Source organism: Alosa sapidissima, chromosome 1, assembly GCF_018492685.1.
Source record: "Alosa sapidissima isolate fAloSap1 chromosome 1, fAloSap1.pri, whole genome shotgun sequence".
Lineage (NCBI taxonomy): Eukaryota > Metazoa > Chordata > Actinopteri > Clupeiformes > Clupeidae > Alosa > Alosa sapidissima.
Genome location: NC_055957.1, coordinates 33,342,314 through 33,486,492, shown reverse-complemented (window position 1 = coordinate 33,486,492; position 144,179 = coordinate 33,342,314). Strand labels below are relative to the sequence as shown.

At 40.9% G+C, this 144,179-nt stretch overlaps 4 protein-coding genes and 3 long non-coding RNA genes across 16 annotated transcripts; 4 read left to right on the top strand and 3 right to left on the bottom strand.

The window, feature by feature from the left end:
* Positions 1-35,632: 35,632 nt before the first annotated feature.
* LOC121711455 lies at positions 35,633-45,374 on the bottom strand. Its single transcript, XR_006032335.1, has 2 exons — positions 45,269-45,374; positions 35,633-35,866 (listed from the first exon to the last, which is right to left on the bottom strand). It is a non-coding gene; the product is annotated as an uncharacterized LOC121711455 (long non-coding RNA).
* LOC121711350 lies at positions 42,330-106,437 on the top strand. 6 transcript variants are annotated; one of them, XM_042094901.1, is made up of 6 exons: positions 42,330-42,449; positions 42,885-43,002; positions 43,093-43,274; positions 45,244-45,393; positions 91,329-91,384; positions 92,224-92,922. In XM_042094901.1, the coding sequence occupies exons 1-6, from the start codon at positions 42,413-42,415 to the stop codon at positions 92,359-92,361; spliced, it is 681 nt and encodes a 226-aa protein (XP_041950835.1). In that variant the 5' UTR covers positions 42,330-42,412; the 3' UTR covers positions 92,362-92,922. The 6 variants fall into 6 exon arrangements, with proteins under 6 accessions (XP_041950835.1, XP_041950806.1, XP_041950845.1 ...); XM_042094872.1 differs by lacking the exons at positions 42,330-42,449; positions 42,885-43,002; positions 43,093-43,274; positions 45,244-45,393 and adding exons at positions 88,762-88,827; positions 89,184-89,594; positions 91,065-91,214; positions 106,427-106,437 and having other exon boundaries at positions 92,224-92,392; XM_042094911.1 differs by lacking the exons at positions 42,330-42,449; positions 42,885-43,002; positions 43,093-43,274; positions 45,244-45,393 and adding exons at positions 88,762-88,827; positions 89,184-89,285; positions 91,083-91,214.
* On the top strand, positions 49,310-51,068 carry LOC121711440. 3 transcript variants are annotated; one of them, XR_006032332.1, is made up of 4 exons: positions 49,310-49,428; positions 49,523-49,629; positions 49,717-50,152; positions 50,258-51,068. It is a non-coding gene; the product is annotated as an uncharacterized LOC121711440 (long non-coding RNA). The 3 variants fall into 3 exon arrangements; XR_006032331.1 differs by having other exon boundaries at positions 49,310-49,629; positions 49,717-49,779; positions 49,860-50,152; XR_006032330.1 differs by having other exon boundaries at positions 49,310-49,629.
* On the top strand, positions 58,385-74,871 carry LOC121711404. 2 transcript variants are annotated; one of them, XR_006032309.1, is made up of 7 exons: positions 58,385-58,745; positions 68,447-68,564; positions 71,553-71,622; positions 73,045-73,181; positions 73,284-73,339; positions 73,663-73,773; positions 74,115-74,871. It is a non-coding gene; the product is annotated as an uncharacterized LOC121711404 (long non-coding RNA). The 2 variants fall into 2 exon arrangements; XR_006032310.1 differs by having other exon boundaries at positions 68,447-68,668.
* Positions 79,753-83,900, top strand: LOC121711339. The gene is made up of 6 exons (XM_042094854.1): positions 79,753-79,818; positions 80,175-80,585; positions 82,063-82,209; positions 82,312-82,367; positions 82,691-82,801; positions 83,144-83,900. Exons 1-6 carry the CDS (start codon positions 79,782-79,784, stop codon positions 83,171-83,173), a joined length of 792 nt encoding a protein of 263 aa, XP_041950788.1. The 5' UTR covers positions 79,753-79,781; the 3' UTR covers positions 83,174-83,900.
* An 11,966-nt stretch (positions 106,438-118,403) lies between the features above and the next one.
* Positions 118,404-126,052, bottom strand: LOC121694386. The gene is made up of 6 exons (XM_042074869.1): positions 125,769-126,052; positions 125,242-125,643; positions 124,670-124,834; positions 124,333-124,397; positions 123,424-123,528; positions 118,404-118,436 (listed from the first exon to the last, which is right to left on the bottom strand). Exons 1-6 carry the CDS (start codon positions 125,803-125,805, stop codon positions 118,404-118,406), a joined length of 807 nt encoding a protein of 268 aa, XP_041930803.1. The 5' UTR covers positions 125,806-126,052.
* A 1,520-nt stretch (positions 126,053-127,572) lies between these two features.
* On the bottom strand, positions 127,573-133,926 carry LOC121711370. Of its 2 annotated transcripts, none has more exons than XM_042094936.1 (6): positions 133,680-133,926; positions 133,173-133,526; positions 133,031-133,072; positions 132,484-132,654; positions 132,195-132,235; positions 127,573-127,815 (listed from the first exon to the last, which is right to left on the bottom strand). In XM_042094936.1, the coding sequence occupies exons 1-6, from the start codon at positions 133,705-133,707 to the stop codon at positions 127,693-127,695; spliced, it is 759 nt and encodes a 252-aa protein (XP_041950870.1). In that variant the 5' UTR covers positions 133,708-133,926; the 3' UTR covers positions 127,573-127,692. The 2 variants fall into 2 exon arrangements, with proteins under 2 accessions (XP_041950870.1, XP_041950879.1); XM_042094945.1 differs by having other exon boundaries at positions 133,173-133,387; positions 133,680-133,900.
* Positions 133,927-144,179: the final 10,253 nt, after the last annotated feature.

Here is a 144,179-nt window from a genome sequence, read left to right as displayed (position 1 = left end):
GATTTCAACACCAACACACATCATGGAAAAGGAATTAACTGAAAATGAACCAGACAAAAATGGGCAGACAAACAATGGTGTTAACCAGGGTAGTCTAGGGTCACATAAGGCCATCATGATGTCAGGAAAGTTGGAAGGAGAATTTTAAAAATGTATTGTTAATGTATTTCCTATACTAGATATCTCCCAGATTGTCAAGAGCTGGAGAAGAAATCTGACACTAAGGCGAGGATCACATTAGCCAGCGGCAGCAGCAAACGTAACACAACGCTCAGACCATAATACGTTTTATCTCGTTCCTAAGCAACACAAACGGTTTGTCAATTGAATACACTCGCGTTGCACTTTGAAAGTTGAACCAAGTTCAACGCTCAGCTTGTTCAACGCTAGCGTTACGCCAGCGTTCCCACCGTTCCGCTGCCGAACCATAGAGAATAAATATGCAACAATAATGTACACTTAGTCAGGAATAAACATGGGTAATCAAGTTTCAGCATTGACAGACAGTGTAGTTATCAGGAAAGAGTTGTAGACATAAGGTTTGCAAATATGCAGGCAGATTAGTAAACTTTAACTTGTCCTGGTGATAGTAGGCTAAACAAGGGGCAATTAAGTTAAAGGTTAAAAGTTGTATTTTGTACATGTACAAAAGTTGTACATTCAACACAACAGGAAATGGCATCCTCCGCGGCTAGCCTGCTGACTGTGAAAATGCATGTAATGAAGAACAGCAACCATAACATTATTTTGCTGACGCATTTTTAATTGTTCCACAATGGCAAACAAGGTTTAGAGTTGTGCCACAATTGACCTTTAAGAAGCATTTTGTTTCCCATAGTGTCTGGTGGCTGCCACAAGCAAAACATGAATTCCATTTGCATATTTCTGTAGCCTGCTTCAGTTATATATGTGGTTAACAAGTCAACAATCACCAACTTTCTCCAAGGACTTTGTAAAAACGTCACCCATCTGAGCAGAACTAATCACTGTAGCTTTAATTAACTGCCTGTTCAAGCATGGCTTTAGTTGTGGAATGTCAAGGAATGTCTAGGAATGTCTGGGGTTGTGCTCACATGGTGCCTCGGTAACCTTACGGTACTACCTTTATGTGGTGGAGGAAGGAAGGAGTTTTCAGAGAAAACCTCCACACTTATTGGCTGGCATCAAGGGCGTAGCCCATTTGCCCTTGATGATTTACTGTTTGTAGTGAGGTTCTACATCAATTTGTAGGAATTCCATATGATTAAAAAGAAATGTTGAGTCAAATTTATTTATTTGAAGTTTGTATAATGCTAGTAATTTCTCCCTGAACTTTGGGTTGCACTGCGTTCATAGAACATGCGCTATATGAATGGAGGAGATGGATTCAGATCTGTAGGCAGAATGTAAATAAGTAAATTTGATATAAATTCAAATTATTATCCCAGCAGTAAACAGCAATGGATAGCCCCGGTCATGCAGTGACATCTGTGATCTGTGATGAGATGATGAGATGTTGATGAGAATCAAGAAGAATCTGTGTGAATTTGGAAACACGCACTGTGATCGAACACATATGAAATTAATATCTAAATAGTGGTGGGGAAAGTTTTAAGTAATCAGAAAAATATTATGACCCCCCCCCCCCCCCCACACACACACACACACACACTATAATTGCCTCAATCAGAGAGGATGCTGTGAATGTTATACATAAAAAAAATTAATTTCTCTAATTTCATGGATAAATGATATCCCCTTTACCACAACATTCTGCTGAAAAAGACACACATCTTTGATGTCGGGTGGGTGGTCTTATCTTACTGAACAGCACTAAAGGCTGTATGGACAATGTAGGCTTTCCTATACCACCCTGTCTTGTGCCAACAAAGCCACATTGAATGCTAATGAGCGGTGCATGCGGGATGGAGCCTGCAATGCCGTCTTCAGGAGACTCCATAAAGGAAAAGTGGCCTTATGTTCCGTGCCCTGAAGGGATTAAAAGATTTATTTGAGAATTTGCAGTAAAAGAGTGCAACACTGTGTTGTGCAAGTCGATCTAATAAGAATGCAAATACATGTGTTTTCGGGCAAAGAGACCTCATCCTGGACCATATTACGCATGGCCAACTGAGGCAGTTACAAGAGCAATCACAGTGCTAAATGACTCCAGACATAGGGGCATTTATCCCATAGAATGTTCCGAAGCCTCGTCCGGCGCTGGGGCTTCTAGAATGACAACTAACGAGGAAGTATGACAGTTGTTGAAGAGATAAATGTCCCATGTTTAAAATCGCGGCCAACTGCCTCGCCTGGATTTTTTAAGGAGAGAAAACCAGGGAGTCAAACAAGTGCAGAGATTTCAAAGAGCTCCCAGATGTTAGATGGCCCAGTAAGACTGCTAGAAAATAGCGCACTTGCAGGCAGTGCTCCTGATTGTGTAAGAGGCACGGCTCTGAAATACGCAGTGTAAGCAGCACCTCTTTATTTAACCAAGTATAAACAGAGAATGCCTCTGATTTCCATTTTCTTGATTGGGCCACGCTTGAATAAAGTGAACAATAATAACCTTTCAAAAGACAGTCTGCCAAGTGCCTCAGTTCTGTAAAAAACCCTCAGCCAAGGATCTTATATTTCCACCTATCAGTTTGTTGCTACAGTAGGTTGATTGTTTTGTTGGCAGAATTACATGTACACAAAACCCACTGACCCAATTTCGATGAAACTTGGTTGAAACTTGAATCCAAGATCCAAGGAAAACTCCATGAAACTTTGGAGTCGGTTAGAGGCTATTTGACCTAAATTTTTCTACTTTCTTTGCATTCTTTTTTTTTTATTTTTAATGGTCTCATGACCATTTATTTTGACATGATTGATATTTTCAGTTCTTCTGCATCTGCAACATCTTTGAGTGGGAATAGGCAAATGGTGATGTAGGGAATGATTGTGCACACTTAAAACAAATGTGTTGTCCCTATTTGGACACAGAGATGTGTTAAAAATAACAACGCAAGTTCACGAATTCGCTTTAAGAGTGTGTAGAAATCAATTTTTCCTGAACCTACTATTAAGCCTGATCAGGGTTGACTTACTGCACAGGCCGGTAACACACAAAATGTGTTGCAAGGCATAAAATGTCCTCACTTTAGATGAGCTCACAAAATATCATTATCTAACTACTTGTAAATCCTGAGTTAATATTTACTACTTGTAAATCCTGCAGGACATTTACACCACCCGCCTCACCCGCAAAGCACTATTGATTGTCAAGGATACAACCCACCCTGCACACGAACTGTTCAGCCTCCTGCCCTCTGGAAAGCGGTACAGGAGCCTCCGCTCCCGCACCACCAGACTGGCAAGTAGCTTCATCCACCAAGCAATCAGGATGCTGAATACTCTACCCACTCTCCCATCACTGACAGCCCCCCCCACCCACCAGCCAACCAGGAACCTAGGAAACTAGGATCCTGTCTACCAAACCCCCCCCCCCCCCCCCCCAACACCGCCATGTGGAACTGCACTGTGACTGCGCAGCCAAACGTGTTGCTGCTTCACATCAAGCCTGATATACTTGAAATTACTGCATACTGCATATCAATGTAAATATACAGGTCACACAAGCACAAGTTTAAACTTCATGTAACTGTTTAAGACTATATAAATATACAACACAACTACCTCTATTTTTTTTTTTTTTATATATATATATATATGTCCTATATTTCTATTTTGATACATACATGTTCTATATTTCAGTCTTGCACTTTAATTTAATGTTTATTGTCTATGGCTATGTCTATAGTATGTCTATGTCTGTATTTAAAGCATGTCTACTGTATGTCTGCATGGGAAAGTAAGAAACGAAATTTCAATTCTTTGTATGACCAGTGCATGTAAAGAAATTGACAATAAAAGCCGACTTGACTTGACTTGACTTAATCATGAATTATAGTATTAGGAAGTGGTTTATAAAATATGTATCCTCACCCTAAGTAATCATTAGTGCATGTGTATGTAACAACTGTTAAATCATGGAAATATTACTTCATCAAAAACATATTATTGCATAATTTATTAACTCATTGAATGCCAAGCTGTTTTTGGAAGCTTTGTCCTAGAGTGCCAGCAATCTAGACCATTGTTGATGAATACTATTTTGTAATTGAAACACTTGAAGCGAAAACTATCATTAACTTGTTCAGAAAATTGAAATAGTCTGGCGAGGTGGGGCCACAGGTTGGCACATTCCCGGGATGGACCTGCTGCGTCTTCATCCATTGTTTCGTCCATGGTTTTGTCTCTTATCTAAATCTGACCATGGAGTTAACTTTGGCAGAAAGCTGAAGGTGATTGCTGATAGGCTGTCCCAATCAGTGGCGCCTGCACAATCCAATAACGTTTGAGAGGGAAACAACAAATTGAGGGTTTCCGAGATTTTTCTTTTTTCCTTTTCTTTTAGAAGAAGTAGCGGGTACTTACGGTTATGGATAGAAATGTAGTGGAGTAAAGAGTACAATATTTGCCTCTCAAATGTACTTGAGTAAAGTCATGAGTACTCCCCAAAAATGATACTCGAGTAAAGTACAGATCCCTAAAAATTGTACTCAAGTACTGTACTCAAGTAAATGTACTCCGTTACTGTCCACCTCTGGTTATCTGGTCAGTGTGCTACCTTTAGTGAATAACACAGAAGAGCAGGCTTTTCCTGACATCACATCAAAATAGTTTCCAGGTCATTTTGAACCGTTTAAACTAAAAATGTACACATACTTTGGTTAAGGTGATGTTCAGCAATTGTTCAACACCAATTCTAGGTCCTGAATTTGAATCTTAACAGATGGTCTGTTAAGTCTCTGTGGGCAGACTATCCAAGGAAAGTGTTGCCAGATAGTGCTGTGCATGTGGCATCCACTGTTCTGAAGAGTCCAGTCTTGTCTGGGGCTGCGTTGTGACAGTCGGGCTACACTTGATGCACAACTGCAGCCCAACGTTTCGCACAGTGTACGCTGTAACAATTTACCTCCACTATAATCAATAGAAATGGCTACACACCAACATGAAAGAAGCCCTGGCATTCAGAAAAAAAAAAAAAAAATGGACCAGTCCTGTAAAAACCAAGCCGTGTATGTTGCGCTTTAGCTGCCCTCGTGCCCGGTGTAGCTCCGTCTGCGCTGTGCGGTTTGGGGCCTTCTGTGAGGACTGCATGCTGACAGGAGGGCCATGGCTCCCACTGGTGTCTGGTCACTGCTGCCACATCTCCACCTGCTCATAGATATTTCATGCCGCAGTGGCCCTTCCTCCACTGTGACACAGAATATAGAAGAAGAAATAAAAACTTTAAAATCCCATGTGTTCTGGCAGTTATACAGATCTAGGTCGCTCGCTATCCATACTGCTGGGGAGGCGTGCTAGAAGGAGAGGAGGTGTGGGTGGGAGGGAGGAAAGGGGCAGTGTGAAAGATCTGTCAGGATGAATATTTTCTCAATTATATTTATGGTACATTAACATCTTTTGCAGAGAGAAAAAACACGTATGACGTGATAGTGAGAAAGAGGGTGTGAAAAGGAGAGAGAAACGAAGACATTTTGAAAGGCAGCGTTAAATATATAGCATGTCTTTGACCTGCAATCTGCGAAAAACCTTTCACAGTTGTGCCAGCAGTATAGCACATCAAGGCAGTGTGATAGCGAGCTGGGTGAGGGTCTATCTATCTGAACATCTTTCACCATTTCTTCACAGCTTCACTTTACTCCCCAAGGACACAAAAACAATGCCTTCTCTGACACAGCCATATGTATGTTGCCTCAAATGGTCTGACCACAAGCACTACTGTTGTGGCAATTTGACTTATAATACACGCACCAACACAAATCCATCAAAAGCTTTGCAGCTGATTGTAAATTTAGACATATCACTGCCTCAAACCAGCACAAATATTAGCACAATCACTCTCACATAGCCACTGCTAACTAATAGCTCTCAGCCACAGTCAATGGCAATGACATTACTCTGTGACTCACGTGCACAAAGAGAGAGAGAGAGGGGGGGGGGGGGGGGTGCAGCAAGAGGTTAAATACATTTTTGGCATATGTAATAGCAGAGCACGAATGTAGGACTATGAATCAGCCTTTGGCCCTCAGACATGAAACCATGGCACGTCTGATTTATAAAGAAAATCATAAAGGATGCAGTGAAATTGCCAATGCGAGCCATGGATTTACTCATCATGTGTCTTGTGAGGAATTGATCATCCAGTATCTCATTGATCAAAGCAGCCGAGGAATGTCCTTTGAAAAGATTTAGGTTGGGTGCACAGTGACAAATTACTCCCATGAATATGGAAATGTTGCCTGTGAAAACAGAAACACACACACATACACAGACAAACATGGAGACACACATGTACAATATAGACACAAACAAGGACACATACATATATACACAAACATGGACACACACATACACAAACATGGACACACACACACATATATAAATACATAAACATGGACACACACATACACAAACATGGACACACACATATATACACAAACATGGACACACACACACACAAACATGGACACACATTTATTTATACACAAACATGGACACACACATACATACACAAACATGGACACATGCACACATATATACACAAACATGGACACATGCACACATATATACATAAACATGGACACACACATATATACGGTACACAAACATGGGCACATGCACACATATACAGTATACACAAACATGGAAACACACAGACATGGACACATATGTATAGAGACAAACATGGACACACACGCATACACACAAACATGGACACACACATATACACACAAACATGGACACACACATACACACACAAATGTGGACATGCACATACAGTACACACAGGGACGAGCAGGAGGAGGAGTACAGGAGCCTGGTGGAGGACTTTGTGCAGTTGTGCAAACTCAATCACCTTCAACTAAACACAAAGACCAAGGAGATGGTGGTGGATTTCCGAAGGTCTAAGCCCGCTCTGCTACCAGTCTCCATTGATGGGGTCAATGTGGAGGTGGTAAGCACCTACAAGTATCTGGGTCTCCACCTGGACAATAAACTGGACTGGTCAGCCAACACTGATGCACTCTACAAGAAAGGACAGAGCAGGCTGTACTTCCTGAGGAGGCTGCGGTCCTTCAATGTGTGCAGCAAGCTCCTCAGGATGTTCTATCAGTATGTTGTGGCCAGCGCCCTCTTCTATGCAGTGGTATGCTGGGGAGGAAGCACAAAGAAGAAGGATGCTGGGCGACTTGACAGGCTGGTAAGGAAGGCTGGCTCTGTAGTGGGAGCTGAACTGGAGTGCATCACTTCAATATCTGACAAAAGGACCCTAAACAAACTGATCAACATCTTGGACAATGAATGTCATCCGCTCTACAGCACTATCAAAAACCAAAAGAGCTTGATCAGCTGGAGACTTCGCTCACTGCCATGCACAACTGAAAAGCTGAGGAAGTCATTTGTTCCTAGGGCCATTGAACTGTTCAATGCCTCACTAAAGGGAAGAGGAGAGATAGACTTCTCGCTTAGTCTGTCTGCCTCTCCACCCTCTCCATGTCCATGTTTTTTGAGTACTGACTGCCCACTACTGCTTACTACTGTTTTACTACTGTTTTACTATTGTACACAGCCTAATGTTTTCACTATGCTACTGTTTCACTGTTTTACTGCTACACTGTTTTTCATGCTATACTAGCACACATGATCAATGGCTGCGGTCAGGCTTCTGATACAATACTGAATGAATGAATGGCTATAACCCTATAACCTCAACCTGTTCTTACACTGAAATAGTTTTTTATTTTACCTTGTCTACATTACACTTGCTCTCCTATTTGTCTATAGTATTTATGCTGGTCTCTAGACCTTACTCTTGCACTGTTGGACTAATGTTGGACTACTTTTTGCACCTTCACCATGACACTCACTCTCTTGAGCACCTTGCCAGCAAACATAACTAAGGACTATGGTTGGACTACTGTTTGCACTTTCACCATGACACTCACTCCCTTTAGCACCTCACCAGTCCTGGCCCTGTCACTACAAGCGTCTTATGCTTGATCACCCTCAAGCACATTGGACTTTCTTAATTTAACTTATATAGTGTATTTAGTATTTAGTTTTGTTAGTTTTCTTATCTGTCTTATCTTCTACTGTCTTTATTGTACAGTGGAGTTTAGTTATATGTTTATACTTATACTTTATATGTTTACCATTTCTGCTGTAAGTGCATGTTGGGTGTTATGTCTGTATGCTACTGAGACCCTTGAATTTCCCCTTGAGGATACACATACACAAACATGGACAGACATGTATAGAGACAAACATGGACACACACATACAGTATACACACAAACACGGACACACACACAAACATGAACACACACGCATGGACACACACATACTGTATCAAACATGGACATACACGTTTACACACAAACATGAATACACACACACACACACTAACATGAACACACACATATACACAGAAACATGGACACACACGTTTACACACAAACATGAACACATACACACAAACATGGACACACAAAGCACTCCATCTCCATAACTTCAGCCTGACATCCACTGGTGTTGGTAAATGGTGCCTGTCCCGACAGTGTCGGCATTTGCATTGAAGAGCTTTGACAGTGTCCAGATTGACCTGCAGCCCAAGCCCTGGACTCCTAGTCACCCTCAGACACACTCTGTGGGCACGGTCACCTCGCGGTGACATGCTGACATTGATCTGAATAGGACGACAATAGAGAGTCAACTCTGGGTTACTGTCCCTATCTATCAAATCCATTACATGAAAACCACTCTGAGTGTGTTCAGGAGCAAACCCAAACCCAGGGAGATACATGACTAAATTAGTGTGGGAGAGTGGAAGAGATGCCCCCCTGCAAGAAAGATGGAGGGGAGTAGTTCATTACAATGGAAATATCATTTAGGCTTAAAATAGAACATGGACAGATAAAGATGTTATTTTTATTTTTTTTTTGGGGGGGGGGGGGGGGGGGGTATTGAACAGTAAAAAGTATAGCTGTAAGTTATAATAATATAAAATATGTTTATCTTAAAATAAATGATTGGATATTTGAAGATTGCAGTGTTCAAGATGAAATAAAATATGCACTGAAACCCTAAACACTAAAAAGTGAACACCAAAAGCCTTTTTAATGGCAGCAAGACGGGGCATTTTTTACTGTTGTTCTCTTTTTTATTCTCTATCATGAAAGGATAACTTCTGTCTTTTTCTTTTCACAGTTTGAAAGCAAATACCGGACCTATTTCCATTGTGCTGCCATCATCCTGGGCAGTCTTTGCTCAATTTCTACTGTATGTCTTTCATTGATTTCAGCACTACCTGCAAATTACAGTTTCCTTCTGGTCTTCAGTAGAGACCTTGACTTTGTAGTTTCTCTGCCTGATTCCTGCAGAGGTCGGCTAGAACCGCACTGCTGCGTTTAAGTACGTGCTGCCAGGTCTCACCGTGCACAGAATGTAGCTCTGGGCAGCATGCAGGACAAACGGGGATTATAGAGAGAGAGATAGAGAGAGAGAGAGAGAGAGAGAGAGAGAGAGAGGGAGAGAGAGAGATTGAGAGAAAGGCAGTGATCGAACTAAAAATGCATGCGCTGGTCATTTTTCCTTTTTTGGTTCTCTCTTTGCCTTTCTGCTCCTCTCGTCTCCTCTCTATGCACAGTTGGCAGATATTTGCTGAACGAGCTGAACTTCCAGGGCAGCAGCACCGCGGCAGTCTCTGAGGAGCTCGACTGTGAGGTCAATGCTGCTAAGGATCTGCTTACGGAGGGCCGCAGGGCCAGCTCCTGCCGCTGCAGCTATATGCCTGTGCACTGCTCAGAGAAGGGGCGATGACCACTGAAGCCATTAGTGTACCTGCTCTGTAGTGATCCAAGCTAAATCAAAAATACCACTTATTCTAATGTTGAAAAAAAGTGCCACAGAACAAAATAAAAGATAAATCAAAAATACCACTTATTCTAATGTTGAAAAAAAGTGCCACAGAACAAAAAAAAAGATAAATCACCTTCATCTTTACTATTTCCAGTATCACCTGTTTTTGCACATAATTGGCCTGTAAACCTGTTCTTGTTGATTTTCTCCCTCTTAACATCTGAACACGTGACCAATGATAATGTCATTTTCTCACACTTAGGCTAGACAACCAGATCCTTACGTTGAGTGTATGTCTGTCAGTTTTTCCAGTCTATCACATTCATAAATAGCTATGTTCTCTTTGAAAATGAAAAAGAAAATTCCTTTTAAAGGATTGTTGCCTTTCAGCTGACTTCAGTTGATCTTAACCGTAAGTGGCATGGATGACTGAGAGCTTGCACACACACAGCAAGGCCTTGAAAGATAACCGCTGCTGTTCTGCAATCTCGCCTCTGCTCTGAACAAGATGGAAAATGGTTGAGTCCATCCTAAAAAAGAGAACGGAATGTGACAGAGAACAAAGTCTGCATGCTAGTGAGGACATTACTGTAATGCAAGCAGCACGAAGAAGAATGAAACTGACCTATCCATCACTGACCAGGGGGTGACTTCAGCTCAGTCACAGTCAGACAGACTTTTTTACAAAGCGCCCCGCGATGACTATTATTCATAATGTTCCGGCAAGATTTAATTTCGACAAGACCTTCAAGTGCAGCTAATTTAGTATGCGATTAGCATGTCCTCAACATTCATTTTCACTGAATGTGAAAAAGTGACAGAATGAAAGGCAAAATAATCAGTAACTTTACGGATGACTTTGATGATACACAGATGGATGGTTGTTTGCATCAAGGACAGAAATACAGATGTATGGATGAAATAAAGTATTTGTGGATGACTGGCGGGGAATGAGAAACATATGTGTGAAAACAGAGCAACCTGCAGCTGCTGCCAGTGCCTATTAGCTGTACACAAAGACAGCGAGCTTCAGTTTTAATTACCATAATGACAGGGGTGTCAAGCCTCGACTGGAGAACCAGTAATTAAAATCAGTTTTCCAGAATTAGCACGTGGGCAAGCCACATTCCAGCATATTATTCAAGTTCTTTTAAATATATATATATGTTTTTTTTCTCCTCACATATTCTATCTAATAGGTGTTACAATAGAATGGTGTGAAAGGTTAATAACAATTCACACTAATTGGGATTTAATCGAGTGGCTTAATTGCAAACCATGTTCAATAAAAAATAATTTTCTATGTTCAGCAAGATGACAAACCCCCACACTTGGAGGGGTCTGAATTGCATTGTTGTGATGGCTGACGCTGTTTCCTTTTTATGTTTTTTCATGAAGTCTTCAGTGAAATCAAGTTTTCAGAGCAGAAAACCGTCAAGCGGAAAATGCTATAAGATATAGCATTCTCCTCTGAGAAATGAACTGAAATAAAATAGTGAACTATGTTATTCAACACAACCAATACTTCTCATTTTATTCACAAAGTGAATGAGTGTGGTTTAAACCAGGCTTGTAGAAGAGTCAAAGGAACCACTTTAGGGTGGTGGGATGTTTTATACAGTATGTCTGTGTGTGGTGGCTTGGGAGCGAAAAACCTCCCGGGGTTCGTGACGTAGAGGAACATTAGAGCTGACTCAGTCAAGTGGGTCAAAAAGAGGAAGAAAAAGGAATTGCCAAACAGTGTTAATTAAACGCCTTTTTGTCAGCCTCAGAAAGATAATCTGTGTCAATCTTATCTCCTGATCTCACATTCACTGGAGCCATTGACATTGATGGGGGACACCACTTTGGCTGTCTCAGCTCGACGCTGTGATAAAGGCTGGCTCCTCCTTCAGCAGGTGTCTCTGCCACTGTCCACCGCCGTCCACCGTCACCTTTTAAACGTCCTCTGATTAGAAGTGTCAGCTGCATTTATTTAAATGTTGAAGGCAATCACTGGGCATAATATAATAATCCCCCATAATCCTCCTTGCCCCTCGTGGATTTTTCACTTGGCAGGTTTTGATGACTCAGGAGCTCTAAAACATGCTGTCCTATAGGCTCAGACAGTCTTCATTTGGACTTTTTTGCTGTGCAGACTGCATTGCAAGTTTTACTTATCAGTACCTCTATTTAAATATTGATAATACTCTGCTGTATGTCCAGAACCAAGTAAAACAGCGAGTGAGATTCTGTAAAAGTGGAAAGGGAAATGATAGGAAACAACTGAGAGAGCAGTGCCCCAAAAGACGTCCCAGGCTGAAATGACAGCCCTAATCTAAGCATATAGTGTAACATAAATATGCACCATACAAACTCATTCCGTGTCTTTTTTTACGTTGGCTGCATCCACATAATGTGCCCTGTGCTTTCCTTGTGCAGCAAAGGGGGGTTGGGAGGAGGGGTGGGTATGTGTGTGTGTGTGTGTGGGGGGGGGGGGGGGCTTTGTTTGCTACCTCAATTGAAATGCCAGTGAAGTTCAAGAATTGAATTGGAATTTAAGAGTCAGTTTCAATTCAATTCTGGAATTTTGCACAAGCCTGGTGCATTTGTGCTACAGTACATGCACACATACTGAAAAGATCATTGGCTAATTACTGCCCAATGTCACAACTAAAGAGAGTAGTGTGTGATTTACAACACTGTGAGTTAAAGCAAGGGCATGACTGGCTGCTTCAGGAGGTATGCTTTCATCAGGTTTTGGTAACAGTAATAGGTTTACAGTAATCTTCTAGTTTATTTGTTCATGGTATGTGAAGGACAGGTAAACATGTGTCGTGCAGACCAGCCATCCAAAATATGCACTTTCTACTGTAGTTGTGTTTCCTGGCTAGAACGCACAGTAAAAAATAAGAAAAACTGGTAACACTTCATAATAACTACACACAATTAGTCATTTGTTAAGCCTTTGTTACTTATTAGTTAATGGTTTGTTCATCATAAGTAATTTCTTGTTCATACATAATTATCATTCATACATAAATCATCAGTAAAGCATTTGTTCACACAGTTATAAATGGTTTGTTCATAGTAAATAAGCCTATCCAAAAAATATGTTTGTAAGTACTTAATTTATACTTAATAAATAATGAAACAACTGCTTATAAATGAAATAATTTTTCCATTATAAACCAATTGCAAACTATTACAAAATGCTTTGTTCATCATTTGTAAAGCATTGCTCCTATGTTAATTCTCATAAATAAAGTGTTTGTACACACAGTTATAAATGGTTTGTTCATAGTAAATAAGCCTATATCTAAAATATGTTTATAAATTATTGTTAATACTTAATAAAGTATGCAATAATATTTTGTTGATGAAGTTATATTTCCATTATTTAACAGTTGTTACATACACATGCACTAATGATTAGTTAGGGTGAGGATACATATTTTATAAACCACTTCCTAATACTATAATTCATGATTAACTCAAGAGTTACAAGTGGTTAGTTAATGATATTTTGTAAGCTTATCTAAAGTGAGGACTTTATATGCCTTGCAACACATTTTCAAATGAGTTGTAAAGATTACATTCACACTCATTCATTTAGCAGACAAGCAACGTACATTAATTATCATCTGTAAATCATGTTCACAGTTAAAAATGGTTTGTTCATAGTAAACACGCATATCTATATTATATTTTTGAATTGACTGTTGTAATACCACTGGACAGAGGTAGTGTAGTGGATATGGAGCTGGGTTATCATGCAGTAACCCATAAAGTTGTGGGTTCAAGCCCCTGCGTCCACCAATGTGGCCTTGCCCTTTAATTTCATTGACATGTGTAAGCCGCTTTGGGTGAAAGTGTCTGCTAAATGAATAAATGCAAATGTAAACTTTATAACTAATTTGTAAATGTGTTGCAAGGCATAAAACATCCTCACTTTAGATGAGCTCACAAAATATCATTAACTAACCACTTGTAACTCCTGAGTAAATCATGAATTATAGTATTAGGAAGATGTTTATAAAATATGTATCCTCACCCTAACTAATCATTAGTGCATGTGTATGTAACAACTGTTAAAATATTACTTCATCAAAAACATATTATTGCATCATTTATTAAGTATCAACAATAATGTATAAACATATTTTAGATATAGGCTTATTTACTATGAACAAACCATTTATAACTGTGTGAACAAATGCTTTACTGATGATAAATTATGTATGAACAATAAATTACTAATGATGAACAAACCTTTAACTAATAAGTAACAAAGGCTTAATACATGATGAATTGTGTGTAGTTATTATAAAGTGTTACCATGTCCACTATGACATTAGCTGCCTACATGACATGCTTTCCTCACAAGGGAAAGAAGAAGGCATCCTGACACTATTTGGGATTATGACAGTTCAAATTGGAGAAGCGCTTGGTTTGACTAATAATTGAGCGGAACTTCAATTGTAATTGTCATTACAATTAAACAGTGTTTAGCCTAGGTCACGGAGGTTGGCGGTCCATGGACTTTGCATTGGGGGCTTATTTACTATAAACAAAGGCCAAGCAGCTAGCAATGTACTGTTCCATAGCAGCAGTTAGGAAGCATGTTTATTTGAAAGAGACAATGTTTCCTATACCCTTGAACCTGTAAAAAACTCATGATAAAATACTGAATTGTTTTAATCTACTGGATTATTCAAAATATTTGATTCCTAATATAACCTGACTTGGCGGGACCAAATAAAATATGTGTGCTGTGCTGTGCTGTGTGACAGGGAGAGAGACAAAAAAGAGACAGAAATAAAGAGAGAAGAAGTAGAGCCCATGGATAAATAATCTATTGATTTGCAGGGCCACCATGCAGAGCATTTATCAGTACCTGCTATCTGGTTCACAACTTTACAAGACCCCAAACTCTCTTCTTATCTTGATGTCTTGTGAAGACCCTTCTCTCTCTGTAGTCTGCCTCTTGCAGTGGAAAACTACATGTTTCTTTCTGTCACTAGTCTTGGCATTTGAATGTTTACATTTTAAAGTCTGAAAAATTAGTCCATTGGTGTTATTTGATAATAGGCTATTTATTTTTAGGTCATGTTCATGAAAAAGGTAATCCATCCATTATTGCATTTAGACAAAGTATAATGGTTAATATAGCATTCATATAAAGTCAATTTAATTGTAGATTATTATCCCCAGCATCCAGGTACAATCTTTGTTTCTGCCTGTTATCTTTGGTTACTTTTTTCCTGTCAGTCTCTGATTTATACAGGCTGTGATCTACAAAGGCTGTGTGAATTAAGGCATCAATGCATCAGGTAGAAAGCAATGTGTTGCTTTTGGAAATGAGTGAAGTAATTTGGTTATTCTTTGGCAAGGAAATGTCTCATGCCATACGTGAATTTGAACTTGTGCACTCAGTAAAGAGCATTGTTGAATCTTGAAATGCTAGGTATATGGTACTGTAGGTTACGCGTGTAACCGGCAAACTACATGTACAATGTAAATGGATCCTGTCGTCACTTCAGCTCTTATTTATTTTAAGTTAATGATGGGGTGGTGGTAATGTAGTGGCTAAGGAGTCAGGTTAGCATGCATAGCCAGACAAGTCACAGGTTTAATTGCATTTACATTTATTAATTCAGTAGTGAAAGTGTTGTGAATCAGCCTCATTTCTGTAAATGTACATACTGTGTACTTCTTATGGTCATCTGTGATTTTTGTACCCATGTGTACCCTGTGTGTGTCTTTGGTCTGCATGCAAGCACCCTTTGTTTATCCTTGAAGTCAATGAAAGCCTGTGAGGCCTTTTGCCTATCACCAGGCGTGAAATGTTAATGTTTGTAGAACAGTGTCCATGCCTCTGAGGAACTTCCCAGGAAAGGGGGTAGTTTTAATTAAAAGACAATAGAAGCTGGCCAAAAGGCCACATCCCCCACACACCACACCTTTACCTTGCATATTCATACTAGTAGGTCACTCCTTCTTTTGTGTTACTTAAATTTGGTAGACTGTTTCTGTATGGTCAGAGAAGTCAGAGAATACTGAGAATCTGGTGAAATCCATGATGGGGTGAAACAAACATGTACTTCTCTCCCTTGAGGGCCACTGGCCCTCATTGAAAAGAATAAATGCCTGGATCCTGATCTTGCATCGTCCTGATTGAGTCTTAAGAGAAATATGGTAGTAAAAAATATACTATCAGTAGACACTTTCTATACAAAGCGACTTACGTATGTCAATTATATTACAGGGCCAATGTTTTTACAATAATTTACAAAAAAACAGAGAAACAGAGAAAACACACTCTTTAATGTCAGAAATCTGCTTTCACTTTGACTTTAAAGAGGGTTTTTTGCACATAACGATTTCATAAGTTTCCATTTATAAAAGCAACAAAAGGGTAAATATCTAAGGGGGTGATAGTTTTTATAGGCACTGTATGTCAATTATTATGAAACATTGTGAAAACGTTATCACACTCTATGAATGTGTTTAAGAATGCTTTATAGATACTGAGTCTAAATAAAGTGTTGCTGAATTGCCATTAAACATTGTGAAATGTTACATTAATAAATTAAATTATGAAATTCCACCATAAAAGTCCCTCAGCTTCTTTTTTTGCCGAAACCAGAAACACCGACAACATAGTATCACACTGCCCCACATCAAGGATGGGTGCTGAGTTTGATTTACCAATGAGTTTCTCATTATGTCACGATTATGACTGTTCCATGTGAATGCAATTAAGTGGCTGTGCACAGAGGTGTGTGTGGACAATTAGCACACAATGATGAATTTGGAGGTTTAAAATCCTGTTACCCTGTTAAACCCACCTGTTCTGCAACAAAGTAAGGTTCTCAAATTCCATGTTGAATTCAATGCACCCAGATATTCTTTTTAGAACATGCAATTTCCAACGGTACCGGCTAAAGGGGAAATTTACCTCTTTCATATGGATTTCATTTGGGTGGACATAGCATCTGTGGCTAGCTGCTTCGCACATTTTAAAGCCTGATACTTGGCCTTGTGCACATGTTAAAGGCTGATACTTGGGCTTGTGCACATATTAAAGGCTGATACTTGGCCTTGTGCACATGGTGGCTTAATTGGAGGGCTGCCAGAGGTGTCTGCCCACGCTGTTGAAATCAGTACATGCCCAATTAAAGGTGTTGGTAGAGTTTGTCATATCCCCAATAGATGAATGGGGGGAATTAACAAGGCGTGCAGCCAGAAAGCACGTTCTCATTATAACTCTAAATTATGTCTTTTTGTGTAGTTCATCACAGACAGACAGACAGACAGACAGACACACACGCGTGCATGAGTGGACACACAAAGACACAGAGGGAGAGAAAGAAAGAAAAAAAATAGAGAGAAAGAGAGAGAGAGAGAGAGAGAGAGAGAGAGGGGTAAGAATAAGCATCAGAACTTAATCTAAGATGCGACTTGAAGCATATGGTGTCAGCTCTCTGGAAAGATGTCTGTAAGCTTTTCTCTACATCAGTAAATCTCAAGTCAGGCAGTGAAAAAAAAAAATACCCAAAGCAACAACCTTGGAAAATGCTGCATGAAGCTCAACTCAGACAGAGGCAGCAGCCCTGTGTTAAATGCTACACCTTTCAGAGTGCAGATTAACAATGACTGTCCAGTTAAAAGCCCTCCCTGAATTGCCACAAGGGAGATGACAACTCTATGCAGACACCCAAAGCTCCTCAAGAAAGGGAGCAAAATCTGAAAATAAGTCTCCTCTCACTCATCTGTTCCTGTACTTATATTCTTACAAATGTAGCCAAACCAGAACATGAATGGTTTGTTTTGTTCATGGACAGGAAAATTCAGGAAAGCCCAGTAATCATGCTAGAAGAGAGGCTCTTTATTTCCCAGTTCACAAAGCTTGATTGGTATCATACATAGGATGTGCACATTTAAAAGAACATGGAGACAGATTATTTTTGGAATATTGTCACTGGGAGATCGTCAGACATATGCTGAAAGTTGTGGATATAGAAGGATAGTGTTTGAGACCTCTATTGAGCATGTTTCGTTCAGCTTTTAAAATGACAAGGCACAGACAAAATAGACACAATTATTGTTATTTTCACTTCCTCACTCAAATTCTCACCCAAAAATCAGACACAAAAATCTGAGGACAAACATCATGTTAATGAAAGTTCAGTAAGGTTATTTAAGTGTCTGCTAAATGTAATGTAATGTAATATCTGTGCGGCCATTGTGTAGATGTTTCTATAAAAATCAACAACTTCAAGCTAATTTACGATGAGAATTCCAAACTTCTCTAATGTTTACATCATTAGCCAAACATGACCTATTCCGTTATGATGGGAGTTATAGACCAAAAACTTATACTTACTTATGATAATAATATACATGGAGCAAAGTAAATGGTGCAGAAAAACACAATGGTTGGTCTAGAAAACTCTCCCTTGAAGAGAGTTGTTAAGTTCTTGCTTTAGCTTATCCTAAAAAAAGACAGAAATCATTCAGTTGTGAGCTGAAAGGTATGTGCAGCTGTTTGGGTGTGTTTGCACCAGGAGAGCGAATAATTTAAGGAGGCTCTAACATATCAACATCAGTTTTCCAAGACATGTAAGATTAGATAATGCATTCAGCTTGATATTGTTTGTTTTGCCCTTAAGCATCAACAGATCTCACACCATTTTCCTCTTTCAATAAAACATAATGTCTCAAACAATGTGTCTTGTCCTTTTCAGATATTAGATACACATGTGTTATTATAATATGGATTCCTTCATTCCGATACTTATCAAATAACACACACACTCACACTGACATATTGCCTATGGCCAAAGAAAAGCACGCACACACAGATATGTGGACACGCACATAACACAAACAAGTGTGTATTACATATAGGGTAAGACTTAAAGTCAAAGACAGTATCCACAGATATCTACATACAGTAATCCACCCTTTTCCCTCTGTCACCTTTCACATTCAAATCACTTCTGCCAGATTTGGCAGAATCCTGCAACACACATAGGCCTACAACATCCCCAGACACAGGGTGTTTGCATCTTCTAAAGAGCGCTTGTTAGGCCACGTCCCTGTGGCTCACTGCTGAGGGGATGGGGGGATGCCAGGGACAGATCTGAGCAGGAGTGACACCATAATGTGCCCATCTCACCCAGGGGGACTGAGGGGGTCTCGCCACGCATGAGTATCACATGTGATCAGATCAGTACCCTTGCTCCGTGTGGCCCCATCAACTGTGTTAGGGGCCCGAGCACGATCATATCAGACTTAAACGGGCTGCGGTGAGCCTGGGGAAACCCCTTTGCGTGTGTCTGTGTGTGTGTGTGTGTCTCTGTGTGTACAAGCACATGCAAGTGTGTTTGTGTGTGTGTGTGTGTGTTGGGAGAGTGTGGTTAGTGGTATGAGGTTTTGCCTGGGTTCACATCCCCTACAAACCACTTAAAATTTTAATAACCAAGATTCTGCCACTACCACTCTTTTCCCCCAGTACAGATTTCCTTCATCTTAAAGAGTAATTCAGAGAGAGAAAGACACTCATTCATGCATTTTTCATCTCTCTCTTGTCCTCTTTATCAGTAACTGCGCCTTCCCTCCGCATGCACCAAGAAATGAGGCTGAGCGAGACAAAAAAAAGCTTCCTTTGTGTCTACTCTTTCCGCCCCCACAGTCCCACCCCTCCCCATGTCAGTTCACTCGTGCTGCTTAAACAAAGATGTAGTCTGACAGGAAGAGCTTGCTTGGGATGCTATATCACTCTCACAATACAACCTTTTAAAGTCAATTTTTACTGGGCACTAACTGCAATTCCAGAGTCCTACCCACCCCTCTCCTACACACTCTATCTCTCCCTCCATCCCTCCATCCTTCCCTCGCTCACCCTCCCTCTTTGCCCCACATTTCTTAAGCCCCTGACCACTATTCCGCACCATGTACAATGTGAAAAACATCATTTTTGTGCAAGAAGTGTGTAAAGGGGAAAAAAATAAATGACAAAAAAAAAGACACTGTCAAACCAGTGAAGGAGAAAAAAACAAAAGGCGATAGGCGTTTTAGTCATGGGTGAGTGGAGGTTACGCTCTCTGAAGCGCGGCTGAGATGACCACGACTGGCCGCCCCATGCCGCGTTGAGTAGGCCAGGCAACTCAAGCATGGTGGAGATATGGGTCAAGACAAAATCCCTCTTTTTAATGTGTGATGCTAACCCAAATTAGCGGGGGGGGGGCACGTGTTCACTGGAGTCTTGGGGCTCAGGTGAACACACGTCATCTTTTCTAACAAAGACTGCTGGAAAGCCTTGGCACACTTACCCAGAAACCCACACTCAGGCTGCTACTGAGCACGCTCGCTCTCCCTCTCCTCCCAGGTGGGCAGAGCATGGAGGTTGCTCTGGGGTCAGTGGTGGAATCAGAGAGGAATTTACAAAACCGCCGGCTGGGAAGGAACTGCAAAGATTTTATTATCCTGCCTGAACAACTTGTAATTTTTAAACAAGAGCAACGCTGTCCTCAACCGCAAGGACACTTAGGTGTGACAAATTGTTTTTAGATCTTTACCTCAAATGGACAAACATGAATATGAATTGGGGTGTCACGTCACTATGCCATGAGCGTATGCATGCATACATATTCAGGAGTACTCTAGCCTGGATGATTTGTGCCCAGCCTTGGGCCCCAGTCTGAACGCGCACATGATCATGTCTTTCTGCAGTGTGCTCATTTAATATAAGCAGTTTCTTACCTAATCTCATGTGCCATCACATGGCTCTTAGCTTCATCCTCTCCTTAAACTAGTCATATTTCTCTCTCTCTCTCCCTCCCTCTCTCTAGAGTGTTCTTTTTATCATGTAGCTCATCTTCTTTCACACTTATCACTCTATCCCTCCTTTGCTCACTTCACATTCATCCATATCTTTTGTGTTGCATCTTTTCTTTCCTTTCTTCCTCTTTTATCATTACCATCATTACATCTCCCCCATCTCTCTCTCTCTCTCTCTCTCTCTCTCTCCATTTACCACTCTCACCACCCCATGGCCCTGCAGGTTTCTGAAGCTGAGCTGTGGGTTGGACAGGCCTGCTCTTAATTCAATTATCAGAGTGCAAGAAGACGCATCAAGTAGGATTCGTGTCAAACATGGCCTCCAGCAAGGCCTCTATGCCTGCTGCACCAGAGACATGGAACGCACAATATACAAATGGAACGCACACTCTAATTTATGTTGGAGGGGGAATGAGGGTGAAATGTAAAAGGGGGATCAAATGAAAAAAAGGCACTACAGGGGGTAATGCATAGAGTGGAAATTGAGATGAAAATGTTTGGAGGGGATGAGGAAAAGACCCTCATTTTGCCATTTATACTTGCAGCCCCCACCTCCATCCCAGCTATTAACTCCTCCCATGCCTGGAATGTCTTTTCTTCTTAGACTTTAATCTTTAGTTTCCATTACAATAATTTATCTACTCTCTTCATTCAGTTGTTATGAGTTTGTTGAAAATATTTCATTTTGCATTTGATGGAATTTGTGAATATGTGTGTGAAGGGTGAACTCAAACCAGTGTTTCTCCTCTGAGGTCAAAGGTGCCAACGAGAGTCTAAACCATATGCACATGTTTTACCTGTGTGCCTGTGTGATACCAGTGTTCAACGGATGAAACTATTATTGCCCTCTAACTTACAGTAATATAAACATGTTTTGGATAATACAAGGTCAAACGTGATGATATAAAAGCTCCCTTTCTTATGGGAGCTGCATTGATCACGCTCTCATTCTCCACAGAGTCACTATGTGGGAGCCTGTGTGTGTGTGAGAGAGAGTGTGTGTGCATATGCATGTGTGTGGAGAAGTGTGTGTGTGCCTGTTTAAACAATAAACTCATCCCCTGGAGTTAATAAACTGGAAGGGGATCTCTCTGGTGCTAGTGCTGCAGCTAATTTGCATGCCGTTCCACGGCGCAGAGTTAGCCGCTAAGCACGCTTAATGACGAGAGCCAACCGCAGCGTGATCCGATTAGCAAGCAGGCTAATGGGCAAGCGCATCGGGCCCAGATGAGACAAAGCAAGACGGACAGCAGCTGGCACCCCTGACCAGTCCGAAAGTCAAATAGCTTCATCTAGGCTGTCCCAACGTGGGCATCTGACTTGGGGCAGACACAGCCCTCCCTCCCTCCCGCTCACCGCTGAAGGAGCTGAAGGAATGCGGCGGAATCCTCCAGGGAGCTCTGCCTCCTCGCCTCATGAATATTCACATCGCAAATTGAGGTCAAGCTATCCCACAAAAGTCACATTTACAGATGCTGCTGAGCACGTCGCTGCCCACAGAGAGCATGTGCTGTAGTGGTAAGGGGTTGTTTTGGCCCCTGCTTAAATCAATGATGAGTGATAAAGAATTGTCTTGGGATTTGCTTCAGCCTTCGTCTGTGTATGTTGGTCAGAGGTGACATCTTTGATACTGAATGTCAGCTTTTCTGAATATAGCCAAGAGTTTTGTCAAGGGGATAACACAACATAAACTACAATAGCACTCTTATCACTTCCCAATATTTACCGAACAGATGGTAGATTGCTGTGATATGATATTATTAAGCAAGACAATGACATTGTACACATTTTGTTCAAATCTTGAATCTCCCTAGGCTGAACATATTTAATCTTTTCACAATAGCTAAACATATTGAAACAACCTGACTATTTAACTTTGGGGATATGGATGAAATAGCCTATGCTCATACTGGACCAGTTCCCTCTTGTTTTTAATTATGTGGATAAACTAGATTGCATCACTTATTCACAGCTCTAACTGTATCCTACTGTAGACATTTTGAAGTGCTTGTCCAGAGGGAGGCTTTGTTTAGTGGAAACAATAAGGACAACTGACTAGTATGGATGTGGAGGCCATGGGCCTGCCAATGTGCTTGGGACACAGCCTAAGCTGGAAAGAGGCAATTCTTGAAATTAGCTACACAAGGACGACAAGTGTTGGCAAATGATTAATGGCCATCAAGATAAATATATTAATTTGAACTTCCTGCATTTTCAGTGCTGTTGTGCTGATATCTTTTGACAGCTTGTCAGAGGAAATCTGCTGAAGCTTCAGAAAACATATTATGTTATATGTTAGAACACACTGTATACATTGCCATAATGAAATGCTTCCAATATATATAAAATGTATTTAAAGGATGTATTTAAAGAAGAATAGTTTTCAAGACCATTTATTTTAAGTTTTATATGTTAAAAGATGTGGCTGTACAGTACAGAGGATACTGTAACAAATTAAATTTGGTAAAAATATCTATTTTATTGTTATGTGTTGATTCACAGTAAATTAAATGAAAACCTTCATTCATCCTAGATCTACTTAAGTAATCTACACAGAGACTGCAGTGTCATATGCAGAAAGACTGGGTAGTGTTTAACTGCTACGTGTCAGGAGCAAGGAAACACTTCATCGCCACCTACTGGTTGAAATGCGGAGACACAGTCACTTTCTCTCCCTTAGAGCACAACATCTGCATTTGTTCAACCAACAAAATGATCTACATCTGTATCTGTATCTGAATAGGAAACCAGAAGTGGGCATTGTGTATGCCAGAAGTTGTGCTAAATCACATAGGCTATATTGTATTTTGGAATTGGAACATAATATCATTGACAATGCAATTGCTCTTACTTGAACACTCCTAAATTAGCCTGGCAACAATAACTGGTTAGAGTTTACTATGATGCTTCACCAATCTCTTTTGTAAAACTGCACTTCCCAGGTGTTAGATTTTTCATCCGTTTGGACAGGTCAAGGAAAAAGAAAACAGCTTTTCAAATGTTCTTTCTTTCTTTCTGTCTTCCTTTCTTTCTTCTTTTCATTCTTTCTTTCTTTCAAAGAACCTACAGATTTATTTTTGAACTATAACATTCGTTTGGCAAATCAAATAGACCTGGTCTAAATGGCAAATTGAAAGAGCACTGATCTTAATGTTTGGGTACAATTAATAAACATCTTTGTGCAATAAGGCCTACTCAAACTTTAATAATGGTATGACACACTGGTGTCATGGTAGCCTATGACACCAGGCGCGTAACTGAAGCATTCCGTTTGCGACGCGTAAAATCCATTTTAGAAGAATAATCTATTTATTTTTTTTCGAACGTATGCGCCGCTATCATGTCAGCTGTAGCTACTTCCATAGATTATAGTGGAAGCAGCAGACGCAACGCGAACGGAACGCTTCAGTTACGTGCCTGGTGTAGTGTAGCTTGTACCTAAAGTAAAGGAGACTCACATAACATTAAGTGAAAATGCATTCATTCATCAGCCAGTTATTAGGCTACGGCTGGCCAGTGTTGCAGGGACATCTGGTCATTATCTTAGATTCACATCTAACATTCCAAAAGCATGTTAAAAAGGTGGTCAATAATATAAACCTGGCAAATCTCAAGCATATATATACCGGTAAGACTTTATCTTTTTAACAATAGAGGCAGCCAAACTGTTTATACATGCATTGATTTTCTCACACATAACATACTGTTTCACAAGTTGATCACACACCACTATGACCACTCTGAAACCTATTGAGACCTTATTAAAAACAGACATTAACCCTTAGGGACCGTTCATTATTTATAAACGGGATCACCGGAGGGATTTTGAGTGCTTCGATCAAAAGTTACATGACCCTCCCCTGCCTGCTATTTAATTCCCAACGACCCTCCAACAGCATTTTCAAAAATGAAATAACCCTCTCCGGCCAATTGTCGATATCTTTACCGCCCACGCTCTATGAATACACATCAATATACGCTACCAATAGAAAACAACCTCTGCTTTCTGATCTTACACATCACACTTCACCAAGATGGTGGCCAATTCAGTAGATTTACTCACTAACATTGTCGTGGAAACACAATAAGCATGGAAACTAAATGCACACTTCCTGCAACTGCATTAGCCTACTTGAAAAGTTACTCCTCTAGTAAGTATTCACATGAAATAAAACAATAAAGCATTGAGACCATTCAACAAAGCACACTGGGTAATAACAAATTCAACACATGAACTTGTTGCTATGGACTCGTCTCTAGGCTTCCTCAGTCATTGTAAAGCTGCCGAAGCTGAACATTATCCAAAACTCAATTTTTCAGACGAGCGTCAATTTGGGAGCTTGCTACACTCCTTCCTAAATAACGAACGGTCCCTTAGAACCCGATTGACGCAAAGTGCGTCAAAAAACACACCCTTTCTTCTCTGTTACATTGCTCCGGAACTGTTCATCGCAGCGAGATGAAACCTTTATTGCACGACAGAGCAGAAGTGGGGCTTTCCAAAGAGATCAAGTATGAAAATTAAAAAAAATAATGAAATTAAATCAAATTGCATCATATTTACAGTCTATACTTCTCAGCGTTCACTGCGCACCCATCTCTCTTGTTTTAATTACTCGCGAACCCGTGATCGCATCGATATGGCACGCATATCAGATGAAAGAGGGGATACAGGGCTATCCATTGGTACCATGTTTATCGATCATTCTGGCTTATAAAAACAGACGAAGTGACTGCAAAATAATAACCTCATGTACACAGACCAACGCTGCACACCCATTACTCTCGTTTGAATTACTCGCTGACTCGTGATCGGATAGATATGCCACGCATGTCAGATGAAAGAGGAGACATCCTTCATCCTTCTGGGTTATAAAACAGACGGAGTGACAGCAAAATAATAACTTCATATAGCTGAACTTACCCCACGTTTTTGTCTGTTCTTGTGGCAAAGCATGTTTATAATCCAATGCTATCGTGTGTTTCTCTATGGCAAAGCATGTTCATAATCCGGTTTTGAGATCTATGGCAAGTCGATTGAGCATTTATTCTGATATCTTGATATCAGCCATAATTGTCATGTACATGTAAGCCATTTTTGTCAACTAGTTAACTAGTGAGCCATGTTTGTGTGAACTAGTTAACTAGTGAAGGCCAAAATATGCACACTAGTTAACTAGTGGGAGCCAAAAGGCTCACTAGTTAACTAGTGAACACATTTTAGCTTCACTAGTTAACTAGTGAGAGCCAGAAATGTCTACTAGTTAACTAGTAAAGGCCAAAATGCATACCAGTCAGCTAGTTGAAGGCTTTCGGGTCACACTAGTTATCTAGTGACAGCCAAAAATGTGCACATGTTTACTAGTGAAGGAAAAACACCTCACTAGTTAACTAGTTGCAGTAGGTCAATGTCACTAGTTAACTAGTGAACCATAAATGGCTTACTAGCTAGCTAGTTGATGGCAGTAGGCTCACTAGTTAACTAGTTGATGCATCATTTGTCCAAACTAGTTAACTAGTGAGGTCATAAATGTATACTAGTAAACTAGTTCAAGACAAAATTCACACTAGTCAACTAGTGGCGCAGAATTCAAATTAGGAGGCGAAGAATTCTGGAAACTGAGGCTTTCTATTGGCTCCCTATGTCCAAATAGAACATGATAACCAATCACAGTGCAGAATTTCACGAAATCCCACCCACAACATTTGCATGTGGCACACAAGTTAACATGCTGGCTAAAGGTACTCTAGCTAGTAAACTAGTGGCTTCAGTGTGACACTTACATGTAAACTAGTGAAGGCAGAACTGCTCACTAGTTAACTAGTGAAGACACAAATGCCCACTAGTTAACTAGTGAGGTCTAAAAAGTGTCACTAGTTTACTAGTGTGCACCAAAACACCCACTAGTGAACTAGTAATGGCAATTTCCATTCGACTAGTTAACTAGTGAGACCCAAAAGACTTCAACTAGCTGACTGGTATGCATTTTGGCCTTTACTAGTTAACTAGTGGACATTTCTGGCTAGTGAAGCTAATATGTGTTCACTAGTTAACTAGTGGGCATTTATGCTGTCACTAGTTAACTAGTGTGCACAAACATGGCTCACTAGTTAACTAGTTGACAAAAATTGTTTGCATGTTGGCCTGATATCAAGATATCAGAATAAATGCTCAAGCGGCTGGCCAAATTACATAGAAGTTAACAAGTGGGAATTTGACATTCAGTAGCTAGTAAACATTTGTATACCTTACTAGTTGACTAGTAAAATATAGAAGTCTTTAAACTAGTTAACTAGTGCACATTTCAGTGTCCACTAGTTAACTAGTGAACATGCTGAGCATTACTAGTTAACTAGTAAGATATGAAACATGAACTAGTTAACTAGAGAGAATTTGGGCCTTACTAGTTAACTAGTGAGCATTTTGGCTGTCACTAGTTAACTAGTTCACACAGAAATGGCTCACTAGTTAACTAGTAGACAGAAATGGCTTGCATGTACATGACAATTATGCCTGATATCAAGATATCTGAATAAATGCTCAGGCTTGCCATAGAGATCCTAGCAAATTCCTGCATGGCATCCAATTCAAGGCTCACATTGCATCCCAATTTGTTCAACAAAGAAACACCTTTTTTGCCTTTACTTTGTTCATGGCAATGCAGTAAAAAGTTGAGAATCATTATGAGTGGATACACACAACGTTACTACAGGAGGTGAGCGCAACATTTTGACAGCCCTATCTCAAGCTTTTTTAATGTTGACGTTTGTCAGAAACTATATCAAAGGTATCCAGTATCATGACATTGTGCTGCTGCTGTAAGCACCCTTTCCTCTGGGATCGCACAGGACCAGGATATGCATGTAAGTAGATTATTAAAGTCATAAACATACAGGTAGGCCTAGTGGCTGTAGTGAGGGTCCTTTTTTAGTGCACCAAACAAATAGGGATAATGGGATGGGATATTCCGGTCAGGGGTATTCAGGTTGTTGTAGTCTGCTCACTTACAGATGCAATTGAATCATGTATGCCTACTATGACACTCTTCACTTCTGTTGGTATGTTGCTTAACACCTGTATAAACTAGGCCATTGCATTTGAATTTTCCTTTAGGCTAATTGGCTTATATAACCTTTCATATTATAGTTGGTTGGGAGTGCTTAAAAACAAATCAAGAAGGAGAGAATCCCACCGAGCCTTCCTTAAATTGGATACCATCGAGCAAAGCATGGGAAAAGACAAAATTCATCACAGGCAAGTCACCTTTTCCTCACAAAGCAAAATGCATCTGTATCTCAAGCAGAAGCTTTCAGAATTACACTTCACTGTGATCCTTATTGATGTTTACTTTGATTCCAGGACAAAACTCAATCCAATGTGAGGGAAACCGCACTTATTTTTATTATGACCGCCGCTTGCGCGGCGGTCATATAGGTTTAGTCAGATTATTCTTATTTTTTTTCTTTTTCGCATGCCTAAATTTCCATCAATGATTCCCGGGACACTGAAAGACCGAGGTACACGAAACTTGGTGGGCATGTAACCCCACATGGATAGCATGGAACCATCGTTTTTCGTTTTGATCTGTAGCCCCCCCGCTGGACTGGACCCCCGAAAGGAGGGTAGGGCAGACACAGTTTTCTGTGAATATCTCGAGAACCGTAGGGTTTAGGAGGACCTTTTTTTTTTTATGTTGATCTCAAAGGGCCATGTCAACCCATTCCATAACCACTCATTTCATGTATAGCGCCACCTAGTTAAACACAAAAAAGTAAAAATGAGGTGTTGTAATCGCAGGTATCTGTGACCTAACATAGTCAAAACTGCACGAAATTGGAAGTGTAGGATCATTATGACACCCTCTGAATGCACGCCAAGTTTCGTAGCATTCTGTTCGGGGGGGGGCACACAATAAATTAATTTATGTTACTATACACCAACTGGCCTGTAGGTGGCCAGAGACAGTTTTCTGTGAATATCTCGAGAACCGTAGGGCCTAGGACAGGGGTGGGCAAACTTTTTGGCTCAAGGGCCACATTGGGTTTTGAAAATTGGCCGGCGGGCGCACAACGACAACCCCCCCCCCCCCCCCACGACACACGCATAAAAAATAAGTTTTTTATAGTCTATAATTTAGTATGAAAAGTATTTGTTTTAAAATATTAATTGCTTAAAAATACTGCTAATTTTATGCTGTTTAACAAATGTATAAATTGTGCACTGTCGCTTTAAGACAGTCGCTTTAATTCACGTTTATTTCTCAATGATCTTCTGCCTGCTCCGCTATGGCTAGTGCTGTACCTACGGCTGGGCCCTCTCACAGTTTTTAAATGGTCAGTAGTGGGAACTACTGTTGCCTTCATGATTTCCTTTTAAAACTTTCTGAAGGAGATATCAATTATCAACAATCAGCTGGAACCTGCAGCTCTCTCTCCCTCTCGTGAGTGCAGACGCGTTCCCAATTAAATGGATTGCATAATGTTCACGTTAGATCTGCTGCAAATGAGATAACTAAGAGTTAACTTAGTTTAACATGATGTTATCTCTATTTAACATGATGTTTTGACATTGACATTGTAAACGTTATCTAAGGAGAGTGAAAAGCAGTTTGCAGTAAAGCTAACCTAAACCAACGTCGTCTCTATCGCAGGAAAAAAATAGCGAGCAGCCTGATAACTAAATGAAATGCTCGGCGGGCCGGATGAAAGTGCTTGGCGGGCCGGATCTGGCCCGCGGGCTGCAGTTTGCCCACCCCTGGCCTAGGAGGTCCACCTTTTTTTTGTGTGTTGGTCTTAAGGGGGCATGTCAACTTATCCCATTACCACTTATTTCATGTATAGGGCCACCTAGTTAAAAATTAAAAAGCAAAACATTAGGTGTTTTCATCACAATATCTCTGGCTGACATGGTCAAAACTGCACGAAACTGAAAGTGTAGGATCATTATGACACCCTCCGAATGCATGCCAAGTTTCGTGGACTTTCGTTCATGGGGGGCCTTACAATAAAATAATTTATGTGTACATTTAGTGACCGTACACCGCTCTGCGGTACATCTAGTTTTGTCTGTAATCGCTGACTTACATCAACACTACAGGGTCTCATGTTGGTTGTCACTTACAGAGAGCACTTGAAAGAGCATCAGTAGAGACAGACTTCATTAACTCTAATGTATTAAGAAGATTAAAGGAAGTATATCATGCCATTGTATAATTCATCTGTTTTTCGCCAGGTCTATCCATCTATCTATCTATCTATCTATCTATCTTGTATACTATAGCATAGCTCAGCGGTCTATACTATAAATGGGCATGACTAGTGTCTGTCCATGAAGAGCTGTCTGGTTTACTGTATTGCTTTTCATTCACAAATAAATCTGTTTCTGAAGCTAGAGTTCATGTTTTGGGCGGTGGTAGTGTAGTGGTTAAGGAGCTGGGCTAGCGTGCAGTAGCCTGAAAGTTGTCTGTTCAATTCCCGGCTTCCACCGTTGTGCCCTTGAGCAAGGCACTTAACCCCAAGTTGCTCCGGGGACAATGTGATCCCTTGTAATATAGCTGACATATGTAAGTCACTTTGGTCAAGAAGTGTCTGCTAAATGTAATGTTTTGTGTCAGTAATGTTACAAAAAGTTGAACACCAAACAAAGCAGCAGCAGTGCTGGTGATGTTTCCACTGATCACGTCAATAGAATCTATTATGGTTATTATTATGATGATGAGTTGTAGCATTAACGTGATCATTCAAATGTAATGTGCATCAATCATTCATACATCGCTGGAGACATTGAAAACTACCATATTATGCTTTAGTTGTGTGGACAATGTATGTAGAGACAACAACTAAACCCAGTGGAGTGCTGGGGTGGTGGAGAACATCTTATTTTATTTTAAGGTGGCAGATCCCCCCCCACACACACACACTTCTTGTTCGTCCATCACAGGTAATGAAGACCACTTAGTCATCAGGGGGGCTATGGTCACTCTCCTCTGTTGATCTCATAATTGGACACTAATGACCACCAGTCCTAAGTTATCACTGTCTTAAAGAAAATAAAGTTTTCGGAGTGTCTATTCGTACCCCTGGTACGAATAGCCTTGGCCACACAACTGGCTATTCACACCCTGTTACATAACAACAAAAACATGTTGCTGGCGTGCCCAAAAAACATGGCCGACATTTCTTTTTTTGTCATCAGAAAGTGAAGAATTCTGAACGGTTTCAGCACTAATATCTGTTCAAATTAAATTTGAGATGGAAAAGTTGTGTTTTATTTTCATAATCTTTGTTCAGTGAACACATCCAACCGTCAGTTTGTTAGCTAACAGAAATTTTGTGAATATGACGTTCAGGCCTATAAACTATAAGTTTACCTGCAAACCTCCACTCCGTGTGGAAGCAGATAGTGCAGTGGTCACAGGCAAGGGCTGGCGTGCGGGAGACTGGGGTTTGATTCCTGTGTGATGCGTTTTGCCAGAGTGAGTGTGCATGTGTACCAACGTCTCTAGAGAGAAGGCGCACAATTTGAACAAGAAATCGTTTCTCAAACGGAAGTTTTGATTGCAACAATTAGCTAGTTCATGCACCAGGGTGTAAATAGCATGCAGTACTATAAACACCAGGGTACGAATAGCATCCACTTCTAACTGTACATTGATGCAAACAGCATACCTTATTCAGAGTATCTATTACACAGCTGAGCTATTCACACTCTGTTATGTAACAACAAAAAAAACATGTTGCTTGTTTTAAAAAATATATAAATATATATTATTACATTGTGTGATCAATATGCCAGATTAAATGCACAGGGGTGCAAATAGCATACACTGATATTTGTACCAGACGAGGTACTAATAGAACATAGATTTCTAGGCTACTTTTTTACAGAAAGTATTTCCCAATTTAAACCCCAATTTATTTATCCTGGAACATATCCCACTCCCCACATATGTTGATGACACAAACACTTTTGGTAGGGCTTCATATGTATTAGTTCAGCTATTTCTTATTCTTACTGAATAGGTGATTTATTCTTGGTACATCCTCAATAACTATTAGTCAGTCTTGATTTAAAGTTATTGATGTATAGTATTGATCAAAATAGAAATGTTATAGCCTTCTGATGTTGTCTGAACATGTTACTATATTCTGTCACTGTAAGTCACATGTATTCAGACAGTGTATTAGGAGTCTATAAGCTCTCTATCTTGACCCATACTATTGATCATTTCACAAAAACACGCACACACACATACACACACACACACACACACAGTCTGTAGTGTCGGGAGGGGTTTTCTTCTGAGGCCGTTTAGGAATCACAAAACTGTGATAACAGAAGATCAGAGCTTTATTTTCCAGAATTCACTGTTTAAACTTTAGAGTATCTCAAAAGGATTCAAAAGGAACATTTACAGCTCCATCTCAGCAGGGTTTATAACTCATTAAAGATTCATAATTGGCATTCACAGGCTCCAAAATAAGTTCAGAATTAACTGTCCAAAAACTCAAGTTCCAGGTTTACAGTCCACAAACTCAAACCTTCCTTGAGCACAGCTTCCAATGCTTCCTCCGTGTGTCCTTTTTGTCACACAAACACTCCTTCCATTGGTCTCACCTCTGTCTTGATTAGTAATCCCAAACGCCTGCACTCCTCCCGCTGCATTGTGGGAGATTTAGTTTTTGTGAAGGCGGCCATTGTGCGACTTCCATGACCTCCTTCTAAGGGAATGCATCGTCCGTCCATGACGACACAATACACACAAACAAACAGACACACACACACACATACAAACACACACACACACACATACACACTTGACATATGAAGTTGTAACCATGAATTGCTGCATATCTCACTCTCAAATTATTCTATGTATGAGAGTGAGTATATGGGTGTGTATGGACGGTGCCTCTTTTATCTGTTAGAAGTTGTTGAATTGATAATTGCCTTTGTGCCATTCAGACCACCAGTACCAGCACCTCATTTTAACAGCACAGTTAAAACACTTGCTTCCACCTTGTGTCTACTGAGGGTACTTCCAGTAGAGGATAGAGGCCCACTAACAGCCATACAGAAGCCCCCCACTGCCTGACTCTGCTTAGGTCCTAAAGTGGGACGGTCAGGACATTTTAAGCCTATTAAAACAATCAATATTCAGACCTGAATCCAGATCCTGTGCTGGGGTTAAAATGGCTGAGACACTATATACTGTATACATGTATACTGTATACATGCATACATACATACGTGTATACACACTTATTCATTCACTCACATACCCACCCACCCCCTTTTTTACTCCCTCAGCTGATGTTTTTATCCAAAGTGATTTACGAGGACTTACATTTAGGCTACACCATAAAAGGAGGCCTTAGGGTAACAATAAATACTTAATATAATATAATATAATATATCTTTTATCTCTGTTTAACTATATACTGTATACCGCAACTATATTTTGCATTTTATTCAGATGTTTAGTTGAATTAGTTAACTTAACACTGTTAAATATCTTCAATCCATTCAGACCACCAGAAGAGATGTATGGCTTCATTCTCTTTACAAAACAATGCCATAGGGCTCTTGTTGTAGGAGGTTTACCACTTACTCTGAGTTAACTTACCCAGGTTTGTCACTAAACCACGTACTTGGAATACACTGTGCCCTGTTAACCTTGTTACCCCAGTGTATTTAGTCTTCATGTGCCCTCTGTTCCTTGTCGGTTTTTGTTTGTCAGTTCTATGCGGTTTGGTGTACGTTTCTGTTATTCTAAGTAAAGATTTCTATGGGGTATTCCATCAACCTCGCTAATGAAGGCGGCGCTTAACAGAAATAGCCTGGCTTGAACTAGTGTAGACTTTCACTTGGGGCTGAAGCCGTTCCATTAACTCAAGTTAGCGGCATCTTGGCCTCGTTTATGCAAGCGAGGTTTAGTTCAGCTTCATCTCTGCTCGTGCACGAGGTAGAACAGTAGACCAAAACAGTAGATTGACGAAAAGAGGATATATGTCGTAAAATTAAGACAATACTAGACGATTTCTGTTCGATTTGGTAAGCGCCATCTACAGGAATTTCATCAAAAGTCATCAAATTTAACATCGAGAGAAAAAAAATAGATTTGAAATGCCTACAGAAATTGGAGAATAATGAAAGCATACATTTAAAACAACAATGGTAATGGTTTGAAATCAATTGCGAGTTTGATTGGCTTCACTCTTGAACACATAGACTATACAGTCTATGCTCGAACAAAAGGAGTGAATGAATAAATAGTATAAACTCAAAAACAACTTTGGCATATATTCAAAACTATCTATAGCCTACGTTCTTAGATTAAAATAGTTCACTCCAAATTATTGTCTAGGTGTAGGTGGTCATAAAATAAATTAGTATCAGCATAATAGCCTATTGTCTCCCATAAGTCCCAAAGTGTTTGAAATATAATTATCTGAAATGCAATGGCTTTCAATTTGTCATTTTTGCCTAGTATTTAACCTGTGTAGCACACAGTTGATTTGACATTCATGAACAATGGTCGACACATGAAGCAGTTTTAATTATTAGCTGCCTATAGGCCTACAGGCTACAGAATTATCCTTTGGCTTCCATCAGATATAATAGGCCTATAGCCCACTGGCAAAGCATATTAGCCTACTGTCACTGAACAGCCTACCAAATGTAGACATATGCCTTTTTATTTAAGAGTATAACTAAAAATGCCATTATCAAGGTGATAAGCTATGTAGCCTTAATACGTTGTATGGAAAGCGAACCTGTGAACACGCAAGAATGTAATTGCTGGTATGCTGTCTGTCTGCACGATACACCACCACCGAACGTAAATGACACAGAGTAGCAAGATTCCTAGAACCACACGCATGTGAAGTTAAAACATTTTAAGTCGCATATAAATTCTTTGGAGCTAGTGAATGTGTAAAAGTTGTAAGCTACAGGTGATGAAAGCACAGGTTGACGGAACCATCTATCTTTTTGGACTCGTTTTCCGACTGATTGGTTTTTTTTTGCAACACAGCTTAATTTAGCTTGAAAGTTAACCTGCTACGGAGCAGGTTAGTTCTGTGGCATAAATTCCCATAGTTACCAAGCTGGGATTTACGTTAACCTCATTAATGGAACGGATTTCTCACTAAAATTAGCGAGACTTATCAAAATAAGCCAGGTTTGGCCTTTAGCGAGGTTGATGGAGTACCCCCCTAGTCCTTCCAAAGTTTGTCTTGCCTCACTTCTTGATTCGACCCTCTCCCCCAGCTAACCTGTGACAGTAACATACCAAATATGAAACAGATTTTTCAGTCAAACACCTTTGTACATAGTTTAGCAAGAAACACCAATGGCACCAAACCAAAGAGTCAATCACCTTGACATAAAATTATCAAGCTTACTGGGTCTAATTATCTTTGAATAACTGAAATAGTGTACAAAACACCATCACATACCAAATATGATACAGATATGTAAGTTGAACACCTTTGTATATAGTTTGGCAAGAAACACCAATGGCATCAAACCTTGCTAAGATTGCAAAATAAGCCTCCCTTATGACTTTTATTGTTTCATAGTTGACTTCCCCACCACAAGAGCTAAACAGCAGCAGTGGCCTGAGCTGAGAGGTTTGTTGTGAGTTTCCTGTTTGCCACGCTGTCTAATTTTAGCAGCACTCATTTCCTGCCACATGTGCTTGTCTACAGAAACCTGTGTGACACTCCGTCAACCAAACCCTGGTATTACTGCTTACCTTTAGATACAATGCTGAATCACACCTGTTTTATTGTATTTCTTTGTCATGGTTTTGACTGTCATTCTGGATTCAATTAAATAGGTTACTCAAGGTAAATTGTCATTATTTCTGTTGTTTTAACACATTTCCAAATAAATCCGTATTCAGATGAAAATAAAAACTAACACAGTGTTGTGTTGTGGTGTTCACTCTCACTGGGACTGATAAGCCCTGACCTCTGAGTAAGTACAGAGATCAGGATTCTCAGCTCTCTTTTTCTTGGGTCTCTGTCTGCGCTCTTTGGTAGGGATTTCCAGTGCAGCGTAGCACACATCTTTATCTTCATCCTGCAATTGGCAAGTAGAATATTAAAGCTTATTTCCAGAGGAAGAGGAACTCCAAAGGTACTTGTATGCATATTTACATTAAAATCACTATAGTATAATTGCTTGATGATTGTTATTGTGACCGGAGCGCAATGCCCCAAATCAGTTTTATGCCCAGTCACACAAAATAACAGAGGTACCCTACAGTTCTTAAAGATAAGACAGAGATGTGGTTATAAGTTACAGTATAAGCATAAGCAACCAGGTGTCACAAAGTGACCACCAAACCCTTTTTCTGGAGGAGAAATTAATTTAATTCAGGAGTAGCACTGAATCAGTTGTTTGCTCAGGATCTACATTGGCAATAAGATGGTCAGATTTGTTGGACGTCTGTTATCCCATTACTCCCTCAGGAGCCAGCTCTGTCATTGGTGAGGTGCAGTGTGTTCCTATCAGTGATTAGACAATCTTAGTTTCAGAGTGTTACTTCCCTATATGCCTCCTTCAGGCTTTGTACTGTCACTGGACAGTCAGAGTGGAACTAGATGCATAATCCAATGTGTTGACTTTACTTTTTATTAGTTACAGTTGAGACAGACAAAGACAAAAAGTAGTATAAAGCAGCGAAAAGACTTAAAGGTATTCAATGAAGTTAAAGAAACTGTATTTTATGAGTTTTGAAATGGCTAGCTAGCTCAATACTGAACGGATTTCCATCCCAAATTAAAGTTTCTACAGGCATGTAAAAAAATCCCACAGCAAATCCCGACTCTGCGGCCATCTTGATAACGCACTATGGGGAGTTATCGGGCAGCTATATTTTCCTGCTGAAGTGAATGGGGAGACATACATGAAGGTTGTGGGGCATGGATACACATGTATACATATTGGTGTTGCGAACTAACCCAATGCATTTCTATGGAAGATTATTGGGGTCCCCCCCCCCCCACCCCCCAGTTGCCCTCATGGTGTCCTATTGGCTGGTCTTTACATGAAGAAAATGTTTCAGTGCCCTGTAGAGTGCCACTTCAAACAATAAGTTTGAGTGAGTGCCCTTCTAGTGTTGTAAACATAATGCAAGATCCTATAAGGTGCCCCCTAAAATGGTCTATACTTGGCGTTCCCTACAGTGTATGTGTGCCCTTCCATTGGAAAAGGGTGCCATTATGGAGTGCCCTCTATGATGCTAGTGTTCCAAAGTGTGTCATTTCCAGCAGAGAATGCAGTATGCAATGCGGACAGAGACTTGGTCTTGACTCTTAGGAGGGAGTTTAAATGTTCTGTAATGGAAGTATAATTTGCAATGAAGAATCTGTAAAAGTTTCCATAACCAAGGAAATGTTGGCGTGATAATGGATGAGTGGGGCAGGAATGGACAGCCTCCACCTTCCCTTTGTCCATAATGATACCCTCTGGTCTGATATTGTAACCAAGGACTGGATGGAGCTCTAGTGAAATTAACACTTTTCGGTTTGGAGGAACAATTGGCATTCACAGAGCTTGGACAGGACAAGGGAGACATACTGGTAGTGCTTGGTCTGGTTCTGGGTGTACTGTAGATGTCCATGTAGATGTTCACAAAAATGTCAGGGGACCTGAGCAGTGAATGTGAGTGGAAGGAGAGTTCAGAGGAGCTGTGAACAGTGGAGAACCTTGTGCAGACATGACAATAATGGGCATTAGTAGTTTTTCGGAAACAATAACTAAGATCTTTAACATCTCCCTGTCCCTAGCTATCGTCCCATCCTACTGGAAATCCGCCACTATCATCCCAGTTCAAAAAACATCTGCCTGCAAAAGCAATGGGCCTAAATGACTTTAGGCCCATTGCACTCACATCTGAGACGATGAAGTGCCTGGAAAGGCTGGTCGCTCAACACATCAAGGCCTTCCTCCCTCCATCATTTGACTCTCACCAGTTTGTCTATAGGGCAAACCGCTCCACTGAGGATGCCATTGCCATCACCCTCCACTCAACGCTGAGCCACCTCGATCGCCCTGGCAACTATGCAAGACTACTCTTCATAGATTTCAGCTCAGCCTTCAACACAATAACCCCGGACATTTTGAATGAAAACTCCTGGACCTACACCTCCCTCCCTCCACCTGCGCTTGGATTAAAGCCTTCCTCTCCAACAGACCACAACAAGTGAGACTCGGCCACCATCTTTCCCCCCACTCACATTCAGCACTGGCTTGTTAACTTATATTTTCCCTCCTTATGTTTGACCTTTGACCCGGGGAGCGGATGCGCTGGGTGTTTGTGTGGGATAAGAGTTAGTTGGACCAGTGGCAGGTGAAATGGTAGCTCCGGAGTTGCTCTGTACTGAACTGGAATAAAAGGTTAAAGTTATATAAACGTAGTGTTTATTGAGTCTAACAGGCTCCCCTCAAGGCTGTGTGTTGAGCCCATTCCTGTATACACTTTACACATCGGACTGCTCTCCTTCCCAGCCCTCCAACCTCATCATAAAATTTGCCGACGACACCACTGTGGCTGGGCTCTGTAGAGGATCATAGGCACAGCCCAAAAGCTCATAGGCTGCCCTCTGCCCTCCCTGGAAGTGCTCGCCGATTCCCGCTGCCTCAACAGGTCCAGATCCATTTGCAAGGACCCTGCCCACCACCTGTTCAACCTGCTTCCCTCCGGCAGGCGTTTCAGGTCAATAAATGCACCCCCAGACTAATCAACAGTTTCTTCCCCTGGGCCATACGTTCACTAAACCAAAAAAGAACCCTCTGCAAACTGTGACCCCCCCCCCCCCACCCCCCAATCTTCCCCTCCCCTGCCATGTTCAACCTCAAACACCTCTGGACAATATTGCATTCTGTGCACCTATGCACTTTTCTTGCTATTAGCCTGCAGCTATTTTACTCATGTGTGCTGGAGGGTGTTCTGTCTGGGAGGGTTTGGAGGGTATTTTTGTGTGAAATGTTTTGGGCTGGGTGGATGAGAGTGTGTGTGAGAGTAAGAGAGAGGGCGGAGCATATAGGGGATGTTTTTTTGTACATTTACCTATTTATTTATGAATTATTTATTGCTCTTTTTAAAAAAGCACTGACCAAAAGTGGCAACTGAATTTCATTGTGTTGATACTCTGTATTTTATGCAATGACAAATAAAGCTTCTATCTATCTATCTATCTATCTAACAGCTGTCAATCATCCCATGAGCTCCTCTCATTGAGGCAGTGTTGGCTCAAGAGCTAGAGGATTCCAGCAATCGGAAGGCTCGAACCCAACTCCTCCTGACCCTGGTGAGGTGTCCTTGAGCAAGACACTGAACTCCAAAGTGCTCCTGATGTGCAGGTTGGCGCCTTGCTTGGCAGCCTCCGCCATCAGTGTATGAGTGTGTGTGTGTGTGTGTGTGTGTGAATGGGTGAATGTAAGACATCAAATTGTAAAGTGCTTTGAGTGCTCGGAGATGTGAAAAGCGCTATATGAATGCAGCCCATTTACTATTACCAGAGTGCGAATTACCCCACCATAATTGGGGGGTACTGCTGCTTCACTTCTTCTATGACCATCATGGTCCACTACCATATCAATCACTATTGTGATCACCAAGTGCAACATGTGTTGTGCACAAGGTCTAAACATGCAACAAACTGATAATCAGTACTAGGCTACAGAATCTCATCGTTCTTATATATCCTGTCGTCTCCCTGCGGCCTGCTCACGGCTTTCATCCTGTGCCTCTCCTGTCTGCTGAGCACCCCTTTCCTTAACACAACAGTGTATAAAACCTAACTGCACCTACACAGTTTGTAGATCTTAGTGTTAATATTTCCTGCTTACTCTTTTAGCACCAAAAAGTGCTTGATGTCTGTGTGCCCTTTCCTTCTCCACATAGTGTCTCTTTGAATAAAATAAAATCCTAATTTCATTAAGATAGTATCAGGGTTCTCAGATTAAACTACATTTATCGAGCTAAAAATATGAAATAATAGAATGTAAAAACAATACCAACCAATTAAAAACAAATTCAAATACTAGCACATACTATTTAGCCTAGGCTACTTGGGTCTTTTTATGTTTCCACAGGTTTCACTGATGTTATGTAGCCTAGGCTTAGCTACATCAGACCCTCTTGTGCATAGGGCCTACACAGGATCTGTGCCAAACTAATTTCAAAAGGGCACAATAATTTATTCAGGGTCAGGGTTTTCAGGGTTTAAAATGAGAATAATCATAGGCTATGGAGTTCATCTCCTTGGAAATGACAATCGATTTTACCTCACCACAATGTAAAGCTTGATTTAAATAGAGAATTAGCCTACCTTGCTAACTAACCTTGGTAACTAACCAAGGTCTACTTTACTAGCCTCAGTGGGTAAGTAGCAGGCAAGTAGCCAGTAATTCAATGTATGAAGACATGACATGAGCTATGAAAGAACAAAACACGTTTATAAATGAAGGTTGTAAAATAACACATTTTCAACAAGCTAGACGTCAGCTAGCAACTTACATTTACCAATGCACGTCAGCAGCAAACCGAATTTAGCCTAGCCTACTGGGGGAATTTACCTAGTTTTGTTCATAGACTGTAAAAAATGGCCAATTTGTCATTCAATGTTGACACTTGCTTGTGAAATTGAAGTCGTTCTCTATCTCAGTTGCTTCTAGTGCCACGGTGGTTAAAAATGGTACGATCCACAATAGGGGTGTCTGAAATCGCTTTGCATTAAAATATCTGGTGAAAATAGGAGTTGACTTGTATTGTAACTGTAATGATATTTTTTCACAAGAAAAAATATCTGACCCCCCCCCCCCCCTCCCCCAAACAAAAAAAAACACAAACAACCAAAGTAAAACAAAAGGCCAATCATTTACACTATTATTATTTATAATAATTTATATAATTATTATTTTTTAAGAAATTCTGCCAATTTGAACTTGAAGTATTGTTAAATAGTGCATTGTCACTTTAAGAGAAAAAGGTTCTCATAACGTCCTTTTGCCAGCTGTTGCTCACAAAGCATAAGGCTGATCCAACTCCAGCCTTTGTGTGCCACATTATCAGCACAATATTAAGCTATTAATATTAGGATTGTTAGGAAATGGAAACATGTAATGAGTTGTTGCTATAGCGTGACATTTCTGTTTGCAGTTTGCCATTAAAAGTTCAGTATGAGCATGCAGCCACCTAGCTATCTTAGATAGGGCGCCTACTCTAGCCTGTTAGTCCTCTAAAATGTTATTTAACATTGAGGAAATGCAGAAATGATTTAGAAACGTACAACAGTAGCTACATATAGAATATACCAAATATATTATTATTATTTTATTTTATTTTTTTATCATCGCTTTGGCGCCCCCACGGTGCTGCGCCGCATTTAGAGCATAGGGCCTACCCACTTTTTGCGCCACTGGGGGTAATTCGAACTATGACTATTACCATTCTTTGTTTAAACAACAATTGTGTCTTGGACCAGAGCTATAGTGACTAGCGTAGGTGGCTAATTGGAGCAATAGCTGTGTTTATGTACGTTTCACATGACTATTAAACTGTAAAATGAGCAAATGAGGAAGTTTTCAAAAACTACAAATATGCTGAACATAAAAAACTACATAGTGTTGCTTCAACTACTGCCTCTAAAATACATGAGCATCAACAGTATAACAGGTAGTTTTATCTTCACATATTACTCTTTTCACCACCATGTTTGAATACTGTTAAGTAAACCCCCTCCCCTTTTAGCCCACCACACGGAATAGTGGACCTGGCCACAACTTCAGAGAATACAAATGGCATGCTTAATTGTTACTGTTATAAGGGGGTCCTCATAAAATGTTCTCCCCCAAAAGGGGTCCTTGTAACCAAAACAATTGGTAATCTCTGGCCTAGACTGTCCAGAAACGACCAAAATAAGAGCAAAAGTAAAAGTAGTAAAATAATGCTGAAAATAGGCTGGGCTCCAAAGAGTTAATAATAATAATAATAATAATAATAATAATAATACATTTTTATTTATAAGGGCCTTTCAAGGCACCCAAGGATACTGTACAATTAAAAAGGTTCATGGATGGTATAAATTACATACAAACAGAAGCACAAACACAGAGGATAGTGTTCAAGAACGCTATACACTACATATAAACACAGGCACAGACACAGAGGACACTGCACACCAGAGAACAAACAAAGACAGGGCATAGTAGAAAGAAAACATTGAGTGAAAAGTGCTGTAATATCACTGAATAAGGAGTGACTGGACATGATGGGTGGAGGTGATACAGAAGTCAAGGAAAATAAAGAATTAAATAAGATAAAATGAAGAAACAAGATCAAAGCACTTAAGATGTTCTATATCGTGTTCTGTGTGAATTCAAGAAATCTATACTGTCAATAAGTGTACAGTATGTGTGTGTGTGTGAGTGTGTGTGTGTGTGTGTGTGTGTGTGTGTGTGTGTGTGAGAGAGAGAGAGAGTGTGTGTGTGTGTTTTAGGGGGGGAGCTGAAAACCTATGTCCTTTCAGCACACCCTGAACTTCTTGTTGAATAGCATTCATAAAAGACGTGACATTTTCCACTCGTCAACTCATCACTGAACCAGTGACTCTCATCATGTCCTCCCTGGTAGTAATTATCATTGCTCTTCTGGGTAAGTTTAAGTTTACAAAATATACAACCAATATATAACTGATATTTATTATAATTTTTTTGTTCTTGTGATTTTTCGGGGAATTGTCTTTAATGTTGTATTTGTCATGTCTTGTCTTCTAACTCCCAACTGCAACCCAGTTTTCCTTATGGGATCGTAAATTTAACATGACTCAACTTGACCATGTGGCTAAGAGAATGAGGCTTAAGAATTACATTACTTATAATTAATTTTATTACATGACAATAAAACTACTTCAACTTATAAAACAACTTGAACTTGAAGAGGTTGATTTTGTTTCTATTGTCTAAAGCGGTTATGTCCAAAGCTATGTTTCTATCAGGTTTTGTTTAAATGTGATATTTCATCTGATACTTCATCAAGTAAATTATTCAAACCCAGAAAGTAAAATACATTCTCCACTGTCATCCTCAGGTGTGATACAATCTGCTCTGAAGGTCTCTGGAACTGAAGTGAATCTAATGGTCAAGCCAGGGAATAATGTTACTCTCTACTGTGACTGCACTTGGACCTCTGGATTACATCTTTACTGGTATAGAAACTGCTCACATTTTAGGCAGCCCTCATTTGTGATCTCAACCCATGTGTTTATGAATGAGGCAAATAATCCATCATCCTCCAGCTATCAACCTATATGGAACTCCACTAGCCAGTCCCATGATCTACTAATCAAGAACATCACTGAGTCTGAGCTGGGGTTGTACTACTGTTCTGTTGCAATGACGAAATTGATTGACACAACTGTAATTCATCAGAGAGTTTCTCATATTTATGGAAATATAACCTACAAGTTGTCCTTTGAAGGTAAGACAATTAGCCTTGTCCACTACAAACGGTTACATTTTTCATAAATTTCTTTAGCATGACATGATCTCTGATGATGTATTTGAAAATAACTAACAATTAAAAATCAGTTTATTTTCTTAAAATGGGCTGTTTACGGCAAGGATTATAGAGCGCTCCGCTCTAAGATCTTTGGTTTACGGCATCTGATAGATTGCACTCTGTATGGTATGTCCAAGTATCAACATATTACAGTTTTTTGCAATCACTTTGTCACTATTTTCAGAACCTTGATGTCATTTTTCACAACTCTAGACACAAAACTCACAACCAATGATCAAAATGCACATTTTTCAAAACTCTAACCTTTTTCTCAATTGCTTGGATACAATACACATACAACTTAGATCATTTGTTCATTCAACAAAAATCACCTGTTCAATATGACACAACTTTACATCAAAGTACTACTATTTCAAAAGGCAATTCACACATTACATTTCAAATGAGTGTCTATTCATTTCCTTACAATGATCTAACTATCAATTGATACAACTGCTCAAAATGATAAGTAACTGTTGCATTACTCTTAATGCATAGTTGTTTGGAAACAGACAAACAATCTTCCATGTTTACTGCAAATCATGAAAGTTTCAAGATACTGTAACGAGATTCATTGTCACCAATTAGTGTGGAAACAATTAGACTGCAATATCCATGGATGAAGCCTAATATTTTACAATGCTTCATCAGACACTGTGTCTATGGTCCCATAGCTTTGATTCAAATAAACCTATGTTGTGATTGTGTTTTGCATCAATATATTACAAACTTTGTTCAATGATTCCACTGTGTCTGTAGTATTCTCTCTACTACTGCAGTACTTTTACAGAGATGTATTTACTGTACAGTACATGTAGTACCATAATGAAACCTGTATCACCTTTGTTCTACAATATTTAATTGTGTCATTGTACGAACAATGACACAGTGAAACTATCAGTTGCTTGTGTGTGGGTTTTTTGAACCAATGATTGTGCAAGTGCAAGATTTCTTTAAAGATGTGACTGCACAATGCAATGGTTTGAACATTAGAAAGCCTGTGTTACAAGTGATAACCATTTTGAGTTTTGTGTCTAGAGTTTTGAAAAATGACATCAAGGTTCTGAAAATAGTAGCAAAGTGATTGTAAAAAACTGTAATAACTGGTGTAATTAACCCTTTCACATGGTTTTGGACCTACAGTACTGTATGACTCACCCTATAGTGCGAGACTCCCTATAGTTTCCTCCTATAGTTTGTGTCCTGTGCTGTGATGGTAGTTTTCTGTGGGAATATTGTCAACCTACTCTGTTGGTAATTGAGGCTACTGTAAAATAGGTGTGGAGTATTCATGTTAATGTGCATTAATGAATCAACACTAAATCATACAAATTACATTGTACAGCATGATTAGAGCTGTAGAGAGTATGATTACTTGTTTGAAATCTATCTATACATTTGAAATGTGTAGTTGGCCTATTTTAAGCAGGCTATCATCGCCTACCTTTTTTTTCTATGAATTGCATTGTGTACACAGTAGTTGCCGATTTGGAAGATCACAATCATGGTGACCATTTGCCTTGTATATAACATCGGACTAGTACTTTCTATGTTATGTGAGCCCAGGTTCTGTTGATATATTATTCCGGTTCACATTACATTAATTTAACTGTAATGGTCATCAGCAATGAATGACTCACAACACTCTAAAAATAACAAAATTAGGTATATTACATTAACATCAATTAGTGAAATGTGGTAAAAGATGATAGGGTCTTCCTTTTTGTGTTATTTTGTGACCAAAAACTTGTGCCAAATGTATAGCCTACATTACTTGTGACTTATTTGAACAGATACTGCTTCCTCCCCTGCTCCCCCTGATGGTGGTCAGTGCCATCAATCCTGTGCCATCATGTGTATGTACATCACTTGTGATTTATTTGAACAGATGCTGCTTCTTCCCCTGCACCTACCTGTCCTCCTCCCCCTGATGGTGGTCAGTGCTGGTCACTGCTGGTCATCTTGTGTCCTGTGTGTACTCTACTCTCTGCCCTCATCTCGTCCACCTGTGTGTACTGCTTCTGCCGCTGTAAGACAGGTATGACTCAAGATCTCCTAAATCCTTGTAGAGCTCCTCAGCAATTTACATTTGTTGCCATGTGGCGTAACTTCCTTACTACACTATGAAGCTGATATTATTTAACATCTACAGCACCAGTGGAACCTGGTGTTCACTCAAAGAGGAGAGAAAGTCAGACAAGAACACAGGTACTTTACCCACCTATTGCTCACAAAGTTTATGAGAAACCTTAGGCAATAACTTGAGAGTCAATGCAATGCATAGAATTATGAGTTCCATGAGAGCACATTTTTAGAGTAGATCTATTTTTTTCTTTTATTAAAATTCCCCTTCCCTAGTTGTTCCCTGCAGATCTATGGAATGTTTTAGGTTACATTTTAAAGAACTGTTACAATGCTGTGTATACTATGCTCACAGGGGTAGCCACCAATATCAAGAGTGAGATCTCAAGCAACGGAAGAGTATTTGCATTGAGTGGTTATTGATATGTTACCTACCTGTGTTATCATTTCAGTATGAAGACAAAGAGTTGTGTTATGCTTCATTGGATATGCCAGCCAGAGCACACAAAGCAAAACCCAAGAGAACAAGAAATCAAACTCAAAACTCTGACTTCAGTACCTATTCCGAGGTCCGAACTCATCATGTATGAACTTCATCAAATTGGAGAATATGGCCCTATTGACATGTATAACAATTAACTTATTGTTAGTCGCATGTCGCCTCAAAAGTAAAAATAATTATAACTTTGTTGTGCAACACTTCATATCACCACTAATAATTTCTCCTGTAATCACTGAATTACATCAACAATATATTGCCTCTTGTTGGTTGCCACTTAGTCTGAATGGAGCTTAAGTCTGTACTTGAAGCATACAAAGAGACTATCTCCTCCCAAGTGATCCAAGCTGGACACACTGGAGGAGATGGTGAAGGACAGGATAACACCTACCATGCATTACACAACACGCTAACAAAGCGAAAGAGCATCTTTAGCGACAAACTTCATCAGCTCTGATGTGTTACAGAAGAATATAGGAGGTATTTCTGCCAGGTGTCATCAAATTGTATAATTCATTTGCTTTTGTCAGGCCTATCTATCTATATCTATCTTGTATACTAAAGCATAGCTCAGAGGTCTATACTATAGATGGGCATGACTAGTGTCCATCCATGAAGAGCTGTCTAGTTTACTGTATTGCTTTTCGTTCACAAATAAATCTGTTTCTGAAGCTTGAGTTCATGTTTTGTGTCAGTAATGTTACAAAAAGTTGAATACCGAACAAAGTAGCTGCAGTGCTGGTAATGGTTCCGCTGATCACACCAATACTACAACTACAGTAATTTCTTGTTTATTAGCCACATTGTGTATAAGCAGGAGTGTTTTATTCAAGTTAAAATAAACAAAACCATATTAATGCCATATTAACTAGGGATGTAATGATTACCAGTATAATGGTGAAAATATTAAAATACATAAAAATGTTGACGATAATAATTACCGTTTTCATTTCAAACATCATGATTATCACTGTTGATTACCGCGGTGTGGTGTGTTTAATCCTTCCCAGCTTCATCTGAGCCTGCTTTTGACATACAGTAGGCCTGGTACAATGGAACAAAACTGGTACCCTACTGATTCTGTTGTCTAATTGATGGTTTTAACTACGATTCGGATTAGGCTACACCTGATTTTGAAAGGCGGAACTTTTTCACCGCAAAATGTGCACTGTATCATGTAGCCACTCTGCTTCTTTTTATGTTCACATCCACATTAAATCCATTCCACTCACGTTATCAGGAGAATACAGTAGCCTAAAGTTTTATTTTGAACGCTTACTTTGGTCTCACTCATTGCATCCAAATAACAGAAATAGCAAACTCCAAGTTATGGTAAGTTAAGCTATAAGCACATAGCCAATTAAACATGAAGAAAAAAGTGAACGGGACACTTTTTGAAACTATTTCAGCTTGTGTAGGCCTATCAGTGCTTTCTGAACATATTGAACACAGTTTTAGAAATACTGTGATAATACCGAAAACCGTGATAATTTTGGTCACTATAACTGTGAGGTTAAATTTTCATACCGTCAGGGTATCTGCACATTTTCCAAGTGCAAATTGAAAGACTTTTAAGACCTTTTCAAGACATCTAAATGAAAAAAAAATAAGACTATACCACGGCAAAAAAGATTTAATTTACTAATTTTAACACCCACCCCATTTGGGATGTCTACAGAAGTTACCAAATATATTTTGGTGAAAGAAAATAATTGTGTGTGAATTACCTTCACAGCTATTCAATGTCCAATTTTAGTGTCTGGACTGCTTGCTTTTGAAGCTGGCTGTACATATCTGGTTGTGCTACTGGCTGAGGCTGACTGTTCTTCACCTGTGTCTGTAGTAGCCTAGGCTACTTGCCAAACATGTGTAGGCCTACTGGACTGGATTCCCTTATTTTTTCAAAGGTAGACTAAGCTATTTAAATATTGTAATATGCCTACTAATAGGCCTACTAATTTAGGCATCTATTGTCCCATATGCAGCACAGCAAATCAAGGTAATACATTTTGCATACCAGTTGTATTTAAACCAACCAAAGCTTGACTGAAACATTGTAAACCATTGACTTGTTTTAAAAAAATGTATGGGAAAAGTTAAACCCCCTCCTCGCATGTTCCTGCTGAAAAACTGCTGGTTTCATCTCATTCACGCACGTAATATGAACACACTTACAGATGCGTTTTTTTATGTAGCCAGTCGCCGACATTCAAAAAAAATATGCGGTTATATTTCACAACTTTTGCCAAGTACTGGGAAAGGCTGGCAAGCAGCTTCGATATTACAGGTAGGCTATTATAACTTAGACAGATATTTACTTAGGCTAAGTCAGCAAAACACGCTGAAGAGATGCAAACAGATACACTTAAAGGAGAATTCCGGTGTGATATTGACCTAAAGTGTATCTAAACATGATACCGAGTGTGAACGTATGTCTCATAGCCCATCTCGACTTGTCCCCTGCACTCCAAAATCTGGCGCTAGTTAGCCGATGCTACCAACAACGTTTTCAGTAGTGGTGCTTCGGCATCGGGCTAGCCATGCAAATAAATCACTGTTTTACACCCATTTACGAGGCTCAATGTATCTCCACACTTCATTGGTAGACTTCCGAGGGCCCTGACATTTAAAACGAGACATTGAGAACTTTGAAAAAGCACTGGTAGTTTACTTACAAGACGATTTATACAGACAGTATCTTCACAAAGTTTAACGTTTGCAGCCATCTTGAATTTAGTCACGATAAGTCGAGCAACGAGTAAGAATGAACAGCTATGATAAGGGATCAGATTCCAAAAATAATTCAGTGGAAATGCATGGATTCCAGTTTCTTCCAGTAGCAGCAACTGGAATCCATGCATTTCCACTGAATTATTTTTGGAATCTGATCCCTTATCATAGCTGTTCATTCTTACTCGTTGCTCGACTTATCGTGACTAAATTCAAGATGGCTGCAAACGCTAAACTTCGTGAAGATACTGTCTGTATAAATCGTCTTGTAAGTAAACTACCAGTGCTTTTTCAAAGTTCTCAATGTCTCGTTTTAAATGTCAGGGCCCTCGGAAGTCTACCAATGAAGTGTGGAGATACATTGAGCCTCGTAAATGGGTGTAAAACAGTGATTTATTTGCATGGCTAGCCCGATGCCGAAGCACCACTATTGAAAAAGATGTTGGTAGCATCGGCTAACTAGCGCCAGATTTTGGAGTGCAGGGGACAAGCCGAGATGGGCTATGAGACATACGTTCACACTCGGTATCATGTTTCGATACACTTTAGGTCAATATCACACCGGAATTCTCCTTTAATGTGTATTTCCTCCTGATTGAGAAAACGTTTGTTTTCTTTTTCTGTCGGTCCGTGTGTAGCCAGTGGGACTTTAGGACCCAGGAGCGAGTAGCAAGGGCTTAAAGGCTGAGGTGTCCATAGGGGCGGGTTCTTGTGTTTTCAGTCAGCTGCTTAGCCAGGGAAACGGAGCGGAGTGGAACTGCGGTAAGTTTGAATTGTTTGGCACGCTGTTGTACTAGGCCAGCATTAGCTGCCTCATCATGGGTTATGGCACTTATAAGTCTGTTCGTTCTTGTAGATTACAGATGAGTGTTGGTGGCCAGTGTGCTGGCGTTCCGTATGTTGAAGGGTTTGTGTGCAGTTACCAGTAATTGAATCACGGAAGTGTCTCTGGGTTTAACGCCGGTAGGTATGCTTCCCTTAAAGAGTGTGGTTTTGATGTGAGCCTTGAGATACGTAGTGTTGTGATTTTTATTATGATCTATGTTGTAGAATGGGCGTGTAACTAGAACGAATCTCGATATCCGCTGGGAACTCTCTCACTCTTGCGGCCAGGTGCGTATAACCAACAAAGCATTGAGACGGTCCCCCTGCTCTGCGCGCTGAGAAGATTAATATCAAATGTTTTTCAACAGACTGTGCTGGTGTTACAGGGTGTTTGTATACTGTAATTGCTGCCGTGTGCTTGGGCGGGTGGCCTAGCCAAAGTAGGTATTTGTTAGCCTGATTATCTAATTAACTGTTAGACTTTGGCCTTGCAACGACTCATTCTTATTCTATGTGTAGCCTGTTGTTATACCCGGTCCCGTGCGCCCCGTCATACGTGTGCACTGGCTTCTGTGTGCTCCGGCGTCTGTGTGCTCCGGCGTCTGGTGTGTCTGTTCACACGAGGTTATTAGAAGCCTTTTGTGAATGAACCCCGTCTCTCGTGAGTGCTTGAAAGTTTAAGTTCTTTCAATGTATATCATCAGTAAGGTGAATGAGTGTGTGTGTTATGTGGATAAATTAATAATTGTATGTTTTGTTTTTTTAGGTCTTGTTTACTTTGTTTGGACATCCAGCCACTGTTTTCTCATGTATGAAACTTATGTATGTTTTTACCATTCATTGATACCATGCCTATGAACTTATAGGGTTAATGTCGAGCTCTTCCGGTCATTAATCTTTTACCATTGAGATAAATTGTTGTGTTTGGGCAGTGTGCAATATTACGGGGGGACAGAGGAAAGTGCTAGTGGGCATGTGCAATTTGGATAGCTTTAGCTGATCATCATAGTAGCACTCACGCACTTTACTTGTTCTCATATTTAAGTGGCCATTGCTTGGGTTCTCGTAGCTAGTGGGCGGAGCTCAGTGCTCAAGGTATTAAGGTGACCACTGTGTGGTGTGATTAGAATTTGGGTGTCCTAACAAAGCACTTTATGGTTAATGCAGTGTAGCCTTTGTTGCTGTCTTTGGTGTGCTGAATCCTTTTGGAGCCTTGTGCTCATGATGAACTAAAGGTGGATTTCCTGTCAACATTGAGTACTGTGGTCCGGCCCAATATTTAGTGTAAATATCTCCTACGGAGGCTTGTCTACGAGAACTCAGGTATGTGGCCATGATGTGTTGCTACCATTAATGTTGTTCCTGTACGAAGCACCTATTTTAATAACTCTGCAGACCATAAATAAATTATGTCTACATTGTTTTTGCTACATCAGCCTCCAATTGTTTCATTCACTTGAATAGTACTAGCGTGGGGTACATCTTTAGTCTACTGTACTAGTTGGGTCTCTCATCCCAGTCCAATAAATGGGAGTGGCGTAGTCAGACCATCTTGTGGTATAGTACAACTGGGTTATAACTCCTGAAGGCCACACGTGGTTCCTTCATAAATTGCGCAGCAAATTATCAGATGAGTGACAGAAGCACCCCGCTTAATTTGACCAGCAGTCTTTGCGTTCATAGTTTGTGAAACGATGCTGCCTGCGTCCGAGCAAAGATTCTAGAAGACCGTCTTGAGGCTGCGCTGGACATGACTTTTAAACTGTCCGGCCTAAATCCGAACGTATGGCCACCCTATCGCTAACTGGCTTACCCAGCTCTTTCTCCCGCTCACTCTACCGCTCGCGTAGGCTACCTAGGCCTACGTATCTCTCAGGCCTCGGCTATACAACGAAAACGTAAGACATATTTTTACATTCTTACCATTTCACACCTTTAACGACCCGTGAAAGGGTCATTCTACGAAAACGTGCCATTTTGCATTCAAAAAATCTAATTTTCAAAGTAGCCTACTGTTTTTAAAATCTTGAAGCACCTATTTGGATGAAGTAGATTCTTACCTCTCAAAAAAAACATGCGGTGCCATCTCAGGCTATCTTTTTTATTTATTTATTTACTTTAGCACACGTACCTCTATTGACTATTTGTTATGTCAACCCTGTTACAAAAAAAAACATATATTATTATAAAATAATATGAGTGCTCTTGTAACTATTCATGAATATTATACAAATAATTATGTGTTACATAAATAATTCTGGTGTTGAACACATTAATTATTCGATTTTAGGATTGTCAGTAACAGGGTTGACAGTAACAGGGTTGATGAAATATTGTTATTGGCAGCCATTACTAGCCATGTGGTGGACACCATGACACCACATGGTGTGCATTCAAGAGAGGTTAAAATGCTTTTAAATATTTACATTTAAATTTCCAATCAAATAATTTTTTAATGCATGATTTTGTGGTAACAGGGTTGACAAAACGAGCTTGTCCCCTTCTGTCAGACAGAGCAAAACCGTAATAAAAGTCATTAAAAGAGAACAACACTTTTCTGGTCTTTTCACCATTAACTTCCTGGAAGGCAGGGGATATCACTTCCTGAAAATGATGTAACTTTTGGCACAGTTCATTTTCTCCAAAGGGGGTTTTATCCAAAAGTAACAGGGTTGACGACAACATGGGGACACATGTAAAATGTTGATTTTTTCATAATTTTAAAAACATTCCAAATAAAATTGTTTAATGATCCATGAACAAACACTTGAGGCTTTTTGTACATGTATTTATTTTTGTGATAATTTGACTTTTTTTATCCTAAATAGCCAGTTATACTAGACAAGTCATACCGAGGGACAAGCCATTTTTACAGTTTTTGCAATATTCCTAATACGAAAAGTGCTTAAAATCCTATAAAAAAATGAAGAATTCTTAAAGTAAATAATTTATTTTTACCATTATTATATTTCCTAAAATATAAAAAATATTTTATGAAAAAAATATTGTTAATTCAGCTTTGCAAGACACTTTTGTTTGAGGGACATAAAATGGCACGTTTTCGTAGAATGACCCAAAAACATCTTCACTCTGCAACCACTACACTTCCTTCAGTAGCCTTATAGTCACTTAGGCTATACATTTCCGTTTAAAAACATACACGAAACCAGATGGAGACATTTCACTCGCTCTTTCACACTCGCTGGCGGTCCCATACACAAATTTAATACCTCCTTTCCGAAAATTCAAGACATTCCAGGCAATTTAAGACTTTTCTAGGCCTTAAAAACCAAAAGTTGTATTTAAGACTTTTTAAGGACCCGCGGGAACCCTGACCGTTACATCCCTAATATTACCGGCCCCGTGTATTAACCTCATACTGTAGCTGAAGAAATTGAGCAAAATCAATATACAGAGCCGGACAGTAACAGAGTACATTTACTTGAGTACAGTACTTGAGTACAATTTTGAGGGATCTGTACTTTACTCCAGTATCATTTTTGGGGAGTACTCATGACTTTACTCAAGTACATTTGAGAGGCAAATATTGTACTCTTTACTCCACTACATTTCTATCCATAACTGTGAGTACCCGTTACTACTTCTAAAAAAAAAAGAAAAATCTCGGAAACCCTCAATTTGTTGTTTCCCTCTCAAACGTGATTGGATTGTGCAGGTGCCACTGATTGGGACAGCCTATCAGCAATCACCTTCAGCTTTCCGCCAAAGTCAACTCCATGGTCAGACCATGGACGAAACAATGGATGAAGACGCAGCAGGTCCATCCTGGGAATGTGCCAACCTGTGGCCCCACCTCGCCAGACTATTTCAATTTTCTGAACAAGTTAATGATAGTTTTCGTTTCAAGTGTTTCAATTACAAATTAGATTTGCGGTTCCGAGGAACTGCAAGAGTGGGTTTGATCAGGGGCATGGAACTCGGCCTCATCCAAGGATTCCAACGGTACCTCATTTATGAAAATCGGGCACACGGATCAAAAGTTATCTGCATTAACGCAACATCCAATAAGCTAAAACGCATAAATATCGTGGTTGCTATGCTGGTTGCTAGGGCAATCATGCTGGTTGCTATGGTGGTCACTAGGTTAGAAGGCCAGCGCCTCCTGAGGCCTGAAGGGTCAGTTCTAAGGTTGTTGGCTGCTGGAACCGAAAAATGGACTGCATTTTCTTAAAAGACAATGTGACTGAAGTGCGGGCAAAGTTTGCACAGAAATGTACGATTTTTCCCACCCTCATCGACCTTGTCATAAAACTTGTTTAAATGATCACACGACGCCTCCTTGCTGCTTTGTCGTCTACATCAGCCTTTCTCAAACTTCTTTGACCTGAGGCCAAGTCAAGGCATACATCTGCCAGGAGAAAACTGTTAAGGTAAAGACTGATCTCTGAAATAATATTGAATACAGTGGCCCCATCTATATTAACACAGCAGTAGTCACTCCATTTCAGATCAACAGATTGCATCTGCATTACCATCTGAGATTTTCTGCATACTTTATCCATTACTTTCAAAATCTCAGCCAAATATTTTGTCAGTTAAAACATCTGCATTCATGCAATATTGCCTGAAAAGTTCATTCATTATTATCAGATTGTATTGAAACACATTGATTTCAATGTCAATCCATTCATGGAGTTGATATAGATAATGCATACCAAAATATTGAAACATACAAATTCATGTCCAGCATGACCAGAGATTTGTTTTTGTTTGCCATTGTTTGGCCCTGTAGCTCTCAGCCTACCATGGTTAACAGATCACAACCATTTATCTCCCTTAGCACCTCACCATGGGGCAGGACCGCAACACTCTCTTCACCACCTCAACTCCCTGCACCTGCATTTAACATACGGAGAGTTACTCAAGGTAGGTAGGCTGATCTCTGAAATATTAGTGAATAGAAAGGCCCCATGTGTATTATCAGTCATGGTTAACAGATTTAATACAATTTTTTACAATTTAATACAATTTGATACTACCATTTAATAAAAAAAAAATCCCCCTCTCCCACCTCACTATGGGCCAGGAACGGCAGTCCCTCCTCAACTCCCTCCACCCCCACACCAGCCCTCAACGTGCAGCGAACAGAGGAGCTTTGTAAGTCATGTTTCTTTTTAAATTTAATCTCCTTAATACCTATCTCATATATTGTATTGTGTAAGCATACTTGGCTTTGGATGCTACATACCATAAACATAAACATATCTGTCTGTTTGATTACAGGTGCTCCGCAGTGTGTTCCGCCTCCATCCACACAAATGGAGTAATAGGAGAAATAAGCATTAAACAATCTTTTTATTGAACTTGTCATTCACCAGTTATTCATTTTCTGATATTTTAGCTGTGCATAGCGCAGTATTTCATTGAAGTTGTAGCCTATTAGATAAAATATTTCATGTCTGCACTGACCTAGGCCTATAAAGCACTAAATTAGGTTTTGACCACAAAATGAATGTAAAGTAGCCTAGGCAATGTAGGCTACTTAACAAAAACAGAATAGCTTATAACCTGTAACTTTCCATAAATGTCCATTTTATATTTCCATTGAGTAGTGATCACGTTTGTACAGTAAATTGATGTCTTGACTTAAACCTTTTCTGTTAGGTTTATTGACAGTATTGTTAAGTTAAAAATACGAGGCAATGCAGATTAATCGTAGGCCTATATTGCTGTAGTAGCCTAGGCTAGGCCTAGTGATAGTTTTACTTTTATCCTATAGTTGCCTAGTTTTATCCTACAGCAAGAACAGAAGGAATTTTGAAAATGAGATAAACGGGTCCAAAACAGACCCGGGCCAGATGTGCCTTTGAGTCCGTTGCGGGTCCGCGGTAGATGTATGTATCGATTTGCGGATCCCAAACGGACCCGCCGCGGAGGTAAGGTTTTAATCGCGGATGCGGAGTGGACGGCGGGGCGGCGGGTCCGCGATCCGCCTTCGTAGCGGATCCGTTCCTGAGAGCATCTGGATTCCGATACGGGTCCGTTTCGCGGGTCCGTTCCGGAAGCCGTCATACCTCCGCGGCGGATCCGCCGCGGAGTCCTTTTGCTGTGTGGGTACCCTTCCTGGGGCGCAAGCTAAGGTAAGCTAACTGTTTAACCTTTAACTTAACGAAACAGGTTTTTGGCAGCATGGGGCGTAAGCTAACTGGCTAATTTTTTTTGTGTTTGGGATGGGGCCTAAGCTAACTGGCTAATTTGTATGGTGTTTGTGATGGGCTGTGCCTAGGTTGATGGTTGGTTGGCCAAGGTTTTTTATGGTTATGGTTTAGTCCACATCAACGGGACAGACCAACCTAGCCAACTTAGACCATGCCTAGGTTGGTTAAGGGTATTTGGATGTTTGTTGTGGTAATATGGTGACAGCATGGGGCGTAAGCTAATTGGCTAATTTATTTTGTGTTTGGGATGGGGCCTAAGCTAACGGGCCAAGCTAACTGGCTAATTTGTTTTGTGTTTGTGATGGGCTGTGCCTAGGTTGATGGTTGGTTGGCCAAGGTTTTTTATGGTTATGGTTCAGTCCACATCAACGGGACGGACCAACCTAGCCAACCTTGACCATGCCTGGGCTGGTTAAGAGTATTTTGGGTATTGGATATTTCAATGTGGTAATATGGAGGGGAGTGTCTCCAGGACGCTGGTTTCACTGTTAAGCCTTCATGAGGTGTCGTGGGCCTAACTTAACGAAACATCGGTGAATGAGGGTGCCCACTTGATAACCCCAATGACATGCCGCATACTATATAGGCTACTGCTGTTGGATGGGCCATTTGTATTGGGCTTGTGACCATTTGTTGGCGGATTTGTGGGTAGTGTGCTTTTTAAAGTTAAACTTGAGCAGGGGCTTCCATATGTGTTTTTACCTTGGATTTTGGCACAAGGGATTTTAACATCTAATCCTGTGTATTAATGTAATCTAAAGTTGACCTAAATAGCGGTTTGTCCAAAAAACTGCAATTTTCGTAACCCTTTTGGAATGACCGCATGAAATGTAAATTCATTTTTTCTTTTTCTTGCTGTAGCATGTCATGTTGTGGCCAACTTAAAAGTTTTAGATCCAACATTTCTCTTGAACATTCCCTCAGAACTTGTCTAAGTTGGAAAAAATGAAAAGAAAAGTCAACTGAGGGAGCCAAAATGATCAACTTCATCACCCTCCTGCAAGGACAACATGTGGTGTAAACCCAATTTTATATCACCCTCTAGACAACTTAAAAGCAAAACAAAAAAGTAACTAACTTTAGGAGCTTTATTTGTCAGGTGGGTCAAGTGCTATAGGACTGAACAATGACAGTGATACAGATAAGATACTGGGCCCTATCATGACCTTCTAAAGCGCATCGTCACTCGTCAAAAGCTTATTCAAATTTAGTAGGATGTCCAGAGTATTTTCGTTATCAAACGTCAAGCGCATGGCGCAACAAGGTGTTCCTAGGTTTCTTAATCAGTCATGGCCGTGTGTTGGGGCGTAACATCATTTAAACCAATGAGAATGACATCTATTATTCCCTTTAAGGCGCAATGTCAAAGAATGCATCGGTATTTTGATAGTCAACAGCGCATTTGAAGGAGGCTGCTTGCAAGACTGTATGGAATAGTCATTCCACTAAACCATGCTTTACTAAAACCTAGCATAGCCTTCACACATGAGCACTCGTCTATTATTTGAACTCATCGGCAAACGTGAAACTAACTTCACCATGGTGTGTCAGTCAACGACAAGATAGTTATATGCAGTAAGTTACTTTCACTATTGACTGACAATGGGTTACCATCGAAAACATAGGCTGGAAAAAGCAACACTTACACTAATATTGCTCAAATGACTTATCCTGCAGGGGAGTTGCTTATATCTCGTGACAGTGCGTCTTCAGCTGTGCTCCATACTGTCTCTCGCCTCTCCCCTAATCAATTTTAACCGTCATTACCAATTTGCAAATGATGGTGAATAACTACTAATCATGAGATGCACAGTATTTCGTAATATCTTTATTCTAATTATGTTTCCCATTGTAATCGTGTAATTTGTAATGTTTTGCATGGAAGTGTGTGCGTTCATGGATGAAAGAAGGATGGCCAATCTGACTGTTGACAATGTGCTCTTAAAATAACATATAAACAACTCGCCATAGACTTTTGACCAGGTGTACGATAGCGATTTTTAGACAATGGGCTAAGACACTCCCTAAGTTGTTAATTGCCACACCCCTGTGCAGGCGCACCTGCAGGTGTACGTCAGCACGCACTGTGCGTACCATCAGGCTACTCAACAACGAGAGAAAATTTCCCTTGTTGTGTGTGTGTGTAATGTGTATTCACACCAAATTGGCCCACCATACCTTCCCAACTATGCACAGTATCCCATTAGCTGCCATCAGGCTATTTACAATTTTGTATTACTTAAGTTAGTGAACACGTTATCAAAATTAACCACACATTTTGTTTGAGCAGGAGACAGAATATGCACGCAGGCAAGCAACTTATTGTTTTCTTTTACTCGGCTATCTATATATGGTTATCAGCACACAATGTTGAGCTAATTCACTAATTCAATACTCATCATGGATATCACAAGTTTAAACAACGAAAACAGAAAGTATGGAGGCAGCAAAGCTAGAGAAGTTATTCCAGATGGGAAAGAACAAGGTAGGCAATTGGTGTGCTTGTCAGAACGTTAGACTGCATTACAGCTGTTTAAAGCCAGACGTCAAGAACAAAACAAGGTAACTTTAGCCTGTATAGGACTGTATCAAGTTGTCCAAATGAATAGGTCATTGTAGACGTTGTTGTTGTATTATGTGGATGTTGTTATGCTGGTGTAACCCACCTTAAAGTTTGGTTACTAAGACCATAACCAAGTTTAAGAACAGTTTGAGTTCAATAAATATTTTAATATATAAATAGAATAAATATGAATAAATAGCAAGAAGCTGAGTTTACATGATTATATGTATTTCTTTTTTGGTCTGCTTGAAAGTGCAGGTATTCTAAAATACTTTTATTGTGGTATAGTCATCTCCTAGGTGACGGGTTTGTTTTTTCACTCTCGAGACTCCACTTGAATGATATTGATTAGACGTTACTGATAATCCTCTTAAGAAAATGAATACTAACTTTATCTAACTCTAATCTAACTTTTTCTAAATCTATCTATCATATTGAATCATTTTACCTTTCTTTATATCTATTTTTCTACGGATTGTTGAAGACCTGTGTTGTTTGAACCTCGAACTCCGGTGAGTTAAAATGCTTCGCTAGCATTCTGCTAGCGAGTGATTAGCACCGTTAGCTGATAGTGCATTCAAGTCAATAGGATGATTAGCATGCTAGAAAACTGAGCTAACTAATTAAAAACCAATCGGAGATGCTTTTACTTTATTGTTCTTTTAAGTGCTGCTATTGTAATAATATTGTCTTTAAGTATGTTTTTGAGTAATAGAGAAGTTGTTAATGAATATATTGAATTACATGATTTTAAATATATGATCGTTGGTAGTAACCAAAGATTCTAGAACAGAGCAAGATAGATTACTGGCAGGAGAATACGTTGGATATGTTGAAGTACGTTCTATGACTCTATGGGCGCCATTTTGGTAAGCTCAGGTGTCGTCACAGACGCTGGCTACCGTGGGAATCCATGGCGCTGATCCTAACATGTTAACAATATTTATTCTGTAAAGCTGTATGTTGAAATTACGTGAAACCCAATAGACCACACCATGTCTAGACCAGTTAAGTATATTGTATAAAGACAATGTAGAATTATTTCCGAGGGTAAATTAGGCTAGGGCACTGACATCTGTCCATCATTCCACCAAAGTTCAATAGGCCAGTGTTGGGGGTAACGTGTTACTGTAATTTCGTTACTTTATTGGGAAACGAAGTAGTCTAAAGGTAATACATTACAATTTAAATGTCAGTAATTCGTTATAGTTACTGAATAACTGTAACGTCCATTCCTGCATTAGGCCTACTCACAATATCTGTCTAGCCTATTGACATGGTTTCCATGATTGTTTTTAAAATATTTAAAATATGGATTAGTCTAGGCTACATTATTTCATAGAGATGTGCGTAGTGTAGAGCACCCATTCTCTCCCTGCACCTCTCTCCCTCAAGCGGGTTCAGCCCGCATCTCCCCTACGGAAATCAAAACGGTGCTTGTGCAAGAACTTCATGCAGACTACAACTGGCGCGGTGTAGCCTACACAACTTTGTTCAAAATTGATGCATTCAAGTTGACTTTGCAAAAGTTAGAATGCCTATTTATCACAACGTTGTCAGTCGCGTTGTCAATCGCAAACTTATTCAAACGACTACGGAATTAACTGTAGCTTAATTTGTGGAGGTCGAAGAGATTAAAGCACCTGTTTGACATAGGCTACTCGTAGCCACGGGCTGGCCTCCTTGTCAGTCTTGCCCGTCCGATTAGAGGGCTTTCCTTTGTATACGCTCATCAAAGACGCGCAAGTCAGCACTGCGCTGAGAGCTCAATAAATCAGTCAAATCGCGGCCACAGCCCTGTTTATTTGTCAGGTGTGATGAAATGCGTTCATATTCCAATTTTTATGTAATAAACGTTGCATGCCTATGGAAAGGTTTTGTGGTAGGAGTGTCCAATGGTCAAGCTGTGCGGCTTCAATTTGTGTTTTAATTTATGCGACGCACCGATGCTGGGTTCATCAGTTTTGCGCAAGTTTAAAACGTTTAGCCGACTGCGCAATTTCTCATTTTCGTTCTATAAGTTCCACTTTTCATGTCATGAATATAACATGCCTATGATAAGGCTTTGCAGTTGTACAATATGGTCAATCTATTGTCTCAATTGTGTTTCATGTGACGCGCGCACCGATGCTGGGTTCATGCACTTGGCCAGCCTAGAACAGGAACATTTTGGAGAGGGAATGAGAGAATGAACGCACGCAAGAAACACTTTTTAATTAAACGTAGCCTAATTTACAAAGACATGTTTTAATTTGGCTCCAGCCTGTATATAGGCTAATGATTTTTAAAACGAACTTCTGTGGTCATATGCATTTCACATAGGCAAGCAGGACAATTTGGGAGTTTTTGACTGCATGGAAACGATAATAATTAGTGTCAAGCACGGTTGTGTTTAGCCTAGGCCAACTATTTGCATTTATTTAAGTTACATCAGACGCTTGAGTGAAATCTTGACCTTATTAGTGATTGATAATAATAGCCTATGCCTATGCTCTGTGTTTAAGCAGGCCGTGAACAAAGGGTTAACGTATAGCCTACAGGTAGAAAAAAGAACAATGGTGATAATATAACGTTAGCTAAGTTAGTTTGCCTGCTAGCTAGCTTATCAGTAGGCTATAGTCTCTCAATGGGAATTTATGTGATCTATTTACCAGTGCAATAGCTACTTCTGTCTAAATAATAGGCCTATTTACCTATCCTTATTCAGTGTAAACTTGGAAAAAGATAAATCAGGCCTTTCACACTGTCAGTTCTTGCAGTTCATTACCGAGTAAAAAAACAAACAGCTGGCAACGTTAAAAACAGCTGTTCAGGTGGGCTCATAGAATTGGAACTGTATATGAAATGTTGCGCTGAGCTTACCAAAATGGCGCCCTGTTGGGCTCAGAGCGTACTTCATGCCTATGACGTAACTGATCTATCTTGCTCTGTTCTAGAATCTTTGGTAGTAACGAACTCCTAAGAGATAGGAGACGTTAATATTAGAATGTTTAGAGGAGCGCGCACAGTAGTAGCCTGTGTGTGTGTGTGAGTGAGAACAGCACCTCTTCTCTCTCTCATTACCAGCGACGCTAACGTCGTAGTTTGTGCCTAGCTAAGTTAATAGGACTTAATTGAACTGGAATTGTAGTTCAATTGGAATTTAATGATATCTTACGGCTTTGATATTGAATATATATCCTTAATTGTATTCTCAAACTGCTGTATGCAGATTGGTTTTTTATGTACACTGGAACACTGGATGGCGAGTCAGTCCCCTTGGATCGATTGAACTGTTCTACCCTTTCATACTGGATAACCAACCCCTTGAACTGCCCTTTCATACTGGATAACCAACTGGATAACCAACCCCTTGAACTGCCCTTTCATACTGGATAACCAACCCCTTGGATCTAGGGCTGGGTATCGATCCAGATTTTCTGAATCGATTCGATTCCGATCCACAAGGTCACGATCCAATTCGATTCTCGATTCGATCCGATTCGATTCAATATCGATTTATTTAGGGATTTTTTTTGTCAACAATAGTTTTTCTTGGTTATAAAATGACTTGAGTGGAGCATATCCCTATGTCAATGGCCTGTACTACAATACAAACTTTTCCAATAAGTGGTTATTAAGTACAATCTCCATAAATTCAATTGCTGGGTTGTCAATTTAAATTAAAATTACTTCTGCACATGAATAACTGTAACTGTTGACAGGAACTGTCTTGTGTGTGTGTGTGTGTGTGTGTATGTGTGTAAGAGGGACAGAGAGAGAGGGAGAGTCAAAGAAGTTAGGAGCAAAGAAGTTAAAGAATTCCAGGTTTTATTTAAATTCTTAAGTTCAATCATGAACATAACAAAGTTAGTAGCCCTGTTTTGGCAATGAAATGATAACCACAAAAATGGTTGAGCAACGGTAACATTAAAATTAATTGGTTGAATAACAATACCCATGGCAGGGTTAAACAACAATGACCACATCTGGTCAAAGAAAAAAAAAACTACAACAGTAGCTCAGCAACCACAGCAAAGTGCAGGAAATTCTGCTTGACTGATAGGACCATCCTATTCTTCAGGAATTACTAAATTTTTCTGGAGGAAAAGGAGCTGGTCTACATGTTGTGAAGTGAGGCAGCTCCTTTGAGCAGTAACAATATCACCAGCGGTTGAAAACACTCGCTCAGATGGGACACTGGTCCCAGGTATGCAAAGGTACCGCTTTGCTAGGTCTGCCAGAAGAGGAAACTCCCCTGCATGCATGCTCCACCATGTCAGTGGATTTTGAGAAAGAGGAATAGATGTTACTTTCCTGTATCTGGTGACCTCATCCTGAGCTTTTTGAGTAGGAGTTTTCCTTAATGGTGAAGTTTCTGGTGTGTATGCTGACCCCAGTAAAGCAATCAGAGCAGATGAGTCTGTTGGCCTCTTTGGTTGAGTTGGAACAGGCACAGCCACATCAGCTGAACCATGGGAGGTGTCTTCTTGCTGTGCAGGTGTAGTTTCCTCAGCTGTCTGTTGATGTAGAAAAATATTAGAAAATAAAACTGAATTCACCAAATTCACCTGAATTCAATTGATTTGCTTTTCCAACACAATAAAAAGATAGCAAGCCTAAATATTCAAATGTACATATTTCTGCAAACTTACATCAGTTAATTGGTTCAGATGAGCAGCTTCAGAGGTCAATTTGAAGAATACAGCAGCACATGCCTCATCAGACAGGAATGGTAGAGTCTTGAAGCGTGGATCTAATGATGATGCCAGCCACAGGTCATCCTTCAGGGCTTCATATCTAAAGAGAGGAATAAATATCACTTTTACATATATTGTATGAATGCATTGTGTAACTAAACCAAGGTACTAGGCCTAAAGTTAAAGCATACAGATGGAACAGACAGCCATGCAAACACACACACTGTTATATAATTGTACAGTCTAAAATTACAGAGGTTAAATGGTTGCTCTGGGTAAGAAACTGTCAATTAATCAATCATTGACATGCCAGAGAGAAGTGTGTTTTAAGTAAAACTCCATGTATTTGTTTTAAGACATTGCAACTCAGTGCTACTAGATATGCATGTTAAATGAACATACCTTGGATTCAAGTTGTTGTAAATCGCTGTTTTGAGCTCCTTAATCACAGAAGAGTCTTCAGCAGTACATCTCATCTGAATCAGAAGCTGGGACTGCAGTGGTGCAACCATGGACATAGTTGGAGAAGCCTCTTCAGACATAGCTAGCGTGGCTGTCTTCATTGGCCCTAGACTTTTCACCACGTCCTCTGCTGTGGTTATGTCCGTCTCTGTCAAGGTGCAGATGTCACTTTCCTTTCTGCGCACGTCAGGTGATAGCAGCGCTGCAGAGATGGCTGGTTGCTGTTCTAAGAACCGTTCCAGCATCTCTAGGGAGCTGTTCCATCGAGTAATGACATCCATCACGAGTTTATGTTGTGGCAACTGAAGAAGTTTTTGTTTCTGTTCTAGCACTTTGTTTGCTGTGGTGCTTCGGTGAAAAAATGAGACAATTCGCCTTACTCGCCCCAGTAAACGCGCGACAGCTGTAGTTTTTAGACCTGCTTGTGAAGCCAAGTTGATAAGGTGCGCAAAACACCCCATGTGGAAATGGCCCATCAGCTGTACAGCCCTGACGATGTTCGCGGCATTATCTGTGACAATTGCAGGGTCTTTGTCAGATATTTCCCACTCTTGTATCGCTTCGGTTAGCAGATCAGCAAGATTGCTAGCGGTGTGGCTCATTTCAACAGCTCTCGTCTGAAGCACGTTAGACACTAGCCTCCATTCATCGTCAATATAGTGAGACGTGATGGTGAGATATGACACGGTGTTTCTCGACGTCCAACAATCACACGTCAAAGACACTCTTTCAGCAGACCTTAGGGAATTTGCGAGGTTGTCTTTTGCTTCATCGTACATTTTTGGGATAACAGTTTCGCTTAAGTGTTTGCGAGTAGGCAGAACATATCGTGGTTCCAGTCTCTTAACGAAAAGTCGGAAGCCACTGTTTTCCACCACGCTGTACGGGCGTATGTCTTTGCTAACAAAGATGCCAACTGCCTCAGTAAGGCTCAAGGCACGTTGAGAATGAGAAGGAAATTTAACCACAAATGCCTTTTCCAGAGCAGTCTGATTAGCCCCTGACGTTCTAGCTAAAACTCCGTGGTGCCTGGATAAGTGGTTTGTGGTATTGCCACTATATTTTACCTGAATTTGGCACAGTTTGCAGATTGCATTTCTTTTATCCAGTTCCTCTCTATCTTCGTAACTTTTAAAACCGAAGTGTTTCCAAACGTCGGCCTTTAGGCCAGAAGGTGATTTTAATGGGGCAGCTTCAGCCATGCTTGGTTCGCTCTGCCTTAGGTTTCGGTTTCGCCGGTCTCACGTTTTTATAGGTCTCCTTGCGCGGTCGCGCGAAGTAGTGCCTAGACATTAGTGCCTAGCAGACAGGAAAAGATCGATCCGCAAATTTTTAATCGATATCGTATTTTTCGAACGAGAATCGATATTGAATCTTGAATCGATTTTTTTGAACCCAGCCCTACTTGGATCTGTTCCCTGGATACAGATAAGCCTTCACACATACACTGACATTGTACACTCACACCACCTTACCCGGGTATTTCTTTTCTTTTGGACATTTGAGTTTTTAACTATTGATTTGATACTTTGCATTTTTAAGAGCTCTTTTATTATTTTATAGGGTTTTGTATTTATTTACTATTTATTTTCTATTTACTAATATTTCCTCTTCTTTTCTCATAGAGAAAAGATATTCTTGCATTTAATAAACCTGCATTATTTATTTATAACATTTTACATACTGGTGTCCTTGTCAATTTACTCCCCCCTTAATGCCGAAGCTAGAACTGGCCTAAACTTAACAGTAACTCATAGAAGCACCTCCTTTTACTTTAAAGTGAAATTTATTATTAAGTAGAGTAGAGGGGTGCTACACTATGTAGGCTACTTTTTTGCTGACCAATGCACGGGGCTAAAACCAGGAAACGGACAAATATTGTCCACGCGTATTTTTTTTATTTTTTTTTTATTTTTTATGGGGGTGGGCGATGGGTGGCGATACCATACCATAGCATTAATTCCTGCAGGCGCCCCTGCCCCTGGGCGCATTGTTTAAAAAATAAACGTGCAAAATAAGGAATTAAACTTTGCGCCAGGTGGAAAACCAGTTTTACGCCATGTGCCAGGATGCAAAATACAGCCCACTGAGGGAGAACATTAGGAAATGACCCATGTGACCATGACCTTTGACACCATGACCTAGTACCTAATAGATGATGTTCATTCTCACTACAGGACAGTATTAAAACCCCTGAATGAATTTGACATGAGGATTGATGTAAGGCAACTAGCAGCCCTACGGCCCGCCCGCAAACTGCCCTCAAATCTAGCTGCCATGACTACAACAAAATCGATAAAATAAAACGACAGCAGTGATTGGCTGCAAAAGTAAACAAGGTTGCGCAGCTTGCACCTCTCACACTGGGCTGTCAGATAACCTACACAGGAATTCCTGCATTGGCAGCAGTAACGTTTCACTGAGATTTATTTTTTACAAATGTGAAATATGACAGAATTTGGATGTTAATGATGGTTCAAGGGGTATTTCTTCTGCTGAATCCATTTTTGTAAGAGATACAGCTTGGCAAACAGCAAAAATGGATTCAGCATTAAAAAATATAGCTGGAATAGTTTATTTGCTAACTTTTACTCAAAAATGCCTGAGGATTTTTATTTGGCCACATTTTTGTGATTTTTGCTTTATTTTTTATTTTTTTTATTGCACTTTATGCACACAAACCCTATTATTATGGCTAGGCCACAATTTCCATGGTTTTCTTGTGGTAAACCATGTAAAAGCAACCCCCTGGCATTTTCATTTTTCTTGCACCATGACCTAAATGGCTTTCCGTTCCCACACATTTCACACAGCAAAGCCTATCTTCTGTTATTTTTTTTTACCATTTTGTCAATCTCAGACATATCTGTGCCTTCCTTTAACAGTGCATCCATGTTGTAAACTGGCTGAGCCATGCCTAGCCACCAGTAGCGATCTCTGAGGAGCGAGAGGGTTTGATTGGCCCCTGATCCAGGTTACTCAAAGTCAAAGTCAGCTTTATTGTCAATTTCTTCACATGTTCCAGACATACAAAGAGATCGAAATTACGTTTCTCACTATCCCACGGTGAAGACAAGACATATTTTGCCAATTTAGGTCCACAGACAAACATAACATTCAAGTAAACAAAAAAGTAAGTAAATAAGTAAATAAGAGGGCACATATAATAATGAAAAAATAAGAGCAGCAAAATTTGGTTGAAATTGTGCATAGACAGTCAATAAAATACTAGTGCAAAGTCAGGCCAATAAAAGGCTTGGGTAGTTCTGTTTGACCTAAGTAAGAAAGAAAGTGGCATAGTGGTGCAAGTTATGTAAGAGCAGCAGAAGTGTTGTGTTTTCAGGACAACAACACCAAGTTGTAAAGTGTACAAGTGTGCAAGTGTGCAAGTGGAGTAGTGCAGGCGGCCATTTTGGGTCCAATGTCCAGGATGTTATGTAGCTGAGGGTGGAGGGGGGAGAGGAGGGAGAGAGTTCAGCATCCTTACAGCTTGGTGTATGAAGCTGTTGGTGAGTCTGGTAGTGCGGGAGCGCAGGCTTCTGTACCTCTTCCCAGAGGGCAGTAGATCAAACAGATTGTGAGCGGGGTGACTTGCATCACTCACAATTTTGGTCGCCTTGCGGGTGAGGTGGGTGGTGTAAATGTCCTTCAGGGAGGGGAGTGAAGCACCAATAATCCTTCCAGCTGTGTTCACTATGCGCTGCAGGGCTTTCCTGTTGTATTCAGTGCAGCTTCCGCCCCACACAGCGATACAGCTGGAGAGGATGCTCTCAATGGTGCCTCGGTAGAATGTGGTCATGATGGCTGGTGGAGCACTTGCTCGCCTGAGTTTCCGCAGGAAGTACAGGCGGCGCTGAGCTCTCTTCGCCAGTGATGCAGTGTTGGTGGTCCAGGAGAGGTCTTCACTGATGTGCACCCCCAGGAATTTGGTGCTGCTCGCTCTCTCCACCACAGCACCGTCGATGGTCAGTGGCAGGTGTTGGGTGTGACCTCTCCGGAAGTCAACAACAATCTCTTTGGTCTTGCTGACGTTCAGCAGGAGGTTGTTGTCCCTGCACCACGTGGTCAGATGGTCGACCTCCAACCTGTATTGAGTCTCGTCGCCCTTAGTGATGAGACCCACCAGAGTTGTGTCGTCAGCAAATTTCACTATGTGATTGTTGCTGTAGGTTGCAGTGCAGTCATGCGTCAGCAGGGTGAAGAGCAGCGGACTGAGCACGCAGCCTTGGGGGGCCCCTGTGCTCAGTGTGATGCTGCTTGAGGTATTGTTGCCAACACGTACTACTTGGGGCCTCTGACAGAGGAAGTCCAGTAGCCAGTTGCAGAGGTAGGTACTGAGTCCCAGTTTGTCAAGTTTGCAGATGAGTTGTTGTGGTATTATGGTGTTGAATGCAGAACTGAAGTCTATAAACAGCAATCTCACATACTCGACTGCAGAACGAGGCGAGAACATAGGTGCGGTTCACAGGGGTGTCTGCCGGAGCAAGGTTGTTTACGGTGGCTGCAGCAATGTCTTCCAAGGCCCATTAGATAGGACTCATCACCATTGGTTGGAAGAATTTGAAATATGAAAAGATACTTGAAACATTAATGCAAAGTCATGAAAATAATCATGAGATGCTCATATAAGAAATATGGAAGTATTATCACATCGTACTCTGCCAGATATGGGTAACCTAAACAGCCCTTACAATGATCAATGACTCTGTTATAATATAATACTGGGGGGCAGGGGCTTATGTCCCCACTAATGTCAAAACCAAAGCTACACCCTTTCAGCCCCGCTGAAAAGCATGCATAGCAGCCATGACATTTTCCACTCGTCAACTCGTCACTGAGCAGGTTCACATTAGTGACCCTCATCATGTCCTCTCTGCTAGTAACTATCATTGCTCACCTGGGGAAGTTACATTGACAAAATACACAACTAATATAGATGTTTATTATTATTTTCTTGTCCAAAGCTATGTTTCTATCAGGTTTTGTTCAAAAGATTTTGACAACATCTGATACTTCACCAATTAAATCATTCAAACTCAGATAGTAACATTTTTCTCAACTGTCATTCTCAGGTGTGATACAATCTCCTCTGAAGGTCTCAGGAACTAAAGTGGATCTAACGGTCAAGCAAGGGAAAAATGTTACTCTCTACTGTGACTGCACCTGGACCTCTGGATTAAATCTTAACTGGTATAGAAACTGCTCACATTTTAGGCAGCCCTCATTTGTGATCTCAACCCATGCGTTTATGAAGGAGGCAGATAATCCATCACCCTCCAGCTACCAATCTATAGGTGATGTTTCCATAGGATTGGGATACTTTCTGGTGAATTACAGTTGTTTCAATCACTTTCTTCATACCAACAGAACAGTAGTACAACCCCAGCTCAGACTCAGTGATGTTCTTGATTAGTAGATCATGGGACTGGCTAGAGGAGTTCCATATAGATCATGGGCGTAGATTTAGGGTGGGACGCTAAGGACTAGTCCTAATCAATATTTTAAGATGACAAAATTGTCCCCACCAATATTTTAGCGAACTTATTTGTGCTGCTGATCATTCCGACAGCCAGCACCGGCACCGGTGTCACATGGCAACTGGCACCCATGTTAACTGGCTGCGTTGGTGACGTTTCACGAATGATGACGTGACAGATTTGTCACTTTCTGATGGAAACTGGAGACGAACAAATACAAATATGCATGACATAGGCTATTTAAATGTCAAAATTGTCTGTAGTACGCTACATGCACTGGACCATAAATAAATATATGAAAAAATAACATATGACATAAAAAAATAAATACCTAAACAGCCTAATAATAACTCCAGGTGGGTATCGAACCTGCTTCCTAAATGAAACCTCTTAAATGATAATCATTCATCTACGTACTTGCGCCACGAACCAGCTAGTGAAATTTACTTGACTTACTCTATACAATTAGAAGAAGTCAGCTGATGATTGTAGCAAGTTAACACGGCTGATGGTATTGTCTTGCTACAGCAGTTGCCCAAGCCAGTAGGTCTTCAAAGTAGCATGGTTAAGTTTTCAAACATTTCACTGACTGCTGGTCAGGCTCTCTGTGGCCACCTAGTATCTGTAGCCTAAATTGAGGAAGCGTTGCTGGTCTAAAAATAAATAAATAATTATAATAAAAAAACGTGCGATGGGGAGGATCGAACCCATGTCGACTGCGTGAAAAAGTAATGTATAGGCATTAAGTTGTTGCGCCACAGGAGAAGCACCCAACTTGTGAATTAGGAAATAAAGTATCAAAAAAACATCAAACCCATGTTTACATGTCAGCAACATTAATGTTAATAGCCTATAAGCCTAAGAGTTTTGACTCTCCCTGTGCGCAAATTTTGTGTAAAATATGGACTCGTTATAGACTTCTCCTGCCCATTGCAGTGTGCGTTTCAATGCCTGTGTTTCATGAACTGAATTCTTAAAAGAATAGGCTGGACAAAAGGATACACAATTAGGCAACACATTTTTATTTATTTGCTGACGTTCATCTACAGACACTTAGGGTAGGGGCGGCCATAGCCTAACCTCAGTGAAACGTTTGTAAAACGTAACCATGATACTTTGAAGGCCTACTAAATGGCTTGGGCAACGGTAGCATGATAACATGGTAGCCAGATAACATGAACAGCTATGTTAACTTGTTACAATTATAATAACGTTAGCTGACTTCGTTTAATCATACAACTGAAGTCAATTTCTATGAGTGTTGTCAGCTGGTTCGTGGCGCAAGTGGATAGACGTCTGATTACCAAGCAACCAGGTCAATTAATTATTCGTGGTTCGATACCCATGTGGAGTTAATTTATGCTATTTAGGTGTTTGTTTTTTGGGTTGCATATTCATGGTCCAGTGCATGGTCCACATGTCATGCATATTTGTGTGCGTCTCTAGTATATCAGAAAGTGACAAATCTGCAAGTGGCCACATCTGGCAAAGACTCGTCATCAATCATGAAACGTCATCAACGCAGCCAGTTAACATGGGAGCCAGTTGCCATGTAACACCGGCAGTCAAGCAAGCTGGTGTGTCAACGACAACGGTAACTTAGGCTATGTATTGGCAGACAGCCCTATCTCAAAAAAGGCCAGAGTAAAACATTGTGATATTCCCTTTGCCCTTCAGCATGTACATGTTTGCCCCTTTTTGTGGTTTGTAGATCAGCTTTGCCACCCAAAAATACGAAGCTTTTTCATTGCAGTCTAGACAAAATTATTTGCCATACAAACTGGCAACTGGTGACCAGGCTTTCAAATGCGGATTTTACTGTGTAAAATAGCATTAGGTGTTAGGATATACGCAGGATATTGTCACAGCTAAGCTAGCTTCTGTAATCTTACAACCAAAGTTAGGAGTCATGTTGAGTAGCCTAAGGGTGCCGCACGGACAGTCACATAGGCTAATAAGTTCACCATCACTGACTGTTAGGCTAATGGGGCTACCAATCTTGCAGTCGCAATAAACAATGGATCCGAGACATTTTCCTGTTCCTATATTCTGTTTATGTAGGCTAATGTATTTGTGAATGTAGCCTGCACAATGCAAAGAAGTAAAAGATAAACTGGTGCATTTCCATACTCAGAAATGAACATTGTGAGACACTATCTCTTCTATGATCTCATCCCAGAAAGATTTTCTTTGACTTGTTAGTTTTTTTTTTTTTACATTTATTTTATCTAATGACATAGCAAACATGATGAATTGAATCCACATATCCTTGCACTTGCGAAACTATTTTTCAGCATTCATCCTCTTAAAGTGACAGGCACTCAATTAGATTTACACACCAAATGTGATGATATAGACAAGTGTAGCCTAATAATTTAAATATCAATATGATGTAATCAAATTACTAAATATGTTTAGCTATTAGTAATCATGCAGATCATAAAATACTATAAATAATTATCAATATAAATGTATAGTTTATATGAATTCCAAAATATGAAAAAGAAATCTATGACAACCATCAATTTCTATGTGAGTGTGTGTGGGGAGGGTCAATCAAATTCTATGATTGCCACTGATGTGAATGATCTCACAAATCACACAAACCAAATCAAATTTTAAAAAATTGCAATAGTATCGAAATCGAGATTCTTCACTTGCTATTGGTATTGAAACAATAATGTTGGTATCCTGACAACAGGAGTTGTGGATGTGTCCCCACCAAAGCTGAGACCAAACCTACGCCCTTGCCTACAAGTTGTCCTTTGAAGGTAAGACAATTAGTCTCGTCTTTCATACATTTTGAGATGATGGGGAATGGCTCAGCATGGTAGCTGATGATACCCTGGAAAATAACTTGCAGTAAAATATCTGTTTTCTACTCAGAATGTGCTGTCTCTGAGATTGCACTCTGTACAGTATGTCCTAGTAACAATAACAATGTAGAGCAGTAAAACACAAAGCTCAACCTTATGAATGATGATTATGAAGCTGGGATTACTTGTATTTGAAACGTGTTGGCGTATTACTATTAGGCTACGATCCCATTGTCTACAATTGTTCTTATGAATGGTGTTGTGTTAAAAAGTGATCACTCAAGAGGACCACAATGTAGTGATTCTTTACCTTATATATATAACTGTACATCGGACCAGTACTGTACTTTATGTGTCATGATAACACACTGGACCTGATTAAAATACCTACGTCTTCCTCATTAGGAGGTAAGGATAACAATGAATAGTTAACATTAAACATTATGTGTGGCTTTATGATGCATCAGATCGTGTTTTCTCATAGTTAACAATGTTAGGATTACTTAATGGAATCTGGGTTTGCCAGCACTTGAAGATTCGATTTGACACTCAAGACATGTACTGTTTTACACTGTAGAAACAACTAAACTTTGGCATTGATGTGCATCAGAAGTCGTTAGTGAGCTTTGCTCTGTTAAAAGTAAGGGAGTTCTAAAGTTTGCCATCACTTGACGTGCGTCACACGCCGCCACTGGGCGTAAGTGGCCTTAATGGTTCACAGCAATAAATAATTAACAACACCAGAGACTTTCTAATGAGGAGACACAGCACTCAAAAAATCCTCAAAATGCATGCGGTTAGTTTGTAACGCCAATATGGCAGTTGTCTACACATATCACACCCCTTCCACGGCAAAACGTTGACGTGAATACATTGAGCTACTGTAATCATGTGCTGTGTTGTGAATACATTAAGCCAATAATGTGGTGTGTTGTGAAGACATCGTGCCAATCATGTGTTGTGATCTCGCCGCTGGTGCAAGATTGGTGTCGTGAAGCCTTAAGCATGCACATTTCTGCCGAAATAGATGCCCGATAAGTGCCCAAAAAGCATTGCAATATGGCCGCCTAGTGGAGGGACTTGCCTAAAAGGACTTTGCAAACACTCTGTCACCGCTCTATACACAGATGAAATAACAAATAAATTACCGGTACAACATTATGTGGTGCATTATGCTAGAATCACTAATCAATAAGTCAAATGTGACAAAAGCTGATGGAGTCTTCCTTTTTCTGTTATTTTGTGACCAAAATAATGTATACATCACTGCTGATTTATTTGAACAGATACTGCTTCCTCCCCTGCTCCCCCTGATGGTGGTCAGTGCCATCAATTCTGTGCCATCATGTGTACATCACTGCTGATTTATTTGAACAGATGCTGCTTCTTTCCCTGCACCTACCTGTCCTCCTCCCCCTGATGGTGGTCAGCGCTGGTCATCTTGTATCCTGTGTGTACTCTACTCTCTGCCCTCATCTTCTCCACCTGTGTGTACGGCCTCTGCTGTAAGACCGGTATGGAATTTACATTTGACAATATGTTATAATGACAAACTCTGTGTGAATGGTCATGCTGGTGATGTATATCTTTAAGTTGCTCTTATTCATCATCTACAGCACCTGTGGAACCTGGTGAGCATCTGAAAAAGAGAGACACTCAAAGAAGAGAACAGGTATTTGACTGAGTAGTTGTCAGTAGTTTATAAAGTAATTGCTGGAGAATGTGTAACCTATCCAGCTCAATTATACATGCAGGACACAAGGAACATAAATTACTTAATTTCCTATCTATCTCAGATTTACAGGTCTGAATGAATCTACATCAAACTACTACAAACCAATACAAATAGACAACATGACACTTAACTAGATCTAAGTATTGGAAAGGATAAAAGATCTTGGCAATTTCACAGATATGGTGCATGTCATTTTGACTTTTACAGTACAGTGACTGCTAAGCTTAACTGATTATTGACATTCTGTACTATCATTTCAGGATGAATGCACAGGACAGTGTTGTGCTCCATTGGATATAGCAACCAAAGTATCCAAAATAAAACAACAGAAGAAACGGCATACAAAATTGGACTTAAGTACCTACTCTGAGGTTGTGTACGAATTATTACCATAAAATGAAAAAAAAAAAAAAACTTTTGCTAGTTTAGATGGTTTAATTTTTTTGAAAAAAATTGCAGGGAATTCTGTGATTTTAACCTCCGTCAAAAAAAACGCAGGTACGCTGATTAGATGCATGAGCATTTTACTTTTTTTGTGATTTCAAAACAGCACAGTTTTGGTCTAATTCTAGCAAACCAGCAACTGAATCGGCATGCAGAACCTTGCAAACACAACCCAGAGCCTTACTGATGCTGCCAGAAGCTTGATAACTGATATCTTTTGGTGATATAGTCAATGTCATATTGTGAATGTTTTCTTTCATTTTTGCAGTGTGTTCCTACAGAATGCAAAACTGCATAGGCCTAATGGGACTTTGACCACTGTGATGCACTTATATGAGAGGCAATGGCTAAATCTTGATGTCCCCCATCTAAGCCCTGAACCCTCAAAGACGTAACTGACATCTGTTGATAAGTGATTGAGTTTGAGAGACTGTAAGGGTTCAGACTGCTGATAACAGGAATGGGACAGCACCTGTGACAGTGACCTATCGTAAATTGACGATACCAAAAAATGTTTCTGTTTCTGTTTCCTTTTTATGGCAGTTGTTTACTGATGTTTTTTCAAGCTTCCAGCCTCCCTTTCAGTAACTCTGTGTTTCATGTCACAATGCTATGAATTGTCTGTTGCATGTCTGTTAGTCTGTGAGGGTGGACTTTGATATTTACCGACTATATGATCAGCTATTACAGTAAGTTTAGTTAAGACAAGATCATAGTGTCCTTTTACAGTACACAGAAATGTGTCTTACTTTACAGGTATAACAGCAACATCTACAAAATCCATTTCCATTTTTTTTAAATCTCTTTTGGAAAATTCATGTTTTTATGTGAAAAAAGTATGTCAGTGTTAATGCCACCTTAAGTGATTTGATTTCTGTGAAGTATGAAAGACCAGTATCTTGTGTATCACAGCATATATCTGTTAGCTGTACTAAAGACATGGATACTGTCTGGCTCTTTCGTCCAGTTCTTTCTGGTATACTGCATTGCTTAGCATTTCAAAATAAATATTAATGCTCTTTCTGAAGTTCGGTTATTGTGTGGTTCTTTAAAGCAACAGAAAAGAAGCCTAAACCTGATATTCCACCTAGAAGAGTGCAGAGCCCTTGTGTGGAGGGACAGTGGGGGTTGAGAACAACATAAAGAGCACCTTGGGAGTTTTCACGAGGGAAATGCTTGTAAAACAACCAAACATGTGCCACTAAAGAGGCAGACATAGTTTCCTGGATTAAAAAAGTAACAATGAAAATGCAGCACAGACAATGGCAGAAATGTTGGGCTTTTGCAACTGCTGCAATTTCACCTGAACCCAAACAGTCTCCATTGTCCACAGCCAGGGATGATATTTTGAATGAATGAGATAATAAAGTTGTTAATGTAGAGTAATGCTATAGCAGATCATAGTTTTTTTTATGGTGGACTTCTGATGTTTCATAAACCAAATAAGCCTTCTAATGTTTAACAGTGTTTTTGTTCATGCTGACTTCTCCTGAAGATCAAGACAGATACAAACTCTGAGATGAATTGCTTAGTTAGACCACATATCTGTCTAAAACAAATGATATCCATGTACATCAGTTTAATTAAACACTGCTTTATGAGGTCTTCCTTCAAGATTACAAACAGATTAACTACAATAATGTGCATGTGAGCACTAGCAGTTGAACACCAGACAGGACCATACGAGTGATTGTGGATTTCCTGTTTTTCAACACATTTGTCAACATGCTCTGCAACACACGGTTTTAGATGCAGGTCTTACAATGCAAGCGTTCCATTAGTGACCTCAAATGATTCACCACAGACTGAGCACACTCTCAGTGTAGTGTGTGTGTGTGTGTGTGTGTGTGTCTGTGTGCGCATGTGTGTGGTGCAGGGTGGAGGTAGCACTAGGCCTAAGTGTCAACTTAGAGAGATAGAAGCTGCTTACAGACCCAGGTGTAAGTCCGCATGTTCTGCAGATATCAAGCGGCTGGGCCGTGTATCTGAACAACATAACCGCACATTTGGTACACTCCTCTCCTATTATGTAAATGAGCTCATGTCTGAACAAAGCGAAAAACATGCGGAGATTCTGTTCACAGGGCCATTGGACTGGGTTAAACCAGATTACTAGGGCCCCAAGGGGATGGAAGGACTAATTCCTAATTAAATTTCATAATAAATATCAGATGAAATGTTAATGTAAATGGCTGAATAACTTAGTTGATTGACTTACTACCCCTTTCTTGAGTTGCATGTCAGCTTCTTTAAATTTTTAAAAGTTTTTTTTTTTAGAAAGAACTTAGTATTAGGTATAAACAGCAAAATGGCTGTAGTTTGAATTTCATTTCACCTTTGACTCATGACTGGTCTGTGACACAACAGCCCTTTGTGATTTTTTTTTTAATTATATTTTTTTGGGGCTTTTTATGCTTTTAATTTGATAGGACAGTGGAGAATGACAGGAAGCGAGTGGAAGTCAAAGTCTGCTTTATTGTCAATTTCTTCACATGTCAAGACATACAAAGAGATCGAAATTGCGTTTCCTACTATCCCACGGTGGAGACAAGACATATTTTACCAATTAGGTCCACAGACAAACATAACATTCAAGTAAACAATATAAAAAGTAAAAATATAACAAGGCACATACAATGAAGAAATAAGAGCAGCAAAATTTGGTAGAAATTGTGCAATTGTGCATACAGTAGACAGTCAATATAATAGTGCAAAAGTCAGGCCAATAAATGGCTGAGGTAGTTTTGTTTGACCTAAGTATGCAAGTGGCATAGTGGTGCAAGTTATGTAAGAGCAGCAGAAGTGTGTTCAGAAGTGTTCAGGACAACAGGACAACAACAACAAGTTGCAAGTGTGCAAGTGTATAAGTGGAGTAGTGCAAGTGGAGTAGTGCAAGGCAGCCATTGTGGGTCTAAAAGTCCAGGATGTTATGTAGCTGAGGGTGGAGGGGGGAGGGGGGGGAGAGAGTTCAGGATCCTAACAGCCTGGTGCATGAAGCTGTTGGTGAGTCTGGTGGTGCGGGAGCGCAGGCTTCTGTACCTCTTCCCAGAGGGCAGTAGATCAAACAAATTGTGAGTGGAAATATTTCCAAGAAGAGAGATAGTCGGGTGGGATTGGGAAAGGACCACGGGGTGGGAATCGAACCCAGGTCGCCGGCGTACGGTGCATGTGTCCCAGCCAGTTGCGCCACGGCTGAGGCCGAGAGTGGAAATATTTGACCTTCGACTTCATAGAGGAAAGCAGATACAGTTCATATTTACAGTTTTACTTGGTAGTGATAGTAAAGATTCACATACAGCGGTTTCCTGTTTTTGTGTTTTTGTTTTTTAGTTTAGTATTTTTGTTTTATAATGTTTCTACCTTGTAGCAATATGACATTTGCTTCAAATGTTAAGTGCATAATACATGACATGTATTATTATTATTATTATTATTATTATTATTATTATTATTATTATTATTATTATTATTATTATTATTACATACCAACTTTGAGCATCTCACATCTTTACTACTGTAATGCCCTTCTACTTGGTCTCCCTGAGACCTGCCACTGACACGCAGACTCAGAGAAAAGGTTTAAAGGGTCATAGAACGAATGAACGTATTTTATGTATTCTCAGATGTTTATGTTGTTCACTTATGTTAACATCTCAGGTGAAAAAAAAAAAAACGATCAAACAACCTAAAGGGGGTTTCACTTCAACAGGAGCACTAATCTGCAGCAGAGGCATAGCTATAATGCAGACACAAACACTGTAGCTGGCGTGAATGTACTTGAAGACGACTTAAAGGTGTGAAAGCGGTAAGAGAAAATACACCCGTTGGTTTCGCGTAGATGTAGCCTCAGTCAACGGGCTAATGTTAGGGTCATCACCAGAGACATCAGAAAGCTCTCATGTCATCATACCCAAAGTCCTTATAGGCAAGTCCCCTCACTCTGTGGCCATCTTGGTAACATGCTTCAGGCAGTTATCGGGCAGTTATTTTCATATTCAAGTGAATAAGGGGGCATACAGGAAGGGGTGGGACATGTGTAGACTACTGCCTGTAACTGCATCACAAACTAACCCCATGCATTTCTATGGAGGATAATTTGAGTGCTGTGTCTCCTCACTAGAATGTCTCTGCTATAACTTCCCACTGTTTGCATTAAGCAAATTCAACTTTCAAGGTGAGTGTTATGACTCAATGTTGAATTGCCTTGGGGCAATTTTAAATTAAAAGGTAAACACGAACAAGGAAGTAAATGAACGAAATGAACGGATGATAAAGCAAAATACAAGTTTAGACTTAGACTTTGAATGTGTTCTGCCACCATCTTGTTCAAAAAAGCGTCAAATGTTTGAGTTGAGGCAGGAGTTAAGTCATACACATTTCTATGGCAATGGCAATCTCCACCAATCAAAGACACTGCTTTACAATTTAGGATTTGATATCCTTATCAGCATACACTCGCTTTACAGTCTCATAGCTCATGGTAAGTCTATACCTGGGATGGTTATAGACTTACCATGAGGATGCTTATGGCTATAGAATTGTCAAAGGAGAAAATGAAAGGGATTTTAACTCTAAAATCAGAGTGGGCGGTCACTGTTGAGCTCTATAGGGCCCAGGTTGAAAACACTCTTACCTACAGTACTCCTTTCTGAAGTGCAACACAGAAAATGAGGTTTCACTCAAGTCTGATGGTGCCATGTATTCACAAGGCATTCACTCTTTTTTTACTCCAGTGTCACACATTGCACTAGAAAATGCTTTGGAGAGCCTTAGCTGTAACCCAACAGCAATAAGTCATATTGGGGCGACCCCCTCCCAGTTGCCCCCATGGTTGAAATAAAAAGGTTACGGTGCCCTCAAAAGTGTCCTATTGGCTGGCCTTTACATGAGGAAAATGTTTCAGTGCCCTCTAGAGTGCCGCTTCAAACAATACGTTTGAAGAATGTGTCTTAATGAGTGCCCTTCTAGTGTTGTAAACAGAATGCAAGACCCTAGGTGCCCCCTAAAATGGTCTATACTTGGCATTCCCTATGTGTGCCCTTCCATTGGAAAAGGGTGGCCATTATGGAGTGCCTTCTATGCTGCCCCTACAGTACATGCCAGTGTTCCAACAAGTGTCATTTCCAGTACAGAATGCAGTGAAATGCATCCCTGTATATTGTGCTACATGTGAGAAAACATAAAAAGTGACAACATAGGTGCTCCTCTAGTGGATAAAATGTGATGCCTTGAAATAAAGGCTGTCCCTACTTGCATCAATTTGGCGAAGTGTGCTGTGGAAAATATATGATAAAAAAGGTGCCTTTACAATGGGATAAACCTCATGTTCCCTACAAGTGGCCTTCTGATGGAAGAAAACAAATCATGAAGTGCCCTCTTAGATCGCACTGTTGCACTATGAAGTGCCCTTGCAATGGAAAGGAACAAACCCCTGTAAAATGAGATGTACAGTAGTACCCAGGGGGCCCTGAAGCAGCCTCTGTGTGAAGTCACTACTGTGTTCCCCACCCCACATATCTGAATAGGGCCCCTCAGTCAAATAACATGGATTATGTTGTGTGATGTGTCTTAACTGGTTTCCTCAATCACATACCATGGGTTATGTTATTCACCCCTGATATCTGAATGGGGTCCCTCAGTCAAATAACACAAGTCATGCTGTTTGTGATAATCATCTTATGTAATTGGCATACTTTTCAGAGCACGATGCCTTAAATCTGTTGATGGTTGTATCATATTTGTATACCTCAATCTGTCCATTTCCTTCCACAAAACTCACCAGAGGTCATCATTTAAGGGACTTACTGTATGTCCCCACCAATGTCAAAACCAAACCTACACCCTTTAAGCCCGCCCTGAACTTCTCGTTGAAAAGCATGCATAGCAGCCATTATATTTTCCACTCGTCACTGAGTTCACATCACTGACCCTCATCATGTCCTGCCTGGTAGTAACTATCATTGCTCACCTGGGTAAGTTTAAGTTTACAAAATATGCAACTAATTGTAATATATAACTACAATTATTTATTATCATTTTTTTATCTTTTTTTTTAATTTTCGAGGATTTGTCTTTTACGTGGTATTTGTCATGTCTTGTATGTATTTTCTAACTCCTGGCTGCAGCCCAGTGTCCCTTAGTGGGATAGTAAATTTAACATGATTCAACTTGACTTGTGGATAAGATTTTGTTTCTATTGTCTAAAGCTGTCCTGTCCAAAGCTATGTTTCTAGGTTTTGTGCTATCAAGAATCTGACAACACCTGACACTTCATTAACTAAATCATTCAAACTCAGATATTAAATTAAGTACCAACTGTCATTTTCAGGTGTGATACAATCTGCTCTGAAGGTCTCAGGAACTGAATTGGATCTAACGATCAAGCCAGGGAATAATGTTACTCTCTACTGTGACTGCATTTGGACCCAAGGTGCACAAACATATTGGTATAGAAACTGTTCACATTATAGGCAACCTTCATTTGTGATGTCAACCCAAGAAGCAATTAGGGATATAAACAAGCTCTCCACCTATGAATTTAAATGGAACACCACTAGCCAGTCCCATGATCTACTAATCAAGAACATCACTGAGTCTGATCTGGGGTTGTACTACTGTTCTGTTGCTATGACGAAAGTGATTGACACAACTGTAAATCATCAGAAAGTCACAAACGGAATAATTCAAAAGAAAGTCTCTTATTCTTATGGAAACATCACCTACAAGTTGTCCTTTGAAGGTAAGACAATTAGCATCGTTCACTACAATAATAGTTTTTTTCATACATGTTGAGATAATTTGGAATGTTTCAGCATGATAATGTAATGGAAAATAACTGGCAATAAAATAGCAGTTATTGTACTGTTTACCATCTCAGAACTCAGATAGATTGCACTTGTTATGGTTATGCACTTGGAATATTAATATACTGTATGTGTAATTAACTCTTCGCAATATTTTGGAGTGAAAGATTGAAGAAGAAAAGCTGAATGCAATAACTTAAGGATGTAGAGTGTGATTTATCTGTGGACGCAAACAAGAGCTGTGAGGCAACTGCAGACCCTTGCACCCAACTTGCATTTGTAGTGTTCACTCCATCAGTGACTTTAGTGTGTGTGTGTGTGTGTGTGTGTGTGTGTGTGTGTGTGTTTAGTGGTGCGTAGTTTGAGACTCCCTATAGTTTCCTCCTATAGTTTGTGTCCCACACTGTGATAGTTTTCTGTGGAAACAGACACTGTCAATGTTGGCAGTTGAGGCTACTGTAAAGTAGGTGTGGAGTATTCATGTTATTAGTGAATGAATAATAAATCGTAAACATTACATATAGATCAGTAAAACTCATAGGCCAACCTTATGAAGCATGATTATGAAACTATTATTACTTGTAAAATAGAAGTGTAGTGATGATGATACCATTTTTTCTATGAATGGCATTGTGTTGTATCCAGTAGTAGTTTATTCAGGTGATCATGTAAGAGGACAGAGATGTGGTGATCCTTTGCCTTGTTTAGAACTCTGAAGTACATTGGACCAGTACTGTCTTAGTCATGTGACCAGACACAAAAAGACGAATGAATGGAGCCGATTATAATAACCTTTTTTTCTCTTACCAGGGGCCAAGGGTTTTAATGGACATTAAACATTGTGTGTATTTTTATGGTACCTCAGTTCAGGTTTTGTGTTTGCCTGAATTGCTTATCAACATTTTTTCAATATTGAGTTCACTTTTGAAGTGATCATATACTAATTGGTTATAATACAATCATTTGGTATATTGTCCAGTATAGTAAAGTATGAAGTGTGACTCCATCATCAGTAAGATCTATCAAAAAGAAAAATTGGATTCTCTCATTCTGACTCTTTTTCTCTATTTTTTTCCAGTTCTGTTGGTGTCTTATTTTGGTTCACATGACATTCATTTAACTATAATGGTTCACAGAAATAAATTATTCACAACACGCTATACACAGTTAAAATAAAAACAACAATCATGCGGTACATTACACTATAGTCATTAATCAATTGGTGAAATGTGATGAAAGTCTTCCTTTCCGTGTAAATTTGTAGATTTGTAAACAAAATCCTCTGCTGTTATGTGTTCATTACTGGTAGTTTCTTTGAACAGATACTGCTTCCTCCCCTGCTCCCCCTGATGGTGGTCAGTGCCATCAATTCTGTGCCATCATGTGTACATCACTGCTGATTTATTTGAACAGATGCTGCTTCTTTCCCTGCACCTACCTGTCCTCCTCCCCCTGATGGTGGTCAGCGCTGGTCACTGCTGGTCATCTTGTATCCTGTGTGTACTCTACTCTCTGCCCTCATCTTCTCCACCTGTGTGTACGGCCTCTGCTGTAAGACCGGTATGGTATTTACATTTGACAATATGTTATAATGACAAACTCTGTGTGAATGGTCATGCTGGTGATGTATATCTTTAAGTTGCTCTTATTCATCATCTACAGCACCTGTGGAACCTGGTGAGCATCTGAAAAAGAGAGACACTCAAAGAAGAGAACAGGTATTTGACTGAGTAGTTGTCAGTAGTTTATAAAGTAATTGCTGGAGAATGTGTAACCTATCCAGCTCAATTATACATGCAGGACACAAGGAACATAAATTACTTAATTTCCTATCTATCTCAGATTTACAGGTCTGAATGAATCTACATCAAACTACTACAAACCAATACAAATAGACAACATGACACTTAACTAGATCTAAGTATTGGAAAGGATAAAAGATCTTGGCAATTTCACAGATATGGTGCATGTCATTTTGACTTTTACAGTACAGTGACTGCTAAGCTTAACTGATTATTGACATTCTGTACTATCATTTCAGGATGAATGCACAGGACAGTGTTGTGCTCCATTGGATATAGCAACCAAAGTATCCAAAATAAAACAACAGAAGAAACGGCATACAAAATTGGACTTAAGTACCTACTCTGAGGTTGTGTACGAATTTTTACCATAAAATGAAAAAAAAAAAAAAAACTTTTGCTAGTTTAGATGGTTTAATTTTTTTGAAAAAAATTGCAGGGAATTCTGTGATTTTAACCTCCGTCAAAAAAAACGCAGGTACGCTGATTAGATGCATGAGCATTTTACTTTTTTTGTGATTTCAAAACAGCACAGTTTTGGTCTAATTCTAGCAAACCAGCAACTGAATCGGCATGCAGAACCTTGCAAACACAACCCAGAGCCTTACTGATGCTGCCAGAAGCTTGATAACTGATATCTTTTGGTGATATAGTCAATGTCATATTGTGAATGTTTTCTTTCATTTTTGCAGTGTGTTCCTACAGAATGCAAAACTGCATAGGCCTAATGGGACTTTGACCACTGTGATGCACTTATATGAGAGGCAATGGCTAAATCTTGATGTCCCCCATCTAAGCCCTGAACCCTCAAAGACGTAACTGACATCTGTTGATAAGTGATTGAGTTTGAGAGACTGTAAGGGTTCAGACTGCTGATAACAGGAATGGGACAGCACCTGTGACAGTGACCTATCGTAAATTGACGATACCAAAAAATGTTTCTGTTTCTGTTTCCTTTTTATGGCAGTTGTTTACTGATGTTTTTTCAAGCTTCCAGCCTCCCTTTCAGTAACTCTGTGTTTCATGTCACAATGCTATGAATTGTCTGTTGCATGTCTGTTAGTCTGTGAGGGTGGACTTTGATATTTACCGACTATATGATCAGCTATTACAGTAAGTTTAGTTAAGACAAGATCATAGTGTCCTTTTACAGTACACAGAAATGTGTCTTACTTTACAGGTATAACAGCAACATCTACAAAATCCATTTCCATTTTTTTTAAATCTCTTTTGGAAAATTCATGTTTTTATGTGAAAAAAGTATGTCAGTGTTAATGCCACCTTAAGTGATTTGATTTCTGTGAAGTATGAAAGACCAGTATCTTGTGTATCACAGCATATATCTGTTAGCTGTACTAAAGACATGGATACTGTCTGGCTCTTTCGTCCAGTTCTTTCTGGTATACTGCATTGCTTAGCATTTCAAAATAAATATTAATGCTCTTTCTGAAGTTCGGTTATTGTGTGGTTCTTTAAAGCAACAGAAAAGAAGCCTAAACCTGATATTCCACCTAGAAGAGTGCAGAGCCCTTGTGTGGAGGGACAGTGGGGGTTGAGAACAACATAAAGAGCACCTTGGGAGTTTTCACGAGGGAAATGCTTGTAAAACAACCAAACATGTGCCACTAAAGAGGCAGACATAGTTTCCTGGATTAAAAAAGTAACAATGAAAATGCAGCACAGACAATGGCAGAAATGTTGGGCTTTTGCAACTGCTGCAATTTCACCTGAACCCAAACAGTCTCCATTGTCCACAGCCAGGGATGATATTTTGAATGAATGAGATAATAAAGTTGTTAATGTAGAGTAATGCTATAGCAGATCATAGTTTTTTTTATGGTGGACTTCTGATGTTTCATAAACCAAATAAGCCTTCTAATGTTTAACAGTGTTTTTGTTCATGCTGACTTCTCCTGAAGATCAAGACAGATACAAACTCTGAGATGAATTGCTTAGTTAGACCACATATCTGTCTAAAACAAATGATATCCATGTACATCAGTTTAATTAAACACTGCTTTATGAGGTCTTCCTTCAAGATTACAAACAGATTAACTACAATAATGTGCATGTGAGCACTAGCAGTTGAACACCAGACAGGACCATACGAGTGATTGTGGATTTCCTGTTTTTCAACACATTTGTCAACATGCTCTGCAACACACGGTTTTAGATGCAGGTCTTACAATGCAAGCGTTCCATTAGTGACCTCAAATGATTCACCACAGACTGAGCACACTCTCAGTGTAGTGTGTGTGTGTGTGTGTGTGTGTGTCTGTGTGCGCATGTGTGTGGTGCAGGGTGGAGGTAGCACTAGGCCTAAGTGTCAACTTAGAGAGATAGAAGCTGCTTACAGACCCAGGTGTAAGTCCGCATGTTCTGCAGATATCAAGCGGCTGGGCCGTGTATCTGAACAACATAACCGCACATTTGGTACACTCCTCTCCTATTATGTAAATGAGCTCATGTCTGAACAAAGCGAAAAACATGCGGAGATTCTGTTCACAGGGCCATTGGACTGGGTTAAACCAGATTACTAGGGCCCCAAGGGGATGGAAGGACTAATTCCTAATTAAATTTCATAATAAATATCAGATGTTAATGTAAATGGCTGAATAACTTAGTTGATTGACTTACTACCCCTTTCTTGAGTTGCATGTCAGCTTCTTAAAAGTTTTTTTTTTTAGAAAGAACTTAGTATTAGGTATAAACAGCAAAATGGCTGTAGTTTGAATTTCATTTCACCTTTGACTCATGACTGGTCTGTGACACAACAGCCCTTTGTGATTTTTTTTTAAATTATATTTTTTTGGGGCTTTTTATGCTTTTAATTTGATAGGACAGTGGAGAATGACAGGAAGCGAGTGGAAGTCAAAGTCTGCTTTATTGTCAATTTCTTCACATGTCAAGACATACAAAGAGATCGAAATTGCGTTTCCTACTATCCCACGGTGGAGACAAGACATATTTTACCAATTAGGTCCACAGACAAACATAACATTCAAGTAAACAATATAAAAAGTAAAAATATAACAAGGCACATACAATGAAGAAATAAGAGCAGCAAAATTTGGTAGAAATTGTGCAATTGTGCATACAGTAGACAGTCAATATAATAGTGCAAAAGTCAGGCCAATAAATGGCTGAGGTAGTTTTGTTTGACCTAAGTATGCAAGTGGCATAGTGGTGCAAGTTATGTAAGAGCAGCAGAAGTGTGTTCAGAAGTGTTCAGGACAACAGGACAACAACAACAAGTTGCAAGTGTGCAAGTGTATAAGTGGAGTAGTGCAAGTGGAGTAGTGCAAGGCAGCCATTGTGGGTCTAAAAGTCCAGGATGTTATGTAGCTGAGGGTGGAGGGGGGAGGGGGGGAGAGAGTTCAGGATCCTAACAGCCTGGTGCATGAAGCTGTTGGTGAGTCTGGTGGTGCGGGAGCGCAGGCTTCTGTACATCTTCCCAGAGGGCAGTAGATCAAACAAATTGTGAGTGGAAATATTTCCAAGAAGAGAGATAGTCGGGTGGGATTGGGAAAGGACCACGGGGTGGGAATCGAACCCAGGTCGCCGGCGTACGGTGCAGGTGTCCCAGCCAGTTGCGCCACGGCTGAGGCCGAGAGTGGAAATATTTGACCTTCGACTTCATAGAGGAAAGCAGATACAGTTCATATTTACAGTTTTACTTGGTAGTGATAGTAAAGATTCACATACAGCGGTTTCCTGTTTTTGTGTTTTTGTTTTTTAGTTTAGTATTTTTGTTTTATAATGTTTCTACCTTGTAGCAATATGACATTTGCTTCAAATGTTAAGTGCATAATACATGACATGTATTATTATTATTATTATTATTATTATTATTATTATTATTATTATTATTATTATTATTACATACCAACTTTGAGCATCTCACATCTTTACTACTGTAATGCCCTTCTACTTGGTCTCCCTGAGACCTGCCACTGACACGCAGACTCAGAGAAAAGGTTTAAAGGGTCATAGAACGAATGAACGTATTTTATGTATTCTCAGATGTTTATGTTGTTCACTTATGTTAACATCTCAGGTGAAAAAAAAAAAAACGATCAAACAACCTAAAGGGGGTTTCACTTCAACAGGAGCACTAATCTGCAGCAGAGGCATAGCTATAATGCAGACACAAACACTGTAGCTGGCGTGAATGTACTTGAAGACGACTTAAAGGTGTGAAAGCGGTAAGAGAAAATACACCCGTTGGTTTCGCGTAGATGTAGCCTCAGTCAACGGGCTAATGTTAGGGTCATCACCAGAGACATCAGAAAGCTCTCATGTCATCATACCCAAAGTCCTTATAGGCAAGTCCCCTCACTCTGTGGCCATCTTGGTAACATGCTTCAGGCAGTTATCGGGCAGTTATTTTCATATTCAAGTGAATAAGGGGGCATACAGGAAGGGGTGGGACATGTGTAGACTACTGCCTGTAACTGCATCACAAACTAACCCCATGCATTTCTATGGAGGATAATTTGAGTGCTGTGTCTCCTCACTAGAATGTCTCTGCTATAACTTCCCACTGTTTGCATTAAGCAAATTCAACTTTCAAGGTGAGTGTTATGACTCAATGTTGAATTGCCTTGGGGCAATTTTAAATTAAAAGGTAAACACGAACAAGGAAGTAAATGAACGAAATGAACGGATGATAAAGCAAAATACAAGTTTAGACTTAGACTTTGAATGTGTTCTGCCACCATCTTGTTCAAAAAAGCGTCAAAGTTTGAGTTGAGGCAGGAGTTAAGTCATACACATTTCTATGGCAATGGCAATCTCCACCAATCAAAGACACTGCTTTACAATTTAGGATTTGATATCCTTATCAGCATACACTCGCTTTACAGTCTCATAGCTCATGGTAAGTCTATACCTGGGATGGTTATAGACTTACCATGAGGATGCTTATGGCTATAGAATTGTCAAAGGAGAAAATGAAAGGGATTTTAACTCTAAAATCAGAGTGGGCGGTCACTGTTGAGCTCTATAGGGCCCAGGTTGAAAACACTCTTACCTACAGTACTCCTTTCTGAAGTGCAACACAGAAAATGAGGTTTCACTCAAGTCTGATGGTGCCATGTATTCACAAGGCATTCACTCTTTTTTTACTCCAGTGTCACACATTGCACTAGAAAATGCTTTGGAGAGCCTTAGCTGTAACCCAACAGCAATAAGTCATATTGGGGCGACCCCCTCCCAGTTGCCCCCATGGTTGAAATAAAAAGGTTACGGTGCCCTCAAAAGTGTCCTATTGGCTGGCCTTTACATGAGGAAAATGTTTCAGTGCCCTCTAGAGTGCCGCTTCAAACAATACGTTTGAAGAATGTGTCTTAATGAGTGCCCTTCTAGTGTTGTAAACAGAATGCAAGATCCTAGGTGCCCCCTAAAATGGTCTATACTTGGCATTCCCTATGTGTGCCCTTCCATTGGAAAAGGGTGGCCATTATGGAGTGCCTTCTATGCTGCCCCTACAGTACATGCCAGTGTTCCAACAAGTGTCATTTCCAGTACAGAATGCAGTGAAATGCATCCCTGTATATTGTGCTACATGTGAGAAAACATAAAAAGTGACAACATAGGTGCTCCTCTAGTGGATAAAATGTGATGCCTTGAAATAAAGGCTGTCCCTACTTGCATCAATTTGGCGAAGTGTCCGAATGGATGCCCCTGCTGTGGAAAATATATGATAAAAAAGGTGCCTTTACAATGGGATAAACCTCATGTTCCCTACAAGTGGCCTTCTGATGGAAGAAAAGTGCCCTCTTAGATCGCACTGTTGCACTATGAAGTGCCCTTGCAATGGAAAGGAACAAACCCCTGTAAAATGAGATGTACAGTAGTACCCAGGGGGCCCTGAAGCAGCCTCTGTGTGAAGTCACTACTGTGTTCCCCACCCCACATATCTGAATAGGGCCCCTCAGTCAAATAACATGGATTATGTTGTGTGATGTGTCTTAACTGGTTTCCTCAATCACATACCATGGGTTATGTTATTCACCCCTGATATCTGAATGGGGTCCCTCAGTCAAATAACACAAGTCATGCTGTTTGTGATAATCATCTTATGTAATTGGCATACTTTTCAGAGCACGATGCCTTAAATCTGTTGATGGTTGTATCATATTTGTATACCTCAATCTGTCCATTTCCTTCCACAAAACTCACCAGAGGTCATCATTTAAGGGACTTACTGTATGTCCCCACCAATGTCAAAACCAAACCTACACCCTTTAAGCCCGCCCTGAACTTCTCGTTGAAAAGCATGCATAGCAGCCATTATATTTTCCACTCGTCACTGAGTTCACATCACTGACCCTCATCATGTCCTGCCTGGTAGTAACTATCATTGCTCACCTGGGTAAGTTTAAGTTTACAAAATATGCAACTAATTGTAATATATAACTACAATTATTTATTATCATTTTTTTATCTTTTTTTTTAATTTTCGAGGATTTGTCTTTTACGTGGTATTTGTCATGTCTTGTATGTATTTTCTAACTCCTGGCTGCAGCCCAGTGTCCCTTAGTGGGATAGTAAATTTAACATGATTCAACTTGACTTGTGGATAAGATTTTGTTTCTATTGTCTAAAGCTGTCCTGTCCAAAGCTATGTTTCTAGGTTTTGTGCTATCAAGAATCTGACAACACCTGACACTTCATTAACTAAATCATTCAAACTCAGATATTAAATTAAGTACCAACTGTCATTTTCAGGTGTGATACAATCTGCTCTGAAGGTCTCAGGAACTGAATTGGATCTAACGATCAAGCCAGGGAATAATGTTACTCTCTACTGTGACTGCATTTGGACCCAAGGTGCACAAACATATTGGTATAGAAACTGTTCACATTATAGGCAACCTTCATTTGTGATGTCAACCCAAGAAGCAATTAGGGATATAGACAAGCTCTCCACCTATGAATTTAAATGGAACACCACTAGCCAGTCCCATGATCTACTAATCAAGAACATCACTGAGTCTGATCTGGGGTTGTACTACTGTTCTGTTGCTATGACGAAAGTGATTGACACAACTGTAAATCATCAGAAAGTCACAAACGGAATAATTCAAAAGAAAGCCTCTTATTCTTATGGAAACATCACCTACAAGTTGTCCTTTGAAGGTAAGACAATTAGCATCGTTCACTACAATAATAGTTTTTTTCATACATGTTGAGATAATTTGGAATGTTTCAGCATGATAATGTAATGGAAAATAACTGGCAATAAAATAGCAGTTATTGTACTGTTTACCATCTCAGAACTCAGATAGATTGCACTTGTTATGGTTATGCACTTGGAATATTAATATACTGTATGTGTAATTAACTCTTCGCAATATTTTGGAGTGAAAGATTGAAGAAGAAAAGCTGAATGCAATAACTTAAGGATGTAGAGTGTGATTTATCTGTGGACGCAAACAAGAGCTGTGAGGCAACTGCAGACCCTTGCACCCAACTTGCATTTGTAGTGTTCACTCCATCAGTGACTTTAGTGTGTGTGTGTGTGTGTGTGTGTGTTTAGTGGTGCGTAGTTTGAGACTCCCTATAGTTTCCTCCTATAGTTTGTGTCCCACACTGTGATAGTTTTCTGTGGAAACAGACATTGTCAACCTACTATGTTGGCAGTTGAGGCTACTGTAAAGTAGGTGTGGAGTATTCATGTTATTAGTGAATGAATAATAAATCGTAAACATTACATATAGATCAGTAAAACTCATAGGCCAACCTTATGAAGCATGATTATGAAACTATTATTACTTGTAAAATAGAAGTGTAGTGATGATGATACCATTTTTTCTATGAATGGCATTGTGTTGTATCCAGTAGTAGTTTATTCAGGTGATCATGTAAGAGGACAGAGATGTGGTGATCCTTTGCCTTGTTTAGAACTCTGAAGTACATTGGACCAGTACTGTCTTAGTCATGTGACCAGACACAAAAAGACAAATGAATGGAGCCGATTATAATACCCTTTTTCTCTCTTACCAGGGGCCAAGGGTTTTAATGGACATTAAACATTGTGTGTATTTTTATGGTACCTCAGTTCAGGTTTTGTGTTTGCCTGAATTGCTTATCAACATTTTTTCAATATTGAGTTCACTTTTGAAGTGATCATATACTAATTGGTTATAATACAATCATTTGGTATATTGTCCAGTATAGTAAAGTATGAAGTGTGACTCCATCATCAGTAAGATCTATCAAAAAGAAAAATTGGATTCTCTCATTCTGACTCTTTTTCTCTATTTTTTTCCAGTTCTGTTGGTGTCTTATTTTGGTTCACATGACATTCATTTAACTATAATGGTTCACAGAAATAAATTATTCACAACACGCTATACACAGTTAAAATAAAAACAACAATCATGCGGTACATTACACTATAGTCATTAATCAATTGGTGAAATGTGATGAAAGTCTTCCTTTCCGTGTAAATTTGTAGATTTGTAAACAAAATCCTCTGCTGTTATGTGTTCATTACTGGTAGTTTCTTTGAACAGATACTGCTTCTTCCCCTGCTCCCCCTGATGGTGGTCAGTGCCATCAATCCTGTGCCAACATGTATACATCAGTGCTGATTTATTTGAACAGATGCTGCTTCTTCCCCAGCATCTACCTGTCCTCCTCCCCCTGATGGTGGTCAGTGCTGGTCACTGCTGGTCATCTTGTGTCCCATGTGTGCTCTACTCTCTGCCCTCATCTCCTCCACCTGTGTGTACTGCCTCTGCCGCTGTAAGACAGGTATGACTCAAGATCTCCTAAATCCTTGTAGAGCACCTCAGCAATTTACATTCATTCCCATGTGGCATAACTTCGTAGCATTATTATGAAGCTGATGTTATTCAACATCTACAGCACCAGTGGAACCTGGGGAGCGCTCAAAGAGGAGAGAAAGTCGAGCAGGAAAACAGGTACTTTACTGATTGATTGCTAATGAAGTTTATGGTAAACCCAATAAAAATATGAGCAGTGTCTCAGATGTCCATGTCTTTAACAGGCAATAACCTGAGAATCAATGCATAAAACTTTCTTTCATTAAAATGTGGTATAAAATCTTAAGTATGTAGGACAAGTATAAGTATATATACTCTTTTGATCCTGTGACGGAAATTTGGTCTCTGCATTTATCCCAATCCATGAATTAGTGAAACACACTCAGCACACAGTGAACACACAGTGAGGTGAAGCACACACTAATCCCGGCGCAGTGAGCTACCTGCAACAACAGCGGCGCTCGGGGAGCAGTGAGGGGTTAGGTGCCTTACTCAAGGGCACTTAAGCCGTGCCTACTGGTCGGAGTTCGAACCGGCAACTCTCCGGTTACAAGTCCGAAGAGCCAACCAGTAGGCCACAGCTGCCCTCGGCTGGATATGTTTAACCATAACATCATAACAAGCTTGTTTTTATTGGGGTATGGTATTACATACCTTAACAATCTGATCTGATCTACAAAAGTATAAGCAATGAGAAGACATTTGCCATTATGAATGATAGTGTGGTCATTAAGATGTCTCTGACTGTGCACATAGACATAATATTAACCAGGACACTTACACAGTCTTATATGTAAGGGAGCTGTATACTTCATTATCATCTGCATGGATGTCTGTTCAAATAAAGATAGTAATTTGTTAAGATGGGAAGATAAAATGTCTTGTGAAAATGTTAGCGCCTTCTAAATTCCCCTTACCTAGTTGTTCCTGGCAGATCAAAGGAATGGTTATTGATATATTACCTACCTGTGTTTCAGGATGAAGACAAAGAGTTGTGTTATGCTTCATTGGATATGCCAGCCAGAGCACACAAAGCAAAACCCAAGAGAACAAGAAATAAAACTCAAAACTCTGACTTCAGTACCTATTCCGAGGTCCGAAGTTATCATGTATGAACTTCATCAAATTGAAAATTAAAAAGGACATGTTCAATCAAACTTCTTTGGAGAATATGGCCCCATTGACACATACGACAATTTGCTTATTACCTGTGGCTTGCCTCAAAAGTTGAAATGATTTGTTGTGCAACGCCACATCACCAGTAATAATTTTGCCTGTAATTGCTTAATTACATCAACATTACATGGCCTCTTGTTGGTTTTCACTTACAGTCTGAATGGGGCTTAGCGCTGTGTACCTGAAGCATACTAGCAGAGTATCGCCACCAGACTGATTCAAGTTGGAGGACAGGATGCTAGCAAAATGGGGATCCTTGATAACGCCTCCCACCCCTTTCACAATACAGCTAACAAAGCGAAAGAGCATCTTGAGCGATAGACTCCATCAACTCTGATGTGTTAAAGAAGAATATAGGAGGACCTTGTATATCTTGTATATTATACCATAGCTCAGCGGTCTATTCCATTGATCGGCATGACTAGTGTCCATTCATGAAGAGCTGTCTAGTTAACTCTATTGCTTTTTATTCACAAATAAATCTTGTAACTGTTTCTGAAGCTTGAGTTCATGTTTTGTGTCAGTAATTTTTACAAAAAGTTGAAACAAAATCAGACACCAAACAAAGCAGCAGCAGTGCTGGTGATGTTTCCACTGATCAAGTTAATACTACAACTCATCATCATAATAATAACCATACAAAAAGGTGGATATTACAATTGCATTATTAAATATAGCCACATTGATATTGCATGTAGTTGTAATCTTTGCCATTTTTGTGTCTGAGACTATCTCCTCTAGTGTGATCCAAGCTAGAGTAGATGGTGAAGGACAGGATGCAAAACTCCTGGTGATCCTAGAAAACGCCTCCCACACCTGACACAATACGCTAACAAAGTGAAAGACCATCTTTAGCAACAGATTCTGTCAACTCTGATGTGTTAAATGAGAATATAGGAGGTATTTTCAGCTAGGTGCCATACAATTGTATAATTAATTTGCTTTTGTCAGGCCTATCTATCTATCTATCTATCTATCTATCTATCTGTCTGTCTGTCTGTCTGTATATATCTTGTATAATATAGCATAGCTCAGCGCTCTATACTATGGATGGACATGACTAGTGTCCAAGTCTCTGTAATATCTCAGGTATTAGCATGCCTTTTAATGCACTTACATATAATGCCTGTATTGCAAAATCATGTAATAAATATGACACTATGCAGGATACTTGCAATCAAATTAAAAATTATGCATATTGAATATATTATGACAACGGATCAATGAGTTATTTGATTGATTTTTTTCTATAACATGACATGTAGTCATCATATTTGCTATTTTTGTCACTTACCCCGTTTTTGCAGTAGATGGAAACATTTGTGGGTTTTGCAAGAAAGCTTTTGCAAAGTGCTCTTGGACAAGTGTTATGTTTCAGTTTCGTGTATATAAAAGAGAAAGGTCAGGCCCTCTAAGACTTAGAACTCCACATTTCTTTCTACAGCACAGATATCCATGATCATGATTATCAGTCATTTATGCACTTGAATTGCTTATATATGTAGATTCTACAGAAACTTTTTTTTTTTTTTTTGCATTTTTCAGTGTCACATTAAAAAAAAATCTTAAACATGTTGCCTGTCTCTGAACTTTCCGCTTGTGACCACAAATGTTTCCACTACTGTCTGAGCTGGCCTGTGGGCTTGCTGTACAGTGGGGTGTGGAGCACGAAGCCCAAAAGCCAGCCACAGTTATGGCTATGAATGCCCACACTAGTTCACTGACATAAGAACAAGTCTCTGTAATATCTCAGGTATTAGCATGCCTTTTAATGCACTTACATATAATGCCTGTATTGCAAAATCATGTAATAAATATGACACTATGCAGGATACTTGCAATCAAATTAAAAATGATGCATATTGAATATATTATGACAACGGATCAATGAGTTATTTGATTGATTTTTTTCTATAACATGCCCTCTAACTCTGTGGTTTAAAGGCATAGGTTTGTAATTGAGACATTTCAGACAGTAACTTTATTATGCTTTAGTGTGGGGGAAATATATGTAGAGACAACAACAAAAGCAAACTGTTGAAGTTAGCAGTTAGCTTGGGCCCTATTTTGATGGTCTGAACGCATGTTCTGAACCGTAAGTTGGTGGTTTAAGTGCATTTAGGGCTTGTCCAGTCAAAATGTCCACGAAAGATCACTTTACTAAAAGGTCTGCATACATCTGCACTATTTGAACAGTATTTGAACTCATGGGCAAAACACAGTCTTACACTTTGTTATTTTCTTTCTCAGTATTGACTGACAAGGACTTGCAATCGAAAACCTAGCCTGAACACGTACACCAATAATATTCAAATGACATACTATTGAATAAAAATCCTAAGCACATGCCATCAAGCTGACCAGTTGTTACTTCAGTTGTTACTTGTACTTGCACTTGAGTTGTTACCTGTACTTAGTCATTACCTGGGACTTTAAAGCTGTGCTTTACATGTGCCTAGGTTTTTCTTGTTCAGGGCCCCTTTAGGGATAGGGCCCCCATTTTATTCAAACGTGACCAAGTTGGCAGATCTCCACACCCATCAGCTAACTCATCTTTCCTCTTATTCCTGATTGAGTAGTGGAAGCTAACTAGTGCTGATGTTTTGGGCTGTGGTCACTCTCCTCTGCTGACCCCATAACTGGCAACTAAAGACCCTAGCCCCAGGTCTAATGAAAATAAAGCAAGTTTTTTTAGTAAGAGCTTTTTTTCATGCCAGATGATGAATTAATGTTTTGTACCAAAACGCAAAGTCCTCTGTTTATCACGCTGCAGAAGGACCGCACTGCAGTGGTGTCTCAGTGGCCAGTGTCAAAGTTGTGGGTTTCCTGTCCTTGGTTGCAGTAACTGTAAGGGGAGGGTATGATTTGTTTCAGAGACCTTTGTGATCACTTTCATGAGAAACATGAGATATTTCCATCACAAGTGGTTTGGGGTTGCAAGGTTTTGTTTCATGGTAACATCTACAGGATGTGAATGTAGTTTGCTTGCACTTGCACTTGCACTTGAACTTACATGTTAGTCTTCAACAATGTGTAATAAGCAACATCTCCATGATACATTGATTACACCTAGCATTGCAAACCATCCTCAGGAAGGAAAAGGCTGAAAAACCGTATAGGTAGGGTATTTCAAGAGAGAAAGAGCAATATATGACAGCAGTACATGATTTGTACTTGTTTGCTCATGACTGACAGCGTTCATATGATGACTCTGGTAGTGAAGAGGAGGATAAGTGGGCGGAAGAAGGGTTGGGTGAGAGAGGTAACTGAGCCGTACCGGCCTTATGGTAGTGGCAGTACACACAGGTGGAGGAGATGAGGGCAGTACGGTGTTCATTTTAGGACATCCTCAGACTCAGGTGTCAGACTCAGAAAAACATCGGTCATCTTCAGACAAAACTGCCTCAGCGTCAGAAAAACCTCTGTCATCTTCAGACAAAACTGCATCAGCGTCAGAAAAACCAGACTCAGGTGTCAGACTCAGAAAAACATCTGTCATTTTCAGACAAAACTGCCTCAGCTTCAGAAAAACTTCTGTCATCCTCAGACAAAACTGCCTCAGTGTAAGAAAAACCTCTGTCATCCTCAGATAAAACTGCTTCAAACCAAACTGCCTCAGAAAAACATCTCTAAGGAGTCAGGTCTCAGAAAAAACGCTGTCAGAAAAAGTGGAGTCAGGTCTCAGAAAATCAGGTCTCAGAAAAAACGCTGTCAGAAAAAGTGGAGTCAGGTCTCAGAAAAAACGCTGTCAGAAAAAGTGGAGTCAGGTCTCAGAAAAGTATTAAGTATTAAATAAAGACAAATGTGCTATGCCATGATGTAATACCATATAATACCATTATAAAACGTTAGCAGTTGTCATTGTCATTGCACAACAATAATAGACAGACATAAAGATAGACAGGTACTTGAAATGTAATCCCCAGGGGACAATAACTGCAGCGTTGTTGAATTCATTTGATATGAGATGTTATCTTAACTTATTTAGAAAAATGTGCCTTGTTGTTGGTACCTGCTATTTCATGTATTATCATAATGGTATTATATGGTATTACATCATGACATAGCACATTTGTCTTTATGGGGGTTTGGGAATAATGATGTGATGATAATGATGCAGGTTTCTTACTGGTAGGTAGTGTACAACTGGGAAACGGTTAGCAAAAGTAAGAAATAATGGTCCAGGTGTCGTTCTGGACTTTCGTGGTGTAAAAATGTTTAACCCACTTTTCCCTAGCTCATTGAATGTACCGTAATCCTATGAAAAACAAATTATTTTGCTGTATGTAGTACGTAGCTTACTCCGGTATGTGCCTTACAGCAGCTGCTAATGTTACTAGCGAAGTGAGGTTAGCTAAGTTACATCCATGGATTTCCTACAATGTGTATACCATTGGATCACTTTCTACCTTTACTTATAATTTCTACATCTAACCAAGCACCAAATATAATATGCCAGTGACCAGGCTTGGAATTTCACCATTCTGGGGGCAAGGCCACTTGGCCTTCAGTTGGGCATATTTGGTGGGGGGCACAAAGGCCACATGGGCACCAAGGCCAAAGTTAACTATACAGTAGTAGGCTATAAAAATGATCAAAGTTGTATTTAGCCTATTCACTGCAGTAGACCTGCATCATTGTATGAAACATTACAAACACATGAAACATGACATATTACATATAACTGTAAATCATCTGATCATCTAATAAAAACAGATATCTAGGCTATATATAACATTTATTTTATATTTGGCCTGCTATGAAATCATGTATTGAACAATTTAAATTTAAGCACAGCTCATCTTTAAGAAACTCAAATAGCCTAGATGCATGCTTAGCATTTTGTGATCAGGCTACTTTCATAAACTAGTCAGCCGTCCTCTGATTTACCAATATCTAGGCGATATTTGAAACATTTATTTTGTATTTGGCCCGTTATGAAATCATGTGGAACAATTTAAACACATTGTAAAACTTAAAGCCCAAATTTGGAGACATCAATGCATGTCGAAATTTACTGCAAATTCAAAACTGGATTACTCTGGAACGGCTAACTGTACAGGGGACTGCTTACACCTTTATGTTCGGTAAGGTCTGCTGTTTATTCTGATATGTGGTTTGTCATGTGTTAAAAGAAGGTTCGTAAAGTATTCCACCGAGATGAATGGGTAGGGAGATCATGGACGCAAAACCTTCAGTAGAATGTATGATTAAATTGAATTATATTATTTACTTTTCTCGCGAACCGTTCAACACAGCAATTATCGGCTAACATCGTTGAAAAGCTGAGAAAAAGCTCTTTAATGTGACATCACTTGTGATGTGTGTGATGAATAGGCTACTTCGCGAGTAGTTCAACTGAGAATAATGGGGGAATTTGGACGCACTTTCTTGCAATGTCACTTTCTCCACTGCGTAAAAGACTAAATTAATTTGCGCTGTGAATGCTAAGATTATTTTGACAGGCCGCAGGCTAAATAAAAATCGCTATTAGTAGGACACAAAGCAGAATATTGAAAGAAGGGGGCACCAAGGCCACCGTGGCCTGTAAACCTATGATTTTCAAAGGGGCTTCATGGCCAACGCAAGGGGCTACCACGGCCGTCGTCGCCGCCGTGAAATTCCTACCCTGCCAGTGACAGAATAACGTATTAAGCATAATATTAAACTCACCGTTCTGTATCCGTCGTCTTCTTCTGTCCCTACAATAACTTTTCATTTGAGACTTTTTCATCTGACTCTTTTTTTTTTTTTTTCGGACAGCGTTTTTTCTGAGACCTGATTTTCTGAGACCTGACTCCACTTTTTCTGACAGCGTTTTTTCTGAGACCTGACTCCACTTTTTCTGAGGCAGTTTGGTTTGAAGCAGTTTTATCTGAGGATGACAGAGGTTTTTCTTACGCTGAGGCAGTTTTGTCTGAAGATGACAGAAGTTTTTCTGAAGCTGAGGCAGTTTTGTCTGAAGATGACAGATGTTTTTCTGAGTCTGACACCTGAGTCTGGTTTTTCTGACGCTGAGGCAGTTTTGTCTGAAGATGACAGAAGTTTTTCTGACGCTGATGCAGTTTTGTCTGAAGATGACAGAGGTTTTTCTGACGCTAAGGCTGTTTTGTCTGAAGATGACAGATGTTTTTCTGAGTCTGACACCTGAGTCTGGTTTTTCTGACGCTGAGGCAGTTTTGTCTGAAGATGACAGAAGTTTTTCTGACGCTGATGCAGTTTTGTCTGAAGATGACAGAGGTTTTTCTGACGCTGAGGCTGTTTTGTCTGAAGATGACGATGTTTTTCTGAGTCTGACACCTGAGTCTGAGGATGTCCTAAAATGAATACCGTAGGGCAGAGAGTACAGCAGATACAGGACACAAGATGACCAGCAGTGACCAGCACTGACCATCATCAGCGGGAGGAGGAGTACTGTGGGAAGCCGTGGCCCACTGGTTAGCACTTCGGACTTGTAACCGGAGGGTTGCCGGTTCGAGCCCCGACCAGTGGGCCGCGGCTGAAGTGCCCTTGAGCAAGGCACCTAACCCCTCACTGCTCCCCGAGCGCCGCCGTTGTAGCAGGCAGCTCACTGCGCCGGGATTAGTGTGTGCTTCACCTCACTTTGTGTTCACTGTCTGCTGTTTGTGTTTCACTAATTCACCGATTGGGTTAAATGCAGAGACCAAATTTCCCTCACGGGATCAAAAAAGTATATATACTTATACTTATACTTATAGTGGAGGAGTGGGGTGGGACCCTGAGGTCACTTACAGAAGGGAATATTAAAGACAGCACACATCTACAATCTTCTGTTTAGTTCCAGTACAACACACATACTGTAGCTACAGGCACTTAGTAAGAGGGAGCAACTAATGGTCTTCCTCTTGATTCTGAATGCATCATCTATTGATTACAAGTTGTTACAATATGGAATTGCCACCTCGGTTATGGTGCATACAAGTTATGCATATTATTCTACTCTGAGAGTTGGTGTCTTATGCACTCATGAGTCTGATCTTTATGGTTGTATTATGTACACTTTGCTATTGAAGAGAACTCTTAATCTCTCCGTAAAACATTTGCAATAGTAACATTTCAGCTCATGAAGGTGGCCTTGTGCCAAAGTATTTGCGATTACAGTATGTTCCACTGTGGTATTGATCAGTCATCTTTCATATGCTGACCAACTTTCCTTGGCATATACTGATCTGACCCAAGAGCTAAAAGAAGAGTTTTTTCAATCTTCCTGCACCTACCTAATTTTAGAGGTTTCATGTGTGAAATTAAGCTAAAACCCAAATGTCTTGGAAAAGGCCAAAAATGCTGTAACACTTATTATTCAAATAGAAGCATACAATGCATTGACACTGTGAATATACCATACAATTGTAAGAAGTAAAATGAGTTGATAATTACCTGGATAAGATACAATAGAATAGTTAGATAGACAGCTATAAGTCATATGTGCTCCAACTGCAAGCTGTGCTGTTGTGTCCATGGTTACATGGACACAACAGGCCCAGGTCAGGCCCAGGTCAGACTCAGAGACGTTTGTAATGATGAGATCATAGGAGTTACTGGAGGAGTTCCAGACGGGTCGGTAGCGAGGGACAGGTTTGAATTGTGGATCTCTGGTAGACGGTAACATCAGTGGAGGTCGGTTTGAATGGAAGCTTTCTCCAAACCATACAATTTTAGTTTTGTCATTTTTTGGACAATCACAATACAGTGATATTGCCTCCTGGTGAAATTTCCTCAACTCGTAGTCCTGAGACCATACCTAGTCTGGAGCCCACATCTGCAATAGATTAAACATATCACATCTGGTGTTATATATGTGGGAGCCAACGGCTTCATCTATTAAAGTAGGTCCTGTGATTATAAGTATACTCAGTAGTAGATCTGAAAAAAGTAATCAAAAAGGCATTTTAATATTTTCAAAGGCATATACTTACACCAAAACATTAAGAGCACCGCTTGCTTCATAGCCATCTTGATGTCTGTTGGCGTAAGCTTGAGAGACAGGGGTCTTTGATGCAAACGTCTTGAGGGACTGGTCAGTTGCCTTAATGGAAACTTTTTATTTTATTTATTTATTGAACAATGAAGAGGAAATTGTCACAGTCACACCAGGTTCTGTTCCAGCCACACCCACTGCTCACTCTCCTGAAGCTCCCCTCACTCGTTCACACTCCCCAGTTTACTAATGACCTGCACCTGTTCCCAATCAGCCTCACTCCCTACTTAAACCCCAGTCTCCCCTCAGTCTTTGTCTGGCCTCGTCTGAGATGACACCACAGTGCTAGCCACCAGCCTGACTCACCCAAGGAGTACTCATCCTGGATTCCCCTCAACTGTTCCAGCGTCCTCCTGATCGGACCCCTCGAGTCACCCCTGGAGTTAGTTGTCGATCTTCTGTGTTTTGGGACTTTTACTTAAGTTCTTTGGAGCTTCTGTTTGTTACTGGCCTGGGTTTGATAACCCACTTCCGGTTTACCTGTGAAATAAAGACTATCTTGTTGGAACTCTACCTCCCTGTCCTGAGTCTGTGGGCCGTGACAGAAGGCCAGACCAGGCAATGGAGCCTAGATCCAATCAACCTGGCGACCACTTCCAGGAACTGGTTAACGAGCTTCGCCAGGCACTAACTACAGCGGCAATTCCGGCGCCAGCACCTCCTCCGCCGTTGAACCCATCCAGTCTTGTGGTTAATCCTACAGCCTACTCTGGATCACCTGAGGCATGCAAAGGCTTCCTCCTGCAATGCTCCCTGACCCTGGAGATGCAACCCCACAGGTTCCCTACAGAGCGATCCCGCATTGCATACATCATTTCCCTACTCTCTGGACGTGCTCTACAATGGGCAGAAGGCGTCTGGAGTGTAGGTGGACCCATCACCGAATCAGTAGATCCCTTTGTGGCCCATTTCAAACAGGTGTTTGACCTTCCTGAGGGAGACTCTTCCATCCAAGCGGAGCTGCATGCCCTGAGGCAGGGACGAAGGTCCATTTCAGATTACACCCTCCGCTTCCGTACCCTTGCCACTGCCAGCGGCTGGAATGAGGGGTTAGAACCCACTCTACGGCTCCAACTGTCATCCTATGACTATGCCATAGGCTTGGAAAGATTCTTCCAGCTTGCCATTCGTGTTGCACATCGCAGAGAGAATTGCCTCCGCGAACTCCATTCCACCTCTTTATCAGTCCACGTTCCCTGTGCCGGGGAAGAGGCAGCAGGGGCCACAGCAGAACCAATGCAGGTGGACACCATGCGGCTCACTCCATCAGAGAGACACAGACGTCTGACTCAGGGGTTGTGCCTATATTGTGGCAACTCGGGCCACCTCATCGCCCAATGCCCCACACGCCCGCCTCGACCAATGGTGAGTGCAGTCCGTACTCCCAGTGTCCATCTAAAGCCTTTAGTCACACCTGTCATCCATGCTGATTCTAAGTCCTCCTACATGGCTTCTGCTCTCATTGACTCAGGCTCTGCAGGGAATTTCATCTCGGGCTCCCTCTGCCACCGCCTCCAACTCCCGCGGATTCGCTGCGTCCCTGCCTTCCACGTCCACTCCATAGTAGGTAAGCCCCTAGCCCGCAAGCGGGTCCAATATCAAACAAAGAACCTAGATATGCGGGTAGGAAGTCTTCATGTGGAATCAATCACATTCTTCTTACTCGAAGAGTCCACTGCAGAGGTAATCCTGGGGCGCCCATGGCTGATTCAGCATTCACCTACAATCTCCTGGTCTACTGGGGAGATCCTTCAGTGGAGCAAGAACTGTCAAGTTTCCTGTTTCCCACAACTCCCACGTTCTCACAGCCAACGCCCAACTCTCCAGGTGAATGCCACATCCATTGAAAGTCCAGAGCAGAGTCGTCCGGTCACCATCCCACCAGCCTACGCCTCTTTCAGGGATGTCTTCTGTCCACAACGAGCAGCCCAGCTACCTCCACATCGACCCTGGGACTGTGCAATAGACCTATTACCTGGGCACCCTCTGCCTCGGGGGAAGGTCTACCCTTTGTCCTTGCCAGAACAGGAAGCAATGAAGGCGTATGTTGATGAAGCCCTCAAGCTAGGGTATATCCGGCCCTCCAAGTCTCCAGCTGCTTCTCCATTTTTCTTTGTGGCCAAGAAGGATGGAGGTCTTAGACCGTGTATCGATTACCGTGCCCTCAATAAAATCACTGTCAAATTCTGTTACCCCCTGCCTCTTGTCCCTGCAGCTCTGGAAGAGCTGCGTGGAGCTACGCTGTTTACCAAACTTGACCTCCGAAGTGCCTACAACTTGGTGCGCATTAGCCGTGGTGACGAGTGGAAGACAGCCTTAGTCACCCCTACTGGTCATTACGAGTATCTCGTGATCCCATATGGGTTGTCGAACTCACCATCCGTGTTCCAAGGGTTCATGAATGAAATATTCCAAGATTACCTTAATACATTTGTTATAATCTACATTGATGACATCCTGATCTATTCCCCTAATCTCAATGACCACATACAGCACGTCTCCTTGGTCCTGTCTCGACTGCTCTTTCTCAAAGCAGAGAAGTAGAGAAGTGCACCTTTCACCAACCTACCGTCCAATTCCTAGGTTACAACATCTGCTCCCAGGGAGTTCGCATGGATGACGGGAAGGTCCAGGCTGTACTTTCCTGGGCAGCTCCACACTCTATAAAGGAACTTCAGCGCTTTCTGGGCTTTGCCAACTTTTACCGCAGATTCATACAGAACTATAGCCAGATCTCTGCTCCCCTAACTACTCTGCTCCGAGAAAAAGCTAAGACCCTTTCCTGGAGCTCAGAGGCTTCCCAGGCATTTTGGGAACTCAAGGAGGCCTTCACCTCAGCCCCTGTCCTCCGTCACCCTCACCCCAGCAAGGAGTTTGTTGTCGAGGTCGACGCTTCCACCACGGGCGTCGGCGCAGTATTGTCCCAATACCATGGTAACCCTCCTCGTCTTCATCCGTGTGCTTACTACTCCAGGAAGCTGAGCCCCGCAGAGCGCAATTATGACATCGGTAACAGATTTGCTTGCTATCAAGTTAGCCCTGGATGAGTGGCGTCACTGGCTGGAGGGAGCCAATCATCCGTTTTTAGTCTTAACTGATCACAAGAATCTCCAGTACCTTCGCGAAGCAAAACGACTCAACCCTCGCCAAGCCAGGTGGGCCCTTTTTCTTTACACGTTTTACCTTTTACTATCAGTTACCGACCAGGCTCACCTAACTGTCGAGCTGATGCCCTGTCTCGCATATATTGCCCTGAGGACAACCCTGAACAGCCTGAGCCTATCCTACCAGCTGGCGTGGTGGTGAGGCCCATCCAGTGGACCTTAGATGAGCAGATCGCCGCAGCTATGGAGACTGAGCCTGTGCCACCTAACAAGCCAGACAATCGCACCTATGTGCCTCGTAGTCTCCGAACTCACCTCCTCACCATGGCACACTCTTCACCCGGCACCGGACACCCTGGGGTCATGGCCACCCTCTCACTACTTCAGGAGCAGTACTGGTGGCCGGGCATGCTGAGAGATGTCCGTAGGTACGTAGCTGGTTGTGTGAATTGCGCCATGGCCAAAACCCCTCGTCACCTGCCTGCAGGGAAGCTTTTGCCTCTGCCCATTCCGAAGAGACCATGGTCACATCTCGGAGTCGACTTTGCCACCGATCTTCCCCCATCTGAGGGCCACACCTGCATCCTTGTCATTGTAGACCGTTTTTCCAAGGCCTGCAAACTGATTCCCCTGAAGGGTCTCCTGACGGCCGCAGAGACTGCTGAAGCACTGTTCACGCAAGTCTTCAGAAACTTTGGAATCCCTGAAGATGTAGTGTCGGATAGGGGACCAATTCATTTCACGATTCTGGCGGGCCTTCCTCCGGCTGATGGGCGTGACGGTGAGTGTTACTTCGGGATACCACCCCCAAACCAACGGTCAGACAGAGCGAAGGATCCAGGAAATTAGCCGCTTCTTGCGGACATATTGCCATGGTCACCAGAACACTTGGAGCCGTTACCTACCCTGGGCCGAGTATGCACAGAACTCTCTACGCCAGCCCTCCACCGGCCTGACCCCTTTTCAGTGCATACTTGGTTACCAACCACCACTATTCCCCTGGTCAGGGGAACCCTCGGATGTCCCAGCAGTAGACACCTGGTTCCGTGAAAGTGAGAAGGTCTGGGGCGAAGCTCACAGCCACCTGAAGTGCCCTTGAGCAAGGCACCTAACCCCTCACTGCTCCCCGAGCGCCGCTGTGGTTGCAGGCAGCTCACTGCGCCGGGATTAGTGTGTGCTTCACCTCACTGTGTGCTGTGTTTCACTAATTCACGGATTGGGTTAAATGCAGAGACCAAATTTCCCTCACGGGATCAAAAGAGTATATATACTTATACTTATACCTCCAGCGAGCCATTTGCCGCCAGAGTCGCCATGCCGATGCCCGACGGTCCTCCACACCAAGGTACAGGGTTGGACAGAAGGTCTGGCTCTCCACCCGGGACATTCGGATGAGTCTTCCAAGCAAAAAGCTAAGCCCCAAATACATTGGTCCCTTCACGATCACTCACCAGATAAACCCAGTCACATACCGCCTCCAGCTCCCCCCTGACTACAAGATCCACCCCACCTTCCATGTGTCACTTCTAAAGCCTTACCATTCACCTCACTCTCCTTCCTCCACAGAACCTGGTGCTGCAGTGGAACCCCTCTTGCCGCTACTCCTGGACGAGGGTCCCATCTATGCCATTAAGGACATCCTCAACTCCGGCGCCGCAGAGGTCGACTGGAGTATCTGGTTGACTGGGAGGGCTACGGCCCTGATGATCACTCTTGGGTCAACCGTGACTACATCCTGGACCCCTCCATGCTCACCGAGTTCCATCGCGCACATTCCAGTCGACCGGCCCCCGTCGGGCCCCCTCGTCCTTGAATGCGGCCCCTGGGGGGGGGGGGGGGTGTTAATGTCAGTCACACCAGGTTCTGTTCCAGCCACACCCACTGCTCACTCTCCTGAAGCTCCCCTGACTCGTTCACACTCCCCAGTTTACTAATGACCTGCACCTGTTCCCAATCAGCCTCACTCCCTACTTAAACCCCAGTCTCCCCTCAGTCTTTGTCTGGCCTCGTCTGAGATGACACCACAGTGCTATCCACCAGCCTGACTCACCCAAGGAGTACTCATCCTGGATTCCCCTCAACTGTTCCAGCGTCCTCCTGATCGGACCCCTCGAGTCACCCCCGGAGTTAGTTGTCGATCTTCTGTGTTTTGGGACTTTTACTTAAGTTCTTTGGAGCTTCTGTTTGTTACTGGCCTGGGTTTGATAACCCACTTCCGGTTTACCTGTGAAATAAAGACTATCTTGTTGGAACTCTACCTCCCTGTCCTGAGTCTGTGGGCCGTGACAGAAATACTGTTAACTGAGAATAATATGATGTATCTAGCATCTGCTTCACCTCTTGTGTATCTGAAACAACTGCTTTTATTTTTGGAGACACAAACAAGTTAGAGACACATGTTTAACATTCTTCTGAGTAAGACTGATAATGTGTTTTATACTGTATATGACCTATTGACTCAAACTAATTGGTTCATATTGAGAACTAATTTACACCAGTTAACCAGAAATGTCCTAAATGTGTGATATTTCATACTGTAGAGTATTACCCTGGACAAATGTGTTTATTTTTTATTTTGATTTTAATTAATTAAAATCAAGAATAACACTGAATCAGTTTTTTTTCAGGATAAAAATTGGTCATAACATGGTCTGGCTTTGTTTGACTTTCATTATCTCAACATGGCCACAGGAAATAGCAGTGTGTTTTTATTAGTGATCAGACTTCCTTACTTCAAGAGTGTTGTTACCCCTGCACCCTCTCCAGGCCGTAGTGCAGCATAGACCTAATTTCTGTTCCCATTTTGGTTTGGTCAGTATGGGAGCATTTTCTGAGCCGTACCGTTTTTGTTTTCTGTAGTAGTCAAGACTGATATTGTCTCCTAGTGTGACCACGAGAAAGATTGCTGTGTTTCTGTAGAGGACAGCAGAAAGCAGGGAGGTGATTGCGGTTTCCTGTCTTTGCCTTTGTCTGCACAGGCGAGAGAGATCACTGAAGATAGCCAGACTAGTGTAACCTTCTTTCAGTGGCCACAAAAGTTTCCACACAAACAGCACTTTGTGTGTGCTATACGAGTGTTTTTTTGTCACACACTACAGCTGCTGTTTTGCATGCGTTTACTATGGGGCGCCAAATGTAACATGCCTTATTTCGTGGACAGAATGACTTTCGTGTGACGAAATACATATATTCATTACGCCTTTTGTCCACGGAATGCACAAATTGGTTTGCATTGTGTCCACGAAACACTGAAGAGAGCACATTTCGTGGACGAAATTGACTGGTGGCCTTTTCCTTTTGTGGACATAATGCTGAATGCAGTATTCACTGTCGTAGACGAAATGTTTGGTCAAAAGTAATTCTGTCTACGTAAATACGGAATGCACCTACACGCATCATTCTGTGCATCCTATTTCAATTTCGTCCACAGAATTATTGTGTTGTGTTACAAAAGCCATTCCGTCCACGCAATAGTAACGTAACAACTTACGAAATGCATTCAGTGACATATGCTTTCATTCTGTGGACAAAATGCATAAAAGAATCACAAAATCAGTTTTGTGACCTGCTACAATACATTTCGTGAGTCAGCAGTTTACGGAATTAATTATGTGTCAGGATATTTTCATTATGTGGACGAAATGCATAAAAGAATCACGAAATCAATTTTGTAACCTGCTAAAATACATTTCGTGAGTCAGCAGTTTGCGGAATTAATTAGCCAGTGGGTCCCATTTAGAAGTGGCACTCGCGCCTCCCGTTATTCACAGAGCTGCGTGAAATGTATTGCAACTTTTCGCCACAGCTTAAGTTCGTGGTAAACGGGACAGCTGGCTGCATTCAGAGGCTTTGCAACGGCAGTGTGATTGGCAATCCGCGAACCGGTGCCAGGCCGTGCTGGACCTAGCCTAGGTCCGCGAAAAGCAACTGCATAGGCTTTCTCTGAATTATCTATGGTCTATGATCTTCAAACTATGACCCTCTTCGACGAGTAGCCTAGATTGCTGGTCCACTGGACAACGAATTTAGGCTAGATTAGGTCTATGCCCGGTGCTTCTGTCTGTTAATTTTGCGGCACAACTGCTGGAACCGTGGACCGAAAGAAAAAGAAACTAAATGTTTCCCTGATCAATGCATAGGCCTACTTCTTAATTCATCAAATATAGAGGCATAATATTAGCCGAGGTGGTAGTGGTAGGCTGTGAGTTCTCATTCAAAGTCTATGCGTGTCTGTGCAAGTGAAACTGACAAACTCGTGGGCTAAGCAACAATATTTAAAACAATGAATGAAGTGGATTCCTGTAATGTTAATGAAAACAGTATAGCGATTGGATAGCCTAATAAATTGCGACTTGTTGTAGGCCTAACAGTAGGCCTAGTTTATACAGTATCGTCTCGCTGGAGTGCACGCATAATAGGCCTAATCGCTATGCCTACTTGCCCGTCCAAATAAAGGGCTTTCCTTTGTTTCACGGAGCTCTGACTAACGGGAGGCGCGATTGAAGTGGCGACTTCTAAATGGTAGCCTAGGCTACCCACTGGCTAATTCATTCTGCAAACTGCTGACTCACGAAATGTATTTTAGCAGGTCACAAAACTGATTTCGTGATTCTATTATGCATTTCGTCCATGTAATGAAATTATCGTGACACATAATTCATTCCGTAAACTGCTGACTCATGAAATGTATTGCAGCAGGTCACAAAACTGATTTCGTGATTCTGTTATGCATTTCGTCCACGTAATGAAATTATCCTGCAACATAATTCATTCCGTAAACTGCTGACTCACGAAATGTATTGCAGCAGGTCACAAAACTGATTTCGTGATTCTATTATGCATTTCGTCCATGTAATGAAATTATCGTGACACATAATTCATTCCGTAAACTGCTGACTCATGAAATGTATTGCAGCAGGTCACAAAACTGATTTCGTGATTCTGTTATGCATTTCGTCCACGTAATGAAATTATCCTGCAACATAATTCATTTCGTAAACTGCTGACTCACGAAATGTATTGTACGTGATTCTATTATGCATTTCGTCCACAGAATGAAAGCATATGTCACTGAATGCATTTCGTAAGTTGTTAAGTTACTATTGCGTGGACGGAATGCCTTATGTAACACAACACAATACTTCTGTGGACGAAATTGAAATAGGATGCACAGAATGATGCGTGTAGGTGCATTCCGTATTTACTGTACGTAGACAGAATTACTTTTGACCAAACATTTAGTGTACGACAGTGAATACTGCATTCAGTATTATGTCCACGAAAGGAAAAGGCCACCAGTCAATTTCGTCCACGAAATGATGTGCTCTCTTCAGTGTTTCGTGGACACAATACAAACCAATTTGTGCATTCCGTGGACAAAAGGCGTTACGATGTAACATGGTTTCGTAATAAATATATTGTAACGATTTGATAGCGACACACACAGTTGTCCAATCAAAAGGTTTATTAGCTGAGAACGAGAGCACACAGACCAAGACCAAGACACAGAACACAATACACACAGGGCAGGTCAAGAAGACACCCACACTACACCAACAGGGGAGGTCGCAGCCCCCCACACAAAAAGGATCACACATGAGGGAAAACTAAAAGGGAAACATGTTACACTAAAGACGCTAACATTACACTCAAAACTAAGGAGAATTAACAACATAAACCCCCCAAATGTTCGCTCTCGTATCCCAGGATGCCCTGCGCGGGAGAACGCTAACACTGTCTTTATGCGCCGACGCTACATAGCTCCCCCAACAAGCCTTTGCCGTCCTCGGCAACGACCACGAGGTAGCCACATGCTAGCGTCGGCGCGCGTCGCCCGCCACTCAGTCCAGTGCGACAGTACCCCCAAATCACGTGGGGTGCACACGCCGCAGGAGCTCACTCAACAGGGCGCCACGCTGCTAGCAATCCAGTTCGGGCATGCTAGCAGCCACGTGGCCGACTCCGCTCGTCACCAGCTCCCTCTCAGCAGCCGCCCTCAGGCTGCACTTTCCGCGGCGTGTCACCACGGCACTCCTCCTCTCCTGGCGGGGCCCTAGGTGGCCTTTTCAACCGTCGACACTGTACCAAGCACTGGGGTTCGAGGGGGGCCAGATGAAGCTACACCAACGCCACTCCGCTCCGTCGAGTCGCCGACCAGGACAGACAGGCACCGCAGCAACCGGACCGCGCTGAGCTCTCCCGCTGCAGCTACCGTCTTCGGCGTCCCTCCTCGTGTTGCCATCTCGCAGAGCCGTCCTGCTCTGCTCCCGGCCTGTTCCACTCCTTCGCGGCCTCGGCGAAGGCACGACCCCCGAGATGGCCATGCTAACGAACTCCACACAACAAACTTTTTTTTTTTTTTAAAGGCGTCGGCCAACAGGCCAACTAGAACTGGCGCCTAGCACAGCACGGTGCCTCTCACACGCACCCAAAAGTTTTAAAGTTCAGAGTTTAGAGGGCCTTTCCGTCGAAGCTGCCCCACCGTCGTGAGTTCGCTGCCCTCAGCGGCTCCGCCAACCGTCCATCGTCAAGGAACCTCTTCCTCGCCGCACTCCCTTGGCTCTGCTCACGCCACGCTGGCCACCGCCAGCTTCAGCCTCGAACCGCCCGGCGCGGAGTCACTGCCCAGCGTCGTCTTCTCCGCGAACGCTTCTTCAGGCCCCTCTTCCGGCAAGATCTCCTCCCCTGGCAGCAGGCAGGTCCAGACGACAGCTCCTCTCCTCCGTCGGCAGTAACGATAGAAGGCCCCGAGCTTTTTAGCAGCCCTTACCAGGACTCTCTCTGGATCCTCTTGCGTGGGCTTCCACTCAGTGGTATGGTCTTCCATTCCCAGCTTCTCTCGCGGGGTGGAGGCCATGTTCGAAAGTCGCTTCTGACACCAATGTAACAATTTGATAGTGACACACACAATTGTCCAATCAAAAGGTTTATTAGCTGTGAACGAGAGGACACAGACCAAGACCAAGACACAGAACACAATACACACGGGGCAGGTCAAGAAGACACACACACTACACCAACAGGGGAGGTCGCAGCCCCCCACACAAAAAGGATCACACATGAGGGAAAACTAAAAGGGAAACAAGTTACACTAAACACACTAACATTACACTCAAAACTAAGGAGAATTAACAACATAAACCCCCCAAATGTTCGCTCTCGTATCCCAGGATGCCCTGCGCGGGAGAACGCTAACACTGTCTTTATGCGCCGACGCTACAATATGTATTTCGTCACACGAAAGTGATTCTGTCCACGAAATAAGGCATGTTACATTTGGCGCCCCATAGTTTACAGCCGGCTGTGGCTGGGTGACTGGGGGGGCAGTGCACCACCTCTCGTGTAGTAGTGTGTTCAATATCACTGTGTGGTCTGTCAGTCATGACTCCACCCCCCACAGGCCTCTTCCTATTTGAGTGTCTTAAATCCTCAAGGTTGTTTAAGAAATGTTGTCTTATATCTGATGACTGAATGAATTTGAGAGTTATTGAGAGAGAGAAAAAACACTGACAATATTTACATTTTAGTCCATAAAGAACATAAACATTAACAAAGTTTGTTTAGTCATGAACAATGCATATTTACACCTGCCAGACCAACCTGATGCCAGATACCCTTTACTCAATTGCTGAAACTAAGCAGGTGTGGGCTTGGTTAGTACTTGGATGGGAGACCTCCTGGGAAAACTAAGTTGCTGCTGGAAGTGGTGTTGGTGGGTGGCTAGTAGGTGGCACTCTTCCCTCTAGCTAAATCAAATGAAATCCCAGTGCAGAGAGGAGGACACTGTGCTATATGAGATGCCTGTCCTTTAGATGAGACAAGGTCCTAACACACCATGGACTTTAAAGGGACACCAGGCAAGCCTGATGCTTTTTCTCTACGAAACTCCCCCTCGCACGGTCTGAAGCTCTTTTCCTTTTCTTTGCATCTTCCGTCAAGGGTTTTCGCTGCTTCTTCGCCGGCTCTGCCATTATACACACGTTTGCAACAATCGCTAGCGTGTCGTTAGCCTGCCTCTGTGCTGTGGATGCAGGATGTAAACTGATCCTGGTTGGGTCGGCGGGTACGATACACTGAACTTGCAAGCGGGATATTCTTCCTACAGGCAGTAGGGGCGGGTGAGGGAGTCTTCATTCGCCCTGTAATGAGTCATTTAACCATATACCGACTTACGAAGATGAGTAATTAACACAAAAACGTTGCCTGGTGTCCCTTTAAAGATCCCATGCCACTTATCACCTACTCCGTTATGTACAGCACTGCCTATGTGAAAAGTTACTATGTCAGGCCTTTGAAGATAATTCGTCAAGTATTACAGTAACAGTTTATTAATTTCAGCATCATATTTCATAATCAGTCGTGTGCTATGTCAGCACTCGTATTATGTATGCAAGTGGACTACATGCCCACCTGTGACAGAGACCCAAATGGCATCTTTGCTGAAGTTGTAGACCTTCCTCCATAGGCTACCATGGCCTCAGACCAGGCTACAGTAGTAAAGCCCATGGTCGGATTCTCTTAAGCTGCTGATGTTGAGATCGAAATATTTGATTGGTTTCTGTATGCCTCCACAATTTGAGCTTAGGTCCTACAGTGGGACAGTCAGGATATCTTGAGCCTATTCAAACAGACAACGATTCAGACTCCTGTGCTGGGGTTAAAATGACTGAGACATGATATACTGTATACACATGCATACATACACACACATACTGGATTTATACATACACACTTATTCAATGACTCACCCACCCACCCACTCACTTATTAACTCCCTCAGCTGATGTTTTTATCCAAAGTGATTTACGAGGACTTACATTCAGGCTACACCATAAAAGGAGGCCGTAGGGTAACAATAAATGCTTAATATAATATATCCTTAGTCTGTTTATACCACAACTATATTTTCCACTTCTAATTATGCACTGCGTCTAATTATCTTTAAATAACTGAAATAGTGTACAAAACACCATCACATACCAAATATGAGACAGATTTTTAAGTCAAACGCCTTTGTACATAGTTTGCCAAGAAACACCAATGGCATCAAACCGTGCTAAGACTGAAAACTAAGCCTCCCCAATGACTGTTACTGTTTCATAGTGGACTTCCCCACCACAAGAGCTAAACAGCAGCAGTGGCCTGAGCTGAGAGGACTGTTGTGGGTTTCCTGTTTGCCACGCTGTCTAATCTGAGCAGTGCTCATTTGCTACCACATGTGCTTGTGACACTCCATCAACCAAACACCCTTTTTGTTACAAATGACCTGATTTTCTCAAAAAGTATTACTGCCAAGATACAATGCTAAATCACACCTGTTTTATTGTATTTCTTAGTCAAATTGGTTTTGGAAATTTGATGGTTATTCTGGATTATATACAAAGTCACAATGTTAAGATGAGAGTGTAATCATCATTATTTGCTGTTGATTTTCCCCCCTAAAAAAGTTGGTATTCAGATAAAAAAACACATTGTTGTGTTGTGATGTTCACTCTCTCTGGGACTGATAAGCCCTGACCTCTGAGTAAGTACAGAGGTCAGGATTCTCAGCTCTCTTTTTCTTGGGTCTCTGTCTGCGCTCTTTGGTAGGGATTTCCAGTGCAGCGTAGCACACATCTTTATCTTCATCCTGCAATTGGCAAGCAAGTTCTGTTCAAGGAACTGCAAAATCTACGTACATGCATATTTAGGCTACATTAAAATCACAATAGTATAACTGCTTGATGATTATTGTATATGTGCATTCATGAGCTCCTGCATATGTGTGTGTTAATAAATATGATGCAGAACCTGTTTTGTGCTCCTGCTCTGGCTGGTGTTATTGTCACTCTGGCTTTCCAACTGTTGTCTACCTGATACCAAAGATTTAAGCAGACAGCAAAATCAATGTCAACATTATTGATGTGTAGTTGTCATTATGACTGAAATAACAGCATTCATATTAGTGTTAATTTCGTCAGACGAGACGAGAGGAAATATGTTCGTCAACAACCTTTTTTTTCATTACTAAGACAAGACGACGACGAGGCGGCACTAATGTCCTGAAACACTGACTAAGACTATCTTAAGATGCATTATTGTTGACGAAAAAAGACTAAAATGACTAAAATGTTTTGCATGAAATAAAAACTAAGATAAAATCTCTCTTCATTTTCGTCTACAAAATGAGAAGACAGAATATCTAGCTGTTATGTTTTCAAAATATTCCGAATGAGTTCATGCTCCTGTAGGCTAGTCTACGTGCTGTTGCTGCAACCCTGTGGCTGCAACATGAAACTACATGAAACAAGAACACCAGAGATTTCTGCCAGAGTTAAAGGAATTATCCGGAGTAATTGATGTGCCGTGAGAAAGGTTAGAAATAGGCACCCACCAGCCCAGCACTAAACTCCAAGCATGGTAAACAAAATCGGATATTTCAGGCAGGAAAAGCCCCGGGAAGAAACAAACTAGATTTTGTTCAAATCTACACACTTAAGGCTACTGAAAAATGTTGGGTTCATTTATCAAAGGTCCTTTTTTTGAAGTATTAAAAATATTGTTAATTTAGACTTTTCTAACGAAATGGTTGGTAAATGGTTGTTTTACAATAGATATTTTCTGTTTGCAATTATGAACCTGGTATATCTGAAATCTGAGTGGAATGTGTTTCAATTGGCATATCATGTGCTTCATGTAAATGCTTAGTTTAAGGGAAACAAATTGTTGAAGACTTCAAGACTCACCAATTCCATTTCACAAATGCAAAGATCACTCTTCATATTCTATCACAGTCCAAATCACAGTGCGTGCAGCCTATGTGAAAGTGCCCACTCACATTTTATAATGGGACCGGGAACCGGATAACTCCGCAATCTCCTCTAACATTGTTTTTGTTGTCCTCATGATTTCGTTTTTTATATTAAAAAGGAGAAATCAATTATCAACAATGACAAGCCAGCTGGAACCTGCCGCGCGCTCAGAAGCGTTCCCAATTAAAACGAGTATAGATAGATAGATAGATAGATAGATAGATACTTTATTGATTCCCAAGGGGAAATTCAAGGATAACGTTCAAGTTAGATCAGCTGCATAATGGAGATTGTGAGAGGACCCAAAAAGTATCATCCTTATGTACAGTAAGAAGCTGTTGTTGCATTTTGACATTGTAAACATTCTCTAAGAAGAGTGAAAAGAAGTTTGCAGTAAAGCTACTCTGGGTAAATTGTGGTGCTCCCTGAGCGCCCTACGTACATTGCGAGATGCGCGTGGTAGTGGCAGCACTGGACACTTTTTTCCAGGTTAATTTACAGTAGCCTACTATTGGCCATTGGCAACTAGACAAGGCCGATGAGGCTGTGATTCGGGACTGGAGCTGTCCCTGACGGGACAAATCAAAATTACAAAATTACAAAATTAAGAAGTGAGCGGAAAAACAAAGGGTTGAGTGAGAGAGAACTGAGTCATACCGGCCTTGTTGAAATGGCAGTACACACAGGTGGAGGAGATGAGGGCAGAGAGTAGAGCACACACGGAACCCCAGATGACCAGCAGTGACCAGCACTGACCACCATCAGGGGGAGGATTACTGGAGGGTGGAGGAGTGGGGTGGGACCCTGAGGTCACATACAGAAGGGAATGTTTAGGACAGCACACATCTACTAGTAGAAGGTAGAATATTAAATATAAACTATGATAGATTGATTTGACAAACAACAACACACAACGTCATTGTCCACCACCAGCACTTTTTCTGTCTGTTTAGTTCCAGGGCAATATGATTAGCTTCAGGCACTGAGTAAGAGCAAGGGTGTTGCTCTTTATTCTGTTTTATATCTTAAATAGATTATAAGTTAATATGGAATCACCACCTCAGCTACAGTATGGCGTCTACTAACTATGCATAAGCTTGTACTCTGAGATGCTCTTTAAACTTGTTTTATAAAATATGTATTGGCTGTTTGTCCTCTGCTTGTGGCTTATGCACTCATGAGTCTGATCTACAGTATGGTTGTATGTATGTTTTGCTATGCCAGTGACCTCTCATAAAACATATGTAGTAGTGACATTACAGCCCTTGTGTCAACGTACTTGGGATTACAGTATGTTCCCCTGTGGTATTGATCATATTCATCTTTTTGTATGCTGACCAATTTATCTCATCATATACTGATATGCTGACTAACATGCAGTTTAAAACTGCCGCTGTCCTCAAAGGTTGACATAGACCCAAGACCCAAAGAAGATTATACTTGCTTTATAAGATTATATAAGTTATACTTTCATGCATATCCTCACAGATGACAAACATTACATTGCAATGTTTTTAACAATAAAAGCATTTGTGTCTTTGACAGAAATAACGGTTTGAAGAGAGCCAAAACACTTCAACAATTCAGTTATTATTGAATTTATAATACTTAATTAGAGGTTTAATATATGGAATTACACTGTAACCCAAAGGTCTCGGAAAAGGTCAAAAACTCACTTTATTTTTTATTTTCACATTATTCAAATCGAAGCATACATAACCATAATACACATAATGCAAACAAAATAAGATTGTAAGAAGTAAAATGAATTGATAATTACCTGGAGAAGACACAATAGAATGGTTAGATAGACAGCGATAAGTCATGTGTGCTCCAACTGCAAGCTGTACTGTTGTGTCCATGGTTACACAGTAGTAGAGGCCCAGGTCAGATTCAGAGACGTTTGTAATAGGGCTGTCAAAATAACTGATTAATTTTGATTAATTAATTTGAGAAAAAATAACTGATTAAAAAAATTAGTGCAGATTAATCGATTCCGTATGACCTTTGACCCCGAGCCGTTCTAGTCAGTAAAAATTAGACTGTAAAATGAAGGAGAGAGAAGAAAACGTGCTGCCTGGATCATTGATTGGAACATTTACTCTTTAAAAAACAGCTTGATGTTGTTCATAAAAAATAAAGTGTTGAAAATAAAGTCCTCTGCAATGTCTGCAGGAAGGAATTTGCATATCACCGGAGTTCATCAACTCTATAGTCGCACATCAATGCAAAGAAATAAGTGTTGACATTGAGGGGAGTGTTAATTTATTTTCATTGTGTCCCCTAGGTTATATCTGTGGCCTGAAATGCCTTGTATGTGAAAAAAAAACTTCTTCCCGAAGCACTTTTGAATTTATTTCCTCAGCATATTAGGTCATATCATAGATTATTATGGCAATTATTTGAACAGTGAAAATAATAATAAAAGAGTTTTTGAACTTTAATGTCACTGATGCTGATTATTCAATGATTCATTTGAATTTAAATATGTAAAATACTTTCACAGTAAAAAATACATATGCGATTAATTTAGATTAATTAATCACAGAGTATGTAATTAATTAGATTATTTTTTTTAATTGATTGACAGCCCTAGTGAAAACGCACAAAATTTGGCACACACATCAAGAGGCAAGAGGTACTGTGAATACACAGGGAAAAAGTCTTGGCACTGGAACTCCATAGCGCCCCCTTATGTCACTGTCACTGATTCTAAATGGAGAAGCTTTTTTTGATATGTTGTAATTTGACGAAATGGCGAAACTATGAATTTTAATACCCTTCCACAAAAACAATAAATGTGTCTTAATTCACCATGCATGCATGGCTTGCAATGTTTTAAATTTCACAGGTTATTGAATACCATGGTAATGACAATATCCACAAGCCCATAATCCATATTTGGCATAGTGCCACCCACTGGCAACAGAAAGAATGACAAGAACACTGATGTCATGTGATAGATTTGAACGTACTCCTCCTAGACGGTTTGTCAGATTCATGTGAAATTTGGCAAATATGATGGAAAGATGACGCTGATGTTAAATCGCGAAGGGATTTTTGATATGTTGTAATATGTTATGATTTTAATATCTTACACATAAACAGGAAATGTGCCATAAGGTCAAAGTGCATTGAATGAACAGTCTGAAACTTCTCAGGTTAATAGATATTATGATTAAGAAAATATCCAGAAACCCTATTGGCCTGCCTGGCATAGCGCCACCACCTGGCCAAACAGGAAATGTGTCAGAAATGGGCAATGCTTTAACTGATTTATTTGAATCTTGGTAGGTATAAAATATTGGAAATCATTATTGTGATGATATTCACATGTGTAATTCAGATACCTAGCATAACACCACCATCTGGCTAAGCATGAAATGTGCCAGAAATGTTCTATGCTTTGAATAAATTGTCTGAAACTTAACAGGTTAATAGATATTATGATTCTGATGCTATCTAGACACCCAATGGGCCTGCCTGGCATAGTGCCACCACCTGGCCAAGCAGGAAATGTGCCAGAAATGGACAATGCCTTAAAGGAAAATTCCGGTTTTTAGCACTTTGAGTCCCTTTTCTGGTTTGTTTTCGATGAACTAGAGTGGTGGACATCGAAATTTTGACGATTGGTCCTGTCTCGACTTTTGTGCAATGGTGCAATTATGTGTTCTCTTAACTCATTCCCTGGGTGCTAGGCCCAGGGTGGTGTAGTCTGGCTACAGTGATTGGCTCTTAGTGCCGTCCTTCCAAAAACCTTGCCCTGTTACATATACTCACAGGGCAATTCCATGGAAAATTACGTTTTTTGTAACATCCATAACGCCAATAAAATGTGATGGTATGATGTGAATGATTACATGATATTTGAGCATTTGCTATTTTTGGCTGAAGAATGTACATGAGAAAAAATGCACAAAAAATGAATTATCATTCACATCATACAAATGCCAAGGCATTTCACTGGCGTTATGGATGTGACAAAGTCCATTTTCCGTGGAATTGCCCCACACCAAAACATGAAGAGCACCGCTTGCTTCATAGCCATCTTGATGTCTGTCGGTGGAAGCTTGAAAGGTAGGGGTCTTTCATGCAAACCTCTTGAGGGACTGGTCAGCTGCCTTAATGGAAACTTATTTTTATTGAAGTAATAATGATGAGAAAATACTGTTAACTAAAAATAACATTATGTTGGATCTAGCTTTTTACATCTAAGTTCTGCTTTGACACTTGTGTGTTTGTATCAAACACCTACTTTTATTTTTGGGGGACATTTATTGTTAGAGACAAATCCATTTCTAACATTATGAGTAAGACTGACATTGTGTGTTATAGTGTATATGACCTATGGACTCTAAATGGTTCCGTAACACTTTACTTGACAGTATCGACATAAGAGTGACATGACACTGTCATGATCACATGACATTGTCATGACACATGAACCCTAACCCTAACTTGTTATGACAAAAAGCAAATGTCACTTAATAACAGCGTTATGTTATAAACGTTTATTACACGTTCATGACAGTGTCATGTCACTCTTATGTCGATACTGTCAAGTAAAGTGTAACCAATGGTTCTCACGTTGAGAACTAATTTACACAACCACTTTTTTCTGGGATTGAATTTAATTAAAATCAAGAATAACACTGAATCAGTTTTCTCAGGATCATAACTGGTGATAACATGTCTGGTCTGGATTTGTTTGACTCGCCTCAACATTGCCCCAGGCGTCAGCTCTCTAATTGGTGTGGTGCAGTGTGTTCCTATTAGTGATCAAACTTACGTACTTCACAGAGTGAAGTTGAAGATTATAGATTGGTGGGCTCTTTTCAAACCTCTATTTGCATACAGCCTCTCTCCTCAGTCCTCTGTCCTCCAGTTCGTGCCCCGGAAATCGTTCAACGCCCGACGTCATCGAGGACATCTCATTCATCTAATTGCAACCAGATTGCAACCAGAGGAGGCAAGACCGAGGAGGGAGGTGGAAGGCCCTGTCACTTCCAGATGTGAGTCGCTACTGGATGTGAGTTGCGCATGCTCAGATTTAAAGGTTCACGGCATAATGCCAATGGATCCACTGCGAGCAAGGTGGGCGCGTCTGTTTCATACTGAAATTTGTTAAATTCATAAAATAATAAACTTTTCTGATTAAATTATTAGCTATCTATGATTGTTTGATTGCTAACATTGGCTCAAAACGCCATTCAAGTGACAGCCTTTGTTGTGTTTGATTGCTAACGTTAGCCAGCAGTGAACAAATATCGTTATGTAGGTCCATTTTTATTGACATTACAGAAGTTAGCAGGTTCTTGTAGGCTACTTCAGCCTCTAATCTAGAGCGGACATCAGAGATCATGCTGTGAAAATATGATGCCCCACGCTAAATTATAAATTACTGCTATGTAGGCTAATATACCTATGTCATTCTGTGGCTAACAGCAACACTTGTAGTCGCAAAGTGACGCAAAGTCGCAAAGTGGCGCACGCGCGACTCACATCCGTTAGAGACTCACATCGGGGAGTGATAGGCCCGATAGCGAGGAAACACACAAGATCTTATCTGGAAGCTTTTTCAGTCGGGATAGTGCAATCATTGGTCCAAGCTGCCAAGGTTAAAAGTTCCCTCACACGTCTGTCAACTTTCGGTTTCAAACAATTTTGTAGGGATTTATTTGTGTCAATAAACTAATAGATAGACCAAAAAAGACCTTTATATGCTGGAATTATCACAAACTGCCATGCAGACTTTTTTTTTAAGAAGTTCATGCCTGTTTTGTTCACGCATTGTATAATAAGTATTCATTCATGTCCCCAGATTGCAAGGGCCTGCGGATCACTGTCTGCCCACTGGGGGCAGATCTGGCGATCCGCTGGCATTTTGTTCATCGGTTCTCTGGTGGTCCACTGGCGGGTTGCAGACAAATCACAATATTTTGCCACTATTGGTCTAAAATCTTTTTCATTTGTTCAGTTATACTCCAGATATCATTTTAATAACTTTTCTTAATATTCATGACAAGTTAAATTAAAAGAGATGGTGGTCCAACGGTGGACCACAAGTGGCACGCCACCAGCAGCATACCACCAGCGGTCCGCTATCTGCCAATCTGATTTTGCTATCTGGGTCTCGAGGACTATCAAACATTATTATCAGGGTCAATAAATGGGAAGAGTCCATGTTTATATGACATTTTTAGGCTTTGGTATAAGCTCATATTCTCTGCCATTTGCGTGTCTGTTTATTCTAGCCTAAGAGGTGATGTGCCGCATCATCAGTAATTGACGTCTCTTAAAAGTGATGTGTGAGTGAGCAGGACCATAGATATTGGAAAGCTAGATACCGCATTGACTGTCGAGTTCTATTATGTGGCGTCGTAAACGCGGCCGCCATATTGGTGGGGGCAGCACGTTTACTGTCTATGGGGGAGTGACAGCAACACTTGCTGCAATCAGAGACTTATTGCCTATTTGATTTCCAGTCAATCACGTGTTTCTCCATTGGCCTCCAGTTATTGTTGCCCCCACCAAGATGGCGACGCTATTTACGTACGTTCGGGAGCCCAATGCGGTATCTAGCTTTCTAATATCTATGAGCAGGACATCTTGGCCTCTTCTCATTTGTCTTTTTGTCTATCCTCTCTCTCTCTTCCTTCCTTCCTCTGGCCATACCCCCTTCTTCTAATTAATTTTGTGAAGGAAACGTCTTTGTGTTTTTATAATAAATGGATTCACAGGTTTGCTATGTGAAAATACACTATAACCCAAATGCAAGAGACAAGATGTGTCACGTCAGCACTCCTAAATGTCTGTGTGGTAAATGAGTAAGGTACAGTTTGTTTCTATTAGTGATTACATCATAGGGAGAGCTTGGCAAAATGTGTCAGTACAGAGTCATTGAGGGCCTAGCTGCACTTATTTTTCTCCTATACTGTAGATAAATGTGAGATGCTTGCTATATGAGGAGTTCTGCACTCTCTTAGGTTACTTTCAGTTGTTTATGTGCCCCATATCTCTCGCTCTCTCTGACTATCTTGCTCTCATACACACACACTCACACTCACACACACACACACACACACACACACTCACGCTCACACTCACACTCACACATTTCCTGTTTGTAGCAGCCACTGTTAATGTTAAATGACCTGAAGTGTGTGGAGATCTTAGTTGGATTATGCCTGGTAACCCTCCCAAAGTGCCCACCCCATTGTCTAAATGTAGCTGACCAGCCAGGGATTAGAAAAGGTTTAAAGAATGAAAACGAAAACCGGAAACTAACACAATTTTTGGATGAGCGGAACTGAAAACGGGAACAAAACCAATTTCACTTGTTTCCGGAGTGAAACTGCTATTTTCAATTAATAAATTACGGTTAATAATGGTATTTATTGTTCCGATTAACCTTTCTTTAAAATATCATTCAAAAGTCCATATGTTTGGAAAGTCACCTGCCCACACAGTGTTCTCCAGACCCCTTATAGGATGAATTTAGTCAGATTTTATGAATCAGTGTCTCAGTAAAATAGACTAGACTATCTAACTGCCTTTAGGTATATAGCATAAATTACTGAAACATTGTGTGAAATAATAGGCTACCAGAGACACTAGGAATATATTTATAGGCCTGTCATGCAGTTGGTAGCACCACACATAGGTTAGGCTATTACAGGGCTTAAAGTAAGGACATTTCTTTGTGCCTGCAGTTAGAATATCAGACATTTTTGAAGATCTAATATTATATAGGCTATTTGTCTACTTTCAAATCTCCACGCCTGAATTCAGGCATGGTGATTTTAACAGTTAGCCTTGATATCTAATGTGCTTGGATTTAAGCTTTTAGGCTGAAAAAAAAGTCTATAGTATTGTGCCACTGGTCATAAATCAATTTGAAAAGTCAATGTCATTTTTAAATGAATGATATTAACCGTTCTTCTATAACATTCTAACCGGTTACCATTTAGAGCAGAGGCCTTGAAACACTGGAACAGGAACAAAAATATAATGTTTTTGCTCAGAACAAACCAAAATGAAAATCATTCTGTTTTCAGTCCCTTTGATCAGCTGAGCAAACTCATCATGCTGACTTTTATTAGCCTTTTTCTAAATAGCCCCTTATAGTCTATGTCAAAGCAAAGCACTAGCTAAGAGTACAGTGTGACAACAAGAAAGATTGCTGTGTTTCTGTAGAGGACAGCAGAAAGCAGGGAGGTGACTGCGGTTTCCTGTCTTTGCAAGAGAGATCACTGAAGATAGCCAGACTAGTGTAGCCTTCTTTCAGTGCCCACAAAAGTTTCCACACAAACAGATTGCATGTCATGGCAATGTAAGTCATGTTTGAAGTACTGACAGACTGCTGGTCTGGTTTGGTTTGGTTGTTTTTTTGTCACACACTACAGCTGCTGTTTTGCATGCGTTTACAGCCGGCTGTGGCTGAGTGACTGGGTGGGCAGTACACCACATCTCGTGTAGTAGTGTGTTAAATATCACTGTTTGGTCTGTCAGTCATGACTCTACCCCCCACAGGTCCCTTCCTATTTGAGTGTCTTAAATCATCAAGGTTGTTTGAGAAATGTTGTCTTACTATTATACGTTTTAAGTAGGCCTACCACACTGATTGCCTAGTAAAGGGTACGTTTGTGTCTCTAGCCGATCCGTCTGGCAAGATATGTGTGTGGAGTGTTTTGTGTGCATGAAAATACGCTATATAAATAAAATACTTACTTATATCTGATGACTGAATGAATGACTGAATTTGAGTTATTGAGAGAGAGCAAAAACACTGACAACATTTTATTTACATGCTACTGCATAAAATAGAACAACAAACAACCATTAGAAATCTATTTTTTCTAAAATGGCACAGGAGATAGCATTCCAATGCATCACTGGATATTTGGAAATCTTCAGAGGCAGGACAAGCTAGACACCATCCATTCAAAAGTAGACATTATTGAAGAAATAAACAATTCAATGAACCATTCTTATGCTGCCCAGTATTTTTGTTTAAGAAATCCCATCAGAGGGATTTAGCACTCACTAACAAACCAGAGAGAGGGCAGTTTACTGTCCAGGATAGGCCTACTGTCTATGAAATCTGACCTGGGAGTAAGTGAAATCAGAGTTATGAGTTCTCTTATTCTGTCTTTGCTTGTTTTTCACAATAGGAAGATTCAGTGAAGCATAGCACAGGTCCCCATCCTCAATCTGAAATAAACATTAACAAAGAGGACATGTTTAGTCATGAATGTATAATTACACCTGCCAGACTAACGGATACCCTGTCTGCTGAATTACTGAAGCTAAGCAGGTGTGGGCTAGGTTAGTGCATGGATGAGAGTCTACCTTGGAAAACTAAGGAGCTTCAACAACCTACAGGATGTTGAAGCAGATAGTGAAGTGATTAGCATAATGGTTTAATACGTGGGAGTCTGGGGTTTGATTCCTGTGTAAAGTGTTTTGGCAGAGATAAGTAGAAGTGTAAGTGTGCATACACCAACGTCTCTGCAGAGAAGGTGTGCAATGTGAAGAAGAAAGCAGTTCTCCAGGGTGTAAATAGCACACATTACTATATACACCAGGGTACGAATAGCCTCCACTTCTAATTATACAGTGATGCAAATAGCATACAGTACATTATTTGTAACGGGGTGAAAATAGTCCGGAGTGACTTTGCACCCATGGTGGTAAAATTAGCCTTGGCCACACAGCTGGGATATTCCCACCCTATATGATACGTGACAACAATTATGCTTTGCGCATGCACAAAAACATTCATTTTTTTTATCTTTGTTCAGTGGGTAAAACCATCAGTTTGCTAGTTACAGTATAATCTAATGACTATGATGACGGTCAAGTAAACTCTAATGAAACAAGTTGCCTGCAATCTTCCAGATATAAGTCAAATAGTTGCTAAGTGGTGTTGGTGGGTGGGTAGCTAGTAGATGGCACTCTTCCCTCTGACATTAAAAGACCTCATTCACGATAACAGATCAAGCAGAAGTGCTGTACCTGTCTCCGGTTTCTATTCACTTGCATATCAGTCCTGTTCTGTGGGAGCCCAGACTCAGTTATTCCTGCAAACAAACAAACAAACAAAACAATCAACAACCAGCAAAAAATTAATGTAACATGATTATTGGAACTTCTTCAATTTAGAATTTTGTTTAGTGTCATTGTCCTGTTGCTGTGTCTGTCCATGTGTGTGTGTGTGTGTCTGTGTGTATGTGCGCATGCATGCATGTGTGTATCTATGTATCTGTGTGCCAGTCTACAGGGAAAATCAGAATGTGTGAACTTTGTGAATTTTTGTGAATAAATATGCCCATTGAAAAAAATGATCAAATACCTTTGTCAGTTTTGCTGCAGAGGCAATACACACAGGCCGACGAGATGACAGCAGACAGGAGCACACATGCAAGACACAGGCTGACCAACACCACCCAGCACTGACCACACTCCCAGGGAAAAGGACTACAGGTAGTGGGAACAGCATCTAGTGTCACGCAGCTGCCTATGGCAAAGAAACAAATAAAAAAAAAATCAATGCACAACCTGTAGATTATGAATCTGTAAAAAGCCACTTACGCTTGCCTCTGCTCCAACACGTGAACATAAACATCTCAGCTTTAACTTAATGTTTTTTGATGTATATCAACAATAATATAATATAATACAATATAATATATAATAAAATAGAATACTTAACTGTAAATTAATGATAAATTAATGCATAATTTTCCATTGTGTACAGCTCTGCCTATGTGAAAAGTTACCATATGCCAGGCCTTTGAAGATAATTCATCATCTTTATTTCTAATTATTACGGCAACAGTTTATCAATTTCAGCATCATATTTCATAATCAGTCTGGTGCAATGTCATCACTCTTATTATGTATGCAAGTGGACTACATGCCCACCTGTGACAGAGACCCAAATGGCATCTTTGCTGAAGTTATAGACTTTCCTCCATGCCACGGTCTCACTTTGAAGTGGCCTCACTTTGTCCTCACTGGCACAGTAGTAAAGCCCACGGTCCAATTCTCTCACGCCGTTGATTTCAAGATCATAAGATTGATTCACAGCATTCCACACTGGAGTTAAGTGACTCGTGGCAGATAGATTGTAAACTTGGTTTCTGTATGCCTCCATAACCGAAATATTAGTACATGTCTGCGCATCTGCAGAAAAGCCTCGGAACCACACAATATCTGATCCAGTTTTCTTGACGCGATCACAGTACAAGATGATGTCGTCTCCAGGTCTGACATGGAGCTCCATATCTATGCTGGACACCCTTTGGCAAACAAGGGAAACTGCACCTAAAAATAAATAAATAAACAAATAAAATAAAATAAGCCTTTCAGGAAGTCAGCAATCACCGGAAAAACAAATTTCTTTTGATGGATATGTTTGGAAAAAAAGTCCAAGGTGAAATACTACTTACACAAGAATGCTATGGATGAGCAATGCAGCCAGTTCATCTTGAGTCAATGGTGGCTTGTACACAGTAGGAGATGTCTCTGATCGAAATATATGATGACATACGAGCATTACCATGGGCATGACTGGGCATCTGCACAATGATTGGCTTACAAAAGTGGAAAATTCAAGTAGTGCATTTCCTTGCGATGAAGGCCAAGGCAAGTGGTGGCAAAAAAGCTGACATCAGATCCGTTGTGGCTGTGATATAAAGTATGTTAACGTAAGACGTAAGTTCGAACTGCTCTGTGTCTTTTGCCTACATGCTGCAACTTTCTGGGTCAGAGAGAGAGAGGCCTAGTTTCATCAACATAAATGCTGCCATCTTTGTTTCAAAGAAACACTGTGGGAAATGTAATAAAGCAACCACTCTAAGATGTTGAGCGGTACATTAATGCTAGTTAATGTCCCTCTCCTACCCTACAGCCAGATTCACAACACAGCAGACCTATTGAGCAAATTGCTGTTGTAGTTTTTTTCAACAAACCACCAAAACTAAACAATGAAAAATCAGTTAGGTCAAGACCCAATAATAAGCAGTCATATATCATGGCATTTGTACCATTATACCGGAGACCAGCCCCATGCTTATGCCTTGGGGTTAGGGCCTGGCTTAGGCTGAAACTGAATCAGACTGAAGCTACAGTATAGGGTCAGGGTTAGGGCCTGACTTGAGCTGAATCAGACTGAAGGCTATAGGGTCAGGGTTAGGGGCTGACTTGAGCTGAAACAGACTGAAGGCTGTAGGGTTAGGGTTAGGGTTATGCTGAATCAGACTGAAGGCTATAGGGTCAGGGTTAGGGCCTGACGAGCTTAATCAGACTGAAGGCTATAGGGTCAGGCTGAATCAGGCTGAGAGCCGGGGTTAGGGTTACATTTAGGATTGTGGTGAATCAGGCTAGGGAGCTGGCCAGGGCTTTAGGGGCCTGGAGATGAGGCCATGGCTTCCATCTCCCAAGACCTAGGGCCTGATAACTTTTCAATAATGTGTAATAAATTAAGTAACTTGTTAGTGAAAACAATAAGTCCAACACTGCAAATGCTTACATAATAGATATTTGTATCTTGTGGTCATCCACAGTAATATATTGAGCTGAATAATAGTTGCAGGCTGACAAAACTATCTGTGTCCGTTTGCATTGTTTGTGCTTTCCTGAGTATCATATTTGGAATCAGGAACACGCCAGGTACAGATTAATTAGTGTACAGATTACTTCCTGAGTATTGAACCAATGATTGAGGCACTGTTGTGTCTTGGGTTGAGCTACATGAACACAGTGACAAGGAAGTATTCAGGAATACAAGAATAAATGGCACCATAAACAAGCAATTCATCAGGGTAATAAGTGTAGGTTTATTTTAAAGATAACTATGATGTTTTATTCAATCAGGACACAAAAGGAAAAGAAGAAACAGTAAATCAATATGAATCATGGTAACTTCACAGACAACTATTATTTGCTCTTTGATTGTGCAAAATACAGCAACTTTACTGTTGAACTGGGTGAAGGGGACACCTCCCCAATATTGCCCTCATTTCACTGTCTTCGATAGGACTGCTAATTTGTTATCAAAGTCTTTAAAGGGTTTAAAAGTTATGCATCTCTGTTCAACCTTTACCTGAAGTCTGCTTATGTGTCCCATGGGTCATGATAATGTTCAAGGGTGACCTTTGTTGCTGGCACTAGGTTATGACAAGTTTTCACTCTTTCTCAGATCTCACACCATACAGTGTGGATATAATTACAAATTGCACTCAGACAGACTTATTCAACATTGTGTTATTTTTTAAAAACTTAAAAATGGGTGTTAATACTCTTATGACATTTTTTGTTCTACCAAACAAACAAACAAAAAACACTTCAGAAATCAGTCTCTTTAGGAAGTCCTCACTCGTCGAGGCGGGTGTGTGACGAGCCCAGGGGTCTGTAAATGACCTCTGTGTGGAGGCAGGGCTGCCCCCTTACACTGCTCCAGCACCGGTGCTCCTTACTCAACTCGTGAGCCTTGAACTAAAGACAGCAGAGATTACACAGAAGATTATACAACACTTAAAAAGGTCAGTCCAAGTAAATTTAAAGCATATTTACATAATACATTCAAGGAGAGGAGATTGTGAATGGCTTATTGTAACCTGATGAAAATATGATATTTGCCTCTGGGATGCAAAAAAAGCAGTTGAAAATAAATTAGTGATGCCTGCAGATTTGGCTTTCAAAGTCAAGATGAACTTTATTACCTTGACCTTGAAAGCCAAATCTGCAGGCATCACTAGTTTTCAATGGAACTGACTCACTGGTACAGTCAAGGGCGTTTGGACTGGGGGGAAAGTGGGACTGATTACTAGGGCCCCAAGGGGGAAGAGGGCCCTTGACAAGTCTGGAATATAATTCATTTTCCTGAATATTTTAATTTCCAAATTAAATGGCATTTTAAATGGAAGACGAAATGTGAAGTTAATTTGTGTGCATTTACTGAATAACTTGGTTGATTGACTGACTGAATTTTGTATATAAAAATGTATAAAGACTGTCTAAGGTCACACTCACCCCTTGCTAAAGTGCAAAATGGTTTATTTTCCAGGATAATAGGCTATTCATTACATTTAATGAATTTGGCTGATGCATGTTTAACCAAAGCGATTTGGCAACATGGTAAACAGTTCAAAGGTTTTTATAACAATTCTCCCAACAATTCTAGAAAATAAAAAACATTTAAAAGGTAGAGTACAATAAGAACAAGTGCATCCAGTGAGTGCTGTTTTTATACAGTCAGGTGTCAGTTCTAGTCAGGTGATAAGAGCTAGAATTAGCAAGACTAGTTGTAAGTAGTGCTATGAGTGGAGATATTCTCTGAACAGCTGGATCTTCAGGAGTTTTTTGAAAATGGGGAGGGATGTCCCTGCTCTAGTAGGAACTGGTAGCACGTTCCACTAACAAGGAACAATAGATAAGAAAAGTTTGGATTGGCCTGAGCATACCGGTGACAGAGCTAGACGTCGTACGTGAGGTGCGCCTGTATCAGGGCATTCAAGTAGGTGGGAGCAGAACTGGAGACTACTTTGTAGGCAAGCGTTAGAGAGTTGAATTTGATGCGAGCGGCCATAGGTAGCCAATGTAGCTGGATGAGCAGCGAGTAACATGTCCTTTTGGGTTGGTTGTACAGTGCGAAATGGCATGACCAGGCGACCGAGGCAACATGATTGGAGAAGGTTAGTTGGTTGTCAAGCATGACTCCTAAATTTCTTGCAGCCCTGGTAGGTGCAACAGACTGGGAGTCAATTTTGATGTTGATGTGATGAAGTACAGTAGGTTTAGCTGGGAGGTGGTGTGCCTTCATCCATGGCCAGGCAATCAGAGATATGTGCCGTGACCAAGGGGTCATCAGGTGGAAAGGATAGATAGAGCTGTGTGTCGTCTGCATAGCAGTGGTATGAGAAGCTGTGCGAATGGATAATCTGTCCCAGAGAGGTGGTGTAGATAGCAAAGTGAAGGGAGCCCAGCACTGAGCCCTGGGGGACCCCTGTGGTGAGATAGTGACGTGCGGACAGCTGTCCAAGCCATAATATGTTCCAGTGTTTCTCAAACTTTGTCAGACCAAGGACCACTTAGCCAATAAAAAAAACCTCACGGACCACCTAGCTAAAAAAAAAAAGACCTACTTCAACAGTATATTACACAGTAGGCCTACTCACTGAACCACCTTGCTTATTGTCTTTGCACCTTGCACATTGTGTCAGAGGATTCATGTGATTTAAACTGGCATAGCTTAAGCAGTGTTGCAGAACTGTTTGGATTTACATACAAGTTGGTTCAATATTGCAAACAACTCTTCTATATTATATTTATGTCTGCTCGCGGACCACTTGGGATAGCTTGCGAACCACAAGTGGTCCCCGGACCACACTTTGAGAAACACTGCGTTAAATGAGCGTCCTGTGAGGTAGGATTCAAACCAGGATAGAGCAGAGCCGGAGATGCTTGAGAGTATAGAGAGAAGGATGCGGTGATTAACCATGTCAAAGGCAGCCGATAAGTCAAGCAGAATGAGTACTGATGAATGTGCGGTCGCCCTAGCTTCCTTTAAAGGGAAACTTGGCAGGATTTCCCCCTCTGCTGGAGAAATTGTGCATTATGCTATTTTAAACTGTGGGAAAAGGTAACGATAAAGCACATGGATTTGTTTACAAGCTAGCGAACGGCTAGCATACGTTTGGCATAACTATGTGGATGTTACAAGGTAAGAAACACGATTTAAAACGAGTTTATTGTTTCTCACTTCTCTTTCCGGGACGGTAGTCTCAATGTTGCAAGGTTGGTTTTCCGCCTGGGGACGCTAGGCGCAGCGGTGAAAGTCACCATTTTCACCAGAACAGGTCATTTAACCATCCAAATGATTTCTAAACGGGTTTATTACGTTGAAATAGTTGCCAAGTTCCCCTTTAAGGCTTCTGTCATGGACAGCAGAGCTGTTTCGGTTGAGAACCCACTCTTGAATCCAGATTGGTTTGGATCAAGACGGTTGTTCTGTGAAAGGAATTCAGAGACCTGTTTGGAGATTGCTTGTTCGCTTCACTTTTTGTTGTTGTTAAATTGATTAAGATGTTCTTTTAAGTTGCTTGTGTTTTGGCTATTTGCAAGTGTTTTGTCGATTTGCATGTGTTGTCATAAATTGCAGATCATTAAGATAAGATATACAGTCTCTTTCACACACACACACACACACACACACTCACACACACACACACACAACACACAACACACAACACACACACACACACACACAAATAGAAAGTCTGTGGTTCTATGATTTCTTTCATTTTGTGCATATACTGTATAGTCTGTGCATGTAGTCACGTAGGTCTGACAGCTAGTGTCATGTCCCTTCCTGTCAAAGGTTTTCAGCTTTGGGTGTATGAGCACAGCTAAGGAGGACTGGGATTGGCCTTGGCCCTCGGGGCAAGTGCACCAGCAAGGCTACTCTGTCTCAGGGACGCAGGCTTGTGGTGAAATGTTAGCAAAATATTTCAACAATAGAGGCTGAAAGGTGCACAAAGGCCATGGCTCCCGTATAGCACACAGAGAAATTCAGGGCGAGTTACACCATCAAGGTTGTCTGTTCTGCCGTTCTGCCGTCTTCCAAGAATCACGTAGGTAGAAGTGGCATCTGCGCCTTTAGACTAATTGAACATCCAAAATAGCTCCAAAATAAAGTCGGATTTATTTTCATTTCAAAGTATTTGCATTGGTTCTGAACATTTCAACCGGAAACCCTCTAGGAACAGATTGAAATGGTCTATACCTCATAGACCTATACTAAGGCAATGATCAGATGGTGTTCAGTAGGGTTAGTAGTTAGTGTTTGTACATTGAAGACTGACTGTGAATAAGTGTAGCATTTCGATAGGTTGTGTTTGAAAATGAAATCAAGTTACTTCCTGTTAGATTTGTGTGTGTTAGGTAGAGAGCATCAGTCTGAGTCAGTAAGATGTATTCGTGGAAGAACTTGGGATAGGCCAATCAAAAACGAAAAACAAGGCAATCGGTTTTCATTTAACCGGTTTTCCCCCAATCTATATTTAGGCTATTAACAAATTTACTCCTCAAATAATTTATCGTAGCCTATCATGCGTTTGGTGTGACTTAAACCTTAGACCTTATCGAGTTTTTGACATGATGCTAGAATATGAAAATGTTTTTAAAAGCGGCTAGGAATAGGTGTGCTGCACATCAAAGCATTACAGTTTATATTCTTCGGTTCAACAAAGTGGTACGTATTCATAAAACATTGGCAAAAAACAACTCTAAGAGCAGCAGACACACTAGGCCTACATACAGTATCAGAATAACCCTTTTCAAATTAAAAGTCCCCATAAAGGCAGTAGGCCTTTCATCCTTAAAAATATAATTAAATGAAAATAATAAAACAAGAATATAACATGTAAACAGGTCATTTATTTGTTGTAAGGAGTTATTTGCAGTGAGCTACCCCTGCATGCCTTGCCTACAGAGGTAAAACATAGGCCTGACAGGTTAAGGTTAGTTTAAGAGGAGTGACCTTTACATTAATATTTTTGTAAAATGTGACCACCTATTTTTTTATGTGATACCTTGACTGGCAAAGTATATGAGACAGCAAATGTGTGTGTGTGTGTGTGTGTGTACTGCGTATGGTAGTGGGCCTATTTGGAAAAAAACGGTGGAACGGTCATTCTGCATTGTGACATCATTATGACTACTGGATCGCACATTAACTGGTTCCGAAACTGCACTCAAAGCTATCAGCCTGTCCCAGTCCGTCCCTGTGTTTGAGTGACAGGTTTCAAAGATTGTGTGCCAAGCAAATAGTGCGTAAGCAGATGAAAAAAACTTTGATGAACTTGAGGAAATACCTGAGATCCATGACTGTAGAACTCAACTTCTTTTTGATGATCTATAAATCAAAAGGCAGTCAAAAGTTTTGATACAAGAATGCAGGTGTGTGTGTGCCTATGTACAGTATGACTGTCTCTGTGTGTTTGGATGTTTGTGGGTGTGTGTGTGTGTGTGTGTGTGTGAGAGAGACAGAGAGAGAGAGAGTGTGTGTGTGTGTGTGTGTGTGTATTTGTGTGCGTGTGTATGTGTGTGTGCGTGTGTGTGTGTGTGTGTGTGTGTGTGTGTGAAACAGAGAGAGAGCATTACCTTTCTTTAAGCAAATGTGGGAGATGCAAACAGTGATGAGGATGCCAACGAGCAGAATGCACACAACACCCCCACTGTAGATCATCATCCAGCACTGCCCACACTCTGAGCCCAACGCCAGAGGAGGGCCAGGGCTACTGAATGGCCCCTGCTGGGGACAGGCACTGCAGTCTGGAGGGCATATGACACACAACACTGCTCAACTCCCAACTACATCAATAGAGGAGCACATCATCAGTAGTGCCAGGAAATATGCCACTTGGTGGAAAACATACTACAGCCAAAACAGAATGGTATGATGTGTACCTTTTGTCAGTATAGGTTCAATACTTCATATGCTCTTTAGGTTAGTAAACTTGACTGCGTGTCACTGCTCAGTTACAGGCACAGGTGTTGTTATGACAACACTAAGCTATGTGGGTGGGGACAATGAATTGAGTATGCACGGTTTCAAAAAGCTGAGTGTTTGCTGTTTGTGAGTTAGACAGAAGAGAAAGTAATACATTTAAATTTGATACATTTTAAAATATAAATTAAATCATTTTACCCGTTGGAGTTTTAATTTCTTCACATTCATCCAACCCATTTCCTGAGAAAAAAAAAGACATCAGGTACGTTTTACTTCCCTTCTTGAACCACAAGGCCTGCCCTCACCCCACCCCCACTTCTCCTGTGATATGGTTACCCACCAGTCAGTACCACACGTGTAAAAGTTTTCCCATAAATGTAATGTTCCTGGCCATCCTTCTTCTCTGTGTTTGCACAGTAGTATGTCCCAAGATCAGCTGGTGTGACGTTCGATATCCGCAGGTTGTAGGACTCGTGGCCTCTTTTCACAAAGGTGAAACGTTCCATGGGATGCTCCCTGAGCATGGTCGGGGAGATGACGAGCGCAGGCTGATAGCTGTGAGCGCAGTTTCGGAACCAGTTAATGTGCGATCCAGTAGTCCTAATGATGTCACAATGCAGAGTGACCGTTCCGCCTCGCTTGACCTTCACCTCTCGAAAGTCATTACAGTGAATGTCTCCTGTGAGTATCACAACTTCAAAGTTGGAGAAGAAAGTGTAAGACTTACAGATTACTTGAAATAAACACAGGCTCTTCATAAAGTGCTACAGTTCCCATATCTATGGTGTTTGTATACACATCTGTAAAAAACCTTCCTAACAGATACATTAATGTATCATGCACTTACTGAGATGCAGGGTTAGAGAGATGTACATCCTTTTTGTGTCTGAGGTATCAGTTGCGGTATTCCTTTACAAGCACCAATGAAGGTCAGGATGGTGAAAGGTATCGTAGGACAGCTTTTCAGCTGGTGCACTTAATGTCGACACACACTTGCACTCGCACACGCACCAGTCTGTAACACGTTCAGGTCAGCAGTGACTGCTGAGGTCAGGCTTTAGACGGCTTCCTGGAAAAAGACACCGCCTCTAAGGTCTGTTTAAAAGTCTTTCGGCAGAACAATTATAAGAAGGAGTTTTGAGTTGTGATTGCAGAACAGAGAATGGAGTTGAGAACAGAGAACAGAGTTGAAGAGAAGAAATAATCTGGCTGAACCCTTAGTTCAGTCAACAACACCAGTTGAAAGTTGAAATATATATATATATTTCAACTTATATATATATATATATATATATATATATATGTTGTTGTAATTTATATGTTGTTTGTTGTTGTAATGTTTTTAATGTAATTGTTTCTGCAGAAAACTGTATTGTCTGTTAAGGGTCGTTAAGGGGTTGTTGTAAGGTTGTGCACATATAGCCTTCAGGTTAAAACAAAAAAAAACATTTGGTGGTGTGAACTACAGGAAGTCAGTGTGGTCTTCCAGTCAGAGAGGGCTACTGTGCATCTACACACGGCAACAGTTCAGCAAAAAGACCCAATATTCACCATTTCAGAACTGCTATGAACATGGCTATGCTGAATCTCTAAAAATATAAATGTTCCTATAATCTGTTATGTAATACTAATAATAACTACTCTGAATGTAAAAAATACAGTGGGCATCGCTTTCAAATGACCACTTCATTCGCGCATTACGCGGCGTGAAGCTGCGTGAAGCTTTAGTACCACTTTCAGCCACTGTGCGTCGCTCTGCCACTGTACATCGCTCTGCCTGCCGTCCCTTACATAATTGTTGCCGAGAGTAATCCCAGCCTACGAATTCAATAACAAAATAAATCAGGTATAATTAAACATTACCTCGATTTAGGCTACTTGGGTATGGCTTAAGGCTTGACTACACGAAAATCGAAATTTGCTGTCTACATTATTGTCAGTGTTGGGGTTAACGCAACTACGCAAATCAAAACAGTGGTGTGATAATTGAGCCAGTAGAGAAATAACTGTTCAGAATTAATCTGTAGCCTTGGGTAGGCTTCTGCAGAAAACAATGTTGTTGCCGATTTAATACTATCTGGCTACGTTTTTAACAGGCTACGCAATAGAGGCTTAGACAACTATGACCCACGTTTTGGTTTCGTAAATTAATTTGGCCTACTTCTTGACTGCAATGTAGTCAATTGACTGCTTGACATGTCATTTTTATTTTTCTGTACAATAAACAATTACATCTGCTTTATGCCGCAGAATTACATTCATATTTGGCTGACTGCAGACGCGCCACTTCCCTCCCCATATTCCAAGATTAAGATAGTATGAAGTGCTTTTTGTAAAAAAATAGTTAAAACGAATAGCTATTTGCAATTTGACAAAACACTGGTCCTCATTTTGCGAATGCGAGGACGATATGAGCCTGTTGCATTTAGTTAGATGTCTGAGTCACGCATAATGTTTGAAAACCACTGGCTCGTAATCACAATAATTTAACACACGACAGTTGGATAACCTACTTCATCATGTCCCCATGCCTACATTTTTGTGAGTAACATAGAGATCGTTAAAAACAATAAAGTATGGCTCTCCGTTTGGGACATCGAAAACTTATATTTTTAATAGACTACCGTCGAAGATGCTTACTTGCAAAAGCCTCGGGATAACACGTTATCTCCACTATCATCAGTCATGCCCCTTGATCAAAGTGGGGAATGAAATAAAAGTTTGAGAACCACTGGCTTAACAAGTTACCTACAGTCCAGAACACAGAATCTGTAATATTCTGATGATCGGCGATGATATCGGCAAATGTTTGTTTTCCAAAGTAAGAATTTCACTTCACCATGCACCTTCGACAATACCTGGCCTACCTGGTATCATTACAAACATTATTCTGTGTCCTAAAACTGGCATATTTTATGGCATTGTGTCATGTAAGTTCGTTGCAAAATCTAGAGAAATGTGTGAGGTGGTCAGCGGGGGACAATTGAGACACACATTGGATTGTTTTATTACTTGAACACTCCACACTATCCACAGCTGTGGTAGGCCTATCAGGGGCAGGAGGATTACTGTCAGCGCAGGCTTTATATAAAATTCTTCAACAGAAGGCCTCGAATGTTGTCTTGTTTGTGGAGCGCTTTGCTTCGCTTCTGTAATTTCGGCTTCATTGAAAATGAGGGCTTCCCTCAATGACCCTCCGATAATAAATAAAGGTTGAATGAATGAATTAATGCAGGCTTGCCCAAAATAAAGGCATGTGGTTTGCGCAGCCTACAGTAAATAACAGACCCGCCAGAATGTGCGTTATGATGCTTTTTTACGAGCAAGATGTTTTGGTACCCTACGCACACTGCATGTTCTTAAATAACAATGATCATCAGTAATATTCGACCATTAATTTGGGTAAATGGGCAAGCGAGACCACCTTGATTGGCTGATTGGCTGACGATTGTAACGCGGGCATGATTCCAAACACCTCCCTTACGATGATGAGTGACAGGTCTCAGAATGCGTGCGCTACACAAGGACGGAACATGATGAATAACTGGGGCCGTAGGCTATTCACAAAGGCTTTTATCTTACTACTAGGAGTAGGCTACTCCTAAATCGCACTTAAAGATTTTAGATTGGAGTTTTCTCTTAAAAGTTATTCACAAAGCCTTTCAGACAACTCCTAAACTAGGAGTGAGTCTTCGTGGCTATGGGTGACGTCATTACTCATGCACGAGCTTGACTGAAGTGACCACCTTGATTGATGACTGACAGGTGACAGGTCGGAGAATGCGTGCGCTACACAAGTAGTGCGAAGGACGGAAGATGATTAATAACTGAATAAAAAGGCCTAGCCTAAATGAATAAAGAGTAAGGCAAAACAAATAGCTTAGTAGCCTAATGAAACATGGGCCTATGGATTGATGCAGTAGCCTACCTTTGCAACATTATTAAATGTATCTGTCACCATATCCCTAGGCTACGTTTGCAAAGAGGAGAACATTTTAATTTGATTCACAATGAAACGTTACATTTCATTTACATGTTAACAATGAGTAGTTTTGGTTGTTGTTGGTGGCGTTATTGCATCCCTTTTATGAATGCAAAATTGTTCCCTTGCGATTGGAAGCTCCTGTTGCGCATAGGCTATTTCAAAACATTGCAACGTAAAATGCCACAAAAAAGCTGTTTATGAATAGGTCTTAGTGAGTTAGGAGTCCTCTCGACTTAAGCTGTCCCAGACTTAGGTGCTACATTTAGGTCTAAAATGCTTCGTGAATTACTTTTTGTGAAAAAATTAGGAGTCCTGAAGTTAGGAGTGACACGCCCATTATTTTTAGGAGTTGCTCCTAAATTCGCCAGTTAGGAGCTACTTTTAGCCTTAAAATTATTTGTGAATACATTTAAAGGTATTGTTCCAATACCCTGAATAAAAAGGCCTAGCCTAAATGAATCAAGGCAAAACAAATAGCCTAGTAGCCCAATGAAACATACGGATTGATGTAGTATCTTTGTAACATTATTAAATTATTCTGTTACTATGCCTACGTTTGCAAAAGAGAACATTTTAATTTGATTCACACTAATGTTACATTTAATTTACATGTTGACAATGATTAGCTTAGTTTTGGTTGTTGTTGGCGGCGTTATTGCATGTTAGTTATGCCTACAATGCAAAATTGCTTCCTCGCGATTGGAAGCTCCTGTAGCTGCATAGGATTTCAAAACCGCAGGTTTGTGAATAGGTCTGTGAGTAAGGAATCATCTTGACTTCTTTTAAGCTGTCAGAGGTGGGAAGGTGTGATTTTTTGGGGGAAGGGCCGGATTAACTGGGCACAATTGTCTGATGGCCCCCCTTCCCCCCAGCCAACGTGAATCGGGTGGTTAGTTAATAGGCCTATCATGAAGATTTTTCCTGCCATGTAAGGCACGAGCGCATCTGTGAGGCCAAGCCTCACCAAGTAGCTCGTTTGTTTACAACTAACATTCCATTTAATTAAACTGCTTTATAGGCTATGCCGAAATAGTTTTCAACATTTTGAATATTAGTGTCGGGTGAATTGAAATGTTCTCAAAGTAGCCTTATGGCTGAAAGCTGCTTGGGACCCCCCCGTCAAGCAATATAACCATACAAACGCGCTTCCTGCACTCATTGTTTCAAAAGGAGTAATTTTGGCTTTGTCAGAACTGAAGAGCTGTGGACGGCACGGCACGGTATGCCCAATGAAAATAAATTAACGCAACGCAACACAACACAACACAGACCCCGCTTCTCTCGCGTCAGTCACTGACATGAACGAAACACAGAACCCGCTTCTCTCACGGCAGTCTAATGAAGTAAACTTGACCATCAAAAATCGTTTATCGCTTGTAACTCCGTGATACCAGGACGTAACAGGAAGGCATTTGGCTGAGCAACGGAGGTTAATATGCTCCATGTTTTGTCCAAACTGTCTATCATCGTTGCACTCGGAGAAAACCGGAATGTTTCATTCGTCCCCGTTTCAATCGTCCCGGTTGTACCTACTCAAAACGCAGATAGAACCTTATTATTCTAAGGTAGCGAAATAGCGTTCAGCATGATTCATGCCCAATTAATTCCCCCTGTTAAAGTGTTCGCCTTTGTAGTTTGGTTTCGTGATAGCCTATGATAAACGGCTTATGGCCAAATATGTGAAAACGTTAAAATACAGTAGGCGACAAACCCGAAAAAGTTGACAGTGATTTTTTCATAATCACTTTGGAGGGTCATAGAAAAATGTATTGCTGGCGAGGGAGGGTCACGTCTTTTTGGACTAATGCTCCCAAAACTCCTCTGGTAGCCCCTTAAATAAATAACGAACAGTCCCTAATGAAGTAAACTTGTGACCATCAAAAATCGTTTATCGCCTGTAACTCCGTGATAACAGGACGTAACAGGAAGGCATTTGGCTGAGCAACGGAGGTTAATACTCTATATTTTGTCCAAATGATGTCTGTCTATCATCGTTGCACTCGGAGAAAACCAGAATGTTTCATTTGTCCTGCGTCTCTACGGCTGCAAACGGGATTCACTCGCAGTTAACCAAATATTTCTTTATTAGGGCAGAGCAGGCATATTTCTGGCTATTACATTATTTCTAAACCAGTCTGCTAAAGTCTGTAGTGAAGTCTGTGTAGGGTTTTCCAGGCTCCATTTCTTTTTACGAGACACCCTGCTCACTTGAGCCATCTACCGGTTGTTTGGGTTGTTGCAGCGTCTCACTGGAAAAATACAAATTAAAGTCGCGTGATACCGCGTGATCCCACGCGCGGACCGCGAGTGAAGCTGGCCAAATCGAAGCACTGCCCACTGTATATACATATATCACTGTCTCTGCCAAGGAGCCTACAACTCTTAGCACAAGTTGCACAGTTGCAAGGTTGCACTGTCAGCAAGGATGTAGTGGTAAAATAAGAGGTGGGTAAACTATGAATTCTGTGATCTCGGTGAGGTGGACTGCCGTGCGGTAACATATTTTTTTAAAAAGGCATTCAGAACATGTTTGATGATGGTGGAGGTTATTGTCCAATATTTATAAAACTACCAGTGGTATTAAATGTAGAGTGTTGTACATATTGGGAATGTGGATAATACAGTGTGCTTTCTGAATGTTAAACGTTGCAATGTTGGTGAATAAACTCTTTTGAGAGGTGGATAAACTCTATTTCTGAAATTTCAGAGGTGGATAAACTGCGTTTACTTGCATTTAGCCTCCACTGACGACTGTCAGTGTTCTCTTTTATTAAGATTTGCCTGAGAAGACCTTATATGGCATACCTGTCAACACTCCCGTTTTTCCTGGGTTTCTCCCGTATTTCAAGGTCACCTCCCGTTTTGTTATTTCTCCCGGGAAACTCCGTAGTTCATGTCTGTGGGCGAGAAATGGGGATTGAGTCCTGTCTGCATAAAGAGATGTGTCGTTGACATACAGTATTGAGGAGTGTACGTAGCAACCAGCCAACAGCAGCAGAATAAATAACAGGCGCACACCTGATATAAGGTTGATTTTCTCCAGACTGGAATGCTCAAAAATGCTAACTATGTACCTGAAATGGTCAGAAGGGTTTGAGGATCATGAAAATGTGCCTAAAACTCACATTCCTAACTCTATAGCATCAAGATCTTAGCATATGTGGTGAAATTCGGTCTATGCAGCATTGAAGCTATGGCAATAGACTTCAATGGAACAGTCACTGCCTCTGGTCTGCATAAAGGGGAATTTTGTCTTTAGTTTCTGCTCTGAATGTGTTGTCAAGTCAAGTGTTAGTTTTGTTTACCCCTTCTTTGTTATTTTGGTGTGGCTCTACCTCTCTAAGTCACTACATCTGTTCTCTTCTGTGTCTTTTTCAGGTCAGTTTTTTGTTCAGTTACCTTTGTGTTCCATGTCTATGAATTTAAACTTATATTCAGTTATATTTTGTTGACCTCTTTTAAAGGCCTAGTTATTCATTTTGGTCTTCGTTTCATTTTCCAATATTTTAGGTAATAAAACCTCACCTTTGAACAAACAAGCTCTTGTGTCCTCTTGCCTCACTGCCTTGGTCCCTTATAATTGGTGGCAGTGGTTGGGATCATTGGGGCAGACGTGGCCTAATGGTTAGGGCTTCGGGCTTGAAACCGAAACAATCCCTGACCAGTAGGAAAAATGTGGGTGGGGAAAGTGGTTGAGCACTGCTCTCTCATGCCCACATCCACGGCTGAAGTGCCTTTGAGCAAGGCACCTCACTGCTCCCTAAGTGCCACTGTAGCAAGGCAGCTCATTGCTCCGGGTTAGTGTGTGCTTCACCTCACTGTGTGTTCACTGTGTGCTCTGTGTCTTTCACTAATTCACCGATAGGATAAATGCAGAGACCAAATTCCTTGTATATGCAAGTATATTTGGCCTATAAACCTGATTTACATTTACATTTTACAGTGATGGCCACAGAGTTTTTTATTTTCTTTTTTTCTTCTTAAATTTTTGCTGTTATTCCCCAACAAGAGGGAGACAATGGAGCTTCTGGAATGGAAGACACTGAGGATAAAGAAAAGGAGCCAACTCTGTCTGACCTGCCAGCCATTCTCCAAGCACACATGGGACAGCAGGAGGCCTGAGATGAGAAGCAGAAGATAGCAACTGCAAGACAAGAACAGCGGTTTAAAACACTTCAACATCAATTTCAGATGCTGCAGTTAGAGGTACAAACCTGAACATTCCCATTGCCAGAGCCGCCAGATGCTGATCTAGATCTGGAGGCCTTTCCACCCGGCAAACCTCATTCTCGAACCCAAATGGAGCCCACTGCCATGACTGATCCAACTATGATGACAGCAGGTCAGGTCCATCCACACCATGTGCGTAGATTTGAGAAATTTACCAACAATAACAGTATTGAACACTTTCTCATTGCATTTGAACGTATTGCTGTTGCCTGCAGATGGCAGAAGCCAGACTGAGTTTTTCATTTAATGTCATTGCTAACTGGTAAAGCTAGAAGTGCTTATGTGCATATGGACATTGATGACTCTCTTGGTTATGACAGGGTTAAAGGTGCAATTCTCTCTAAGTATGACATTAACCCTGAGACCTACAGGCAAAGATTCGGTTCCTTAGAGGTGAGCCCTGACAAGAGCCCAAATGAATTGTATGCAAGACTCAAGGAGCTTTATGGAAAGTGGATCCAGCCAAAAGGTAAAACGACACAAGAAATTGAAGAAATAATCATGCTGGAGCAATACTTGAGAATGGTGTCCCCTGAGCTGCAGATTTGGATCAGAGAACACAACCATGGAGGCTGCTAAACTAGCAGATGTGTTTGTGGCGGCCCGGAGAAAAGGACAGCCATGGAGCTACAACTCATGGAAGACCTCAAGAGACAGCCGTAAACTCCCTCAGCAGTATCAACCCACAACAGCAGTACCCATTAAAGCCAGAGCCCAGCAGGGGTAAGGCTCCCACTGGGGAGAACCAGCCGGTTAGCAGGCCACCGCAGCCCTCAGGTAGAAAATCAATCTGCTATCTATGTGGAACAGAAGGCCATACAAAACCCATGTGCCCTAAAAATACAGCAAAATTGACTCAAATGTGTGTTGTACCATGCCCTCATGTGGATGTTTTTTCCAAGAATGACCAGGCTGTAAAGATGGCTGATGTTGAAGTTAATGGAACTGCTCTCAAAGCTTTAATAGATATCGGGAGTGATCAGACACTTGTGCACAGGAAGTTTGTACCAACCAATCTTATCAGCACCAGAGATGCCATCCCTATATGTTGTGTGCATGGTGATGAGAAGAGTTATTCAACTGCGGACATGTATGTATATCAAAGTTGACAACCAAACATGTCTCTTGAACATTGTGGTTGCTGATAAATTGCCTTATCCTGTTGTGCTAGGACAAGATCTCCCAGTACTTTTTGATTTGTTTGAATCAGACAAGACCAGAAAATGCTATGCTGGTGTCACTAGGGGGCAGGCTAAGAAGTCTAACGAGCACCTGGAGATCCTCAGTACCTTGCCATTCTACAGCAACGAGGCAAGGCCTGTGAATTCTCGTAAAACTCGTAGGCAGAGAAGATGGGCTGACAGAACATTTCAACAAGATGCTGACGCAAATGCTGTAAACGTTTGTGAACAGCAGTGGTACAGACTGGGATCTCTGGCTGCCATATATTTTATTTGCATACAGGGAAGTACCCCAAGCCACCACTGGTTTCTCTCTGTTTGAACTTCTTTGTGGGCATGATGTCAGAGGCCCTCTTTCTCCGCTGAGAGAGGGTTTGGAGGGAGACTAAGGGAGAGGGGATTCTGTTAATGTGGTATCCTATCTTGTGCAGATAAGAGACCGATTGGAGAAAATGAGCGAGCTTGCCCAGTCACACATGGCAGAGGCCCAGAAACAGCAGAAGTCCTGGTATGATCAGTCAGCCCGCCAGAGATCCTTCAGCGCTGGACAGAAGGTGCTAGTGCTTCTCCCCAGTGATGACAACAAGCTTTTGGCAAAGTGGCAAGGACCATTTGAGGTCCAGAAAAAAACCTACCACCTACCGGATATCAACCACAGGTCAGTCACATTCCAATAAAGTACTGCATGTGAACCTCCTGAAGGAAAAGAAAACAGAGGTGATGCTCGTCAGAAGCATTTTGGAAGAGGAGAAAGTTGATGAGAAATACTTACCTTCTGAAGGTGTTCCAGCCGACTTCGATCTCAGCCATCTCTCTGAAGACAGACAGCAGCAGGTGAGGGCTATCTGTAATCTTGTATTCCAGGGGAACCCTGGGAGGACTGACCTTGTTGAACATGATAATGTCCTTAAGGAAGTTGCTTCTGTGAGACGACTCAGTTACAGGATCCCTGAGCACCTGCTGACCGCACTGAAGGAGGAGGTGGATCTGATGCAGTCCCAGGGTATCATCGAGGCTTTAAAGAGTGAATGGTGCAACCCGGTAGTCCTTGTACCGAAAAAGGCTGGCAGCATAAGATTCTGTATTGATTTCAGGTACTTGAAATCAGTTTCTCAGTTTGACTCCTATCCAACACCAAGGATTGATGACCTGCTTGAACGGCTGGGAAAATTCCTGACAACATTAGATCTTAGCAAAGGGTACTGGCAAGTACAACTGGAGCAATCCAGAGAGCAGACTGCCTTCCAGACTCCATGGGGCCTATTCCACTTCACAGTGCTCCCATTTGGCTTTCATGGAGCTCCAGAAAGTTACCAGAGGCTAATGGACCAGGTGCTTCATGAGTTCTCTGATGGCCACAGCCTCACAGGGTAACATCACCCGATTTATAAACATGTAATTACCGTTTTATTATTTCACCTCTTTAGTTTGTTGCACTGATTATTATTTACAGTCATCTAAACTATGATAGCCAAATAACAAACACAATACACAAAACACAATTTCTTTGATTTAGTTTATTTTGCTTTAACTTTACATTGATTTACAGGGAGTGCACTAACCACATGTTTTTTTGTTGAGTTGTTACCTTGACTGTTTGTGGTGGTCCCTTCCTGGTTGGCGAAATGAGTGACTGAGGGCTGAGGAGACCTATATCCTGGAGCCGGCTCGTTAGGCCATACCATGTCTCACCATATGCCAGGGAGCGATTTTGTCTTTAGTTAGTTTCTGCTCTGAATATGTTGTCGAGTGTTAGTTTTGTTTACCCCTTCTTTGTTATTTGGTTTGGCCAAGTCACTATATATGTTCCCTTCTGTGTATTTGTGGATGGTCAGTTTTTTGTTCAGTTAACATTATGTTACATGTCTATGAATTAAACCTTATATTCAGTTATATTTTATTGACCTCTTTTTTAAGGCCTAGTTATTATTATTTTTTTTTTTTTTAATTT

Excerpts from the sequence above, each read along its gene's own strand:
- LOC121711339 (XM_042094854.1), top strand. The coding sequence starts at position 79,782 with ATGTCCTGCCTGGTAGTAACTATCATTGCTCACCTGG. Across the intron at positions 79,819-80,174 it reads AACTATCATTGCTCACCTGG|GTGTGATACAATCTGCTCTG; the intron begins GTAAGTTTAAGT and ends TGTCATTTTCAG. Across the intron at positions 82,368-82,690 it reads ACACTCAAAGAAGAGAACAG|GATGAATGCACAGGACAGTG; the intron begins GTATTTGACTGA and ends CTATCATTTCAG.
- LOC121711350 (XM_042094872.1), top strand. The coding sequence starts at position 88,791 with ATGTCCTGCCTGGTAGTAACTATCATTGCTCACCTGG. Across the intron at positions 89,595-91,064 it reads CTACAAGTTGTCCTTTGAAG|ATGCTGCTTCTTCCCCAGCA; the intron begins GTAAGACAATTA and ends TTATTTGAACAG. Across the intron at positions 91,385-92,223 it reads AAAGTCGAGCAGGAAAACAG|GATGAAGACAAAGAGTTGTG; the intron begins GTACTTTACTGA and ends CCTGTGTTTCAG.
- LOC121694386 (XM_042074869.1), bottom strand. The coding sequence starts at position 125,805 with ATGAACTGGCTGCATTGCTCATCCATAGCATTCTTGT. Across the intron at positions 125,644-125,768 it reads CTCATCCATAGCATTCTTGT|GTGCAGTTTCCCTTGTTTGC; the intron begins GTAAGTAGTATT and ends ATTTATTTTTAG. Across the intron at positions 124,835-125,241 it reads CATTTGGGTCTCTGTCACAG|GCAGCTGCGTGACACTAGAT; the intron begins GTGGGCATGTAG and ends TCTTTGCCATAG.
- LOC121711370 (XM_042094936.1), bottom strand. The coding sequence starts at position 133,707 with ATGTACATCTCTCTAACCCTGCATCTCA. Across the intron at positions 133,527-133,679 it reads CTCTCTAACCCTGCATCTCA|TTGTGATACTCACAGGAGAC; the intron begins GTAAGTGCATGA and ends CCAACTTTGAAG. Across the intron at positions 133,073-133,172 it reads TACACGTGTGGTACTGACTG|GAAATGGGTTGGATGAATGT; the intron begins GTGGGTAACCAT and ends TTTTTTTCTCAG.